Source organism: Phalacrocorax aristotelis, chromosome 3 (genome assembly GCF_949628215.1).
Source record: "Phalacrocorax aristotelis chromosome 3, bGulAri2.1, whole genome shotgun sequence".
In the NCBI taxonomy this organism is placed as follows: domain Eukaryota; kingdom Metazoa; phylum Chordata; class Aves; order Suliformes; family Phalacrocoracidae; genus Phalacrocorax; species Phalacrocorax aristotelis.
Genome location: NC_134278.1, coordinates 73,802,494 through 73,923,614, shown reverse-complemented (window position 1 = coordinate 73,923,614; position 121,121 = coordinate 73,802,494). Strand labels below are relative to the sequence as shown.

Below are 121,121 nucleotides of genomic sequence, written 5' to 3'. Positions count from 1 at the left end.
TGCAGTAGCACATCTTTGTTCAAACATTACTGCCTGCATAAATTCAAGGAAATAGAACCAACATGTTTGATATATTGATCCAGCTAAGCATAAAATGAACTCTGCATGAATTTCACAGAATTACTGTATTCATAGCTTTAGCATCTCACTTCATTTCAATGTGATTACTTCTATACGATCCATAGGGAGCAATAAACAAAAAGTGATTTATTTTTTTTCCTCACCCAAGTTGCATTATGGATTAGTTTGTCAGACCATCCTCTTGAAGCCAACAGCAACTTTAAAGGTCTCTAATATCAGCATCAAACAGCGTTTTTAAAAAAAAAAAATCATTATTCCTATTAATCCTTCTTACACTGGTGTGAAAAACAATAGACTAGCATTTAATGCCACAGACGGAAACAGAAGTGACAGTAAATCTGCTGGGAGAGTGCATTTGGCAATGATGGGATCACTGAGATACAAGCTAGATTTTGGCTCCTAGCATATCCCGTGGCAATTCCTCAACCAAATTATTTGTGGTGTAATGTGTCATTAGCTGAGTTGTGGTGAATGACCAAATAAACTCTCTCAGTCTGCTCCAGCTGTAAAATGTAACACATACTTCTGCTAACACTACCATGATGTCTCAGCTGATAAACAGGCAACTCATACTCCAGTAGCTTGCAATTATAAACTATGTGGCCACATGTGTTTGGGAGCAGGTAGCTCCTTTATGATGGGTGAGTCCCCCGATGATCATGTGCAGCTGGTGTTCTCTGTACTCTTCAGTCTCCCCTCCGGTTAGTTTCAGCTTCAGCACAACTCTAAAATTTTACCTCCACGGATGCAAGCGGTCACTCTAACCTGATGTGCTGCATCAAACTTGGAAGAAAACCAGTCTCGTATGATCTTCACGTAACCATCGGGTACTTGCTCAAGATCCAAAGTAGCATAGCACGCTTCAGTTGGCCGCTTGTTAACTTTTTCCTGAGCATTGTTAGGTCACCACAACTGACAGGGAATACTCAGCCACTCTGTGTGTTGCTCTCATTAGCTAGCATAATTAACACGAAGCTGTTCATCCAACTTCTGCAATTCAGCATCTTAAAGTTCAGACAGACTATTCCAAAGGCACGCTGTGCCCTAACTCTTTCTATAGTACTTCTCAAACCCACTTTTGCTGAGATCATACTTGTGGTCAGAGAAAAATTAGAGACCAGTTACAATTTGACTACTTGTCAAAGCATAAATTATCCTGTATTCTGCACTTATTTTGAAGATTTCGTACTGACATTTTACTTTACCTATGGGCATTCTGTCCAATCTTTTTTAACACACCTATATACCCGGTAATTGCTTCCTACAGTGGAAGAATTAACATCATTCATTCTATGAGGAGAGAAAGGTAAAAGCAAGAAAGAACTCAGAAGCAGCTCTCGCAGTGATTATGATGTGAGAAACAGTGCCTTATTATTAAATGATCCATCTCTGCTTGGAGACAGGGCAAACTGGATCTGCCACATATGAAATGCCTTAACCATTCAGCTGTTACACTGAACATCTGTATCTTGCTTGTTTCCTTGACATAAACCATACCAAAAAAGTTTGTTTCATTCCAAAGCAGAAGGAAAATATAGATAAACCCCTAATTTTTTCTGCAAAGCAGAATTACAGCTTTCCAACTGAATGATACTGCTGAGTGACATTAAACCACACAACCCACTTCACTCCATCATTAACACTGCAACCCTGATGACAAATCTAATTAAGTCTTCAACACCTACTCTGGATCAAAACCCTGAATCAAAACTGTTCAACCACTTGAGTAAGAGGAACAAGAAAAGTTGGTTATTAAGAAACAAAATCTTATGAGTGGTGCTTGCTTTGCTTTGAGCTTTGGAGAGCTTCCCATTCTCAGACCACAATCAATATAAGAATCATAGGGACTGTGTCATACCTAAGCATTGAAGAGAAACTTTTCAAAATAGACCAAGTTGCTAGCCCATTGCCTCCATTTCATTATTTGGGAGGAGAGCAGGCATGCTTAACTCTTCGAACACGAGGTCACCTGTCATGACTCACTTTCCAAGGCAGATGAGTTGAAAGAGGAGTACCCACAGAACTTCTCACAGATTAAATCAAGGAGCAGGACTCTAGAAAGTTCTAAAAGTAAGGCAGGGTTTTGCTGCCTTAGCCAGAATGAGAACCGCTTTTTGGTTACAATCTGCCTCTTCCCTCTACCACTGTAAAAAAAAAAAAAAAACCAAAAAAACCACACAACAGACTTTCTTCAGGTATCATCAGATGATCAAAAACAAATTTAATGATCTAGAGATTTGCCCACCATGCATGGAAAAGATAATGATTTTGATGGTGGTTTGTGATACCCATCTGGCACATGTTTCACATTTTGAGTAATGTGAACATTCAAGCATAGAGACAATTAAGTGTTCTGGGCTGTTTTTTCTGTCAACTTTCCTGTTAAGTAGAAAAGTAGTTTTTCTTACAAAACCTAGACAGTACTTAAAAAAGACATGAAGGGCAAAACATTAAATAGATAAGCACCGACATGATGTGAGAATCTTGTAGGTTCAATGTGACTCCTAGAAAACTGAAGCGTTTCAAGATGGTATAGAGGATCACGGATAGCTAGCTATGAGAATCGCCCTTCTCCCTAATCTTCAATACAGGGTTGAAAAGATCACCTCATTGCATCTGAGGTACAAAATAACCACCAGAATCTCAAAGACCCCCTACAATCATGACAAAGATCAAGAGTAGAACCTTGTACCTGAAACTGTCTCAGTCCATTAAACTCCTATAAAAGCTCTGAGATTTTTTTTCAGCTATTTACATACTTGAACTAGTCAAACAGAATAAGAAAAAATATCTGGATCATAAGATTAGCAAATCTGGTATCACTGAAGATCAAAAGGACAGTAAAAAGGTGACGCTGCCAATCACACAGTGTTTGTAAATGTGTTTTGGTTTGGTTTTTAATTAAAATGATACACTTTCTTATCTATATGCAGTAGATTTCATTTGAACAAAATACAGAAACTGAGTTTTCTATTTACTTGCCAGGCTCTCCTAACAAACATTAATGAACCTGTTTATATATAGAAACAGCACAGAAATTCATCACTGAGAATTTTTCTAGTTGTTGGGCTGGGTTTTCTTGTTTTTTTTTTTTTCTGGTTGGTTTGTTTTGTTTTTTAACCTTTAACATAAATGCTTCTGTGTTTATCCAAAATGGCATCAGCTGAAAAACATGATTACAAGCTGCAACTCCAGTTAACTGAAGTCCAAGTCACGCACAGATCACTTAGACTGAACCTGTTTTATCACAAAATGTGGAAGCAATTTTGTGTTGTGTGCAATTCCATCTGCTGAGAAGTTAGTCTTATTGCATCATTAAATCAAGAACATCCTACTCATCTGCATCTCAAAAACCACATGCACAGTGAGATACCACATAAAACTCTTCTTGCTGAGAAGTAAAGTGACCTTGCTTTGGTGACAAGGCATCTGCTCATCCCTTAATCTTTAAACATACAATGACATGAAACTCCAGACAGCTGCTGCTCATAAGCAGCTGCCACAGTTCATCGCAATCATATTTTACCTTAACCAAGGTTCAAATCTCATTAAGCCGCACATTATTTCCTGTTTGCTACAAAGGCCTCCAGAATTACATGTGGAACACAACTGTATAATTACAGTACTAACGAGCAAACAATATTCAGGAGATTATACTACATGTAACAATAAAACGGTAACACTTCCGAACAAAGTCCAACATACATTCATGCCATGTCTTTGATGTTCATTTGCTAACCAGTCACATAATCAGATTACTTCTGTTCTGCAGCCTGCCACTTTGCTGGGATGTTCACATGAATATACTAATTCAACCCAGCTTTCATCTTGCTCACAGAATTCTCTCCGTTTAAATCAAAATAAATTTGAAGATATCTCTTTTGTTACACACTTGAAAACATACCTGGGGGGGTGGATCAAACCTTAAATGAAAAGCATATATTACAATCTATTTTTTGTGTTCCATTTTTTATTATTGTAAAATTCTCAGTTTGATACTACATTATGACACTGTCAAACTGAAGTAATTTTGTAAGGTCATTGCAATTTTTCCTGCTATTTTTCTGCACTTCATTCATTTTATGATTTAAAGTAAATAAACGTCAGCACAGTTTAAGATGAAAGTAAGCACCAGAACACTGAAATATCCTCAGGGAAGAAATCACATTTTTCTGATTGATTCTACAAATCTAGCCTCATGTGAACTCATACCTCAGGGAATTCTAGCCTTTTTCCTGTATTTTGCTCTTAAAATCATACACGCTTATTTTGTACACGTTTCTGCTTCCTGAGGCTACAACCAATCTGCGTACCCACTACTGTACCTGTTGCAGAATTTGGTTTGTCAAATGGCAGAGGTGTGGACTTTCACTGTCACATTTCATAGTGCATCTAATGATGACTATTGATGTTTTCTCAACTACCAGGCCATTAGCAAGTTACAGTGCATCCTATCAGTCTTCTTACTTTGCTCCTTGCATTCCCTAACACATTTTTGTTCCTTTATTCTGGCAAATACTGGTGGAAACCACGCAGATGAATTCTCCATACCTGAAGGACCTTATTTTCCTATTATTCTTACCAAATACTGACTCTGCCACCACCAGCATGTAGAACCTACACTGAATACAAACCTTGCATTCAGCAGAGAGGACTGCATCCAACTTAACTAACACTTGACTTAGGAATACAGGCAGCACTTGGAAACAGTTTACAACTAAAGCACATTATAGAGCTCAAATAGCAGCAGGTTAAGTCCTGCTATCATGGGAAGACTGATAAATCATCAGTAAACCACAGTCGTGGCACACACAAGTCAAATTCCCAGCAATCTCACACACACTGCCCCTCAGATGAGTCTCTATGCTGGGACTGGGTGCCTTTCTTATTTTAAGCCTACTTCTCCATTCAGCTTTCCTCTCCGGTTTGGATTACTGCTACAATATTCACCACATGCCGAACAGTCACACTATGAGAACCCCATTCTTCAAACTGTCTCTGCTTTACATGCCGTAACCTTCCATAAACACTATCTGAAAGCTATTTTTCACTCAGTGCTGTAAACAACCACAAGATTTTGCTCATCTGAAGTTGATCAAAGATGCCTGAACAGCCATTCTGACTGAAAGAATTCAGATTAGCTTTCTGATATCACAGCAAGCATCAAATTCTCCACTGAACTTAAAACTCATTTTAGGAAAGTACATTCAGCAGGTAAGAGTCCACGAAGATAGTTTTACCAGTAGTATTCTCGGAAAAACAAGCTAAAACAGCCAAATCCTCTAGAATACTTCAATCAAGAAAGTTAAAGTGAGACAAAAAATATCTCCTTACACATCAGAATATCTAATCCACTTACGGAGAGAAAAAAAACAGAAGGCTAATGTGGCCTGTCTAAAAAGTGAAGTAGCCACAAGATTGTGATGGCTGAAATTAAACCATGAGTCACACCATGTTAATCGACAGTTTAGATTAATTTATTATCAGATTTATGTAGTATAAGTACATTTTTATTTGTAAAGACTATTAGCGTATTCATATTAGCAAATGGCAGGGGAAAGGGTCAACTTCTGGTCAGAGTCTTCTATTTTAATGAGGTTTTGGTTTATACCTTGCCATTGCACAAGTAGTCTGAACTACAACTATTATCTAAACACCAGCCTAAATTTTCGCTTCTGTACCATTTTAGGCAACAACTTTCTACAGAAAACTTTACTCATGAGACAATACACTGAAAATGTTCTTTGTAAACTGGTAGCGTAAGCTTGTATCATGTTGATCAAATAATCTTTTCATTTTGTTATTCAGAAAAAACAAATAAAACAAATCTACAAGGTATAGTATGAGCCTTCAATGTTATGTAGTTAAAACTTTAATTGTGGAAGGAATTCTATGCTGCATAATAGACCAAAGCAATAGAAATGGGTGTCTAGTCTAAAAAGGAATGAATGATCTTCATAATGAGGTGAACGTGAATACATATTAATCACTTCCAAATTATGTGATGTTTAAAAGTTTGTAAATAGATTCCTTTATGTAAGTTGATTTTTTGAGTACTTACTGGAATCCTATAGGCAGACATTGAGCACCACGTTTGAACACTGGAAGGCTGGTGATAAGTTTTGTAAAAAAGTACAATCATACTAAAAGAGAAACTCCAAAAGTTTTATTGGGATTTCAACAGACATTGCAAAAAAAATATTGCATAATGATTGAAAACATAATACTTTAAACAACGTAGCAATGTGGTATCAAGTAAAAGAAAGACTGGAACAGCTGTCTATATATGCTGTAAGGAAGATGTACCAGGAAAGGGATACAACATTTTTAAAGTTCAAGGGCAAATGTGAACAAGCCACATTTTGATAGACTGACTCTAGACCACAGATGTTTTACAAACTGCATGGCAGTGAAGAAAAAATTTTTGTTCTAACTATATTGTATTCCTGCATTTGGAGCAGTTTACAAGGCAGAGATTTTGTTTACAACATTGATACTTTAATAGCTCTGGATTCTCATAAAAAATAAACTAATTTAACAAAAAAGCCTGTATCTACATTTGAAAACAAAAGTGCATGTATTGAGAAATAGTGTTATTCCTTAAGAACACCGAGTACTTTAAAAGTTCATTTTAATAGATCAACAACTGATGATACTTTAGATGTAGATCTGCACTCACTGTGCTACAAGCGAGACTCTACCAACGCCTGCTCCTCTAACTGAATACCCTCTTTCCCAAAGTGACCAAGACACATGCCTGCCTACTGTACTTGTCAGGGTTCTGGGTAGTTACAAAAAATGTGGAGTACCAAACCCACCACATTGCTGACTAAAAAAATGCCAGTAACCCAAGACAGGTGTTTGAAAGTAGATTTAGCCATAAACACAACCATAAACTCCTCAACATTCGAGATCCTTCCAGTCACACAAGTACTTTTAAACACTGGAAAGCAGGAGCAAGGAGCCATTAGAGCTAAAAGACAAGAACTGATTGAAGTCTGTCTCCTGCCTTGTACTGTGTGGGTAATGAGCATTTCAATGCACTCGGAGAACAGGGGCGGGTGGGGGGTGGTGTTAAAATCCCTACCTAAAACCCAGCTGGTATAGTCAGATTTGTACATGAATCTAGATTCTCCTTTCCACACAACTGTGGTAACAGCTAAGAATTACTGCTAACTTCCGTAAAGGGTTTACTATTTTCTTCTCTTCAAACAAAAAAAAAAAAAAAAAAAGAGAAAGCGTGGAAAGAGACCATGTGGTTTGAAGATCCAGGCAGAACTTCTGTTTGAGCTCTTGTAATTTCAGCTCATGGCACTGAAGAACTAGATTTTTTTTTTTTTTTTTCTGGGCACCTGTAGCACACTGGATAGAAAAAGGCAGTGAATGTTCAGCTGGACTGGACCCAGAATGGGAAATGCACAGATACCAAAGTTGTGAACTGCAGCCAGACTAGCCATAAATAAATGTCCAGTACAGAAATTACAAGTACTAAATTTCGCCATTTTTGTAAACATCTCCTCCTTACTAATCTCTTATTTTTTCCTATAATGGAAATACGTACTGTATTTCTATGTTCCAAGCTCTGGTCTGTTTCTGTTTTAGCTTTGTGGCACAGTTGCTAAGTGCAACAAGCTAGGGACACCAACAGTAATACAAACAAGTTGGAAAGTCAGTTCAAGTTATTACAGTTTTGCTATACCAGGCCATTTTTCATAGCACGTATTCTCTATTCACAAATGCTTTGTAGGAGCTTTCACTATGGAAGACTGGAAGCAAATCGGAGTTGTTAATTTAGATGTAGCTGAACATACATTTCTGATATGCCTTATGCAATTAACAAATCATGTCTCATCTTATGAAGATGATGCATTTGCTATACATACCAGTAATTTAAAATGCTCCTCAGAAAAGCAGCATTTTTATAGACAAATTAACAGGAGACAATACATCTCACAATACCGTAAAACAAGTAAAGCCCTTTCATTAGCTGCATTATAAATTCATAACTGTTCATCACATACTTTGAATTTCTGACTGCTCAAGCAATTTAACCCTCAGCCAACTGCAGGACAAGGCAAAACATTTTAAACATTTTATATTGATGTCATTTGTAGGTGCGAGAGTGAAAACTAGTATTCCATGTTTTTAGCTCTAAAAGTTTTGCTCCCAAAAGTGAAATAACTGTTAACACTTCAGAAGAAAAATGACATGTCAAAAGAAAGTTGTACTAAAAATGAAGCTGCTGTAAATCTGAGTCCACTTTGATCATTCCTAAAAAAAAAAATAATAAAAAAAAGCTGATCCTAGATCACCTGTTAAATAGGAAGAGCACTAGAACACTGATTTAATGAGAACAGAGGCGCTTAAAAGCTGTGATTGAGACATCTACTATAAAGTTTTGAATTCTTCCTTATCTTTCAAATATTTGGATTTTAATTTGTTAAAAAAAATAGACCAAATACAGAAAGTCTATTTGGTCAGGATTTTGTCTCAACTACAATTCAGTGTTTCCTATCTAAATGTGCATACCATTTAGAAGCCATTTTTGAAATGTTATCCGGCAACAGCAACATGGGCACCAGTGAATCAGAAAACACACCTTAGGATTTTGTTCTTAAATTATATAAGTTAGATAAAACTACCCTGTCCAGCAAGTTCCGAATTTTTCAGACATTAAGGCAACTTTCATTGCTTTCCAGCTAAATGGTATTATAAAAAATAAATGTCACTTCAAACCTTATATACACAGTGACAGAGTAGATTTAGCTAGAAAGTATCTTTAGTACATTAATAAAGTGTCACGTAATATTACCGAGGTTTATCAGGTGCTTGAGTGTATGTGCAATTGGAGTGGTTGCAATATTTAAAGTACTGGTTTCAAAACCGAGCGCAGTGAACGTCCTTCTTTAGTGAGTTCTCGTGTTACACACATACATGGCAGCGGAACAGCCTCCTCTCTTCTCTCTACAGCATTATAGCTACATTTCTTCAAGTGGTCAGCCATGCTTACGATGTCAGCAAACTTCCACTCGTTCACAGTACAGAAGGCTGTACTGAAGCGCCAAACCTAGAAAATAAGTTGCATTTAGGCCCAAAATGTTTTAACGTACCTGAACTCAGAGCAGGAAATTAAGTATTTGTGCTACAATACTTTCAGGCAATGTTTTGTGGCTACAATAAATCATACTAAAAAGCAACATGATAAAAACATACAATACTAAATTTTGTATAGCCAGTCCCAGGCTGATTCAGATTGCAAGTCAACTCTGAACACTGGGAAGAAAGGCAGGCAACACGTTTTGCATCCACAAAGTAGACGCATCAGCAGTTAAATGGCTAAGTACTGCATGACCAGTCACAATGATCCGTTTTGGAAATTATCAACTTCTGCAATTCCAAATGGTTGCTGCAGATACTCTGCAGTTCTGAGGGAAGTAGGGCATGGGTGGGGGAAATGGTAAAAACTGTACTATACAAAGGTCACCCAAAGGTTTTAAGAATCATTTACATACTTAAGGCGCTCAGTATCATGGCAATGGACAGGATTTCAACAGATGAGCAAAAATTAAAACTGCTGTAAACAGTATAATGGCAAGAAAGCAAACTTTGTCAGCAACTTTCCCGCTTTCATGGAATACTGATGTGAAAGAAAATCATGAAGTAATCATTTAATATTTTAAACTCTTGGGAAAATCAGAGGTTAATCTATTTACATCAAGCAAAAACTAGACAGATGCTACCTTAACTTCTGCTTCTTCAAATGTGGAGAAGACTGAACCAACCTGCTAGCAATTTTCACTAACTGCTGTTCTATACGACAATCTGTTTCTTGAAGGGATATTATATTAAAAAACAGTAATAATAGTGATCAAGGAAAGCATTGGGGGAAAAAGCAGAAACATGACCAATTTAATACTTTCCCTTTCACTGTCAAAATAAAAAATAACTTACCTTTTCTTTTATCTGCCAAGAAGAACTGCCATCTGGGTACTTTCTCTTCTCCCAAAGCAGAATCACCATTCCACGTGCTTGAAGCAAGCTTCCACACACATCTCTCATTAAACGTGACACTCTTGAAAGCTGACATAAACTAAAGCCATCTAGAAAACTAGCAATGTGCTGCAGAACCTCAAAAGGCAGACTACTCAGATGGTCATTGTGTATTCCAATTAAGCAGCTTTTTGCTGGTTCTACTAATACTGTGGATATACAAGGCTGAACTCCAAATGACCGTAAGTGGCGGTCATGAATGATTTTTGCCCCTTGCGTTGAAGGACAAAACCTTCGTTGAGAATATGTACACCCATAGTACGCCAAAGGACACCTCTGCTCCATCCAGCCATTAAGGCCAGCATGAATGTCACCATGCACATTCTTAAAATGTGATGAAAATTCATTCCTTCTGAACAACTGTCCACAAACAAATGTAAACATTGAACGCTGTTTTGTTTGGTATCTAGCCACATATTCCAATACCAAATCCAGTCCAAGGGTCTGGAATGGACTTGGATTTGAGAGCTGTGGGTTGGCATGATCACATGCAGAAGCTGAGGCTATTTCTCCCACCATTGTATTTGTGGCCAATATAGCAGATGGGAGAGAAAATGTTTGGGTCCCAAAGTCAACGTGATACACATCGACAGTGCGACTTTCTGATATTCCCCTACCTCCAGGAGAGTCTCCTAGGCAAAACAACAGAGCTGCAGTGATTAGATCAATGCCCTGAAGACCCATAGGATCCTCTGTTATCTCCAAATCTGATGTATCAACAGCTTTGTCTTCTTTTGGTGTAGACCAATAGTGGTTAACAAGGAATTTGTATGATCGATGCCGTAAAAGTGAAAACGGATCTACATTTCTCAGTCTTTCTTGCTCCACTTGTCTCTGTAACATTTCTTCTTCGTTAGCATTATGGGGAAGTAGTACATGATTAACATTGCCATTAACTAAGTGATCAGCTGATATTACTTCTTTAAGTTGTGCTGTTACAGGGAAGGAGCTGCAAGACTGTGATGCTTCATCATCATGAGATGCAGTACATTCACCGTTTGCAACACTGGATGGTTTTGAATTAGAATCACTAAGATCTTCATTCTGGTCCAACACCTTTGAACATTCACTTTCTACATGAAAGCCATTACACAAAAGTGAGGAGTTACCGAGGTTTAGATTTAAGTCATGCTTTTGTGCTACAGTGTAACAAATATCACTAGAACCATTTTGCTCCATTTGTGAATTTTGACTCAGGCTATCAAAGTTAATTCCCCCAGCTGCTCCTATGTTATCTTCATCTGGATATTCATGGTCAGACTTTTTATCCTGAACAGTGCCATTAGAAGCTTGTTCTTCAATCTCAGTATCTTCTTTCATTTCATGTGGTGAAATGCAGAGCCTTGAACTTAACATGTTGATGTCCCTGGTAGCAGTGTTCAGGATATCCAGAGCAGCAGCTAAACTCCTTGTTGTTTCTACAGTAGCTTGATAGAGTGCACCATAGGACTCTTCATCTACAGGCATCAAACTATTTGAATGCGCTGTATCTGGGGCACTTGATTTGAAAGAGGTTTGTTCTCTGGATTCTGGTATTTGATCACCTGCTTTCGACATCATAGTTGCTACTTTAAGTGATTCTAGTAACATGCGCTGATCTTGAAGGGCTAAAGCCATATCTAGCTGTTCCACTTCATCAACATCTTTACTCAGATTTTCATAAGATTTTCGGTCTGCATAACTGACCGGCCATCTATTCCACTCCATAGTACAACATACCACACTTGCAGGACAAACTTCTAGATGATCAGCAATTTTATTTCGGGCTACTATGAAGGGACATCCAAAGCCACTATTCAAACAAGGCACTCTTTCAAGTGGACATAACATGCGATGTTCCTCAGCTTTACACGAATGAAAAACTGCTCCACAAACCAATGGGCAGCCAATCAAATCACAGGAAATGCCAGGCTCTGGTCTGGTCATACAACGACGGCTGACACAGTTCACACAGTGTAAATGTTGTTGGTGTTCCTCCATGACTGTAAATCCAGTTCTGAGTGAAGAGAAAGAAGACAAAAGCATAGAATATTAACTCAATGTTGTTAATATTTACTGTTATCTGCAGTTTTACATCCTCTGTGTGTACAGAGAGACACGTTAACACCACGTGAACTGAGCAGTAGCCATTTTAAGAGAACCTGTATGTGACATTTTACCTCAAAGAAACGATGTTTAAAAGTTCACCTGAAAATTAAAGATGAACATTGGTATCAGAGTTCAAGACATAGTCTATGCATCTATTCACCAGGTATAATATATGCAACTTTGGTAAAAATGTTGTATAATCCTTCCCTCTGGAATAGCAATTTTTCCCTGCCCACGGCAAATAGATGATTCAAATGAAAGACAAAGCACGATCCTTGACTATGACCTACTACCTAAAATCATAAATCACACAACTCTACGGAGTAGGGAGATAAAATAAAGGGAGCCAGATTCACCCTCATCTCCAGTTCTCTAAATTAAATGGGGGCAAGCTATTCCCTGGGCTGCTTGCTACCACCTAGGCTTCTGACACCCTCTTCATGCAGTTCTGTTTAGGGCAACTTGCAGCCCTCAGCATGTACCTCAATCCCCTGTCATGTCCCATTCTAGTCCCCTCCATACTTCTGACAGACAGCAGTCCTTTACAACAACTCTTCATCCTTCTTTTTTTCTTTATCTATAGCCTATAGCTCCTCCCTTATTTTTATAGTAGTTGTTGCATAAGGGTAGCAATTATACTACACATTAAATAAGTACTTTTGCATAAAACTTTACTACCCAACATGGTCCTATCTGGCCATCATGATCACAGTACCAGCAGTTCCAAGTGTAAGGGTAACAACAACTTTATATAACAAGATCAAACAGAAATAAAAATCCAAATAAAATTCATTGCATAATCTATTATAACAAACCGACACAAAAAATTCAATTCTTTGTTGTGGTAGGGAGTAAAAAAAAAAGAAGGGGGAAAAAGGGGAAAAAAAAAAAAAGAGAGTATACTTTGCGTCTTTGTACCATACTTTGAGACACTCTGGAACTGCTCACTAGCTGGAGCGCAGGCCCACACAAGGGACCAAGCTGTCCCCTAAGCTCTTACAAACTCCCTCTCAGAAGTGATACCACTAGGGATTACAGTTCAGAGATATCAGAGAATGACTTTCACAGAGCCAAATCTCAAAATATTGTGTCCAAAACAGATTGTTCAGTTCCATCTTTTCCTCACTCCCTACCCTCCAGCAATTTTCTTGAAAAATGCTTACAGAATTTGAGGTTAAGTAGAAATGGTGCCTTATTTTATTCTACTAGCTAACAAGTGCTCTCATGCATTGTCTTCAGACTAAACACTTCAGTTTTAATGCATTAAAACCTTTTATATTAAAAATACTCTAAACTGTAAAAATAAAACTGATTAGTATTATTCCTTTTGTTCAAACTGAAAGTAAGAGGAAACAAAACAGCCTTTAGATATTCCACTTTAAATTATTTAAAGCATTTAAATAGAAATCTGTGTGACACTTCACTCACTTGTATTCTTCTAAACGCTTTGAAATTCATGCCAACTTTAAGTAGCAATCAGTTCTCATCCCCCCCACCCGTCGTAATTTGGATAACTCAAATATTTTAGCCACCCACTCTCCTGAGCACTTCTAACAAAGAAGCATATGTGCTACACTTAGCAGGCAAAACACAGCTGAGTTCTCCCCACCATACCTTAGTATTTATACTGAGTAACAAGTAAGTTTCAAATAAATTGTCAAGTGCATCCGTCACTGAACTCAGTGACTGACTGACTCACTAAACAGTTTAGCAAACCTTTCTGGCACACAACCTGCTTTCAACTTGTATATTAAGTCAGATAGCATCTACTGCAAAGAGCTGAAACATGTTCAGTAAAGAATGAAAGAGAGAAAATCATTTGACTTCTCTGAGATATTTTTAGTTCTTCCAGCAAAGCCCTCTCTATGTAATTCTTGCCAAATACAACAGCCTACCTGTTGCTAGACCAAAGAAAATTTCAGAGTTTTGCATCAATACTGAAACCAAACTCTAGTTTTCCTCAGGTCAACAGGTGAGCAGAGATCAAAAGGAAGTTCCCAGGTTATGTGTGCATTTTAAAGTGCTTAACACAAAACGGAAACAGCCCTAAAAAAAAAAAAAGACAATTGCTAGTTTATAATGCAAGAGCCCTCATAGAGTCCAGTCCTTGCTTCATATATCTAAACACAGTCCTGCTCCCATAAAACAAGCAGTCCGGTAGCAGTAAGGCTTAATTTAAACAGTTACCCACAATTATGTTTTTAAAAAAAGTCTATATTGTTTACCTACATTCCAAAAAGCTATGCACCCTGCTCACTTGAAGATGGCCAGAAGCAAAGCAGTTCCAGAGCAGAGGGCAGGTGTGTCAGCTAGCACACGCTGCCATGCTAGCACTGTTCTAGTGCTTCTAGGCCAGAGCTGGCCTGCGTGCAGGGAGCCCAGAACACCGTCAAACTGAGCTCATGTTTGCCTGCACCATTTGTGTGGACGTACCCTAAATTAGTCAACCACTATTAAATACTATCTTTAAATAGCCTATGTGAGTTTACAAAGAAGAACATTCTATTAGGACGGTAAAACATCCTCCTCCCTAACATGCTATCTTGGTCTTTACAAGTCAGACTGTGAAACCCGAGTTGCATCATGATACTGGCTTTTCTCAGGCTCCTGGACTCCCTTCACACATAAGCTAATATAAATCAAAACTTAATAATTTCATACAAGCAAATGAAATTTTGAAGTGTGTAAGAAGGAGACAAAACCTGGTGAAAACATCAAACATCACTAACAGACAGTATATGAAAGCAGGGCAGACACTAAAATACCATGTTTTGCCAATAGGTAGATGCTAATTTAGTTCTATATAACTAAATACATAGTATTATATAGTAATATGTAGTTCTATAACAGATGCTTGCAATTGTTTTTATAAAGAAGCAGTTATGCATGTGATCAATTAAATATCTGAAGTAACCTATTCTCTCAGTTTCTGTAAATTAGAATTTTATTGGTCATAAAAAGTTTGATATTAGTTGCCGTTTCTCTTAAAATTTAAATACTTTAGATCCTTAACTAAATATATAATTTAAAATCTCTTTGGACATCAGCAGACCATCAGCAGGACATGCACTAAAATTCTGTGTCCTGCTTACAAGCCTTAACTTCACAGCACCTGGTGCAGGACAATTTAGTCAGAATGTCACATTTTCTTATAGCTTACTACAAAGTCCTTTTAAATATATTAAATGTCCTTTTTCTGCATTTTTAATTCTACTACTTGGGCTTCAAACTCAACAACGGTTTTGGACAGTTGTGAGCTCCTGGACTGCTTAAACTAGTTGAGGCTTTTCATAGATTTCAGTTATCAAATTGCAAAGTCCAAAGGCAAAAAGCCAAATGACCCTGGTGAAATATTTGGTAAACTGGTGAATAATGTATAAGACCTCAAGAATTAGCACGTTCATCACTCAACAAATGATCAGGACTCACTCCATTTTGTAAGGTAACCTTGTGACCCACAGAACTTGGTACGTCTTTGATTCATTGATTAAGAGCATCCACATACGAACCATTTTCCTTTGAAGAACCAGAACCAATGTATCACCATTACTACACTGAGAACTCTTCCTAAACATTACCTTATAAAGGAAAAAACCTCATGGGTGAAGGGGAGTTAAAGAAAATTCTTGCTAGAGGTAATAAAGTGCTTTCAGTTACTCTGATAGAGCAAACTGAAAGGGCTAGCAAAGAGGGTCCTCGCTGACCTGAAGAAAAATACCTGTCATTAAAACACGTACCAATAATATTTACAGTGTTTATACCCCATTATGTTCTTTGCCACAATTTGGTAAGAAGACAGTGTCAGATCAATGACTATAGCAAGAACGAGCAGCTGTCCTTTTCTGACAGGGTAGTGTCAGCAACTAGCTTCAGTTCATATGAGATGCTTAAGTACACACACTTGACTGTTACTAGCAGAGAAACCTAAAAATATATCCTGTTCCAGTGAGGTGATCACTGCTCTCAGAATTTGTGCAATCACTTGATGTTATTGTACACACTCTACAGTCAGCTGACTAAATCAGCCAGAACATGCTTTGAAAATCTATCATAATTAAAAGGATTAAAATTCCAGCTGCTACAGCAACATGATTTTCAGTTGCTGTTGTAACACAAACATTAAAATATTATAATAAGGGTTTGAAACAGTCACCGCACGATAGTTCAGCTGCAAGCGAGAGCTCTCACTTTCTTCTACACCACAAAGTATAAGGAGCTGTACTTAGTATTATCAAAGCCAAAGTCTGCATACTTACTGTCACCTACATGAATTCTTTGGTGCCAGGAAGACCGGAAAGAACAGCAACTATTACTGCTATTATAACCCTCCATTACTCGGCTACCTTTTAGCCACCAAACCTATAAGTCTCAACTATCTTTGGACTCTTCCCTCTATCAAATTCAACTAAACAGGCCAACAGATTCTTAAATTACTGGTTCAAGGAAGTAGAAGGATAGAGAGACACAAGCAGTACTACAGGTTTAAACTCCCAGGAGCATTCAGATCTACCCACATGCAGCCAAATATATGCAAACCATTCTAAAAAAATTCCCTTTTGTTTTTGAGATTGTAGAAGTGTGATGTATTTCTGAATCTTCCAGCTCTTACCCAGGTCTCTGGCTAAAAGAGTGACTCACAAGTCTGGTAAGATGCAGAAACTTTCAGAGAGGAAATGGTCAAGTGAGAGAGAGATTTAAATGATGGGTGGTTATAAAAAAACATTAAGGAAAAATGGGTCAAGAGGTAGAGGGCAGTATTATATCAAAAGGAAAAAAAAAGCGCCAATTTCTGCCAAAATAGACTTGGCAGTAGTATAGATAATTATTGAACAACCTATTTCATTTTTCTATATCGTACCGTGCACAGGAGAATAACTATCATGCACCTTGCCTCACAGGTTTCACCACCAAATGCTTCAAACAAGCTTTGCAGTCTTCTAGAAGGTAAGCTATTCTTGTCTTGTTATCTCTATCCTGCACAAAAAGTATAACAATTTTTCTATCTAAAAACCAACACCTCAGTCTATTACTACAGTAGCTGGCCTCATTACACTTCCACATCATGCATGTTATGCCCCCTTTTGGGGTTTGAGGGTGGTGGTATTTGGGCTGGTTGGTTTGAGGCCTGCTTCCATTTAACAGTTTTTGAGTGAATCATGAAAAATATGAGCTGGAGGTTCAGCAAGATGGCTTTGACAACATTTCAACTGGAGAATGGCAAATGCCACCACTAGTTGCCAGCCCTGCTTGAGGTGAGCAACAAAAGGCAGCTCTAACTCTACTCCTCAAGGCTCCATGAAGTCTAAGGTTAAACAGCCCCATACTGAGGCTTCTCCAAAGCCAGTGCAGCCACAGTCGTCTTATTAGGGAGCTGGATACCTCAAACCCTGCTTAAATGTCTCTCCATAGCATTGGGAAAGCAGGAAACAGGGACACACAAAGTTAATCTAATGCTACACTAACTTCCAACTACTCTTTAAAATGGTACATTCAAAAGAACAACAAACAACATAACAAACTGCTAGTTATTAACATGAAATAACATGACTAAGTAGTGACAAATTTAGAAGTATGCGCTTCAGTTGAACAGGTAACAGAGTAGTACATGTGATCATATTTTAATATATTATATATTAGGCAATTGTTCTTTTTATACAATTTTTCTGATTTCAAAGGGACGTTCCTGTCAAGAACTTTATGAAGCCTTGTATTTCTTCCAACTAGTTTACATCAGACACCCTTTTAGGAAGTAGAATCCTTTCAGATGCCACACTTAAAATCTCAACCTTATGGGATACAAACTACCGCCCCTCACCCCTGAGCTCATTAGGACAACCCCGGCTTCTGTTACAACTACGCAGATCAGAGAAGTTAAAACTATATTAAAAACATTTGGATAGGCAAGTTTCCACTGCATTCTCAAACATAAATTCATCCACAACAAAGAAAAGAGCATCTTCCCTGCCTGGTAGTGACTGTAAATATTGGACACACTAGAATGAATCTACATTATTTTTTTAACCTCTGAACACTTCTCATGAAGGAGCTTCAATTACTAAAGCCCAAACTACTATACAAGTAGTACGCTAATTCTACCAGTATCATCACAGTCCACAGCAATTTATATGTATTATACAAAAGAGGCAGAAAAAGGTCAAGCTCAAAACATGGCTTCTTATTACAAGAAAAAAAGCCTCAGGGGAATATGTACTTCTGGAAAGATTCTAGTTTTATCAATGATCTAGCATCGAAGGAGTATGGACTGACTGCTTTTTGATGCGTAAATTAAAGTTATCCATCTACCTCAAAGCCAAACCAGACCAAAACAAAAAGGAACTTCTAATTACAGCAAAAATAGTATTATAATTATAAGGCAAAGAAACTTTTTCATGTCAGCCTTATAAAGAAAAGCTTTACTCTTGCCCCAAACATCCTATTATAGGAGCTGACCTGTATTTTGCATTCTTTTGAATATCACCTTAAGAGTTCCTTTCTCGTTAGTGGCAAACCATCTACCTCCCATTCAGAGAAATCACAGAGAGATTTCCTCCCAAATTATTGCAGACAAAAAAAAAAAAGTAGAATTCAAGGGGAAAATGACCCAAAGCAAAACACTGCTTTGACTGCATTGGACCCAATGTTTCTGTCTGTTCCATTTTAGAATAGAAGGTCCAATGGAATGATAGAATGCTTTTTTCTATCACTGTTAAACTCTGAGTGTTAAAAATCAAAACCAAAACTAGTAGGCTTTTCCTTAGAGTACTTTTGTGACAGATCTGCCATGCATTCTTGCCTCCTTGACACATTCCCCCCCCAGGATGAAACCCAAAGGCCTCAATGTGCCTTTGGCCACACACTGACACAGGACAACCACACCAGGAACAGGGACGCTTGCTGCATCGCTCAGGCACAAAAGCACTCTACCTGTTGAGACGGTGACACGGCAGAATCAGCTAGAAAGCCAGTAGATTTCATGTGTAAAGAACTTCTGACCTGGAACTCAGTGCAACTCCTCGATTGCTGCAGACTCTGCAAGAAACGAGATCAGAAGTAAGGTTTCATTTCAGGTGCACAGCTTGCTTTCCATATGTACAATCCTTGAAAAGGTCATGTGCTTACACTATCTGGAGCTACAAATGTTGAAATATTTTGCAGGTTTTATGGAAAAAGAAATTTTTAACTGACTTTGCAAGCACAACCTAAGTTCTGTCATTTTAGCTTATTGTTAGCTGTTAGTCACACTAGGTGGTTACCTATTTACATTTAAGGTTAGGAGAGATTACTAAAAGTTATTATTCTGACCTACTTCACTTAATTCTTTGGTTTGACCCAGCAGGAACCACTTAAGCAAAAATCAAACTTGAATTCAAGATTGCAACAGCTGGAGAACTAAAAAAAAAAAATGAATAAAGTTTGATTCTTTTACAAATTGCATTTTAGTCTAGTTAAAATTTGTCCAGCTTCAGTCTTCAGACATGAGAACTTATTAAGCAGTTGCTTGATATTGAAAAGCTCTTTACTGTAACAGGCTGCTTCTTTCATGTGTTCATACCCATAAGTTATCACTAAAACTTAACTGAGGTGATCTACACAAAGGAACAATGATATCCTTACCCCCAGTTATCGTCTCACAAGTCCTTCATAAAAAAGAAAGCAAGCCATTTCTCAGAAATCAGAAACAGAATGACTGGGAAAAAATAATGCATTCAGTACTACAGTCAGTAGTTTTAGCCACCCAAAAGAAGCCAAAAATAAATCTTTCTTCTTACATAATATTTTAATTAATACTTGTTGCCACAGAATTCCTGACCTCTGTATATTTACAGAGGTCAGGCCAAAAATCTTTTTAATATTCTGTTTCAGGTCTTACTACACAAGTTTTACCAGTTCCCATAGCAAAATAAGAAAACAGCTTTAAATTAAATGGAATGTGAACACAACTACTCTCCAAAATCCCAGACTGAAATGCAGATGTTATGTACTCTGGACATACAAGATTATTTTTTCTATTAAAAATACACCCTTGTTAGTAGAAGGTGGCCTGACCACTGTACAGCAAAAGTATATAGGACAAAAAAAAAAATTAATTAATTGACACCCCCCGCCCCCACTGCATGAGGTAATACTAAAGTAGAAAAGATGAAGCTTTTCCTCAAAAATTATGAAAAATTAAAAGTAGAACAAGAATAGGAGAACAAGAACAGAAACAGTATTATAACTTTAACCTATTCTAGTTTCAGCTATTTCACTTTCTTATCAAACGAAAGACCTTTTTTGCAGCACCTGTTAGGCTTTTCCCCCTTCCAAGCTGCTTGGTTTTAAAGCCATTGGAAATAGAAAAAAACCCCAGTTTTAAAAAAATCCTATTTTCTGAATAAAAACTCACCTATCTCAAATAGTTGATGACAGGAAGCTGGGAATATATCTCATAATGAGCATGTTATACCAGCTCTTTCAATACGTTTTTAACTTGAATGAAGAACTGGAAAACACAAAGGTCTGCACTACACTTTTGTGCAGGGTTTTAGGACGCATAATGAGTCATCAATTTCTGATCTCTAATATCATTTAGACTGCCTTTTCCAAATGTCAACGGGTTTGGTGGTATTACTTTTTCCTCAAAGACTCCAGCTGAACATTCCCATCCAAACACATTCCATAGCCGATGACAATAGTGACTCAGCTAAAACAAGGTTTTCAAAGAGCATTACAGCTGTGTCAATAACACACACTCCTATTTGCAATGAATCTGTCACTCCAACAAATTACTCTGCCCCATAGGACTTTTAGAAAACTACAGTTTCTACTAAAGATGCTTCTAAATAGACAAATAAATACAAAGCTTAAACTTACACAAACTAAGCACCACCCACCTTCTGGCACCTGTGTAACCCAGTCTGAACCAGGTATCACTACACAACCATCAACCTGAACCACTACCTGAAGTTTTACATGAAAAGCTGTAACTACACCAATTAGAATTTTACCTCACCACGCCTCTCGTTCTCATAAGTTTAAACCTATAAGGTTTTCATCATGATTTCACATTAAAAGCTTAGATCACCTTTTGGCATTTGGTAAACAACAGCACAGTCTCCTCAATTAGATGCTCTACAGACTGTAAGGGTTTGCAGGGTATTTTAGATTCAAGTAGCATTGACAGATTACAATAAGATTAAGATAAGACACCAAGTGCCACCTCAAGAACTATTAAAAACAGTAGCCTGCAAAGCAAGTCAGAATCTAGAGCTCCCCTGCAACTTTAACTCTCTTGGCCTGTTTCAGATCAGTTTATATTACAAGATCTTTTCAGTCTTTTTCCTTCATTCAACATTGAGACTAGGTAGTGCCCCAACACTTAAGACAGCTTACATAAGATTTCTCTGTAACCCTCACCTAATAACTTAACTAGTTTATTTGTGGTTTGTTCAGGAATACTTACTCCTCATACAGTCTAACCATCTCACCAACAAATATTTGAGTTATCTTTTTCTTATTGTGCAGAGAAAGAAAGTGAAACACAGCTGTCATCAGTACAATGATCACCAGATAAATGATTCCCTGCTTCCACCCCTATACCACTGGATCTCACTGCCAGAGGCAAACAGCATTTGCCTCATTTGAGACAGAGCTCACCAAAGAAATAGGTCTATCAATATGAAGGAAATTTTGTTATTTTCAGTTCAGTTGGAGCAAATGCAAAGCATAGGTTTGTTGCCAAGCTGAAATCCACAGCAGCTACACGAGCTCACTTGAATACCAACAGCCATACGCTGTTCACATATGCTTCTTCACAAAGGCACTACAAGACACTCTTTAGGGGACAGGTCAAAAAATTGGTTGTCCAAAAACACACCAAAATCTCAGCCAGAAAGTTTCTAACCAGATACTGCTAGTTAAACTCAGCACTCACTTTGCCCATTAGACTTCTAACATCAAAATAGGAGGCAAGGGAAATTTAATCCAAATTTGAGAAGTTAACTGAGTAAAAGAAGAATTTAGCACGAAAGAACGAACATTCAAGAAGCAAAATAAAAACACTGCTTTTCCATAGCAAGCTTTTCCACTGCTTTTTCATTCTTTGCCCATCCTGCTGGATGTTCTCCTGTTCTCTAACACCTTCTAACTTTGGAAAAGAATGAGACAGACACCCCACAAAAGGTCTCAGCTTGCAATACAACCCCAATTCACCCTTTAAATCTATTTCTTCTCTGGATGAAACCTGACCACTATGGAGAAATTATGCAGAGATATTTACATGCATATAGAAGGGAAGATGAATTAAAGTTGCCAATGTAATTTTCAGTCTTCCAGGTATTTAACTTGCTTACCAAAGTTCTTTTAATAATATTTTTGTACATTTGGGAGAGGGGTAGAGAGGGGAAGATCATAGATAAGTATAACTCACATCCTCATCAGCATGGATGCATGAACCTTAACCCTCCAGATAATGGCACAAATTAAGGCGCGTGACATTAAGACGCAGCAAAAGGCAGCAGCTGTCCACGGAAAGGACTCGAGCATCAAGTGCTACACACTGATTCTAGAGAAAGCAGAGGGAGATCTCTTGCCTAAAGTGCTAGCACGAGCAAGATGATGCTGTTGCCACAGCAGCACAGGGTATTTGTGGTTTAGTATGCTAACACACACGTACTTTGGCATATTAACAACATAATCAGCAAAAGGGAAACAGGGATTATGAAAAGCTTCTCAGCCAAATCCGAATATAACTTTACAGAACAAAAGAAAGCCATCTCTCCAGCCCACGGGTTCTTTTCCCTGGAGAATTCTGAAGACCTGCTGCAAACAACAGCGGCGCTAGAACTTTTGGAAGTGAGGCCACACGACTGTTTCAACATGCTTGCCGTTCAACAAGCTGCTGTCATCTCCCTGTGCGCTTCCGACTGCCAACCTGTGGGGTTACAGGAGTACAGCTACGCAACCTTCTCTAGCTTCATCAAGGAGGAAAAAGAAAAAAAAAAAAAATAAAAAGAGGTTCCAAGGCACGTCAATAATAGCCATCAAAAAGGAAATTCGGAGAAGAGACAAAACACCACCTTTACACGACCTGAGCACAGCTGCTCGACACACAAGAACACGGGGGGTCGGGGGCGGATTTCAGCACTACTACCTCTGGAGTATTTGCGCTCTTCCTCTCCCCTTCCATGCAGAAAAGAGACCCTCCGCCTGCGGTCTCGACAGCACCAGGCGGACCCCGGCCCTGCCCTTTCCCACGTGCTGTCGCGACACACCGGACAGCGCTGGCGGCGCGGCGGGGTAAGAGGAAGCGGCGGCGGCAGCGCTCGCTCCTCCGCCGCCGCCACCACCGCCCGCGGCCGGCGGCGGCGGGCCCGCCGAGGGGCCAGGCGCGGGGGGGGCGGGGCGGCGGCGGCCACCCGACACGGCACGTTACCACCGCACCGACACGCGCTGGGCGCTCGGGCGCGGCGGGGACCGGGGCGAGTGGGGGGGGGGGGGAACACGGAAGAAGCACGCACACCAACCGGCCCGCACCCCCCGGCCCCGCCGCCCCACCGGGACCTGTCAGGGACAGCGAGGAGCCGCCGCCGGACCCCGGCCGCCCCCGCCCCGCCGCCACCCCGGGCGCTCGCCCCGCCAGGCCGCCATTTGTTTACCACCCGGCTGCCAGGCAGCCGCCGCCGGCAGGAACGGAGGCCCCGGCTCGGCTCCGCTGGCCCCACCGGCCGCGGACAGCTGGCGGCTCACCCGTTCCCGTCGCTCGCAGGCAGGAAGGGACGCGGGCGCTGCACCTCACCCTTTTCTCCCACCGGGCTCTCGCCGCCGCGGCGCTCGCTTCACCTCTCCCGGCCCGGCCTCGCCTCGCCTCACCGTCCGCCGGGCTCCCGCGCGGCCCCGCTGCCGGCCGCGCCCCCAACAGCGGCGCGCCCCGGGGCAAGAGAGTGCGCGCGCGGTGGGGCGGGGCAACGGGATGGGAGCGCGCGCGGCGCCGGCACGACACGGCCCGCCTCCCCTGACAACTGCGCGTCCACCCCGGCGGGAGGGGCGGGGTCACGAGGCAGGGGCGGAATGCCCGGATGTGGCGTGCTGGCCTCTGCTTCCCGAGGGGAGTTGTCGCATGCGCGGTGGCGGCCGTGGGCGAGGCCTGCGGGGGAGTGTTGCTGTGGGTGGTGTGGCAGCTGTTGGGCAGGACTGTTGGTGGGGGGGTGAGAGGGGCCGCTGCCCGGCCCGGCCCGCGGGGCGGGGGAGGGAGGGCTGGCTGCCCTCGGGGGATCCTGGGGCCCACCCAGCTGCGGGGGCGCCGTCCGTGACGCTTCCCTGGGCCCGCGTGGGCCGCTGCGGCGGGGGGTGGCCGAGCAACGCCTCCAGCTCGCCGAGGGTGCTGGTGGCACTCGGCCTTGCTACGGCCAACACCTCAGCAAAGCATCTGCCGGCCGTTTCGAAATACGCCTCGTGGTGTTGCTGGCAGCGCTTGTCTTACGCCTGCCCTGGTGCGCGCCCGGCGTGCGGGCACCCTGCAGGCTGCTACAGCGCTGAGCAAAACGCGTTGGGTTTTTTTTTCCCAGAAATGTGAACTTGTTACCAGAGGCGCAGGGTGTTGAGCTTGGCTTTGCAGGTTCTGCTCTTACAGAGCACGGAAGCCAGCTGTTGAGGGGATTGTAGCTAGGTAGGGGTTAGTGTGTTAGGGCTGTCAGGATGTCACATCTTGCGGGGATACAGTGTGTCTTGTGCTCCTGAAAGAACAGCAGTTTTGTTTATACCATACCCCTTTTAAAGAGGGAGCATACTAATGTAAATGTATTTTGTGGCTACAGAAGATACAGCGTGGGAAGATTAGTTTGTTAATTCACAAGAAATAGTATTCCTTCTTTAAACTTCCAGTTGAAAACCTTGTTTGTCTGCACCCAGTTTCCAAAGACCTTACTTCCCTCCCATGTGTGTAGATTTCTGTTTGAGAGAGGCTGTAGATGTTTAAGAGCAAGCCAAATAGATTCTCTAGATCTCTTAACACTTAGCCCAGGTTTGGTGGGGAGTAAGTAACAGATGTCACTGTTGCAAGTTTGGACACTTAGCATCTTAGAAGATTTTTACCATTTTTTACTCTAAAACTAAGAGAACATGAGAGACATAAGCCATCATTTTTGTGTTAGGTGTGTATGACAAAACATAAGATGACCTTAATACAAGGCATCGTTGCCAGCTCTTCCTATAATAAGCACTCTCAGTTTGGCCCCACCCTTAACCCCAGCCTTGATCTCCCTTGATCCTGAGGACAGGCCCTTTTTTTTCCTTCATAGGTTTGATTATAGGATCAGGACATAATCATGTAGCCAAGTGAGCTCCAAAATATGGTAGGGATGGGCTCCATGACTCACAGAAGCCACGCAAAATCATTTCACCTGCTCAGCAGGCAATTATACAAATTGCTGGGCAGAATTTGTGTAGACAGTCATTGGTCTTTGCAGCTGCCTCTTACTGGAAATGTCTTCTGTGGACAGGTGAAGTTTGCTGTGCTGCTTATTCTCACCATAGTAGAGCATACTTGGTGGCTGACTGAGATCAACCTGCTGCAAAGGTATTAATTACATAGGGTGTTGCAGGGCTTTTGTCTCTGACTGTGTGCTGGGACTGGGCTTCTGTGACAGAAGCGGGGCTTTTTATTTTAATTGCTTCTGTTGAGTGAACAGAATTAATTTCTGTGGCTTGGACTTGCCTCAACTGAGACTCCTCTGGTCATTCAGGGAAGACTCTGCTGCTTCTCTAATGCTTTAGTGCATATACTTGCTACAGCCCCAGAGCTATCCCCTTCTACCCCACCTGACAATCGTCGTTCTCATGAACTGCTATTTAAGGTAATCAGGCAAGTTGTAATCATAAAATTTGGCTTATTACCACTGACCTACAAGCCAAAAGGTCTTTGAGGATGCGGTGGGTGAACAGCTGGAGAGTCTATTTTCTATTGGGTTAAATCCAAAATTAATGGAACTTCATTCTGGTTACTCATAAATGGAAAATGAGTATCCGTGTCTGGTCCAGTATTGTTCTGTACATGACACTGTTACTCAAGTCAGCGGAAGAGTGAAGCATAAATTGATTCTTGAGGCAGTATAACTCGGGTCTTTCCCTGCACCTGAAGTAAAGCCTGCATCAAATAAATGCCAAGGCAGTTGCTGAGGTGTGCAGACAATCTCCTGTAAGCCGGTAACTCTATGTGAGATAAAATACATTTGTTCCTAAGGTTGTAGAAGGTGCGACTTGTTTGCTGTTGCTTTCTAATAAATGTGAATTATTTAAGCGCTTCCTAGTTTCAGATTCTAATGGTCACAGTTGTTTTTCCCTGACAGGTATTTGTGAAGATATAGAGGGGGAAAAAATTACAAATGCTTCTGAAATGCACTTGCAAGTAGATTTACTAATGCGTGAGTGTTCGTATTTAGCAGTGTGTAAAAATAAACAGCTGGGATGTGCCCACAAAGCCACGTATGCAGTTTGCACTGGACAGCTTTGAGAGCAGGATGCTTCCAAACAACAGAGACCTCAAAAGAAGTTTTTTGCACCTCCTGGGTTTGTGTTTCCAACCTAGGCCCATCAAGAGATCTGGTACATACTGCAATGCCTTTATTTTTATACCTTCCCAAGCAAAGCCTCTCCTCTGTAATAAGGTACCTCTTCTCTGATTAGTAAAGCCTGTAAATAGCCTAGAGACTCGAAGCAGCATAGTAATCAGACCCTCTTTTGTCAAGCTTTTCCATAGTAGTAATATTTGATCTGGGACGTGGATTATAAAAGAAGCCACTAGAGGAGCTCATTTTGGGGTTTGGTGGTGTTTTGTCATATTCCATCTTCAATGTGAGAAGGGGGTTTTTTGGTAGGAAAATCTACCCTAACGTCAGGTCAGATGTCTCAATGTCAGCATGGTTGCCCACCTACCTAGCTACAGCCATGAAAGCTGTTGTGGCTTTGAACGTTTTGTGGGAATTTTTGATGCTCTGTCCCAGGTACTGGGATATAAACACCCTCAAGGCAATAAAGTTTTAATCCTGCCAAATTGGACTCCCTTGGTTGGTTATAGAGCTATGAAGCAGCAAGATGGAAAGGATCTGTGCACTCTCTGAGTGGACAAAAATAATGTGCCATTGCTTGGAAACTTGTCTGTAAGTCTCATGAGCGGATGTACTAGTGAATACTTCAATATGTCGTTATTATATCTGAAACATAATCCCGTTAAAGGTTTGAATCACTGTCCCAGGACTTCAGCAGCCCTTCAGCATTGACTTCACACAAAAATGCCCTTTTTCTGTAAGTGAAAACTGTCAGATGATGGTTATGTTTGGAGTACTTTTTCATAGGTAAAAAACCCACACCAGGATATACCTGTAATAAATTACACAGTTTATATTTCAGCTATTCTTAGTAAATTACACTGGTCTGAAAGCAAACAAAATATTGAAACATTAGTTCTCTGACATCTTCAACTATCTCAAAATAAAAACCATAAATTTAATGGTTAATTAGAGGTGGCACCCTCTGATCTCTTGTGATAATTTAGACCAAAGACCATAAGAAGTTACAGAGAAATCTGCAGATCATGAGGCTATTTCAGAGTCGTGAAAATATGTAGTAGTTAGCTGTGCTGGCGTAGAAGGGTTTTTACTTCTTAGTTGAAATAAAAGTTCTCCAAAGATTCCAGTTATGATTAAAACTGCCATCAGCATTCCCCCGGGGAGGAAGCTTTCAACTGGCAGAAGTGTGGTTTTATTTGGAGAGAAAAAAATAGGCAGTGCTTGCTTACAGAGGGGCCTTTTCCAATGAGATCTAACTGATAGTAAATTATCTTAGTGCAGATCAGGTTTCCCCAATTTAAAAGCATTTATAAAAGAATATTTCTGAAGCAAAATGACAGTACAGAAACAATGTGTGCCAGTTTATTTAACTTGGAGAAGGAGTACTGCACCTGAAGCTCTGAGGAAGGAGTTAATAATGTAGGGCAGAGTGTGAATTGGTGCAAAAACTATTTCTTTGTGACTTACCACATTCCCTTCACGCCTCGCTTTTACTTCCCAGTTGTCATTCAGGCAGGACAAATAGAGTGGGATTGTTAAAGGAGCTAAGCAAGAGATGGTGGTGGTCTTCTAAATAAAAGATACGCAGAATGCTCTTGCGCCATAACCACATGCAGGATATGACTGTCTGGGAAGCGATACTGCCTCTTCAACTCAAGGGTTGCCTTTGCGGGGAGGAGGCTGTTTTCAGCCCCGTGGGTCTCTCCTGTGGTTTCACAGAGGCTTCATCCTCTGTGATCCAGCTGAGAAGATGAATCACCTGAAGGGAAGACTCTCCACCATGTGGTGTTGCATCTTCCCTTATGGCAGCAGCAGCCAGGCTAGGCAGCACTTAGGGCTGAATTCTTCCTTAGGTTGCCTAAGATTTATAGCAGCAGCATCATAGGGAACCTGATGGAGCTGTCTCTGATTTGAAGTAGTGGAGAGAGGGAAGAGCTGGGCCCTCCAACTCCACGTTTGCAAGGAGCTGTGTGGATGGCCAAGTTTTACATGGCAGTGTCAGGGAGACCTCCTGGAGCTCAAGGCAAGTTTGGCTTTGAAGCTGCAGCGCTCTTCCTGGGCTTAATAGCACAAAACTGGTTTTCAGTGGAGATGGAGTTCCACATTTAACAAATAAAAATAACAATGATATAACACCTGTACTGGATTTCATTCTCTTTGGCACTAACAAGTTCCTTGCAGAGTTACACTTCAGCAAATTCATCTGTTTGTATTTTTATTTATTCCATATGTTTGGGGATATTCTTACTAGACAGCCTTGCCATGCTGTGTGACCTTTCTGATTCCAGTGATTCCAAGATACATAATTTGTTTTAGAAATAAAGATTCTGTTTCAGAGCTATTGTATTTTTAAAGTAAAATGTTAGCTAGCATTGGCTCAGGTGATCGATTCAAAAGACTTAGCAAGATTCAGTTGGCCACTGGTGCTTTTCATTTCTTTCCATTTCTTCCTTGAGAAACTGAATTGGTAGTGTGATAAATGCCACTTCAGTATTTTATCTGAGCGGGGGAAGGAGCTGAAGGTCAAGTGATAGAACAGCATCAGGTGATTGAACTTGGGAGTGCCATGGAGGGCTGCAAGGGGAGGCAAGGGTCGAAATATCTTACACACACTACTGCCTGCTGTGCAACCCCTCAGCTTATTTCTGGCTTTCGCAGCACCATGACAGGGGAGAAGGAGCAGTTGGGACTAACTGGAATGCAATTAGTAAACTATCAACTATATGTGCCTCGAAACTTCTGGTTTTAGTTTTATCACAGCTTGCTGACAGGAAGGCATGGTAGCTCCCAGTCATTAGGACTGATCGGGAAGCACTGCGTTTATTAGTCATACAGGAACATCTGGTTGGGTTGTGCACATACAACTGACAGGGGGATCAAGCCCCTTCATGACATGCATGCGTACGTACATTTCAGTGTTTTGGATTACAGTAGATTTCAGTTTTAATCTCCTCAAACAGTATAAGAATCCAACTTCGAAACAGTGTCACATATTTTACTTTAAGAACATACTGATGATCTGCACCAGGCTATGTAAAACTTTTTGTTTCAAATGAACCACTTTATGAATCACTTGGACTTGCTTTCCTGTTGTCTGTTAGCTTTCCCGTAATGGGACCATAAGAGACCATGTGAGTGGGGAGTGAGGTCAAGTCTCTTTTATTTCTAGTCATTCTGTCATAGTTAGTACAATTCTGATAAAAGAAATTGCAAATTGCCAGGTCTGTATATGCTTCTGTAAAAAAAAAAAAAAGTCAGGTAATTCATGCGCAAAACTGCTTGTTTAGAAACAAAAGCTCACCAAGTAGAGGAAGGAACAGCTGTACCACCTCGGTGAGGCCCTGCATAGGAGCCCTCTTCTTTAAGAGAGGGCTCTGACAGCTATATATACAAACCAACACATCATGTTCTCCAGAGGCACAAGACACAGCTTGTCCTGCAGCCAAAGCAGGAGTATCTGCTACTCAGAGGACTTGTAGTGGAACACTAACTTCTTTTGTAGACAGGCTTGTTCAAAGTCATTTGAGGTCAACAGTGGCCTGAACCTGCAGACAAAGACCCGGAGCTGTAAGCCTGGGGCAGCTTGCACAGGTATAGCTATACCATCTTCTACCACTGCAAATCAATGTAGTTTTTGCAAAAAGTTTGGGGTTTTTTTGCAAGAGTATAATTCACAAAGAGGTGCTAGCAGTCTGTCTGAGAATTAATTCGTAATCACATATGCTTTTAGTCATACAAGGAATACACTCAGCAGCAAGATCAATGGAAGCAAGTTAATGGGGTTTAAACTTGGATGTTTCAGCCTTACACCATGGAGATTTTAGTGACTCCTCCCAACTGTCCGTATGCTTCAGAGGTATTACCAGCAATACTGGTCACATCCGAAATGGGAAATGTTACTTGTACATATTAGAGTATGAAACACTAGGATGATAAAAAGATGTACTAGAAGATAGCTTAGGAATTGAGCTTAGGCTTGAAACATACCCATTTACTTTGTGAGCTTGAAAGATTTCGGTTTCTTGGTCCCTAGTATTTGCAGATATGGCAAGAGGAAATGTCCATAATTGCTTATTTAGGCTTAGATTTCTGTCCATGTTATATATAATATATATTCATATATAATATCCTTATATATTTCTATATCGTATAGAATTATATGGAATTTCTATATATTACATAGAAATATAATTCTTTTCTTGTCAGAGCTTACTCTCTCATATGGTACAACTTTGCACATACACTGGAAATTCTCAGTTAAGGATTAAGTTTTGGTGACTGGAAGATGCAAGGACAATTACTGTGGCTGTCTCAAAGAATGGTTGGTACACCATTGGCCCTTCATGTCAAAACTGGCAGATGTACCATAAGCAGATAAATCAGAGGCAGTTTTGTCATGGCAGTGAAAGGCACAGGGTTGTCCATGTGATCCTGAAGAGAACAATTCCAGTATGAAGAGGGTATAACCAGGAAAGCGATATTACGATGAATGCTGAGATTTAGTATTATATGGGCAAAATGATGTACAGTAACAGTGTATTTTTAACCTATTTGTAAAATTGGCCTTTTATAGTAATTTCCCTGTTTCTTCTCTTTCTTTCCAAGCAGGCTGATTCAACCAAGACTCTCTGCAAAGAGAAGGTAGGCCACTCCTTTGTATTAAATGCTTCTGCCTGCAATTACAGGTCAACTCTGGCATCCTGCACACTCCCTTTTTCCAAGGACAAAGCCTTCCCTCTCTCCAAGCCCTATATATAGCGATCAAGTTCTTGCGAATGATGCTGGGGAACTCCACTGAGCAATGCTTGTGAATCTCCCAGCATCTTGGTTGGAATGGGGAAGGGAATTCCCAAAGTGCTCAGTCATCTGGGGCAGGATCTTGATACGCATGGCATTGTCCTGGTCCAGATCTCCAAAAAGAGTGAATTTCAAAAACAAGATTGAGGATTAAGGAAGAACTTTCACCATCCATAATGAAACAGATCAGGATTCAGAAATTCTACCCCTTTCACACCCTTGCAACATACCCAGAACTGAACATCCAGGTCAGCTGCACGGACGAAAATAAAACCTTGCTTCACTGATTGGGCTTTCAGCCCATAATTCCCTCCAGTCACAGCTGTGCAGGGAAGTTACTAGGGCTGTAGCTATCTCTTCTCCTTCACAAACACATGTGCTGGAGGTTTGGGTGTGTCCCAGTTAAAGATATTGTGCAATACCAAAGAAAGAGGTCTGCAGAAGGAGTCAATAAGCAAACGTCATCTGTAGCCATAAGATTTTCTTATGGCAGGACAATTTCTTGCCTGGAAGCAGGGGACTGAATCAAGTTTCTGGACCTTTAAGCACTAACAACTGGGTAAGACTGAGGAAGGCCTCTGGCCATATGTTAGACTAAGAACTCAATATCACTTTGTTCCAAAACCTAAAAAATCTGCATGGCAAAAATTTACCTTACTCCACAAAGAGAAAATTTGAGTCAACTACAGTGAAGGGATGCTGATGTTATTAGGTTGCATATTTTGAAGATCTAAGGCTGGTCATGCATTTTTAAGGCTTTCTTACCCTCCCCCATCAGTTTTATGCATGTAGATGAGTAAATGCAACACAGATATCATTTATACTAATACACACAAATGGAGATTCAAGTCCCTTTAAGGCAGCCACTACTGGATAACCCCCTATGATGATTTATGAGTTATGACTAACTCTGCAGATATATTCTGAGGTGTCTTTGTTTCTTGCATTAGCAATGGTCAGTATGGAGTATGCCCTGCTCCTTCTGATGCCATAATCTCCTTCTTTTCCTCAGCACTAGGTTCCCCAGCTAGGTTAGGTCCTGTTAGGAAAACAAAATAAATCAGGTGCAATGGGACGTGACTTATTTATGCCCTTCAAAAGTATTTTATTAATCTGATGACATTGGATTGCCAAGGTTTTGAATCACAAGACAAGCTAAGCAGTGATTTTACAGGATCACATGCTGCTCAAGGTTTTGGGTTTTGTCTTTTTAAAGGAAGTCCATGCTGTTGTGTGGACAACATACATAACAAGGTCTGAAACAATAAATAACATTCCTATCTGGAACCAGAAGCAAACCCTAGTATTGTTTTTGTCAGATTTTGCTTGTTGGGTGCATTTGCAGTCTTGTGACTTTCAGACCTAGCATCTGGTTTTGAGTCCTTTTCCAAAATGTCATGCTGCCTTCTGCTTTGATTTCTTCCCTTGTTTAATGTCAGCATGGTGGCATTTCAGATATATCTTTAAAGAAACAAACTGGTTCATAAAACCTTGTTGTCATGAAGCAGCTGCCATTAATCTCTAAACCTCTACCACCTGAAACCTATCAATTCAATACTATATTTTCTGTCATAGTAACTCATAAGCACTAAGAATGTGATATAATATTTTCTCTTCTGATCTGCAAAATATTTCCCCTCTGGTCTTTGAATAATACATCTTCATGTTATTATCATAATGCTATAGGATTCCACAGGATAAAATAATCTGGTTTTCTGGATGGAATATTATAGTGCTCCCATTAGAAAATTCCTCTTCTATTTCAAGAGCCCATAATTCATTAGCTGAATGCTTGTAAATGTCACCTAGTTATAACTCCTCTAGGAACAAGTGATATAGCATGCTTTCTGGTACCACATTGCATTGTCTGATCAGAGACAGACAAATTCCTTGTTGTTTGTTTTCCTTTGGGACTACAAGTGTGTAATTTAAGCTGTAAAATAGCAGCAGTACAGATCTTTCTTTTTCTATGTACAACACTGGGCAGGCTGCTCTAAAAATAATATAAAGTGTTGTTCCAAATAATGTAGGCAAAGCACAAATTGATTTTGATGGGACTTTTGCCTCTTTAATCATGGTTAAATAGTTTGCTATCTAGCTGTAAACGTAAGGCTAAAATAAAAACCTTTGTTGATTGCGCCTGGGTTTCATTTCTGCTGAGTCACTGCTCCGGCTTGCACTAAGAATTATTATTCTTGAAAATGGGGATGCTAAAGCCCCGTGGTTGAACGCTCTGCTTGGGGCTATGCACCAGCTAAATGACAGCAGTTGGGATTCAGAAGCTCCCATGTAAGGAACCTGCTCTGAACTTTTTAGGTTGCCCCAGCAGTAAGATAACTTCATCTTTACCCTCACATCACACACTCACACAGAGAAAACTTATGGGCTTGCAAACAGCTGCAGTATCCTGACAAATCTGAACTTTGCAGTTAAGGAAAATGTAAGAGACAGCAACAAATCTGGACATCTGGATCCTAAACATTACTTCTGCTCCTTCTCCCTTCATCAATGTATGTTGATATATATATTTTACATATGTATATATACGATATATACATATATACACATATAATATACAAAATATGTGTATTACATATATGATAAAGGGGTGTGTGTGTATATATATAAATGGACAGGGTTTCATCCTTGGCAACTTGGGGGCAACTATATAAAATAAAAGGTATGATGCAGTTTGATCCAGAGGTCATAAATCTTTTACTCTGTGGAACTGATTGTATCATATTGAGAGGTTTAAACAGCAGGATCCAGTGGCTAGACTTGAGATTTGTGCATCCCACAAATAATCAAAATTAGAACCTAAGGAATCAAACTCAAATTTAGAAAAGCAAATGTGACTGAGAGTTTGCTACATTATAATAATAAAGTGCTTTCTTTTTCAGAAGACTATTTAGAAAAACATAGTAACACCATTTCATTGTAAAGAGTGCCAATTTCCACTTCATTTAAAAATAATAATTTTCAATTTTCACATCCTTTTAAAAAATATTTTTAGTTCTTCCAGACTTGCCAGAGGATAGAAAAAGCAAAGGACTGCAAGGAAAAACATTTAACTTGTTCTTTTGTGTGCAGTTGCTCCTGTGAGCATTAGAATAAGATGAAAAAAACAAAAGCAAAGAATTCCTGAGGCAGGGTCACAAAATCTTGTTTTAAGAATAGGGAGGCATCTAAATGTACACCAGCTCAGGCCTCAGGTGAAGGCAGATGTACCTTTGGAAGTCAGACCTTTTAGATGGAGCATCTAAAAGGAATCAAGCTTTAGTGCCTGTGTGTGAAAAGGACAGACTAAGGTAAATTAAGTTGTGGGGTGTCAGACTTTGAGATTGGAGGTAGCTGGATAAAAGATGGGGGGGTGGGCGGTGTGCCTCTGGGGCACAGCATCCTTCTAGCAGTGTTGGCCATCGGATATCATACAATGAACTTGTCTCAGCTGTGTTATTAACAACACTTCTTGCCTCCCCTTCACATGCCTGTTGTTTGCCCCGTGCTGAGAGATCCCTCCCAGGCACCCGGCCCTCGCTGCGGGGCTGGGTGGCTGAGGGGGCAGCAGCAGGGGCTGGAGCGGGTCGCCTCTCTGATGTCATTCCTGAGGCTGCACTGCTGACACTATATGTGATTTAATGCTAGGAGTGAACAAACGCTTCAGAAATGTTTTAATGCATGTTTAAAAAGTGTTCAAGTGAAACGCTGAGTTCGTTTCAGTTGCAATCAGTCTTTGTGTGTGTGTGACTTGTTAAGGCATGTTTGACATCATTGCATACATTTATTGTATTTCAGAGAAGAACCCATAAGCTCTCAGTAGCAAGGAAAAGGTTTGTTTGTTTGTTTTTATTGTTGGGGCAAATTGATGGTCACAAAATAAAATAATTATTTAATGGAAAATACTGGCAAAGTAATTTTTACATTTTGTTATTTGGCATACTATTAGAAGGGGGAATACTGAGAATAATGCTTCTTAATGGGAGGCGTAGATCCAATACCCTATATTCTGCATTCTCTGGCCACATTGCAGATTTCATGATACCTTCCATATTCCGGAAAAATACAGCTTAGCTAGAAAATCTCATCTGTAGAGGAGAGTTGCATCACAAAGTAAGCAAACTGTAACTGCAGGAGACGTGGTGTCATCTTGAATCAAAATGGTTTGCATTTGAGGTTTCACGTTTAGCATTTTTATGGAAACAGGCAGTATATTTGGAGAGGGGCAGGGAAGAGCGATTCTGTCTATTCTAAGTAAATTTGCCTCAAAGAACAAGTTTTTCACTAGCTGAAATGTTCAATTTCTCTTCTTGGCTTTTTTCTTTTAGAGTCTGTACACATTACAGCTTTCCTGCACACTGTAAAATTTAAATTGTCCCTCAAAGTGAAAGATGTGATGATCATTGTGTTGAAAGATTTAACAATAAAATTGCAAGACAGGCCACCCTAAAATTGCTGGAATGCAAGTACTTTCTGGAATGAATCCAGACACTATTTGAGTGCTCTCACTAACATGTTACACAAAGGACTGCATGCATCCTGTTGCAGGCCCTAAGGGAAAGGGCATACATTTTCAAGAAATCTGTTGTGGGGAACAGCTTCTGCGGTCTTGCCCGTCTGGCTCATCAGTCTGTAGCCTCTTCTGCACAGTGGTCCAGTGTTCAAAATTAAGACCTGCTGCTGTGTGAAATACTTGTTTCCCTGTGTAATCCAGACCTCTCAGATGAGCTGGTAGACCGGCAGAGATGAGGATTTGGAGAGGAGGATGTGATGAGCAGCTGGGAGATAGCAATTCAGCAATATTGTAACCTAGGTCAAGAGCAGCTGATAGTTTTTCAGATGGCAGCCCATGTCCTCATCCCCGCAGTCTGCAGCAGCAGCTATTGCTCATCCTTGCTTGTCATTCCGTTCATTACCGGCAGATAAACACATTAGCCTGGCGTTTCTGCTCAAATTAGCATCCGTGAAAAGGTAATATATTTAAATTATTATCAATCTTCATTTTACTAATTCATAGGGATGGACTACAGGCTCCTTGCAGAAGTATGTGTTTTGTGCAGGTTTACAGAGCTATCACAGTGCAAATCTACGTTTGCTTAACATGCTTAAAGTTTTCTTTCCTACCTGCATTAGCTAGCGACTATTTTAATGCATTCTTAAATTTTGGAATAAAATTACATGAGAACTTACAGTAATATGAAAATATGTGTGGCTGCATGGTCAGACTGTACATATAGTTCAGCTAATGATCTTATAATAGAGTTGGTCAATATATAGGATTTCTCCTCTGTGGAAAATTTCTACTTTAACCTTTTGTTTTGTCATGAATTGAAAGGAAAAGTTAAATTTTCAGTCTCCCGTGAAGTAAGAACTCAAGAAAATATTATTTGAAAGTGTCAAACAGCTCTTTTTAAAGTATTTAACCTAATAAATTAAGGACCTTTGTTTGGAACAGTTTCAACTTTATTCATAATCTATTAAGTCAAAGTGAAGCACACTGAATTATATGAAAGCAATAATTCTTTCCATTACTTTTTTCTAAAAGTCAATTTTGAGTTGATATATTTTGAAATATGACAGTTCTTTATAATAAATTCCCTTCAAATTCAGTTTGGAGAGAGGCCAAACCTAACTAATTTCATTTTAGCAACTAGTTTTGAAGTCTCTTTCCAACAGTTTTAAAATGAAAAATGCCAACTTTCATATTTTAAATAATACTTTTTTCAGAAATCTAAATTTTACTGAAAGTTAAAAATGGTTTAATAACCTGAAGTTAACTAAAATATTTTAATTTAAACCAGATTTTTTTTTCCCCAATAGCTTCATCTCACTTTGAGAATAAGAAACCACTGAAGTGGATCAGCCTTTGAAAGCTGGATGTGTCAGGGGCTGTGGCTGGAAACAGGCTGCTGGGGACAGAGAAGCAGTGGCAGTGCGGGGGCAACATTGGCAACGCGTGTCCAGGGAGGGTAGATGAGTGGGCCACAGAAAATACACAGTGAGAAAGTACCAGGTATGGGCACAGGAGAGCAAAACTGAGGTCTGTGCGGGAACGTCCCTCACTCAGCAAACGAGCTCTTATGCAGTGAGTGGCAGGAGCTTTGCCCCAGGGAGCCAGACAGAGAGCTCCAGAAACAAGAGAAAAGACAACCCAGGAAGGGGATGGGCCACCAAAGTGGTGGAGATGCCGTTTGGCCTGACTCCACTGGCTCATTGCAGCAAGGATGCCTGCTCCCATTGGTCAGGCATGGCAGGTTTGTCAGATGAGGCTTTTCTATTTCTCAGGCCTCCCATTCTCTGTGATCCCCTCCCTTTCCAGAAAGCCAAGCATTATTTACCATCTAGGCAAGGATACAACATCTCTGGTGGTATCCTTTATGTGTAATACCTCTCAAATGTATTTCTTTTGAGAGTAGTTTACTGTCCACCTCGATCTCCATCTGACTACCTCCCTCATTATGGCAACACAACAAAGGATGCTTTCCACTGACCTACCCATGGAGGGATATGGTCAATCAGGCTAGGAAAGTGAGGGGGTCCACATCTGGTGCAAGCCACAACACTCCATCACTTGTTATGCTGATCTAAAGCATGATCTAACTTAGTAATGGATCTTTCCTATTAAAAGAGAAAACTGTGGGAACCAGAGAGATGTATGGATAGGGAAACATGAAGAGGAGTCAAGAGAAGGACCAGGAGCTGACAGCTCAGGGTAGTCGCAGTGGTGGTCATCACTGGAACAGAAAGAGCACAGGACCCCGTGGTAGACCTGTGTCTGTCATAATCTCCTCTGTGTTCTCGTTCCTGTCTCGGCACTCTGGCCTCACAGGAAACATGGTTGCCATTGTCCTTCCAAAGTTTTTTCTTTAATTCCCTCTAAAAGAGAATTTTTCTGTCAAAAAATACTGTGCCTAACAACTGAAATTATTCCTTTGTTACATCATTTCATTATCTTCCCTTAATGAAATGTTGATGCTGACTTATCATAGAATCATAGAATGGTTTGGGTTGGAAGGGACACTTATTGGTCATCTAGTCCAACCCTCCTGCTTGAGCAGGGACATCTTAATCTAGATCAGATTGCTTAGAGCCCCATCCAACCTGACCTTGAATGTTTCCAGGGATGGGGGATCTACCACCCCTCTGGGTAACCTGTTCCAGTGTTTCACCACGCTCATTGTAAAATTTTTTTTCCTTATATCCAGTCTAAATCTACCCTCCTTTAGTTTAAAACCATTACCCCTTGTCCTGTCACAACAGGCCTTGGTAAAGAGATTGCCCCCATCTTTCCTATAGTGCCCCTTCAAGTACTGGAAGGCCGCAATAAGGTCTCCCCAGAGCCTTCTCTTCTGCAGGCTGAACAACTCCAACTCTCTCAGCCTGTCCTCATAGGAGAGGTGCTCCAGCCCTTGGATCATTCTCGTGTCCTCTGCACCCACTCCAAAAGTTCCATGACCTTCTGTATTGAGGCCTCCAGAGCAGGACACAGCACTCCAGGTGGGGTCTCATCAGAGCTGAGTAGAGGGGCAGAGTCACCTCCCTTGACCTGCTGGCCATGCTTCTTTTGATGCAGCCCAGGATACAGTTGGCCTTCTGGGCTGCAAGCGTACATCATTGGCTCATGTCCAGCTTTTCATCCACCAGTACCCCCAAGTCCTTCTCCACAGGGCTGCTTTCAAGCCCTTCATCCCCCAGCCTGTACTGGTATTGGGGATTGCCCTTACCCAGGTGCAGGACCTTGCGCTTGGCCTTGTTGAACCTCTTGAGGTTCTCACAGGCCCATCTCTCCAGCTTGTCTAGGTCTCTTTGGATGACATCCCGTCCTTCTGGCATGTCCACTGCACCACTCAGCTTGGTGTCATCTGCAAACTTGCTGAGGGTGCATTCAATCCCACTATGTCATTGATAACGATATTAAACAGTACTGGTCCCAGTACAGACCCCTGAGGGACACCACTTGTCACTGGTCTCTTTCTGGACATCGAGCCATTGACCACTACCCTCTGGATGCAACCATCCAGACAGTTCCTTATCCACCGAGCAGTGCACCCATCAAATCCATATCTCTCCAGTTTAGAGAGGATGATGTGGGGGACCGTGTCAATTGCCTTACAGAAGTCCAGATAGATGACATCCATAGCTCTTCCCTTGCCCACTGATGTAGTCACTCCATCATAGAAGGCCATCAGGTTGGTCAGGCAGGACTTGCCCTTGGTGAAGCCATGCTGGCTGCCTCAAATTACCTCCCTGTCCTCCATGTGCCTTAGCATAGCTTCTAGGAGGACCTGTTCCATGATCTTCCCCAGCACAGAGGTAAGGCTGACTGGTCTGTAGTTCCCTGGGTCCTCCTTTCTACCCTTTTTAAAGATGGGCACAATGTTTCCCTTCTTCCAGTCCCCAGGGACTTCGCCTGACTGCCATGACTTTTCAAATATCATGGAGAGTAAATGTTGGTGAGAGCTCTCTTATGCTCATTGTGAAGCCCAGTGGTGGTGATATCTGTTTGGCATTGGTGCCTACCTTCCAGCCCTCACCTCGGAAGTATCTGAAAAAAGAATTAATCATGTAACATACCCAATTGATTTTAACACAAATGTTGTCCTCAAGAGTTAAAAAAGGGTATAATTGTCCATACATCCTCAAACTTAAGTTCTTTGTATAGTAGTATTGAGACAGAGAAATTCCCATCTTCTGTATTCAGTGTAACTGTTCTGTGAACAATTCAGATCAATCACATAGTTAGAGACAGTCCATGAACAGATAAGAAGCGTGTCTGAGCTGAAAAATCACTCCTTGCGTACCTTACAGCTATCCATATTTGGGTGCTTTAAATTTTAATTCTTCATTTCTTTTTCATGTCTTTGAAGAGCCTATTCTTTTAAGAAATAAAATTATTGCTTTTAAAATCACATGAACCAGCATATTTTCAGTGCCAGACACACCATGCTTCTGATGCCATTGTTTGCCAGATGACACATGAAAGTGAGTTTGCTCCAGAGCCCAGTTCATCAAAGCCAGGAATCAAAACTCAAATCCTACTCAAGTCACTAGGACACATGCACATTAAGTGCAGCATGAGTTCAGTGCGTTGCTGAATCAGGATCTGTGGTGTAAAAGACTACATTGAACTTTTCACAGAAATACGGGAGCTGGCCCAGACCTGCCCACATTGTCAGATCCAAAGACGGGTACAGCCAGTGTACCCTGCTGTCCCTGTGTAGCTGCTCTGTGCAGGCAGAGTAAGGTGATTGGGTTCCGTGCTTCCAAAGCCCACGGTCCATGCAAGCGCACACCCTCTCAACATTGCAGGTAGGGTAGGTCTGGCACAGCCGCGTGCCCCTGACACGTTGTGCATGGGCGGTACAGCAGCTTTGTGCACATTCAGTGGCCATTTTTCCAGCGCGTGACCCAGAAATTCCCCACTCAAAACCACAAGGCACAAGATTGCCATGAAAAGGAGAAGTGGCTGGTCCTGTGAGTCTTTTGAGTCAGTGTTCATGGCTGAAATGCCTAACCCAGGCCAACTAGGGTCTGTGCCCAGCAGTGGGCCTCAGAAACGATGCTGAGATGTGAGAGAGACTTCTGGCTGTAGGGCTTGTCCTTCCCTGGGTGGATGTGTCTGACCAGCTGCTTGTAGGTGTTTGTCACAATCCCTGCAGCAAACTAAGGCATTAGCTGAAGAGCTTTCTGACTGCAAGACTTTGATCCTCAGGATCCCAGTAAATGTACTGAAACTTTGTAGGGCTGTGTGGCCTGGGGAGAGGCCACAACAGAAGCTCAGATGCTACTGTCATCATACGTTTGTAAATTGATCATGAGATCTTAGAGTTTTAAGCAGACCAAAGCAAACTTTGCTAGCCTTGTTCTTTATTACAGGGGTCATGTGAAAAGGCACTCTTCAGGCAAGGGACATATCTAGGCTTAATTTTGGTGCTTCTCTTCACAGGTCTTTAAGCAGAACATTTTTAGCTCCAGTTAGGAGGGGAAAAAAAAATTACCTGATGTCAACACCAATCTTCTTCTCCACTCAGGCTGTTTTACCATGTAATGAATAGGGTACTGGCAAGCAAACATAACATTGATAAAGGTTCCTGCAACTATATTGGAGAAGTTACTCTGTATTGTGTTTGTGAAGTCAATATGAATCATAGAATCATTAAGGTTGGAAAAGACCTCTAGGATTGTCAAGTCCAACCATCAACCCAACACTACCACGTCTCCTAAACCATGTCCCGAAGTGCCACATCTACACATTATTTGAACACCTCCAGGGATGCTGACTCCACCACCTCTCTGGGCACCCTGTTCCAATGCCTGACCACTCTCTCAGTAAAGACATTTTTCCTAATATCCAACCTAAACCTCCCCTGATGCAACTTGAGGCCATTTCCTCTTGTCCTATCGCTAGTGACCTGGGAGAAGAGACCAACACCCACCTCACTAGAACCTCCTTTCAGGTAGTTGTAAAGAGCCATATGGTCTCCCCTCAGCCTCCTTTTCTCCAGGCTAAACAACCCCAGCTACTTCAGCTGCTCCTCATATGACTTGCTCTCTAGACCCTTCACCAGCTTTGTTGCCCTTCTCTGGACACACAGAATCCCAGGTTGGAAGGGACCTCAGGGATCATCTAGTCCAACCCTTCTAGGAAGAGCACAGCCTAGACAAGATGGCCCAGCACCCTGTCCAGCCGACTCTTGAAGGTGTCCAACGTGGCTGAGTCAACCACTTCCCTGGGGAGATTATTCCAATGGGTGACTGTCCTCAGTGTGAAAAATTTCCCTCTGGTGTCCAATCGGAATCTCCCCAAGAGCAATTTGTGTCCATTCCCCCTTGTCCTCTTCATGTGACTCCGTGCAAAAAAGGAGTCTCCATCTTCTTTGTAACTACCCTTTAAGTACTGGTACACAGTGATGAGATCCCCTCTGAGCCTCCTTTTCTCAAGGCTGAACAAACCCAGTTCTTTCAGCCTATCCTCATATGGCAAGACACGCTCCAGCACCTCGATGTCCTTCCTGTACTGAGGGGCCCAAAACTGAACACAGTACTCGAGGTGTGGCCTCACCAGTGCCGAGTACAGGGAGACGATCACCCCCCTGCTCCTGCTGGCCACACTGTTTCTGATACAAGCCAGGATGCTGTTGGCCTTCTTGGCCACCTGGGCACACTGCTGGCTCACGTTCAGCCAGCTGTCGACCAACACCCACAGGTCCTTTTCTGCCAGGCAGCCCTCCAGCCACTCCTCCCCAAGCCTGTAGCGTTGTGTGGCGTTGCAGGACCTGGCACTTGGCCTTGTTAAACCTCATACAGTTGACCTTGGCCCGTCGATCCAGCCTGTCCAGATCCCTCTGCAGAGCCTTCCTACCCTCGAGCAGATCAACACTGCTGCCCAATTTGGTGTCATCCGCAAACTTACTGAGGGCATGCTCAGTCCTGTCATTCAGATCATTGATAAAGATACTAAACTAAACTAAAGACTGGCCCCAACACTGAGCCCTGGGGAATACGGCTTGTGACCGGTCCCCGACTGGATTTAGCTCCATTCACCAAAACTCTCTGAGCTCAGCCCTCCAGCCAGCTTTTTACCCAGCAAAGAGCACACACGTCTAAGCCTTGAGCCGCCAAATATACCTGCAATATGTGGCAATAGATGTGCACCATGAGCATCACCAGAAGTCTGAAAGTTAATAAAGAAATACTAGCAGACAAAGAGACTTGTCAGCAGTTGCTATTTGTACAAACCTTCATAATGGAAACATTTATATCATTGTGCACCACACAGCTCCATTAAAACCAAGAGCCTAGGGGAGGGGACACTTCAGGCTTGGTCTGACGAGGCCTTGGATAAGCACCAGCTTTCAACAGAAGCTGGGACCAGATGGTCTCCAGGGTCCTTTCTAGTCCAGGGGTTCTGGGGCAGATTCTCCAGACACTTGGCAGAAGATAGAGGCTGCAGAGGACCTGAAAGGAAACAGAACTTTGTGGTGAAGGAATTGACAGAGGCTGGTGCTGTGGCAGTGGAGTGGAGGCAGGAGGTGACATGCAAATCTGTAAGGAGCCAGGCTTTGTTAGCACTCAAAGCAGAGCAGCTTAAGAGGAGAAAATGAACATTCATTAAAGTAATTTCAAACTAACAGTTGGTGCCAGACATGATTAAACCCACACTGTAGTGGAGCCAAAAGTACACATCTCCTTTTTGGTGATAGGTGTTTAAAACCTAAAGCTCAGGCAGTCTCAAGTGCCCCTTCCTTCCACATGCAGAATGCTCTGGCTTCTGGGGAAGTGTTTTTCTCTTCTTTTTCCCAGCACACACTTCTGTTTATCCTGATTTTTTGCATATTTAATTAATTCACATTGCAAATTATAATTACGGCTATTAATCCAAGGAATGTGAGTGTGCCTTGTTGGATTCTTAAGTCACACCTATGGTAATTCTTCTGAATGTGGCCTTTTTATAGCTGTGAGATCCTTTCTTTAATGTGTATTCTGAAACTGCACGTATAACAAGTTTTTGTTCTTGTCTATACAAAGATCTATTCCCATGGAGTTTGAGCAACATCAGCTTTTTGATTAGTGTCTGTCAGTCTTTTAAAGAAAATTTACAGTTTTGCAGAATAGGCATACTTGCTTTCATTGCCTAATGCTTCTTATATTTTACTAATGATATTAATTATTCAAAGGGGACATTAAGTTTAAGCAAACTCTTCATTGTCATAAAATTTTCTGGAAGCATCAGCAGTGCTTATGAAAGTTCAAGCGAATAATAAGGAACTAGTACAGAGCAGCAGCAGCAGTAAAGGACAGAAAATACAGAACCATGTGCTTCATCATCAAACACGTGTGTCGTTTAAGCCACCCCAGCTGCAGCACCAGAAGAAAGAAACATGGCATTTAGGAAAAAAGAGGTTCCTTTCCAATGGCAGGCCTTTGTGCATACTACCACTCTACTTCCTCAGTCTGTCAAACTGGTTTTAATGCTGAACGTGTAAACATTTCCTTTCTCAGTACCATGGCATTCGGGGTCATTCAGGTGTAAATCAGAGATCTGGAATTAAATGATCATTTTTAGCATCAGCTCATTTTATGGCTAGATTGCCATTAGCTTATAAACACATATTCCAGGCTCTGAAACAGAGCATTTCATTTCTAAAGAATAAAATGAGCTATTAATTTTAGCTATGCACTACAGCAGAAAAAACGCAGGTCCAAAGTCTTGAAATGGGGGCTTTGGTCTTTTTTTAGAATCAAACTCTCAACCTCGGCGTAGAGAACTCTGGCTTGCAGATCACAGTGTGCAGAGTTGATGGCTAGGAGCTGCACTGATGGAGAATCTTAAGTAGCAGGAGATTTATATACCCATTTACCCAGAATTTCTTTTGTAGCTGAGTAGAGTACCCATTTAGGCTCTGTACACAGCTCTGCAGGAATGCAGGCAGCAGCAGTGAGACTTTCTCTTGCAGAGTTTTGCTGTTGAATTGTGAGGGACGAATCTCTCATGTCTAATCATCTGCCTGGATCATCTGAGCTGGAAGGCAGCCATAAAATAATCCTCTGAGCTTGATTTAGGGGGCTCCAGTATATACCTTGCTCCTCTTTTACTGTTTGATTTATGCTGCAAAACACAGTCGTCTTGCATAACAGATGACATTTCTGATAACTTAAATGTCAGCGTGTTTGGACAAATAAAGACTTTTTGGAATCAATTGCCAAACTTAAGAAAGAAAACAACCCAAAAAAAAATTATTTGGATAGAAATGAAATGGATTTTTATCTCTGATAAAACAAACAAACCAACAAACAAGAACATTTTGAATCAGTTCAAATGTTCTCTTTTCACCTTAGGTTAATTGTAAAATGAGAAATGTGATTTTTACAGCCAACTAACATATTTCTTTCTGAAGGCATTGGAATAATTTTTTTACTTTTCCAACATGAAACAAGTCCTTAAGATGTCAAATCAAAGTATTTCAGTATTTTCATAGTTCTGCTTTCCTGGTTTGACTGAAGCATGTTGCAAACCTAAAGTTGTGTATAGCATCTGCCACACAAAATTTCATTTTTCAACTATGTTTGGTTAATGGGCTGAGAGAATAATAAATTTCCCAGCACTAGGTAAGAGGTCAAAGCATGATAGTAAACACCATGTAGAGACAGTGAACACCAGGTAGGTGTTTATTAGCCAGCTCCAGCAAAATACACGCAAAGAACAATCAGATTTTACCATATTGCTGTTCTTTTCCACATTATATCTTTTTGAATCCTGAAATGTAAGTCACTGGACGCTGTTGACTGTAGGCAGTCAACAAACAGGAATGCAAGTCTCTCACAACTCAGCAAAATACATAGTCAAGCAGGAAAATACAAGTCTTTTGCCCACCTTTGCATTTTCATTTGGCTCTTACTGAAAAATTAAAGTAGATATGACAAAAAAAGGATTTACACATGACAAACTGAATCTTATATGTAGTTTTGTATCACTTGTGATATAGCATGTAAAGAGTCTGTCTGTTCATGTGAAAGTAAGAGAAAAAAGGTGTGAAGTATTCAAGTGCAGGAACTGCAAATAGTAACAGAACTAGAATAGCACTAAGGCTTCTTTGCAAGCTCTCCTGTGTTTGAAGACTTGTGACTTGTTTCACACGCTAGCCATCAAAATTCACAGTGAATGTGGTAGGATTCCCAGCTACTGCTGGAGGGGACAGTGAAAAAGGCCTGCTGGTTCCTCCTCAGTTCTTCAGGAACTGATGACTGAAAGACAGGAATAACCCCTCATCATCGATTCTGGAAAGAGCCATTGGGAAGACCTTCCTCAACTGACTTCTCTGGGCCTCTGCTCATTTATGCCAGATGAGAAGCAGGTCTCATTGTGTCACGTGAAGTCCTTGGGAAGACCAGGCAACATTAAGCTGAAGAGGTTTGCAGCTGAACTAGGAAAGTGAGGGGTTGGGTGCTGTTTTATCCTTTTTGTTCTAACATGTTCTGGTCTTTTACCACGTTGCTAGCCTGGAGTTGTCTCTGCGCTACCACCACCAATTTTCATTTTCTTTACTACTGAAAGGGGGAAAAAGTTAGAAAGAATTAAAAAGAAAATGGTTTATAATTTCTGCTCTTTCTTCTGACACCTGGTGAGACATCTGAATTCAGATCAAATTCTAGAGAGCCCACTGTACCGCGGGGGCAGCTCCCCCATGATTTCAGCAACATCCATAGCCGAGCATTATCTGTCTGTCAAAATTCAGGAGGTTTTACATTATTACAGTGATGTAATAAATAATAAATAATAAATAAATAAATAATAAACAGTACAGTGACGACAGGAATATGTAATTTTCACTGAGATCAAATGAAAAGATACTGATTACAGGAAAAAACCCACAGCGGGAGGCATAAGAACACCCTATTTGTTTAATGTGGGCAAGTATTTACTAGAATTGGAGGATTCTTTTTCAGAAAAAAGGTACTTGGAATTTCCATCTCTCTCAGGTCCTTGGTACACAGAAGGGTTTCATTGATTTCTGTATAAACATTAAGATTAACCATGGAATTTATGTAGCCTAATTTGCTTTTATTCTGCATCGTATTAAATATTAATTCAGATTTAACAAAAACCCTTCTACCTTAAGATCAACAGAAGACTGCTGGATTGAAAATTATGTGGAAATACAACTATTCTGAGGCTGAGTTACAAAAAGTGCAATGAAGTAAGTACAGCTAAGGTAAAAAATGTCAGAATGTTCATTTTTCATAATTTCCTAATACTTTGATTTTTATTTTCATCCTGAATAGGAAATAGTAACTTCTCTATAAAATGGCAGGTTTCTGAAAATTATGATTCAAAAATAATAAAATGTGTTTAAGAATGAAAATGTTTTATTTCAAGTCAGTTTGGCATAGAATAGTGCTCGAGTAAGTGGCCAGAGTGCCTCAGGAACATTTTCCCTCAGACCCACCATGCTTCCACTCTATTCTGTAAGCTGTGTTTTCTTCCCTGTGACATACCTCCTGCCACTCACTGCAGCTTTCCCATAGGTCTCGTGGTGCACCACGAAGTAAAGAACTTGGCCTGTGGGATACACGAGGCACTTAGACTAGCACTCTCAAAGGAAGAATGACTCAAAAAAACTTTTACAGAAACTATATACTGTATGTAAAACATATTTTTGCCTAGAAATCCTAGGTCAGCTCTAGCAACGGGGGGGAGTAACAACTCTGTTCTCAGCTTACTGGTTACATCTTATAAGGCCGGATTTATGTTTGGTGCTGCATAGTAGAAGTCCAGCTCCTATAGAGGTTTTAGGAAAAAAGTAGGTCTCTTTGGATCACATTTTGATCAGTCTCTTGAAAGCGTGGCCTTTCCTGAAGCGTTCTGTATCGTTCTGCATAGGTAAAAGGCATTTCAAATCTGTGTGTGCCTGGCCCTCAGCGCTGGTGTAACATGCACCCCTCAAGGAAAACAGTCAGCAATAGGGATGCTTCCTTGGGTCTGTTTTGCTAACCTCTTGGCAGTCCTTGCCATTCAAGGATACTAATGCACCTTTTCCACTGATAGCAATAGAGATACTATAAACCTTTTATGCATCATAGCAAATGGCTTCCATCATTAAAACAATTCTCTTACTTTATCTTTTTTTCTTTAACATAGGCCAATTTCTAAGTTGTGAAATACAGTCCAAGCTTGAAAAACTTTGAGAAATAATTTAAGCAACTTTTAGGGCCTGATGTCTTCTTTTTCCTTACCCAGCCACACACCAGCAAGTTCCGTAATAAACGATATTAAATAGTAGCAATGCGAACCTCTCCGGTGCCAATCCCTGCTTGAGAAAAAGAGCAGTGTCAGTGAAGACTAAGCAAGAACCCAAGCCTACTCTATGCTTCAGTATCAGTAATGTCACAGGTTCCTTTCTTCGAGTTTACCAAGGGGCCTCAGAACCACAGCACAGTTAAGGTTGAGAACAGGAGCCAAGCAAGGAATGGTTCTGCTGTCGCGTGGCACTGGAATCCACATGAGGGAACAAGTGCAGCAACCTGAGAAATGGTTAAAGGATAACGAAAAAAAAATAATCTGTTAAATGTAACCCAAGGTGTTTATTTTCAGTTTCATTAGCATTGATAAATATATCTATATTTAGATATATAGATAATATAGATATTTAGATATATAGATAATATAGATATTTCCAGTCTGGGGGACTGGAAATTGGTTTGTGGAGATGCAGAATATTTATTTCTTGTGTGCAAGAGTTGGAGCACCTCTTCCCTCACATCTGTGCCTGGCACAGGCACACAGTGTCTCCAGAGAGGAGACAGGAATGGAAAGGAACATCCTTTGTTTTTCCCCGTCAGAGGCAGGACCCTTCTGCTTAGGTCTTAGCAAACGGTGTAAGGAACAAATCCTAATGTGGAGTTCATGTTAGGGAAAGCATAGCTCGTTTTTCAGGTTTTTGCTTGTAATATCACTCCTGGTGCTGAAGGTAGCATGCAGCAGTTTACACAGCCATTTTCAGTGTAAAGTCTGACTTAAGTACATGCACAAATACCAAGAGACCCAGAGAGCTTGTAAGCCCTTACAGCTTTGGCTGGGATAGGGAAGAGTGCAACATTTAGCACAGACTGCGGTACTGAAGAGACATTCCTACCCCTCAGTATGAGACAATAATTTAAATTAATTGCCCAGTAAGGCCACTGGAACCAGAAGGCTCTGGAAGGTGTCTACTCTGACACCAAATGATGGCTCGGCACCACTCCACATCAGTATGCTATGGCCCTGGAATACTCTCTTCCCATGCACAGCTCACCCTGTTTCACAGGTGAATTGGCAGTAAGGCAGCTCACAGCCGAGTACCAGCGTGCCTGATCTGAAAAACACCTCCTGCAGCACTGGAGCAGTGACATACAGATGTTTCAGACAAGACTGGAGTACTCTCCTCCTATTGGCAATGAGGGAAGAGCAGCCCCCAAGCTGAAAAATGATCTGATAGAGGAAGGTCCTGCTGTGTCTTTCCTCTCCTTTAGTGTATATATGAAGTCTCTAGGGAAAGTAACAAGGAAATACAGGACATTGCATTAGTAATAGAGAGATGATAGTCACCTTCACATTGCTCTTACGGCAGATCCAGTGGGTGATGTGGAAGAGATGATCTCCAGCCCCAGCAGATTTTTACTTGAATGTGACTCATCTGCTGGGGCTTGGTTCCTGATCAAGTGAAACCATGCTGGTAGAGTTGCTTTTCAGCTTTAGCAAGTACTACAGTCCTTCTCCCCCTGGTAAACGAGGGACAGAGCTCCAGCAACATCCCAGGCTCATGGCTGGTGCCAAGATGCCAAGGAAGCAGTCGTGTCAGGGAGCGTTTTAATTATACCAGCCAGGGTGAGGAAAACCTTGTGTTTTGTATATGGCCTTTGCAGTTGTTTATAAAACCTCTGGTATTTTGCAAAATGAAGGGAAGATTATTTCTTGTGCTTGCACAGGGAGAGCCCCAGCTCTCTGTTTACCACTGAGTCACCAGCTTAGCATCAACTTGACCAATGCACGTAAGCTGCAGCCAGTTAATTCCCTCTTGCTGCCAGCTAACCTCTGGCACAGAGAGCTGCAAACGCTTTTACCACATTGCAGACGGAAAGTTCCTGGCGGTTTATGACCAGTTCTTACTGTAACTGAAGCAGCTCATGAAGGCTTTTATGTACTAATTGTCTTCCAAATTGTCACGGTGACTATTCGTCTTAAATTTACATTCTGGAGTGGATCGTGAGCTGCAGGAGGTAGAAAAATAGGCTAAATGAGTTTCTGCTTTGAATGGACAATTTGTATTTAAGAAGGGGTCTAACTGAGGAACAGAAATGCAACCCTACAGTGTGTCTAACTCAAAGTCTCCAAAAAATTAGACTTGGGTACAAGGGAAGGGTATCTAAAACAGAGCTCTCCCTTTCTAAGTATTCATCATCTTCATCCTCAATTTTCATAGTAGCTCACTTACTGTGAGATACTTACTCACTTACTGTTCGCTTGGAACAGAGGCTGAGCGGTTAATTATTGAATGATGCGTGCCCTGGCTTGGGGTAGACTGAGGCCGGAACTCCCAAGGGATGGGAGACAGCTGCTCAGTGCCCATTGCCGTTTCACTGACACTTAAGGGAATTAGTGCAATTAGCAATTGTGAGACAGAGGAGATTCTCAAGCCGACAGTTTCATACAGGAATCCAGAGAAGCTAATTTTAATCTTCCTGAATGTAGGTTTTCCTGCAGAACAGAATACTGGGAGCAGATGCAACCCTAGAGTGCTCAGATATTTTTCTTGGAAGAAACCCTATGCTCCTGTGAAATAGTTAGCAGGGGTCTGATTCGTCTCTCATTTCTGTAAACATCCTAGTGTTTACAGCAACACCCCAATGTTAAGTATTACTGTACCAAATCCAGATGTCCCAACTCATGCAAAACTTTATGAAGCCAACAGGAATTCTTCCGTGGATAAGGCAGGCTGCAGCTTGCTCTAGATGGATGTAACCAGAGCCAAAGTTTACTCTCAGTTGCACTGGCAGGAACACAGGAAAACTCCATAAAGCTCCAGATTTACAGTGTACTGACTGACAGCAAAACGTGTCCCCAGATACTGAAACTTACCCAAAGGAACCAACTTGTTTAAGCATCTTGTTGGACACGACCTTAGCTTTTGACCTTTCCCTCCAGCTGTGACTTCTGTTTAGCTTTTAGCTCTGTCACAACTCCAGTTTTTCCCTTCTCCCTCGCCATAAGAACACCTAACAACTTTTGTTCTATTAACATGCCGTCTTCCTTATTCAGGATACCATGGATAGCTTAGCAAAGGGAAACTAGATGTAGCAGTAATTTCTATTTTTTTGTGTGTGTTAGGAGGAAAAAGTTGCCCCCCAGAGCATTACCCCTGCACTCCCACCTGCCTTACTGGAGTTCTACTTGACACACAACTGTTCTCTGCCTCCCTGGATGAGGATTACAGCTCCCAGTCACCACCAGCGTGCACCCATGTTTTCTCAAGCCAGGGGCTCCCTGCAGTGGGCTGTGGAATGGGCACAGGGAACACCCCTTGCACAAGCAGCCAGGAGGGATCCGCTGCCCAGGTTCCTTCTCAGCCTTCAGCCATACGCTTACCAGTAACACATCCGCACCTGCCTGAAGCCTAGCCAGCAAGGCTCCCAAAGCCAGAGGGGTTCTCCGACTCCTTTGCAGCGAAACGTCAATATGAAATAGATGTTTTCAGGGCAATTCCATTGAAATCCTACCTTTCATTTCTCACTACATACATGATATTACAGTATTTAAAGAGATTTCTCTCCAGCAAGGTAGAAGACAATAACTCCCCCTACCACACCCCCAACCCCCCACCCTTACTTCCTTAGCACAAGTGCTGGGACAGGTGATGTCATAAGATAGTGTCATAACACATCTTATTTAAAGGCTGTATGTCACTCACACCAGCTGTTTTCCTTGTGATTCAATGAGACCCCCACTATGGACTTTCTGAGAGATCATCTTTTAATAACTGGACCCCAAAGAGCCTTGGTGCCTTCCTCTAATGTACTTAACACTGTGTTATTTGTTTATGCCAGAGTATAACAGATCTGTAAAAACCTTGACCAATGTGTGCAGCATTTTTGATCGGTGATATAAAAACTTAATCTCCTGCCTATTTACAGCATAAATATTTCATATATCAGGTCATAAAATACTCTGGTCTGTTAATAGGTGTGGTGTTTTTTCCAAGGACACCCTTTCTTCCACATTATTGCTAGAACTGGCACCTCTCAAGGAAGACTGACTGGCTACTCAGTGCAGGACGACTGTTGAAAGCTGTCAGCTGAGGTGTGGGGCACACGGAAGACATTCTTGCTCTGCCTGCGCACGACACTTGGGAACGGGGAGTGTTGCAAGGAACAACCCAGCAAGTCACAAGAGCCTTTGTGGAGATGCATCAATGTACAATACGACACTAACAGCAGGAACAGGATCCCGTTGTGTGCCAGCGGGCACCGTGCGCAACAGCTTGTGCTGAATGGCTCCAACACTTACCGTTCCAACAACTCTGTGCGATACAGGCTTCCAATCACAAGCACGCCGGTGCTGGCTGCCTGCGGGCTCGGGTGGGCGTGCGCGGTTTCCCCGGCAGGATGCCGCGGCTCCCGTCTCCTCTCTGCCAGCATCTGGCTTTGGGCAAGTCCCTTCACCACCCTCATGTCCTTTCCAGCTTCTGTGCGTTTTGGTCCCAGGTTATCTCTCCCTGCTTAACCACAGAGCATTTAACTGGGTAGAAAATCTCCCATTTTGGATTCAGGATTTGGATTATATCCCAAGCATTTGTACAGTGCCTAGGAATATAAGAACCTGCTGGAGTGCTGACTTAATACTAAGTTGAGATACCTTATTTTCATATTGTCATAAAGTTGGGGTTTTTTTGAAATGGATCAGCTCTTTTCTTCATTCTTTAGGTTCTATCTAGGTATAACTAAATGAACAAAATTTTTTTTTTAATTCGTTTTTTGAAAATGTTCCAAGGAATTAGAAACAGTAACACATGAACTGCAATGCAGCAGTGGGCCAAAGAGGACGCCTATTACACTACAGTATTAAAAATAATTCTTTGTGTATCGGGATTGACCAGGACTGATTTACAGTTCTAGGAAGGAAAATGTGATACAACTGACACGACAGATGACTCTACTGAGGAGGTGTCACAGGCCCAGTCTCTATGGAGCAGGAGACTGCAGTGAAGAAGTGCTGTAGGGAAGTGCTGGCTGTTTCCAGAGGCGGCAGTTTTGGAGCTGGATTCAACCAACCACATTGAAAAGAATAATTATGGACCCCTAGGCTTCTACACATACTGTAATTGTAGCTTTAAATAACAATTATTTACACATGCAGAGCATTCCTATTAATTGATACTATTAACATCTGTCAGACAATTCAGTGACATACCGACAAAAACAATTAGGAACATGACTTATTAAGCACTGTCTCTCAGGAGAGGCACCAGCTATTACTCCACAAACCAGAAAGACAGGAAGGATATTTAATGCCTATTACAACAATGAGTATTATTTCAGAAGCAGGATAACATAAGACAAAAATTTGTGTTCACAAAGACTTTGAAATAGCTGCAAACCTTAAGAGACAGTATGGCGTAATTCTGACAGCAAACTGTGAATGCAAAAAAAAGGCTGTTGGTGGGAACGTTAAGTTACTCAGAGACCAAGGGAACGTTAAGTTGTACATTTACCCGGTAATTTTCAAATAAAAATATAGTTTTGCTACTTTCTACATAAATTATTTCATTGAAATTACAACATCTATATATAATGCAAAGAAACAGATCAGGTAATCAAAATACTCTTTTCTTGGTTTATCATCTAGGAATTTCAGTTTTGGAACATGATTGGAAACTGCTCTTTTCTCTCCCATGGTTTGCTTTCTAAAAAGTCATTAACTTGCCACTGCAAAAGCGAATTAGCTTCACTATTCTATTACTAGAAAAATTTGACTATTCTCTGTTTCCACACTGAAATCTATAATTAAGTTATAGGACATCAAATTGCTTGCAAATATCTGACAAAGTATTTATTAATATGTATCTATAGAAAAGAAAACATTTTCTATTCAAAAAGGGGGTAATCTATAGACTTTACAATAAAGTGATTACTAAAACAATATTTGAAAAAAATTACAAATTTAAATGTAATTCAAAGACCTATTTCAGGATTAATTTGCAAATAATTTTTAAATTTAACATTATTATAGTAACAAAATAATAACATGAATAAATGAGGAACTGGCACAGCTGACACTAAGGCAACTGTCCATTTTATTTTAAGATTTGTATCTATTTAGATTTAAAAAATTACAAAGGCTCTAGCTATCTTTTTGTAAGCAACAAAGTTATAGTAGAAAACTAATTCAGAGGTTATGAAAGAAATTTTATTTTGGTACTATCTAAAATTATTCTACGTCCCACTATACATCAGTATGACACCAAGGAAGAACTGCCTTCTCTTATTACATAGCTATGATGGATTTGGGTTTAAGATTAAGTTTTAAAGCTGACAATTACACCAGCATATGTTAAGAACCTGGCTGACAGGGTTCCTGGGTTGCTACAGGTGCTCCATGGAAATACCCTTTTTCAATAATCACTGACGGTATTTTGTTCACTCTCTCCCATGTCAGCATCATCTGCTGAAGTTAAAGAAATCAGCACAGAAGCAGCAAGTAAACCAGAAGACAATGTGTTGCAAAGCACATAATGCTCCAGTGAATAGGTTACGCTGAGAGTCTTTCACCCTTTGTTTATTCATTGCTTTTAGCAGTGACTCAGTCCTCCCACAGGAAAATCAGCAGAAGGGCACTCAGAGGAAGGTTTTACACTAATTCCTCAAATTCTCCCCCAACCTCCTCCCCATCCTCTCCAGTTCTACCCAGTGTAGGTTCTGGCTCCACTACAGCACGTGCAACAGCAGCAGCAGGTATGAGTGGATCACCAGGACTTGGAGATATTCCTTCCATCCGTTTTCTGGCTGGTGGTGAAATGCCCTGAGATTTCTACCTTTGTAAGAGGAGCTGTACCATAGAAGGTCTTTTCATCAGATCTGGTTTCCAGACCTATCAATGGTGGCAGCAGTTAGCACAGTATAACATTTCCACAAAGTCCCACATTGCTTTCCGAAGACTTTGTAGAAAACTACAAGAGAAAAAACACAAGTATGTCCTTTCCTTGCTGCTGGTCCCCTTCCTGTACGGGCCAGACAAACAGTACGATCTCTCTGGTATTTGAAGGCAGCATTGTGAAGGTGGCATGCATTTAAGAGAATGGTAGTACGCTATGGAAGATCTTATGTCCCATTTAGGTATATTTGCTGCAGAATAATAATAAAAAAAAAAACATGTATATTTTAAAAGTGCCCCACATCAAAGAAAATGTTGCAGGGAGGAGCTGTTAGCTTTACACCTGTACTACTTTGGTTTACTTTCCAGTACGCTGGGAGAAGCTGGAATGGAAACCAAGTCCACTGCTTGCAGTTGCTGAATACATTCTTAGTATATAAACGTGCATTAATTTAAATGGGAGAAGGAAGAATTAGTATCATTATTTATAATTTTGTGAGCAGTCCTTTATGTTAAAAAACAGATCAGAAACTTTTTGCAACCAAGTTTCACAACCCAGGGCCTGTGGATGGGAAAAGGGGCAATAGAAGAGGCATTCCCAGGAATTATTGTTCCACAGCCCAATACAGTAATGTTGGAAATTACACAAAAATAATGTCCCCCCCAAAGACTTAGGTTGACTTTCACATTGCTTAAGTAATCCTCCAATTTGGTGATGTAAAAGTCAGTGCTCATCACTTCAGTCAAATGTGCCCCCTTTTTCCTCACCGTTTGTTCTACTGCTGCTTTAAAGTCTACTGTGCAGAATACAAACCAAGTCAACTGCATGTGGGGAAGAAGGAAAACAAAAAATGTCACAGTTGGAGAATGAGAAAGAAATATGTCAAATACAATGGCTTTCCCTGTTCTCTACAAAATGTATTCCCTAGCTTATCCATGTACCCCAAAGCTGATATTTTATAAATGCATATGAAGCACCTAGTGGAGCAGTGGCCCTATATCAATATACAATTTTAATAGTTATTATTTGGTTGTCCAAGACGACATGCTGAATATGTATATGAATATATATTTATGCTCTGTTAGTGCAGAACAAGCCACTAAAAATGATTGAATGCACCTTTACATTTTAAGTGCCGCTCTCTTATAGAACAGAATATTTTCAGTTGGAAGGGACTTAAAATGATCATCTAGTCCAACTGCCTGACTAATTCAGGGATGACCAAAAGTTAAAGCATGTTATTAAGGGCATTGTCCAAATGCCTCTTAAGCACTGACAGGCTTGGGGCATTGATCACCTCTCTAGGAAGCCTGTTCTAGCGTTTGACCACTGTCTCAGTAAAGAAATGCTTCCTAACATCCTGTCTAAACCTCCCCTGGCACAGCTTTGAACCATTCCCACGTGTCCTATCGCTGGATACCAGGGAGAAGAGATCAGCACCTCCCTCTCTATGTCCCCTCCTCAGGAAGCTGTACAGAGCCATGAGGTCCCCCCTCAGCCTCCTTTTCTCCAAACCAGACAAACCCAAAGTCCTTAGCCACTCCTCATAGGACATTCCTTCCAGCCCCTTCACCAGCTTTGTTGCCCTCCTCTGGACACATTCAAGGACCTTCACATCCTTCTTAAATTGTGTGGCCCAGAACTGTACCGAGTACTCGAGGTAAGGCCGCAACAGCACTGAATACAGTGTGTAGTCACCTCTCTTGACCAGCTGGCTATGCTGTGTTTGACACATCCCAGGATGAGGTTTGCCCTCTTGGCTGCCAGGGCACACAGCTGACTCATACTGAGCCCATCCCCGGATCCCTTTCTGCAGGGCTGCTCCCCAGCCACTCCCCTCCCAATTTATACTTGCGCCCTGCGTTACTCTGTCCTAGGTGCAGAATCGGCATTTGGACTTGTTAAATTTCATCCCATTAATTATTGCCCAATGCTCCAATCTATCTAGATCCCTCTGCAAGACCTCTTGCCCCTCAAAAGTCAAGATCACCTCCCAGTTTGGTATCATCAGCAAACTTGCTAATGGTACATTCAACTCCTGCATCCAGATCCAAATATATTGAACAGAACTGGCCATAGAATTGAATCCTGAAGAACACCGCTGGTGACCAGTCGCCAGCCAGGTGCAGCCCCATTCACTACAACCCTTTGAGCTCTGCCCTTCAGCCAGTTCTTCACCCACTGCGCCATGAACCTGCACATTTCTCAGTTGGACAACTTGTCCAGAAGGATGCTGTGAGGGACAGTTTCAAAAGTCTTACTAAAATTCAGAAAAACTACATGCGCTGCCTTCCCTTCATCTACTAGATGGGTGACCTTATCATAGAAGGCTATCAAATTAGTTAAGAAGGACTTTCCCTTCGTGAACCCATGTTGACTCTGCCTGACGACTGCATTATTCTGGAAATGCCTTTCAACAGCACCTGGTATAATCTTCTCCATAATGTTTCCAGGAAACATTAGACTAACAGGTTAGACTAACAGGTCTGTAGTTCCCTGGGTCTTCCCTCACACCCTTGTAGATTGGTATGACACTGGCCAGCTTCCAGCCAGCAGGCCTCCCCAGGCTCCAAAGACCTTTGGTAGATAATCGAGAGGGGTCCTGCCATAACATCCGCTTGCTCCTTCTGTACTCTGGGATTAGTCCCATCAGGCCCCATGGACTTGTGAGCATTCAGCTGATACAGCTGGTCCCTGACAATTTCAGCATCCACAAACGGAAAGTCACTGTTCCTACACTCATGGTCCTCCATCTCAGGTGACTCCAAGAGTGACAGGACAAAACTCCCATCAAGGTAACAAGAAAGGCAGTCTGGATTTTCTTCCTTAGCCAAATGACACAGCCAAGAGAAAGCCTAGATTCATCAACAAAAGTTGTCTGACAAATGGTAACAACCTGTTAGCACAAAGAGGGCACAATTCATGGCAACATCTCGTGAATCCTGCTAGCTCAGTAGCCCCCATAAAATAGGAGGAAAAGTGGCATAAAAACCCCACAACTATCTAGGCCTATGCTATCTAGCCTACACTAACTTTTATTTTGAGTCACCCTGCAAGCAGTCAGACCTTACACTTGGTAGAATTTGGAAAGGTTGTTTCTACCTGATGTGAAGGTTGCTATCAAGCCAAGAGGTCCTACATCATGGAAATAATGACATCTGTTCCTAAACTGAAAAAAATTGGTATGTGTCCAGCTGAATGAATGGGGCTGGGCATTTGCCTGTGTGAAATCTATTAATACACAAAACAAAGGGACTTGGAATTTAAGCCCTGGAAGGCTGACATCTTGTACATAGAAGGAAACTGAGCCAGAGGTTTATAGACATCTCACATCCCAATTTTCTAAGTAGAATTATTCTAGTATTTAGGAACCCTACGTCATTTACCTCCCCCCCCCCAGATGACTTAATTCCTTAACTACATTTGAAAGCTACAAGTTCAACTCACTGTCCTCTTTACATGGTATAGGACTGTAGAATATGTAGAATAACTACTTGGGACTTGAATTTAGTACTACAGTGATTCAATAGTTTCCTCCTCCATTAAAGAAGAAAAGACAAGGCAGTGGATGCACTGGGACTTGCGGCAGTGGTTCAGGCACACTTTATGAATCCAAAACCTATAGCCTTTACAACTAAAAACTTGTAAGCCTCACTGATTGCTCAGTAATTAGATTACCAGGTCTTTTTATATGTCAGCTGTACAATACAAAACCAGGAATATAGAAGTTAACAGACTGAATTTCAACATCTGCTTCTACAGTGGTGAAGAACAGGGGTAAATTAAGACATTACAGGCACAAAAAAGAGAAATTTATACCAAGCTAAAATTCCCTTTACCCCCGACACTTTTCCTCTGACACAATAAAACTAGTTTTACTGTAGCCATTTTATGGATTATGACCCTTCACTCCACTCTACTTCCACTGGCCAAACACAAACATTCTTTGTAACAAACTGAGCAAGCTGGGAGTGGGTAGGTGGGATGCGATGACAGACACAGAGGAAGGGAGACAGACAGACAGAGAGTCAAGGATGTCTTGGACTTCCTTTTTTCTCCTCTATGAAATTCATTTAACCTACATTTATAGTACATAATCTTGTGAAGGGCTTGCTTGTTTCAGGCAACCAAGAAAGGAAGAAAAGCATAGGCACAGCGGCTTTGCAACTAGCCTTTCATTCTATAAAAAAGCTTATCATACAGATTTTAAGCAGTAAGTCTTTATATTAAGCTTTGGAAATAGGCCCCACTTATAGCTAGAAAAAAATCCCAGCTCTTCCTTTAGAAATTCATCTAATTCCTTACCTCGAAGGTGCAATAAATTTCAGGGTTAATTTTTGTTACATTGGTCAATGCAAGATTGATCAATACAGACTTTTTCCCCTCCAATTCAACTGAAGAACAGATGCTAATTAAACAAATAATTCTGGGAGTCCTGGAAAATATAATGTCGTCATAAGGATTGCAAAAAGGGATGCAAAGAGGCCAGCACTGTTTGTGTCAGAAAAGACAGCAGTAGAGAGTTGTTAACTGGTCCTCATCCACTGATCTAGACAGAATCTTACAGGAGAAGTATGTCTAATTATGGTTTTAACCAGAAACAACTAGGCATTTTTTCTTCTGCAGGATCCCACTCACATTTGTATTGAAGCACAGTTACTTCTGAACTAGAGGGCACTCTGCTGGCAGACAACTTGAACACATCTACAGATATTGGCAGAAAACTGGTTTTGGAAGACCTACCTCACAAAAAGCGTCATCAGCTCTTATGCCCATTCCTAAATATGCAACTTTAATATGCATGAGAAGACCGAGGTACATATTCTTTTGTATTATCTGACCTGTGTAAAAACTATAGTGTATCTCGGACTCTCATTAGTTTGCTAAAAAGTTACCTAACCGGTTAAAATTAAAACTCTCTTCCTGGCATAGACTGATTTAGAGACCAAAGAGAGCCTTAACTTACAACCTTGTTTAAAGGTCCACAGTGAAATTCATGGAGCTCAATTTAACACCATAAGGGAATCCACTCCTTAGTTTCCAACACTATCATATTGTGTGGTTCAAGGAAGTTGATACTATTTGCATCAAGCTTTTACAGATACCTAAATAAGACAACAACTCTGTTCTACAAGGCACTGAAGTTTTATATACAGGGAGAAAAACCTGTCCTGAAATCCTCACCAACTAGAGTCAAAAAACTCCCAACATTATTTGTCATGGAACTGAAAGAGATGAAAGGTCAGCACTGAGTTCTTTGGAATCAGTTGCAGCCTCATTTTTAAAGGGACTGATTTCACTGGGTAAACAATACGGTCAGCTCAGGTCACATTTGCATGTCTTAGCAGGGGAACACATGAGAGTCTGGTACATGACTGTGGGTATGTCCACACAAATATTATGTAAACACTGCAGTCAGTATTTATAGATTTGTGTCTTCTGTGGAAAATGCCATTTCTATGAGTACATTGAAACTATTACGATAGGGCAAAGTTTGCTCTCAGTTAAGATCCTGTTGTTCGAGACAGTGTTCTCCTGATAGAGAGTGAAATCATGGCAGCACTGTGAAAATAGGCTTACTGGGCTCTGATAAGAGAAAAGCACTGCAGACATACAAGCTGCACCCTTAGCAGAAAAAGGAGGAAAACAGAGAAGAGAAAAGGGGGAAAGAGTTCACCTCATGAGGTGTCTTAAGCCATCTGAAAGAAAACCTTTGTCAAAGAAACTGAATGTTGCAAAGAATGGTAAAAAGTGGTAAATTACAGTTTGGTTTCTTTTCAAAATAATTCCTTAAATTTAGTCTCTGAAATTTGAACAATCCATTTTACTACTGACACAGGCTAAATACTCCAGTGCTTCCACCTTCCATTTTCAAAAGGTGCTTTAACACAACTATTGTACACATTTTAACATTATAACACCAGAGATCTAGGTCCTGGCACTCCAGGGCAGTTGGGAGAGTGCCTAGAACCAGATCTCTGGCATTCCAGCTGTTATGTGAGCATAAAAGAAAAAAAAAAGAAACAGGACTAAAGACTGAAGTGCTGCTTGATGAGAAGCTATGCTTTTGGTTAGGAATCCAAAAGCCACAATTTTGTAAATAAACAATGAAACCACCGTCTTTATATAAATAAGCCAAAGACTTGCAGAGCTTGGGAAACCTCTCATAGCAGATATTTTTCAGTTTGGTTCTCTGTCTTCACATTCACTGACAACTATTATTCCCACATCTAGTTATTTAAAATGGGAGCTATGAATGTAAACACTGTGTGCTTCCACAGTTTTTAACATAGATATATCATTTATCAGAGGGAACAGCAGCTCCTTGTTCAGTCACATCACGTTGTACAATATTAAAATTCTCTGAGAACGATGAGGAAACTGGAATGTTGCTGCCCTCAGAGTTCCTGGCGTGTCTGTACAGCATGATCCTCCAGTACACTGTAGAATAATTTAGGCTGGAAGGGATCCATGGAGGTCATCTGGTCCAACACACCACTCATAGTAGGGCCAACTTTGAAGCTGGATCAGGTTGCTTGGGGTCATTTGAGTTCCCAATACATTCAAGGATGGAGATCTCACAGTCTCTGTAGAAACTGTTTGATCAACCTCATTTAGGAAAAAAGTCTACTATCCATTCTATTTCCCTTGCTGCAAACTGTAATCCACAAAAAATCAGTAATCTCCAAAACAAAAATGTATAAATAAGACTAATACACATTACAAATATGGGAAATAAAGATATAGTGGCTGTAAATTTACTCAAACAGTTGTTAGAACAAAGTATGTAATTGGTCCAGAAGGACAATGAACTATAAATGCCAAAACCCCACTTCTTGATACAATATTATTCATGTAAATTCTATTTGCATTTCTTGCCAGCAGTGGAAAACTTGTCTGCCATGCGGATGGGCTTAATACCTAAACGGTGCAACTCAAATCTAGCATGACTGAAAACAGAACTCAAGAAGCTCAATAACTCTATGGCAAATCTATATAGCAGATATTATTAGAGGAAAAATTCTAAGATGATATTTCTTAAAGGACTCATTTTAATTTCAGTCTCAAGTAAGATTGTTAAGATACACAAAACCCACTGTCTACTGAAATAGTAAATATTTTAATTTGAGGGAAGTAGCCTGTTGCTTATGCATATACATTTGCCCAGTCCCTAACACAAAATTGTGTCTAACACCAACTGCATAACTGAGCTTGCCTCTGTAACACGTACAGAAATGGTGTTAAGCAAAAGTGTATCCATAACCTATGCCAAAAGGCTTAACATTTACCTTGCCTACTTTCAGCAGTCTAAAAGTTAGCCTAGATTTGCTTTCTAAACTCTCTACTGTCAATGGAGATGGGGTAGAGTGATCTCGCATATCTAAGGATGAAGTTTCACAAGAGTTCATCTCTTTCCACTGATTCTCTAACTTAGTCTAGCTACCTAATAATTAGACTGCCTAACTTAATCTCATCTATTTTGAATATTTAGATTGCTGCATCTTTAAGGGGGAGAACTAGACAAAGAAATCAGGGTGAGAAAATGTACACAAGCACCAAATGATTATAAAGTGATCAGCAGCTTAACCAATTGATTTTTAAAAAAATTCTGTATCAAATGCATTACTTTTTTTTTTTTAAACAAAGCACTAAATTAGTCACGGCTTCAAAAATAATCTAAAACATGTACAGCAAGTTTGAGTATTTAACTGATTACCAGACCAACACACATACAAAAAGCATAATTTAATTATCATCATTTTGAAGTAAGCATTAACAATGAAATAACTGTCACAAGTCTTTATGAATATTTAAAAGCCTAATACAAATATCCAAATTATTAGTAAAGTTTAGTCATTTAAAGTGTTACCAATAAGACGCTCAATAACTCTGCATTAAATGCTAACAAGCCCTTTCTAGAAGAACATTAATTTACAGTAATTCTTCCTAACAATTCTTTGTACAGTAAAAAAAATTAGATTTGAGTTTTCCTACTTCCCTCTCCCACCCAACCACCCACACAATTTTGCTCTCAGACTGAGCTACTAGCCAATCAAACCTGATGGTAAAAATCCTCTCAACCAAGGGTCCAAGATCTCAGTTTTAGCATCCAGCTCAAATGCTCTTTGGGAATAAAATCCATGTTTTTGTATAATGTGCAAAGTGCAAATTTTCTCCAGTGCTATCACAAGTGAGTGCTGCTAAGAACTTCACCACAGAATAAAACAGTAACAATTAAGACTTTTCGATTTCCACTAGCTCTGTTACAGACAAATGTTAGATGATGTTTACAGGAATGACAGATCAAGTGGATTATATACCGGTGCTTATTAGGTCAGGTACTTTCTGATTTCATTAGGCCAAACCAATGTTTTTACTCAAGTTCTTCAGTTTCCTCTGTAAAAAGGTCAGCCAAATCTGCCACTGTCAGAACTGAGGCTTCTGACTGTTTCATGGAAGAGCTTGTGTGGCTGTGGGAAAAAATTGCATGCAGACATCAGAGAAGCAATCAAGTAACAAGCTGAAGAAAGACCGCATGGTTCAGAGGCCAGTAACTGTTCAGCTTTGAAGCTCAGCAGGAAAACCTCTCTTTGGTGATCAACACCAAACACCGCAGAGGCAGCAGAACATGGGATAATCTGCTTTGCCATCTTTTACACCTAAGGGATTGGCTTCAGCTTCCAAGCATAAGGTTTGATATTACTTTCAAAACATTAGCCTTTATTGGATCATTCAACCACTGCATATTTAGCTGAATTTTATATGCAAAAGTAGTGCTACTTTACAGATCTGGAAACTGACTAAATCATTCTTTCAAAGCTAAAGGTGAAATCTTTCATAACTACAGCCAAAGATATGCATGTAAATTTTTAGTCTCATAATTTGTAACAGACAAAAAACTGGAAAAATAACTAATCTTCTTAAACTAAGACCTCCTCCTAGATTTGTTAAGTCTATGCAATATAGTTAAAGAGGTACAAACCTCCCATACTTTATGCATGAAGAATGTAAGTACCACTTTTGTTCCATTCGCAGTCCGTCATTCCTTATAGATTTTGAAAAGATAAACACAATGAAAACTGCTTTCTGTGTCTGCACACCAGACTGACTTATGAGCTAGCATCTGCACAACTCTTGCACTGACTGCAAAACCAACCTGTGAGACACAGAACTGACAGACTAGGTTTGTAGAATTTAAAAACAATGCAAGAAAGAATTCATGTCTTTACAACAGATGCTGTTGCTCCAGTGTCAGGCTTTATATTTACTTTATTAATTGCAATGCTTTTACACTAATGGAAATAGATAAACTGAAAAGATAAATCATAACACATAGTTTATTAATTAATTGGGCTTTTATGAATCAAAATATGCAAAATGTAACCAAAATATTCTCCAAAGAATTAAAATACCTTAGGCTTCAAGTTACTGGAACCAGGTTAAAAGATCAATTTTTCAAGTGTTAGAACTTTTTTATCAATCAAAACAATTTGAAGGAGAATGGTTGAAGTTTGTATGTGAAATATGCATACCTAGTTGCAACAGAAGTATGGTTGAGTCCACCTTTTCATTTTCAGTGCAATAATGATGTTTTAAAAATATTCAACACCTACCTTCTATCTACAGTTTTCAGCATAGTCTGCATTCTCTCTTCTATTGTTGCTTTTATCAGGAACCTATGAACTATGGTAGATCTGAATGTGTTTAAAAGAAGAAAACAAGACCAGAAGTGAGCAGAAGTTATGCTGTTACTGTCAAAGTTCAAGACCTACTAATTATTATGAGTGCTGAAAAAACGCCTCTGTATTTTCAGAAAGAAATCTTACAAGGTGATTAACAACTTCCGCTGACATTTAAGGATGCTTAGTGCCTCCCAGAGCACACAATTCCTTTTGGCCAGATCACACACTAAATGAATATAAGCCGTATTAACTAAAATCCTAAAGCAGATGCTGGGCAAAGTTCTGCTTTCTGTGTCCCTACTATAAACGAACAGTCCTCAAGAGCCCAGCCTGTCATTTAAATAAATGACTTTGGCCCACTGGTTACATACAGTGTTTATACTGCATTGTCACAAGTCAGTCCAAGAAACAGAGCTCAGTGTGATGGATAATTAAAGCTCATTCCCAGCGTTTTAACAACATTGTTCTCGAAGATGGCAAAATACTATAAATTTTTGTTAGAAGGCAGTAACTGTAGTCAGTAAACATGAAACTGTAAACACCAGTAAAACATTAAAACCAAAATGTCAATAAACATAAAACAAAATGAGAGCTCCAGACTCCCCAGTATAAGCACTTTTCAATATATGAATCCTTGAAAGTGCTTGGATGGTTTGTTTTCAGATCTGAAGTTGAAACTTTGGCAAGTAACACTATACAGAGGAATGCTGGGGGAATACTTTGTGATTCATAGGCGAAGGTCTACCCAAAAAAAGAGAAGTAAATACGAACAACTGAACTGGTAATAGTCGCACCAATGAAAGTAAACAGAGTATTCCCTTATGCTCACTGCACTTGAACACAGCCCTCTTTCAAATAAGCCTTGCTGAAGTCTTATTCTTAAGTAGTACAGCACACATTCTTGCTGGTTTTATTGCAAGGTTTTTGCCAGTCCTTTTGTGCCAGCATCATGTAAAATTATAATGCAGGCTGTTGCAATCAATCTTTCCTATGCCCTCACGGTTAATTCAAAATCTTTACCAACACACCCAAATATCCACCTGTTCATAAACATTCTTTCACATACATGCTCATTCACACCCTCTCACTTTGCCTCCACTGCCAGAACATAAAACCCACTCTTATTCTAGAATATTATTATTCCAGAATTGATTCTAGCTATTTTCTTCTTCATGCACAAGGTTTTTTATTATTTTTTCAAGAGACATGAAACCTAAGGAAAAACATATACATCTTATCTGTTCAGGACAAACTTTCCAAAGCCTTTGTTAAGTGTTCATTACCAGCCTTTTAAAATCTACAACACTGAAACAAACAAAAGATATGCAAAGACATTAACATCTTCAGAAAAAATCTTGTTGCGGGTGAGGGCAGAACTGTGATTTAAAAACTAATCAGTTCTAAAAAGTGTGCGCTATAACTTTCTTTTTGAAAACAAACAAAACACAAAAAGAAAACCCCCAAACACACACACAAAACCCCCAATCACACACAAACACCCCCCCCCCCCCCCCCCAACTTCCCCCCCCAAAAAATCCCAAACCTTACACAGCTCCTAACGCAGAGCTGGGAATGACCAGCTAGAAGGAGCCTCTACAGGAAACTAGGAAGGGCCATGCTTGAACATAGCCACATATGACATAAATGGTGAGTTGCTCAGACATGCAAAACTAAGACGTTTCTGGACATGCTTACAAGTAGAACTTCAAAGTTAAAAACTACGGCATCTGCAGCACACATGAAATAGGGCAGCAGCTGAATGAGGTTTTTCAGAATTTTGGACTCAAAAGCCTACACTCTTCCTAAATGCCTAAATGCAATTTGCTTCTGCATCTTACCCCCGTAGCACAGAAGAACTCCCTAAAACATACATCATGTATTTTCAGCAATTTTTTTCTAATTTTAATCTTTCTGTCCCTTTTACGATCATCTTCAAAAACAGGATTCGTATGAATACCCTCATCTCCAAAATTAAGAAGTTCAGTGAACTAGATTTATTCTGATTACAGTATGCAGTTTTATTCTGGACCATATCTAAACCACTCAACATAATTTTAACTCTTACTTTGTTTGGCCAATACGATGTACTCTGCCAATAGCCTGTAGCTCATGCGCAGGATTCAGAATGGGTTCCACAAGCAGAACATGTGTTGCTTCAATGATGTTTAGTCCATTGGAACCAGTGTGAAGAGGCAGCAGCAAAATATTGATGTTTGGATCGTATTTAAATGCAGAGAGATTTTCCTAAAAGGCAAACATCAAAAGCTTCTCAATAAAGAATGTGGGGGACATCCCTGTATTTTCAAGAAATTCCAGCAGCTACTACAGCCTCCAAAGTTACAGTCTTGCAGCCTGACTGATCCACGACCTGTCATCCCAGAACAGACACTTGACAGGTATCAGGAAAACAAGAACTTCTTGCAACTTCGACCAGTGCCTCATCTTTAACATCCATGCCAACCCTTCCTTCTCAAAAGTGAATGTACTATTGATCTCCAAAGGCTTTGAATTGTGGCTTTTTGTGATTATGATTTTTAGAATTCATGAGTTAGAGATCAAAGCTTCTGCCAAGCAAATTTGCTGCTCTTACATTTTCTCAAACAAAGCAATGAAGTCAAAGGATCAAATTAACTTCTGTGAGCTGTAATTTTCTCCACTGAAAATCATTTTAAGAAAAATATCCATTACATACCTGAAATTTGTTAATTCCATTGATCTGAGAAAAAATCATGTTGTTGTCATACAAAGCTTTTGAAATTATGTCCAACACATCTTGCCACTGTAAAAAAAAACAAAACCAAACAACACAATAAAAGCAACTTAACATTACAAACAGCAATGACAACTAAAATATACTAATTAACTTGCCTAAGAAAAAGTAGATAAAAAGGTCTTTCAAAATACTTGCATTTGCAAGTTAAAAAAAGAAAAAAAAGGAAAAAAAAAGGAAAAATATTTGTGTGCCAGGAACTGAATCTTTCATAAAACTAAATAAGAAATGTAATTAAAAAGATCAGCTTCAATAAAAGAAATTGGTAGCCATCACAAAACCAGTTTTACAATTCATAAAAAATATCTGGACATTACATTTAAAAATATCTAGAATTTCTAATGCTCCCATATAAATCTAAGCGTTTTGCCCTTTAAAGAGACAAGCTTTTACATCTGTTGACTACAATCATTGTTCATGTCCCAGTTGCGTGAACTGCCCTACAAATTCTCAAAACAATCAAGTGGCTGTACAGAATGACTCAACATTTTGGTAGCTAAACTAACTCCTGAAAATATTGTGACCACTTTAAACACACACACACACAAAAAGACATGACAGAAAATGGTGATTAATACCGTTGAGAAAACTAAGGATTTAGCGCCTGGATCTTTAAATTGAATTCTCTTCAGTGTTCGGACCACAGCTTCCACTTTGGTGGAGTGACTTCCCTTTGAAAAGTCAAAGAACAGCATTAGTAAAGTGGGATATTAAACAAGTCCTTCCACATTCATTACTTTATTAAATAATGTTATTTTACAACTCCTACATATCTTTACAGAAATTTAAAAATCAGCAACCTGGAGGAAGGGCAGGTTAAGTAGCACTGAACTGCTTTTATATCCGCCTTATAATGCACTGCCATAGGATCAGCAGTGTACTATAGCATGTGCGGTACACGGAAGGACAAAGTGCCACACAGATGCACCTGTCTAGTTCTGCGTGAGGCAGAATGGATAGCCCGTTGGATAGTGCAGTTGCACCAAACGTGCCAGTTAGGCCTACTGAGGTTTAACTTAGTGGCACAATCTTTAAAGAACCTTCCAAATGCACACTTAAATTTCCCTCTCTTCAAACCTCTTGAAAACTGGCAATGAAAAATCTACCTGAATGCTATTTGTGTTGCTTTTGTTTCTCACTCTGGCAACACCAAACTTATGCTCAGTACTATGAAGCTTGTTTTAAAATGGTAAGAAATTGGTAAATATAATTAAATTAATTCTTGTAGGATTGCGCACTGCAATGAAAATATCTTCATATTCTGCATTCAGAAGTATTTCAGTACCTAATGAATCCAATGCCACATTCTACTTCTTGTCCACTTTGGTTTCTGTACTCCTCCCTTTCCCCTTACATCAGGAAGAGGATTCTAAGAAACAGTCCTTTGGTCTCTCCTCCTATTTCCTTCAGTATGCATTTTGTATAACAACAATTTTACCTAAGATATTTTTTTAAGAAGCCCCTATTTAATTCCTTACCAGTTCTTACATGCATAGTCATTTCAAGCTGCACTAGATTCAGCTGGACAAATATTGTTTTATTTCTGTCTGCACCTGTCCTCTGAACATTGAATTAACTATGCTGGCCTGCTACAATGACAGATCAAATTTACTGAAGTTATGCTGCTTGCAGAAGTGGCGGGGAAGGATGTCAGCAGTCTAAGCACAAGTTGGGAACCACTGCTGGGCTGCTTGATCATTCATATGTTATGCAGCTAAATAAATGCTCCAGAAATACATGTAAAAGACTTTCTGCACTGTTTTACCAAAGGCTGCAATAAGCAATACCACTTTATTTCCCAGGGTCTTACGTAGTAATTCCAACTCTGCGTCACAGACATAGAAGTAAAATAGCTTTTCTCATGGCATGTCTGTTACACCTGGTAGATATTAACACTGTTTCCAAAAGTTAGATAGACAATTAAAAATGCTTATTGTAGGTGTTCTGATCTGCAAGAAGGAATGACATATGTGCAGCCATACGGCAGCTGCCTGCCAATCGTAACTAACTTCTGTTAGAAGATCTGAGACTAACTTCTGGAATTTCCTATACATTCCAGGGTCATTTATGTGCTTTTCTGACACCATTCATCTGTGTTTCAATGACAACAATTCTGGCTAATCTGCTCTGTCTTTTCCTCAGAGACTTTTTTTGGACATTACCATAAGTCTGATTTTTCCCTGCTATAAGAGACAGTAGCTTAGCCATTGTTGATCCTTCCACCCTTCAGAATTCCTGTGACTTGGGTGTTACAAACATCACTTTGTAAAAGATCAGCCAGAGGAACTATGGCAAAGAAAAAACAGTACAATGATCAAAGTGGTTACAGTCTTTTTGCTCTATTTTTTAAACAAGATAACTAAGTGTGCAAAGTTCTCCATCCCTCTGCTTACATTATGTATTAGACAAACTATATTAGACTTGTCATTGCACTAACAATTGGCTAGAGCTTTGGTTCACAGCACACAAAAATTTTCAATTTTGTTCTCTGTATATATGGATTGATGAAACAGATAGGTTTTCAGCCTGCCTTAAAAAAAGTGTTACCCCGCTCATTACCCTTACACATTGAGTTGTCATTTTGCTGAATATCCAGATAAGTATTCATAAACAGATTAGCTCGTTCTAATTAACTATGGAACAGCACACATTAGAATCAAAACTACCCTCTAACAAACAATTTCTGTCTCTGATGACAGGCCAGCAATATCCACTGTAATACTGACCAGACACTGGAAGCTTTCACAGAACCAAAACATGCAGGGATGCCAGTAATATCTCACAGTGTAAAATCCTCCCATTTACAGTAGTCCTTTTGCATCTAAGTCATTAACTTAAAATTATTAGTGCTGGTACAATAAAGAGCAAGAAGGAAGGGGGTGGGGGGGAAGAGAGGGGTACTGAATATAGAAAGGGACCAGAGGGACTGAGAAAGTTCAGAATAAAATATAAACGCTGAAAAAAATCACACAATTTTCATATATATACTGCAAGATATTGATCTTAACCTCAGTATTCTATAGAAACCATAGTAAATTAGTTATCCTTTGTTAACTGTCCTTAACAGTTAACCCCAGGGATGGAGTCGCCATCCCTGGAGGTATTTAAAAGACGTATAGATGTGGCACTTCAGGGCATGGTTTAGGAAGCAAGGTAGTGTTGGGTAAATGGTTGGACTTGATGATCCTAGAAGTCTTTTCCAACCTTTATGATTCTATGATTCTAAAGGAATAATAGGTACAAATTTTTATTTTTAACAACGCTGCTTGTTTTGTTAGTACATGCTACAGTACAAATTGTAAATTTTTTGTGAAATAAGAATCGACTTTGCCCAAGAAGACGTGTGAATTCACATAGAATTTGTATTTCTGCTTTGCCTGAATTTTTTTGATGCAGAAATACTTCAAGAAAACACTACAGCCTCTTTACACAGGACAGCAGATGACCCGTTCCTTCTGTGTCTACTTATGAAATTTAGTTATTAATTTTATTTTATTTTTTAACATGATTTATGAAACGTAATTGAAATTTTCTTGTTAGAAACAGCGTGATATCTCTAAATCCTGAGGAAATAATCTGTTAAAAAGGACTTAGGAAGTGAGGCCCTAATAAGTAGCACTTCAAAAATATAGCCTATTTACTCCCCCTGGTGTCACATGGTGTCAACTACTTCAAATCTAATAATTTGAGTTAGGAAGCATCTACTCATAAAACGGAATTCCAGTTGTCCAGGGAGGCTGACATAACTAGTGCGAACATGGTAGCACTGACTTCAGTACAGGCCAGCAACCCTAGTATACCTGCAAGGTTCAAGGAGACTTGCACAGATACTATGGAACTTTTTGTCAGCACATTTGTCAGCACATGTTATTACTTTTAACTAGACTAACGAGATTAAAGCTATGATTGGTATGTCCAGCTGTATTACAATAATATCTTAATTAAAGATAGCAGTATCATCTAAATCAGAATATTACCAATATTAGTCTCTTACCTTTTCATTTTAGGCCAGAATAATTATTTTTTTCCACAACTGCAATAACCACAGGTTTTTGGTTTAACACTATTCTATAACAGATTTGTGCGAAGCAAAAATGTATCTGTTCACTACATATGTGTCGGTATTGCTGAAGACTCATGGAGATGCTGCCTCTTTCTCCACCCCTGCCTACAACCCAATGAAAACCCTCTGTTACCAAGAGAAGTAGATAAAACAGTGCAATCAGAACTGATTTCCTACACATTGGTGTCTAGAGTTTCATTAACTTTTTGTCATTAGGAAGGCACACAAGTCACAAATGAAGTTTCCCCACAGACTTGAACTTTAAGGTATCTTTTGCAGTAAAGGGAAAGTGAAGCCACAGTATTTTGCTGAGTAGGAGACATCCTTTATGTGGATGGCCATTTTAATAAGACCTGTAGAAAATTAATTACCTTTGAAACTCAGACTCTCTGTCAAGTTGTTTGAAATTATCTAATGGGTGGCTAAATTAAGGGAGAAGTCTAAGATAGTGCAATGAAAAGACTGTCTCCTTAGAAAGCCAGGCTAAAAGGAATAAACACAGAAAGTCACAGTGGAAAATACAGCTACCAGCCTTCAACATCGTACATTGTCAGTGGAAAGCCTTGAGGAAGAGGTTGCCCAGACAGGGAGCAGTTTTAAGACCAAAAGTCACGCTTTATTCAACAGTCATCTTTTCAGTAGGTGTATATACACCCAGTCAGTGAGGCTTTAATCAAAATACCAACAAGTTTAAGCAGCAGATAGGCAAGAAGCAGTAATAGTTTTTCTGAAGTTTTCCTTCTGATTTTTCAAACAAAATATGCACTGCTGAAAGTTTGGGCCACAAAGCTCATATAAACAACGTACCTTTACAGGAATATCATCCTCCTGATTTGCAGTTTCTGCAGTGAAGACATACGATATTTCTTTATGAGATGTTGTCTGCCTGCAAATGGCACATTTAATTGAGCTCCGGCGGGTGCCAACGCTGTACTGTTCTATGATGATCGCTACACACTCATTACAAAAACAATGTCCACACGTCAGGACTGCCCACTATGCAAAGAATAAAAACAAAACAAAGAACCAAACCAAAACAAAAAAAGAATTGCAACACAGTATCAGTTTCAGATCACTGCAGAAGAAAACCAGTGTACTAATAAATGATAAATTACATTTTCATAGAAACATTACATTATTTTCATGAAACTCATCAGATTAGAATTGAAGAATTTTAGAGTTTTTAGCACTCGAGCTGCCAAAAAGCCTGGATTTCAAAGTTTTCCAGCACAGAAAGATTCATGATCCACAGAAATTCTTTGCATTTTTTGTTCATTTTCTGCAGTTTACCAATTTTAAATTTGAAGAAAGATATTACTCTTTCATTTCTATGAATTATGATTCTTAATGCATAGGTTAAGTACACAGATTAAGTATTTACAACTGTTTTTTTGAAATTACACAAATGTTTGTATTGTATTCTGTAAGCCTTTATCTTACATTCATACTTAGATAAGCCTTTTTTAATAAAGTCCAAAAGGAAGTGCTTTAATTTTTACATATAGTTAAGTCCCAGACAACACTTTTGGATTTAGGAAGAAAGAAGATTTTGAACTGAGAGGCTTAATATTTTTTTGACAGAATGCATTAGAAACAGAAGACTGAACTGCAGAAGCTGTCCTTCTTTTGAGGGCCTAGAACATCTACTTGTCAGCCGTGACCTTCCTTATCAGAGAAGTGATTTGTAAACCAATGTTTCTGCACCTAGAAATAGGGTATTACTCTGTAGTATTCTGTTCTATATGCCATTCTAAGAGGGAAAAAAAACCCCAACAGTTTTCATGAGTCCAAGTAGCAGAGGGAATTGACTAAACAACTGATTTTCAAGTGAAATATCTTTTAGGCTTTGTAAGGTTCTTTGAATCATGCAGAAACAGGATCCAAAGCGTTTTAGAAGTTCCTTGCAACATGGGGCTACTATCATTTCAAGTGGCAGTCTGAGACAAAGTTAAAGAAAAGATTATTTTTCCTTTCAGTGAGCTCCTCCAGCTCAGAAATGAAGCAAAATGGCAGTTAACAGGGCAAGCAACTGTCCTCTGTAAAAACCTGTTTCACCCTGGGAAGAAAAGCACAGAGGGGATTTTGGAAATGTGGCAGGACAGTGGTTCACACTTAGACACTTCTATAAAGCTAACAGAAGTTAACATACCTTCAAACAGGTATGCTAAAAAAAGAGCTGATTTAGTTTGACTGTACCGGAGTCCTTTCAGGATTTTATCTAATCCATGGTAAGTAAAGTATAAACTATGGCTTTGTACTTTACTATATAGATCAGGTTTGATTAAAGCTCACTTAAATTTCAACTCCTGCAGTTCAGGAAGTAAGTGGTGGGAAAAGAAATCCCGCTTGCCAGTCTTTATTCTATTGTTTTTTACTACTGTTTAAGTAGCTAATACCCATTTCTTTAAAGTCTAGAAGAAAAAAAATACTATCAATAAGAGCAGTTACAGTAAAATGCAATAGTATACTACAGAAGCTTATCTATTTCTTCATATTATTTGCTTATAAATGGCAAAGAAATTCTTCTGACAAAAGTACGAAAGCAAAACTTCAGAGTTATAAAACAATCAGCAACACATATTTTTGGAACACTTCTGTCAAAACACTTAAGCATTGATGTCAACAGCTAAAGCCAGTAGAGGGGCTTGCGACTGAGCAAGATGTTATTTCAGGGGAGAGACCGGCTGGCACTCCACAGGAAAGGGCTTATTTCCTGTTTCAATACAATGTTCATTTAAAATCAGATGTTGAAAATTTGACACACAACTGACTCAGATCTAGGTAAAGATGTTCTAAAAATCAAAACCTGCTAACTAAATATCTTACCTGTTTTCCTAGTTGACGTGCACAGATTGGACATGGTTCTGGGTTAACTCCCCCAGTAGTTTTATCCTGAGACTGTAAGATAGGAAAAAACCCCAATACTTTGTGTTCCAACAAATAAAAAGTTATTCTATGTTTAAAACAAGCTTCTAGAAAGAATTAATAATGAAGTCCTTAAAAAAGTGTGTGAGCAAGTTAAAAGACATCATTCCTGATGAGGAATTCATGAGCTTGAGGAATTAAAATAAAAATTTATGATAAGTAAAAGGAGCACTGTTCACACTGCAGTCCTTCAGACAGCATCTGCATCTCTACTACAGCTTTGAAAAATCCTAGTAAAATACAAACTTCAAACAAGAAACTCCTCATATTTTCTATCAGCTTTACATTGTTGTAAAAAGACTTAAATACATGTAATCATGCTTAACTATTCTTACTTAAGCATAATTGTACTTCCCTGAACACTACGACTATAATAATGTAACATACGTGGGGTTTGGGGTTTTTTTGGTTTTGTTTTTAACACTTACTTAACCCACAGACCTGCTTGTTTTTCTGTTTAGGAAGGTAAGTGCTTAGTAAAATAGCAAGGGTATGTGGAGGGGTACATAATTTTACAATACTTCTACTAAACATGGCCCAGTTAGTTTGAATGAAAGTTTTAACTATCTAAAACTAGTTTGTTGTTTTATATCTATCTATAACTAGTTCATCGTAACTAAGCAAATAGCCAAAATATATAATGTAATAACTTCATGACTATGCAATAACAAAGAACAACACGCTATATTCCAACATGTAATCAATCTTTATAGAAAATGCATTTTCTTTAAAATTTAAGTTTTAAATAAAAATAATGGTAGGTTTCTTCTACTAGGTAAATAGATTACATCACTTTGGTAAAGACCAAGGAACTGTGAACCTTACTTTCTCCAGATTAGTGAGGTACAGAAGTTGTCCCAGTTTCTTTTGAAGTTGTGATTTGGCAACTGCCTTGTCATTCAAAAGTTTCACTCGATTTTGCTCTACCTATGGAAACAGTATTAAACAGATATTAAAAAAAATGAAAAAATAAGTTAAGTTTCACAATACGACTTAAATTCATTTTTTGGCAAATTGCAACTGAATAATTTACCAGGGAGAGATAAAAGATCAGATCATTCCGTAAATTTAAGGTGCGGTTCTCCCCAAGCAAAATCAATTATCTATTCCTTTCCTGTACCCAGTATGAACACCGTACTGTGAATGGGCTGAGACCCAGGAGGCATACAAATCTGCTCTTTATTTTATTTGCATTATTGGTTCTTTCCAGAGACAAAACCAATTTAAAAGAAACTTAATTTTTAAAAAGTTTTTTTCAAATTTCATTCAATTTATCATGTATCTTCTTACAGCCAAATAGATCCTAGACTCTACCACTGGTTCCAAAAACAATGTGTAAGAAACAATTACTTCATACTTCTTAGAAGCTTTCACTTTTCATTTAACCTATACAAAGACAGAAACATGAAGCTGGCTCCTCTTTATATTAACTGCAGTTGGTAGTGGTGCAGTTATTAATACTGCAGAAGAGAGGCAAGCACCCAAAAGATGAAGACCAAAGTAATGGGTGTGTCTTTTATAATTGCAAATACATACATAAATCTTACTTTGTTAAACACTTGTTAAGCAAAGTGCTCCATTTTAAAAATTGCTTTAATACACAGATGAAATATCTATTTCCCTTCAGAAAGAAAAGAAGCACTTTTATCTAACACTGAATCTCACTGAAAAAAGGCAAAAAAAAAAAGGTTAAATCAACCCAGCATTTTCACAAACAGAAAGTCTCTCAGATGTGGTTCAGAAATTCCAAGATACTGAAAAAAGTTTTGTCTTTTAGGTTTTCACTGCTTTTTTTTTTTTAGGTCCTTGTGGAAAGTAGCAATATGGGTGAGAAATCAGGTCAACTTAATTTTCCACCAGCCTGGAAAACTGGGCAATTGTAGAGAAAGGTCCCAGAGCCATTCATGCGCTGTTGGAAGAACAGCAGTCTTCTGGAAACACTCCGCTCTTACAGTCAGAAGGCTAACTAAAATGTATCAAAATAAGAGTTACAAGCTCAAAAAGGCCCATATACTGAATGTAGCAACGGATAGGAACTCTTTACTCCACCAATGCTTTATGAAATGGAAAGAGAGGCATATAATAGACCTTATACATAGATCTAAATACAGGTTTTCTTTTTGTAGGAGGTAGGTTCTTTCAGAAAAAAACTACTTCTTTCCTGCCAAGTACTTTACCTCATGCGGTTCTATGATGTGGAGAACTGGGGGATTTGGTTTTGGCTCATCAGGATGACGCACTCTTAGCCGTTCTGTAGCCATTGCCAGTTCATCAATAGCAGACACATGATCTCTCAGTACCATCCAATATTCATGAAGTAACTGTAAGAAAAGCCTAAACAAATTAGCAGCAGAACTGAGTTGGGTTCCCTTTACATGACTCTGCTGTTCAATGGACAATGTGAAAATCTTTTTGGAGTAAGGGATAATATTTCTTTACAGTAATTGAACCACCACAACAACAAATTACAAAGGAAAACAAACAGTATAGAGATCATCTTGCCTGCTTTCTCTTCCAGCCTCTCTTTATGAACAACTATGAAGAGCTCGCTCTCATTTCTTCTACAACTGTTACTATTACCATAACTACTGCAACTAAAAGTTCAGAAACAAAATGCCTTGCATGCCTTGCAAGACTAGGCAAATGCTGAATAAAATAAGGAAAATGATTAAGCAATTTTAAAAAGTACTAAGACTGCTTCTTAAAGATGAAGTATGTTTTAAAGAAATGTTTGAGTGGTCTTGATAAAAGCATAGATGAGCACAAGGTGAAGATGATAGATTCAGTTCTCCCAAGAAAAAGTAAATTCTGGCTTTCTACAAAAGAAATGGCTACAACTGGAAATATACTATATATATAAACTGACATTTTTGAACTACTGATATTACTGTAAAATGCTTCTTCCCAAGCTTTCCAATCTTTCCAAGATTTATGTATTTTATTAAAAAATCTTCAGTGATCTTACTGAAATTCTAAGGCCTTTTGCAAATGCCAAAAATTACTATTTGTTGATTTCTGATTTTTCAGTTGTAAAGATATTTCTAAACAGTCATTTGCTGGAGGGTGTGATGGTTGTTTGGGGCTTTTCTTTTAGCTCAAGAAAGACTTGTTTTCAGCTATGCCTCATTACAAACATAAAATTATTCTGTATTAAATCTGGCATACGGGGTAAGGACTGAAAGGAGCTTACTCCACCAAAACTAAGGAAACTAAAATAAATTAGGGGGAAACAAAGCTAAAATTATTTGTTCTTAAAAAAGAGCAAGCTTGTTTTAGATTTAAGGGCTATTTTACAGATTATCAACCCTGTAGCTCAATGTTGATTATAGCAGTATGGACAATTGAATCAGTATTTCCAGATCATGACAGATGAAATTGTAATGGCACTATTTTAATTTTCATTGGCATATTAGTCCCACCTTTTGTTTCCTAAAGTAAAAGGACATAATGAGACTGTGTTCCCTTCTTGCTGCAGAAAATCCCCAACACATAGCAATGACTTGGAAATTGGCATTTATGTCCTCCTCCTTTTGTGAACCGCTACAAGCTGAGGACATAAAATAATGAAGGATGAGAACAGCTATAGGATCGTTATTCTCCAGTCATCATTTTGGTACCATAAGCAAGTGACCTGAATTTGTGAGAGCAGCACAACTTTATTAGGTGTTTAATAACTTTAACTGTCAGATACGTAAATGCTGATTGAGAAGTCATTTTGTTTAAAAACGTTTTGCACTATGTTACACTGTAACCTAATATTTTATTTTAAGGCAGCTCCAGATTAAGTCTCACTCCTAAATAGTGCCACCAATTTGAAAAAAGTAGGTGATCAGTAAGTAACCAAGTTTGCAGAAAAACAAAGACAGCCTGAATTCCGTTAATTAATCTAACATACACAACGTAAATCACTCTCTAGAGTATCTTTTCTTCTGTGGACTAAAGCTAATAACAAATATTTAAATTCTTGGACAGCATACTTCTGCAAGAAGTATCTTTACTGTTTCAAAACCTCCTAGGAAAAAGCAAGTTAAGTGACAGTTTTCTAGAATCATGAAACAGAAAGCCTGGGAGAAAGATCACAGTATCACAGAACATTAGGGGCTGGGAGGGACTCTGAGATCATCTTGTCCAACCCCCCTGCTTGAGCAGGCACACCCAGAGCAGGGGGCACAGGAATGTGTCCAGGCGGGTTTTGAATGTCTCCAGGGAAGGAGACTCCACAGCCTCCCTGGGCAGCCTGTGCCGCTGCTCTGGCACCCTCACAGGAAAGAGGTTTTTTCTCATATTGAGGTGGAACTTCCTGTGTTCCAACTTCTGCCCATTGGCCCGTGTCCTGTCATTGGGCACTACTGAAAAGAGCCTAGTCCCATCATCCTGACAGCCACCCTTTAGATATTTATAGGTATTGATGAAATCCCCCCATAGTCTTCCCTTCTCCAGGCTGAACAAACCCAGGTCTCTCAGCCTTTCCTCCTATGGGAGATGCTCCAGTCCCCTGATCATCGTGGTAGCTCTCTGCTGGACTTGCTCGAGCAGTTCCACATCCTTCTTAAACTGGGGGGACCAAAACTGGGCACAGTACTCCAAATGTGGTCTCACTAGGGGGAGGATAACCTCTCTTGATCTGCTGGCCACACTCCTTTTCATTCACCCCAGAATATTGTTGGCCTTCTTGGCCACAAGGGCACAGTGCTGGCTCATGGTCAGCTTGCTGCCCACCAGCACTCCTGGGTCTTTCTCAACAGAGCCGTTTTCCAATAGGTCAGCCCCCAGCCTGTACTGGTGCATGGGGTTGTTCCTCCCCAGGTGCAGGACCTTGCACTTGCTCTTGTTGCATTTCATGAGGTTCCCCTCGGCCCAGCCCTCCAGCCTGTCCAGGTCTCACTGAATGGCAGCACAGCCTTCTGGTGTATCAGCCACTCCTCCCAGCTTGGTATCATCAGCAAACTTGCTGAGGTTACACTCTATCCCATCATCCAGGTCACTGATGAATGTATTAAACAGGACTGGACCCAGCACAGACCCCTGCGGAACACCACTAGTGACCGCCCTCTGACCAGACTCTGCGCCATTGATCACGACCCTCTAGGCTCTGTTGTTGAGCCAGTTCTCTGTCCACCTCACTGTCCACTCATCCAACACACACTTCCTCAGCTTGCCTGTGAGGATGCTATGGGAGACAGTGAATCACAGGAGGGTCACAGGGGTGAAAACCTTTCAAGGAACAGGACTGTCTTCTCATGTCAGAGAACAAAAAAAAAAGCATATGAAAGAGTCAATAAGCCTGACACTAGTGTACCAAGTGTGTTCTACTGAAGCTGAAGTCTGTGTTAATTAAAAATGAGGGGAAGCATTCAAGAGAAAACACTTTTGATTACACCTAAGCTGTAAGACAGCTTGTCTTACAAGCTTGTGTGCAACATCTCTTCCCTCTTCTCCATCATTCATGTATTCACTGCAAGGAAACACAGACACACAAGGATGCAGGAAGAAAGCCATATTATACTCCTGTAGTTCTCTCTCACCCAAACAACAGGAGACTAATTAGTTCAGGTTACACTGTGTGGTAAACAAGATCCAGGAAATAAAGCAATAGTGAAAGGACATCTGCAGCTAGCTAAAGACTGAGGGTAAAATGAATTACAGAATGGACCAATGTTTAATTTGCTGAGTCCTGCTACGTTCTGATGCAATTAAGTATGTTCATCTGTTTAGTTAAATCTCTCTACTGTCTTTATAGATACAATTACATTGCTTACTAATTTGCTTAGTAGCCAGTATAGCTTTTACAAACTTTTAAATCATATATAAACCATTTTAAATCAAATCCTGTAAGAAGTATTGTGAAAAAGATTTGTGTAGGCTAACCCTAATTTCAGGAATACAACTTAGATTTGTTCATATTCTGCTTAAATTTGTTTATATTACATTAAATGGACTACATAACTGTTTTACAGTCTTGTTTACTGTACCTTATATTCCTTTTTCCACGCTTCAAAGAGTTCCAGAAATACGCTGCCTTCTTCGGTGAGCTTAAGATCCATTCGGTGAGCTTTGGCAAAGGAGAGAATAGCTTTCAAGGCACGTTCAGTTTCACTGGTCGCCCACAGTCCTCTACTTGTGGTGGGCAAACGGTCATCAACAAGCCCTTCTTCATCTTCTATCATCTCCTCAAATATTGCCATTTGGCCTTTAACACTTAAAAACAAACCCAACATGATACTTATCACTGACTTTGTGCTTCCACATCCATTTCTACTTATTCACCATATATTTTAGCCTTCTGATATTTGATTAAAGGAGAAAGCAAACCAGACAAATATAAACAGCTATTTCATTACTTGATATCCTAAAAGCTTGCTTTGAACAAAGTGACCTCAGTACCAGCAATGAAATCACTGTACACGCTATTTTGTCAGCTCAAAATCATCAATGGCTTTTATAAAGGCTTAGGCATCTTTATTATCTTTCAGTAGCTACTGATGACTAATGTCACATTCATTTAAAAAATTTGCAATTCTGACTTCTTAAACCAGCAAGAGTTGCAGTTAAACTCTGAGGCAAAATTTGCCATGTATTACACTATTTAAGAACACTACAGCCTCCCAGTTCCATCCTTGACAGCGCTAATTCAGAAACAGCTAACATTGCCTAATGATTCCAGCAACAGAGCTCCCACTGGCAAAGATTTTTCAAAATGTTTTCTCAAGATTTTTGAATCCAATTTTTATGTTGTGAGGGATATGAAAGATAAAAGTCAAAGAGAAAGCATGCAGAGGGCTGTAATCTTCGCCTCTCAGTACTGTCCACTATGCATATTTCTCTCACAGCACATGCTGGTGCAACCTTTCTTTCAGCTCACAGCCACATTCATGTCTGAAATCTCCTCTCTCATTGTGGCTTTAGTCAAATTTTGCTACCTTATGAATTACACAGAAATTTAAAAAAAAATATCTGTGAACGTGTACGGTATACCATTTGCAACTGGACTGCAAATAAATATTTGCACAAACAGGAGTATGCATTTAGTTAGCATACTTGTATTTATACACACACTTTCTGAATACTCCAACACTTCACTTCAAATGTATGGTCATATTATAGTGGCTTGAGAAAAAGTGGCACGTATTCGTTCCTTGTACACAACTTTTTCAAATGAAATTTACATAGAGAATTAAACATGACTAATAAAATTGCTATCAAGGGACTAGCAAGAAGTTGCTGTAATTTGTTCATGAAGTTGTTTCAGCAACCTAAAAGTAGAAAATATAAAACAATCCAACTTTCACTTTTTTATATAGTGAGAAGTTTATAAAGCTATGAACTTACGTATGAGAAAAGAGCTTCGACTCGTATTCTGTGAACAACTCATCAGCCTTACAAAAGACACAGCTGCAATACAGAAGATAGAAAACAGAAGCACTGAGAATTCCATCAGAAACCAAAGTAACTCCTGTAATTCACTATTCCAACATATAAAACTACACAAAGTCCTTAGAACAATTTAAGTCTTATGTATACTCAACATAATAACTGACAGGAAAAGGTTTTAAGAATAAAACCAAAGTAAGGCCTTAATTCTAACACATGAATCTGTGGTAACTGTGTGCATATAAACCCTGAGTACAGAATAAACACTTTAATCTCTTCTTATTTCAAATGAAGGAAAATTTAATAATACACCTCTAAAGTATACTTTCTAGTTTCAAGACATACTTGTTAAGTGGAAGTCTAACAGGTCGCAAATGGCAGATAGTGGCAGCCTCAATAACCTGCTTAGAGGGAGGGCCTTCTAAGTTTTTCACTGCTTCTCTTACAATCTTCTGGAACTTCTTCACTTCCTCCAGCTGGGTTGTGAGCAGGTATTGAAGGCCTCTGCAGTCACGGAATCTGATTTAAAGAAACAGGGAAATAATTGCACACCGAGGCGCCAAATCCAAACTTAATTCAGTATTTTGAAGTAGAAGAGAAATAGCTAAATAGCAGTATAGGACAACATAGGAAGTTAATATCATATGCAAATGCTTATTTTGTTATTAATTTGTATTACTACTACATGCAATGCTAACTGTTAGAAATCATTCCATTGTATCCTGAGATGATGCCTGGTAAACAGCAATATGCATTTTTAAATTAAAATAGACAAGTTTTTCTAACCAGGCAGTCTGAGAAAACATGTAAATTGCAATCACAAGTCCGTTGTTAATACTATCTGTTGCCATATATTGCAGGTTTATGAAAGTCTCCCATACTGTACCCTGGATTAACCATCTCTTATACTCAACTAGGGATAAGCACTTGTTGCTTTCACCACTGACCAGTAATACTCCATATGACACTGTTTAATTTTTTATTCCATATGCTAAAATAAACTTACTTCCTTCTAATTTTTATCCTTATTTTATGAAATAAACAGTTGAGTTGCAGATAGCTTGTCCAAAGTCATACAACCTATAAGCAGCAACAATTTAAGAAGATAATTCCTGAATAGTTAATTTTAAGTGAGAAAGAAATAGATTTTTTTTTTCCAGTATGACATAGGCAAGCATATAGGTAGATGCATAGCCATTTGAGATCAATGTGAACATGCAAACAACCCTTTCCCTCAAATTTATTCTGTACAGAATGAGACGTCATCATTCTCAAGTAACACTTAACGATGAAACATTCATATCGCAGACTCACAAACCAGTTGAGGTTGGGAGGGACCTCTGGAGGTTGTCTTGTCCAACCCCTCTGCTCAGGCAGGGTCATCTGCAGCTGGTTACCCATGCCCTGATGTCTTTTGAGTATCTCCAATGATGGAGACTCCACAACCTCTTTGGGCAACCTGTCATGCTCACAGTAAAAAAGCATTTCCTGATGTTCAGAGAGAACTTCCTGTGTTTCAGTTTGTGCCCACTGCCTCTGGCCCTGTCACTGGGCAATGCTGAGAAGAGCCTGGGTCCATCTCTTTTGCAGCCTCTCTTTAGATTTTTATATACACTGAGAAGATCCCCCCAAAGCAGTCCTAGCTCTCTCAGCCTCTTTTTAATTGGGAGATGCTCCAGTCCTTTCATCGCTTTCTTGGCCCTTCGTTGGACTCTCTCCAGTATGCCCATCTCTCCGTTGTACTGGAAAGCCCAGAACTGGACACAGAGTGCTCCAGGGATGACCTCACCGGCACTGAGTACACATAAATGATCACCTCCCTCAGCCTGCTGGTAACACTTTGTATAATGCATTCCAGGATACCATTAGCCGCCTTTGCTACAAACAAGGGCACATTGCTGGCTCATGGTCAACTTGGAGTCCACCTCACCTCAAAGTCCTTTTCTGCAAAGCTACTTTCCAGCTGGGTGGTCCCAATATCCATTTTGAAGAGAAAAAATTTCTTTCTTCCTTCTCAGCATAATTTTGAGTTTTGAAGAAAGAAGAGATAGAGTTTTGTATCTTTATTTAGATTACTCAGTAGAATTATATTAAGTACTAAAAAGTAAAAGATGTGCTTAATTCCAGCAAGGGCAAGGAACTGTCACCTTCTGGGATCATGATAACAGAGTAGTCATACTGGAGGATGTGTCTTTAAATATTTAATTAAAATCTGTGCATATTTCAAGTATTTAAATTTATACAAACTTACACATTTTATATACACATTAGATATTTATATACAGATGTATATGCATTTATATACTTCTATTTTTATATAAGCTTTTATATACATAAAAAAATATACATCTATCTGAGAAAACTGCCTGAAGTTAAACTATGAGAGCACTCTCCTTCCTATGTCTCCCTTTTCTGTGATGAACTTACAGAGCTGGAGCACAGAACTTACAAGAGAATCTGGGTTTAAAATCTAGGCCTTAAAATACGATTGCTCAGGGGAGACCTTATTGCTTTCTAGATCTATCTAACTGGAAGGTACAGTGAAGACTGAGCCAAACTTTTCTCAAAGGTGCACAGTGAAAGAACAAGAGACAACGGACACAGGATGCAACACAGGAAATATTAACTAGATATAACTAGATAGAAGCATTTTTAATTCTTTTTTTTTTTTTCCTCCACCAAGCAGGTCAAGTACTGGAACAGGCTTCACATAGAGGGTATGAAATCTCCCTCCTTGGAGATACCCTAAGCTCAATAACTCCCGTGTAACCTGATTGGGCTGAATCTCTGAGCATGGGCCTGGATCTATAAACTGGGGGTTAGTCTAGGAGACCTCCAGGTGTCCCTTCCAATCCATTATTCTGCAACTGCACACAATAACAGTGGTACTGTTTTCTCTAACATGAAACCAAACCAAAATTCTTTGCTCAGAAAAGCAGTGATGCTATTTATGCTGTTACTCAAGGAATTTCTGATATTGTCTGTCTACTTTCCATTTAAGCAAGTCAGTTTCCTTTGGAGTTTACTCAATTTTAATGCAATGAATTCTGAATCTTTCTTGCTCAGCAGTTGCGTGAGTGCAGAAGACTGTAAAACCACAGTAGAAAACACAAAGGAACATTTAAAAGAACGCTTGTCTAGGAGAAAATGGTAATCCTCCTGCTTTTCCTTCTAAGTCTTCTATCTAGTTACACTTTTTGGGGGACTGTTTTTGAAACTTAATTGCTGCCCAGATGCTCTGATGCAAAAATGCCTGCTATTTAATTGCAACTGTTAGCACAAACTGATGAGAGGACTTGAGCAGACTTAACTGAACTCATTAGCCTATTTTAGCTATTCTCTTACTTCTCTGCCATGGAGAGTTTATTAATCTGCTGTTTGTAGTTGCTGGTTATTTCGTTTCGCACACGTTGAACAAGCTCCTCATCGATGGCATACTGTATTGCTGTCTGGATGACATCCAACCACCAAGGAGAACCTGAATGTATCTGCATGCAAAAGAACAGACTTATGCATGAACTTTCAGCAAACAATTTATTCACTGCAGCAGAGTCTTATACTGCTCTCTAGGCCATACTCAAACACAGACTGGTAAATTCCATGGAAAGTGGAAGATGAGAGTATGTTTAAAAATATTCTCTTTCCTGTTTAAGTGAATACATGATTAAGAAATTTTCTACATTCTCATTTACTTCCACACCTTGCTTCAGTACAGTTAGATTCACCGAGGCCATCTACACAGAATAGCCACATAGAGATACTGTAAAATCGAAGTTTCTCTCTCTCTCTCTCTCAAAAAAAGATGAAAGGATCATTTAATCAGAGAATGGAAGATCTCTGTGAAATTAATGAAGAGCAACACTGAAGTGACCTTTTACACAGTGAAAGGAGATGCAGAGGTTTACTTCCTTGTGCCATTTGCCCCATTTCTTTATTATGTCTTCACTATTATGCAAGTGACAAGCAGTATTTCAGCTCAGATGTTCATCAATTAACATTAAGGGCTTGAACCTTCCCATGAAACCTGAATTGTCATATTGACTGAGCACAATGAAGCCTTAAGCACAATGGCCAAATGCATGTCAGAGAACAGCTCCTTTTGAAGTAACTGAAATACCATCTGATACACCACAGAAATGTTTCAAAGCCAAGACCTATAACTTAATTACCTAAATTACAAGTGAAACACAGTCAATATAAAAATCAAGCATGGTGTTAAAGTTTACTGGAATCATCCCACCATGTACTTCTTGTTTTAGTCATCTGTGTGGCTCTTTATGCAAGGAACACGGGATATGTTTTGGGGCTGTGTGTGTGTGTGCATGCATGCTGCCAAAGTCCCATTCCAAACAGACCTTCAAAGAAACATTAGAGGTAATAAACAGCTGGAGTTCTGAATAAACACATGAATAAAATATTAAAAAAAAGATATCTCAAAATTCAGAGACGAAGTATGTAAGAGGTACCTGCCTTTCTCTGGAGCTCCCGAATGGTCTGAAGAACTGGCTGTAAGGCCTGATGGGCTTCTGCAACTTCTGCGTTGGATTTACTCATATAATGCTGTCGAAGTTGTTCTGCCTGTATGAAAATGAGAGCTTAAGTTATGCACAATTCATATTTATGAGGAATATATGAAAATGCAAAAACTCCCCAGTACCGTAGTGTTTTAAAATGGTTAGCTACCTACATGCTATCCAATTTAATTCATAAGCAATATTTAGCATTAAGTTTTTTCTCTAGAATCTACCATTTATTAGTAAGTCCAAAAAACATTTGAGAAGACAAACTAAAACAAACACGCTAACTATGCAATTTTGCTTTTGGACAACCCCATACAACACAATAGCAATACACTGCATTACAAATTACAAAAAAAACAAAGGCAACTGCAATATAACTCAAAATTCTTACTTCTCTGTACATTAAAATACATTGTGTTGAATAAGTAAACAATAAAAAGATCCTAGAACAATCTGAGAACAGGATAATTTAACTTACTTACTTATAAAATGTACCTATAAAATAACAAGAAAGGTTTAAATGTCATTAATTTTAGTTGCATCAGATACAACTTTTCAATAAAAGTATTTCTTCTTTTGGTTTGCTACTATCAGATAATTATATTATTGTTGCAGATGGAGCTCAGTTTACCATAAGTAGACAGGACTCTCAGGTATTTGGATGAGCTACTGGCAAAAGATAGCTATGAAAAACAAATCTCTGCTTCACATTTTAAGCAAAATACAAATTTTCCAATCCTCCTCTTTATAATAATGTCAGGAGAAGGTGATATAAAAAAAATGCTAGAGTTACAGGTCAATAAAAATGGGCAATATTTCTATAAAGCCTGGTAAAAAATTCTTTAAATATTTAAGAGAGCAAGTCTCATTAAAACAGAAAAAAATTATACCTATGCACAGAATTTGCATTAAAATAATCTCACAAGATGCCCACAAAATAAGACAGATACTGAATACCACCATATAACTGGAGAGGCTGAAAGAACTCTGCTTGTCCAGCTTGGAGAAGAAAGGCTTAGACGGTACAAAATAGCAGCCTTCCAGCAGCCAGAAGAAAGTCACCAGGAAGAGGGAGCTGGGCACATCACTAAAGTACATGGCAAGTGAACAAGGGACAACGGCTCTAACTTGGAACGGGAGGTTCTACGTGATTTCTCCCTCCGCCCTCCCGTGAGGATTATGAAGTATTGGAACAGGTTGCTGAGATAAGCTGTGAAATCTCTTTCCTTGGAGGATTTAACGGCCCAATGGGATAAAGCCCTAAGCTACCTGATCAGAAATCAGCGTTGACCCTGCTCTGAGAGAGAGGCCCGTTCCAACCCAAATGATGCCACAATAACAATATTCTTTTGCAGATCTGGTCCATATGTCCACTACAGGTAACCAGTGGGGAACAGTGATCCCAGCTGTCTTACCAGATATTTCCCCGTTTAAGATTACGGATATAAACAGGCTTATGCACACAGGAAGTAACATGCAGTGGCTTGCTTATTTGGCCAAAGATGGTCAACCTTTATAGATGTTTAGGCAGTACAAGAGTGACAGGGATGAACCAGTTGCTGTATGGCATGTGAGTACAATAAGTAACACAGGGATAGCCTGGACAGACACCACTGGCAAACTATGGTTTGGCAATGAATTCTTCTATGAAGAACACCGCAAATCAGAAACCTTCTCAAGAAGGTTCCAAAAAAGATATTATCAGTAGTGCACACAGAACCAAAAAGAGAGGTAGAAAAACAGCTTCAAGGCAAGATTGTAAAGATGCATTAGACAGTAGTAGCTTATATTGACTAGGAGATGGGGAAGCATTTTGGAATGGAAGGCACCTATGCAAGAAAAATAAACTCCACATAGAGAAGACTCTGACTATCTGCAGTTAAAATGAGTACAGCTAAAGAAAATGTGAGGAAATAAAGAACTCAAAAGGATTCAAGATGGTGCATTCTTTACCAGTAACATATATGTAAGTTATTTCCACAAGAACATTGTGGGGGTGGAGAAGTCGTATTTGAGAGATAGAATTTATTAAAACGTCCACAAAACACACTCACAACATAACAGAGATGACCAAGCATTCAGAACAGCAGCATTTTACTGGACGTTTCTGCTCTCATCTCACATGCTAAACAACCCTTGATTTTACTAACCTGAAGGGAAATGTACATAGTTAACTTTAAAGCTATTTAATGATATTTCTTTAGTTAGAGAAAATACTGAAGGATTTTAAAAAAATACAAAGGTGCTCTTCAGAATGTGTTTCTATAAAAACAAACAACATTTACCTCTTCTGCAAGTCGGCTATCACGCAAAGTTGGGGGAATTCCAGGGTGCTTTGCCAACAATTCCATCAAATTGTGTGTAGAATGAAGTCTCTAAATACACAAAAAATCAACAGCAATCATGAAAAAATACATTGCAACATCTGTGACAGGAAAAACTTAAACAGCAATGAAAGCTTACAGAAATAAATTAGTATTGATTTAAAATTAATTCTATTTTTTTCTCTTTTAATCTGGAAGCATCTTAGAAAATAAATATTCTTTTCCTCATTTTACTGAGGTAAGAAATGAAACATTAAACCTCTTCAACACCTCAAAAGCACATTAGCAGGAAAGTCTGATACCAAGTCATCAGATTCTGTCCCATACTTACCCTCCTAATTAAAACAACACTTGACTATCATGGAAAACAAGTTATTTATGTCATAGCGCATTATTTTTTAAGTAACTTTCAGCATATAAGGAGACCATTCACTTAGCCTATCTAAAGTGAAACGAAGCATAAGGAAGAAAACAGCTCCCAGAAGCTTCAATAATTTTTTCATATTTTTCACTTTTTGGAAATAAAAGATGACTGAATAGAACACAACCTTTTTCTTATGTTTAGGGAAAATAAACTTGATTGTTACTATAAGTCAACTCTATTCCTCTTCACTAGGTTCACCCTCTGTGTCCCATACTAGACCCCTAACATTATGCTGCCTGTATATCTCCCATCAATTCATACTAATAAACTTTCACTATCATGAACTTCTGCCCTTCTTACCTCCTGGACCTACTTCACCTTTGCCCTATTACTCTCTCAGCCACTGAAGAGCACTAGCCAGCAGTGGTTTGCTGATATCTTAAAGAGCTAAGCTTGCACAATTGGGAAGTACTCAAGAGAAGCTAAGTTTTATTACACAAAGGCAATATTAGCCAGTGTACCTTTTAAGGAAAAGAAAAAGCTTTATTGGATTGCATAATCTAGTAGAACACCTTAATTAGCAATCTTGTTATGAGTAGCTTAACAAGTTTATGCTGATACAGCTATGCTAAGTGAAAAAATGTCTCTGAGAAGTCACAAAGGAGAAGGAAGAATCAAAGAAGCGCAACAGAGCCATCAGATGACCACATGCAAGATAATCAAAGAATAACTTAGTGAAGCAAGCAACGTAAAGAAAGACAACTGATCACTTCTTATTTACGCGTCATTAACATTTTAAATATCTTGTTAAGCTTAAGAGAACTTTGGTTGATTTAGAACTGGTATTTCTTGAAGAAATATAAAGATATTACAGAACTGTTGCTTTTATAATCAGGAAAATATATTAATATTTTAGTATAGTATTCAAAATGCATTAATATATTTCCTGAAGAGAAAATTAACTTTGATTCTTTTTCATGTTTTGATGCCCTTTCAGAGAACACCTTCTGCAGGGCAACAACTTCATTATTCTCAATCATTTGGCATGTTATTATGATTCTCAATGCAAACCCAGCACCCTGTATTCACAGGATATAATATAGTACCATTAATGTGAGCAGTCAGTCACATACACAAGGAATTCAGCGCATTAAGTTTATTGTGGAACAGCAGGTGGAGATCATACACTGCTTCTGGGATATCATGAAGACTCACAAGCAAAAGATTTTAGAAATACAGTAGCTTTTTAAAAAAAGGAAATGTGGAGGTCACTGGACAGATTCCTATCTAAAGATTGTGATAATGACAGCAGGCTGGAAGAGTAATTCAGCACACCACTGGGAGGAAGAAAAGACTGACCTGTTAAATTAAATCTAAAGCATTCCAGTTCTTAACTACGTCTCTTTACATTTGAATGCTCACTCACTTGCAAGGAATCTGTTTTGAGCTTTTCTTTGTGCTCTTCAGATGATCGTAACACTTCTCTGTACAGCTCTGCAGCCAATGCATATTCTCCTAAATTAAAAGAGAGTAATGAAAACATACACATATTGTGTTGGTTTTTAAATATACAAACAGCCATGACTGGCCCATCACACACACTAAGCCGTTTTCAGAGAGGCTGTATAATATCTGCTTGTCTTCAAGCAAATCTTCCCTATCCATTCCCCACCCCCCAAAAAATCCCCCCAACCTGGTAAAGGAGAGAATTATGTTTTACAAAGACTAAAGCGGTTTCCAGATTAAATATCTTCTGTGACTGCAAGATCTGTAGACTTCTTGATCTTAAAATATGTATTCACAGTTGCGTAAATCAAAAAAATCTCACATGTTGCACTAAAAAACACCATCACCTACAACTCACTGCAGCGATGCATTACTAAATTCGCACTGCAAATATGTTATTCAATCTTCCAGTGAAAACAATGGAAGTAGTGTCATACTTCAGAAATGATTAGGTACATGCAGGGAGCGTAACTGCTGATGTAAGCTGCTAACATCACAATTACTTCTCAGAAAGCAGATTATATGAATTAAAAAAAGAAATATAAGATTGAACTTGCATATGGAAAAGCAGAAAAAAATCAAATTTTATTTTCTTCTCTCAACTTACAGAAATTCACTTAGCCAGTAATAGTCTTAGAAGACACTTAAACCTCGGAGAAGTACAGGGACATAAAATGTATACAGACATAACAGAGTAAAACAAAAATCATCTTCCTACATATCTGGAAGTGTAACAACCCTATTTCAACAAGATTTGTTGCTTCTCACATTGAAACAGTTGCCAGTTGTAAGGGTGTAGTTCTACAATATACTATTGCCATTACTAGTAACAGGCCAAAAGCTATGTACTGAATTTGCGAGGCCTCAAGGTTGAGGCTTGTCAGGCCTCCTTTGAATTTTTCTTGACCTGCCTGCGCCTTTTACATGGGTTAGTTGTGACAGCAATCATTCTAATTCACTAAGCATCTATAGCTAATTTTTTTTGTGTTTGTGTGGTACAATCACAGCCTTACATAAATAGCAGTAACAAGCAGTTATTCTATGTAGAATGAGATATTTACAACTAACATAACACAATGATGTAGTGTACAGAAATACAGGCCTAGTAACAATAGCAGAGGCCTTGAAAAATAAAGATACAGGATGCAGTATAGAGTAATACAGCCATGGGATGCTAACAGATGGTGCACAGGCTTGGCGGTGAATAAGGAAGCTGTGGCTATAAACAACTCACCCACAGTCAAAGAAATGCAGACCTAGAGCTGGACAAAACTGGTTTTAGGGGTAAAGAGAACAAAGAAATAGCATGTAACATTCATAAAAGGCATCACGTACACTAAATTTGGTGTTAACATGGAGCTGCAGACCAATGAAGAGGAAGGTGTAAAAGTGTGCTAGCAAACATAAAAATGACCCTAATTGGATCCTTGAGTGAGAAAGAAGAAACCATCAACTCAAACTTCTTATTCCTCCTGACAAAGAACTCCAGATGGTGACAACTAGCCATAGCAGTGCCACCACCAGTATGAAACTATTGACCTCAGGACCCGGAAGGGCAGTAGAGAGGTGAGCATAGAACAGGACAAGCAGTAGAAACAATCAAGTGTGATTATTATTGTTTTTTTCACCTGTAACAATTAGATCTGGACTAATAACAATTAGACTTATAAGATTTCAATTATACTAACAATAAATACGTGGCTTTACTTATATAGAAGGTGTGCTTCCTCCTTGCTGATAAAGAAGACTGAGTGTAACAGTAGTGCTGGGAGAAAAAAATAGTTATAGACAAGAACTCTTCTGCAGTCCTGCTTTTGTTTCTCACCAGACGCAATTTTCATCAATCTGCTTTTCAAAAAGGGCAAAACTTAATTTCTGCTGCTGAAGTATTTAATATGTACAGAAATCTTTTTAAGCACTTAATTCTACCTGAAAAAATTGATATCCATCCTGCAATCATAACAAAGTGTTTCAAATCTACTACCTACAGACCAGAGAGTCTGAATATAGCCTTTCTGTAAGGCAAGTAACAGAACAGGCAGTTTGCTTGTTTTTCTCCTTGAAGGAAGACTTTAACATGAGCTGGAAAAATACAAGCAACTTGTCAACTTTAGACTTGCTACTTGGCAAAGAGGCATTTCGTTCACATTCATGAATAAGTTATTTTAATTTATTATTATTTTGTGTAGTGGGATATTCCAGATTAATATAATTATTTTTGTTTCCCATTCAAAGCTTTTTTCCCTCCTAATTCAGACAAAATCTACATTGATAGAGCTGTATAGCAGGCAGCAGCAAACAGAATACAGTCAGCACAGCAGTTGCACAGCAGGGGGCACAAAGGAAGCTCAGAAAGCGATAGTGATAAAACAAAAGGAGATTAAGTACAATTACACAAGTCTGACTTCTTTTATCCTCCCAGTACACATATATGGTAGAATCGAGAAAGAATATAAAACAAAAAAGCCATAAATACTCTAAGACATCCCAAAGATGCATTAAACTACACCTATTCTTTCCTCCATCATCCAGAATGAATGCTGTTTTTTTCTAAAAACACTGTTACAAACCTCTCTGGTTTCCCAGGATTTCACTATGGCTTTTTCCCCTGAATTCAAAAGAAGACCCTGTTTTAACATGGTATCATCTAAACCATAATCAGCCTACCAGAAGGTATAAATAATATACTACAGCCATCCAGTCTTACCTTTAATGATATGGATACCAGCTAAGCCATTAAGAGCACACACCAACTGTCGGTGAGCTTCCTCACACTCTGTTCGACATTTCTTCTGCAGAGATGTTAGCAGTTCCTCCATGGTCATGGTGCTGAAACGGAGATCAAATGGCTCAAATTTGACACAAAACCACAACACTAGAGAAGTAAAACTGTCGTGCTGTGCAGAATGGAAGATTGTTACATGCATCCAACATACTGTGCAAATACTTATTTGAGATTTATTTACTTATTAAAAAACCCTAGTTTTCAGCTTTTCTTCCAGCTAGAGCTGGAAGAAACCTACCATAAAGTAGGTTGACATCTCCTAAACATAGAAAGAAATAAGAAACAAGAGGGAAATTAGAACTAGGTAAAATAATCCTTCACAGGGCAAAATATTTTGCTGCTTCTGTTACAGTGGTGAACTGGAAACATACAAAAATAGAGCTCATTTTGCTAGAAGCTGTTCAAACGAAAACAGCTATGAGACACTACATTTCTCTCCTCTGCTACTAATCTAAACATGCAAAACAGATGAGGTGTCAAGGTAAAGGGGAAAATGTGTGGAGTGAGAATAGTGAAGACTAGCAATGATCATTTTAAACTTCTCTTTCTACATTTGTTTGTAGTATTTGTAATTTTTGAGGAATTTAGTCAGAAGATAATTAGCTTAATACAAAAATACAGGAAATGGAGAGGTAGGAGGGAGAACCAAGAACAGAGATGAGAAAGAAGAAAGAAAGAAGCATGAAGGATAGCTTGGAGTAAGGCCAAGGGACAAAGAATCCAGGCAGGAAGAAGCCTGATGCGAAGAGATGGGAGAGTAAACTGTAACAACAGCTGACCTGAGGCTGCTTCTATGACCAGTTGCTGCTGTGAGACAAGACACTACTCCCCTCCCTGAAACTCTGCTCGTAAGTCTCATTCACCTTCAGGAGAAGCATTTACTATTTGGTCCTTAGCACTGTGGAGCAGAGTAAGAGGTGACATAACTCCTGTGCAGTCTAGGCCCAAGGTATGCTGGAGGGGTATCCTTGACTAGGCCTTTATTTTACCCTCCTTGCAACACTGTTCCATTTACAGAAACTGTTCCTGGAGTTTACACTAGTGTTACACCAGAGCAGGCTTTAAATCTATATAATCACTATTCATAATTGGTTGAATTATGCAGAGGTATTGGCAAATACACATTGCACCTGCTGCCCACACTCTGATACTTCTACTTACCTTTCATTTTCAAACCCATCAGCAGTTTCAAGAAAAACTATAAAATCAAAAGGATGTACATATAAAGTATGCATTTTCAAGTATACAGCCTGACCACCAATTAAGACAAAAATAAGGGTTTTTTACTCAGTGTAACTAGGAAAGCCCAGAAAACTCCCTTTTGAGGACTATATTTTTGCTGAATTGATGTTCTCATTTACTGTCTTCACTACACAAGTGGGAAAAAAAGGTCAACTAGCATAGAATATGCTCCAAACTCAGCTTTCTTGTTTCTGGCCAGTTTCTCTTATCTGTATGCTCCAGCATCAACTTTCTTGTTTCAGTAAATTTCTCTTCTTCATCAAATTTCCTAGCCCTGAATTTCTTCATTATTCTCATACATATAACCAAAGCCAGGAACCAAAACTTCTCTCTGTTCTGGGAATGTTCACTGCTGCATTCAAGCTTGGTTCACAAAAAAAAAAAAAAAAAAGATATTTAAATAGTGCTGGGAAACAACTTTTCTTTGTACATGTGATTTTAAGAAAGATGTAATATTCATTGCTAGTTTTTCCACCAGTTACTATGCAGCTGTCACTCCTCAAGAATTTCACCAAAACCAACACAGTACTAAGCTGTCCCCAGTATACTCAGCTCAGTTTACACATTTAATTTGTAATCCACTGGCTCATTTTAATGCAAATATTCTTGTATGAGCTGGTGGGAACATTGATTTCTCCCATGTTTGAGTCATTGCCTCCACACTAGCAGACTCTTAGACAGGAGTGCTACAGCACAGTGCCTACTACTGGTCCCTGCTGAAGTCGCTGCAAAGTCAGTTACAGCTGCTTAGGCACTGAATGGATGAACCAGAGCAGGAAACAGCAGAAATAACGTTGGTAGTGTTAAAAGTTTTAAGTTCTTCTGCACCTGTAGCTTAAAAAAGAAACAACATAGACAGTGCTCTGAGAGTCCGGAATGCAAACACACTGTTATTTCACAACCTCCCTCTAACTGACTGAAAATATAGCAGCTACATTTCACAAAGAGTGCTACAACATGCTTTTGGTCTAACAAAGGCTGAGACCAAACTGGTATTTGCATGGCACTTATGAGGAAGATGATCTTGAAAGCATTAAAAAAAAAAAGGCAAAAAAAAGAAAAAAAGCATTTGAACAGCTTTCAAGTTTGGATCTACATTTACAAATTCTGCAACCTCACATTCACATTTTCTGTGAATTAAAGAATTATTCAATTCTGTTCATTAATTTTGTTCATTACTCTCATTTATGAACACAACTTTTGTAACAAAGAAAATCAGTGGACTTATTTAAAACTGAAAAAGAATCTGTTTGGCTTCACACTCAATCTGCCACCTGCAACGCCCTAGATCCATCAGCATCATAAGGTTAAAATGTTACTGCACAAACAGCTGCCTCTCGGTACTATGTTATTTAACACAAGAATTACACTAACTACCTCACTGCATCCTATTCGACTTCAGAGGTCAGATAGCTTAGTGTGCCATAGTTGCATATTTAACTAAAGCTTAAAATTGCGCTTGTTTGAGAACTGTACAAGATCTTGCCCTGTTACGGACAACCAGGGTTTTGCTTTGGATAAAGCAAGCCATTTAAGCAGTGACAGAAATTCACCTTTTCTGTAATGGCAAGAACTCTCCCCGAACAGCTTGTGGATGACAGCAGGCCTGCCTCAGCCGCAGCAAAGGGTACAGAATAGAAGTCACAGTCCTTCTATCTAGGCTACTAAGCTTAAGAGTCCAGTCTGAAATCTTCCTGAGTTTTGCCAATGCATCCTGGCAGCACACCTCATGTTGGCGATGATAGAAGTGTCTCTCCACAGGAGAAAAGTTAAGCCAGTGTACATTCTCTGTCTGAGGTGGGATTTGAATCTGCAATTAAACAAGAAAACAAGTAATCTGCAAATAAAGCTACTGATAAATGTTGTTCAGGAATTTTAAAACCCAAAACTCTTATTTACTTGGTCAATCACATCCTTCTTTGCTGATCTCCACATTATCTTGGCAATTAGACTGTAGAGAGGCCGGGGATTTTTCCTACAATAAGGTCGATATAAAAGTTGGTCCCACCAATGTTTGACCCAGTAAGGATCAACTCCAAGAAAAAGGACTAATCCATACAGATCTGCCAAGAAAAGAAAGTGTTTTAGTAAAATGTTTGTGTTTTAACACTTCACAATATGCCTCAAAAAAACCCCTAACTTTCATACAAAGGTTACCAGGCATAAAGCAACTGTATTCTGGCTGTTATCTTTTCAACTTCTTTTCCAGTCATTCCCTCACCAAAATAGCTAATTTGAGGCAGGGGACTGGCTGGGGGAAGGCAGGAGTTCTCTCCTTTAGCTAGCTGTCAATTTTCATAGAACTTGATGGAACACAACTATTTCTGAGACACTTGCCTAATTTCAAGTTTAGCAGAACTGAGCGATGAATCTAAACCTATTCAGAGCAGAGGTGAGAGGCAGAAATTACATGATTGCATATGGTTAACTGGGTTTGCCAGGTTTTTCTAAGAGTATTGCTCAGTATCATTATTTCACAGCCTGCTGTGCACCAACTGTCTTGTTGCACACCATCCTAAAAGGGGCTGCAATTCAGAAGACACCCACTTTCCTACTAAAGCATAAGAAATTAACAAAACACACGTTTACTGTTTTCTTACTAATTGAGAGAATACAGCTTGCTAATTCTGCCCATTCAGAAACCCATCATTTTGGGGATGAAATTTAAGGACACACTGACTTTAAGCTTGTATCTAAATCTTACTGGAAAAACACAGAAGCACAGGTTTAAAGGCTGCATGTGGACAATGCAGAAATAAAAATATATGATGGTATCTTATAGATAGTTCTTAAAGATCTGGCGGCTACATTCTTTATTCTGTTAGCTTTATGAAAATTTTGGTATTCCACTGAGAGCCGTTAAGACATTCACCAAATATATCACAGACCAGGGGAAGAAAAGTCCTGGTAATCATTTCTGTGCAGGAAGCAACTGTTTACCCAGAGGTCTTATCCCACTTTATTACAGCAGCGGCAGCACAGATTCAAATTAGTCAGCAGTTTTAATCCCCTTTGTGATGGGGGCTCCCTCAGTATAGCCTGAGCGCCTGGCCAACGTGCATGATGGACAATAGGACATTTCAGATATGTATTAGATTAACACCATCATCACACATAATGACTTGAACAAGTTAATCATGCCAGTCAAATCAATCACTTCCTTCTATAGTGTTTATTAACTATGTATTCTCACAATTATTATGTGTATTTCTAAATTTAATCCACAATTCCATAATTAATTAATATACTTTTATAACAGTTTGGTATCTGAACAGTCGTTCACAGATGAACACAGATGCTTACACTGATTTATCTACTTTCAAATTCATTGCCTCAATGTTTGCCACATATTCCTAAATCCATCAAAGAATACAGGGAGATAAAAAAGTTAGTCAGTTCCCTTTTTTTTTTTTTCCTATCTCTATCTGAAGCCTGCCTACAGAAACAGAGTAACTCACAAAAAAGACAAGATAAATGACACCTGCTAACACACAGCTCCCTAATCCACACATCTCAATTCATTAAGTCTTTACATAAGGACTAAAGACAGTTTCATAAAGCTTTAGGATGATTTTCAGAATTTATGCTCATGGCAGTTGATGCAGTAGTTCATACAGGGCTATGAAAAAAGCAAGTACAGCTTTGCTTGCTGTATTTGACAGTAAGAAGGATTCTGTAACCAGAGCAGACTATCTTTAGCTCAACAGAGAAGGGTTAATATTTACCCGCTCTGCTAAGTGAAAACTGAACAACAGACTTGAGTCAGCTGTTCGACATACAGCCTCTCTGCTCCCCAAAGTATTCGTCTAACTTGGGGAGATAAAAAGATTTTAGCTCTGCAATTTTTATATTGATACATTTATTGGTGGCTTTATTACATGCTTAAGGTTTATGGCTTACCAAGTCAGAGTACCTAATGAATTCAGAACAGAACTAGCAGACATTTTAACTGCTTCAAGCCACTACCTAATTATCAGCACAAGGAAAACTCAGACAACACTGCTACATAAAATCTCACCTTCTAATCCTCGCTGCACGGGAGTGCCACTGACACACCAGCGATTGATTCCACTTAAACGGAGTGCCATTTCAGCAGCCTAGCAAAAGAAGATAGAACCAATGGCAGGAAAGGAAAAACAAAGACAGAGTGGAACATGCTCTGAAAACACATGGGTCTTATTTTTAGGAAGTCTGAACATCTTTTCAGTATGTAAGACTAGCAGACCTATAAGCAGCATTGGTACGATATATGACAAAGGTGCGTATAAAGCTATTGAGTTTTTTTGAAGGTAACTGAAAGCTGATAAAAGCCATATCCTCTTCCAAGTAACCAAGTGTAAATAAGGGTTCACAGAAGGCAAACAGTTAGCAAAAGAAACTGTATGTAAAAAAAAAATATTTAAAGTTAAAATCAAAGCCCATAAGTTATTATCTAAGCAGCACTTTTGTATTCCTGTCTTGGGCAAAAAGACTAGATGAATATTAAGTAAAATAATCTCCCTCTGCAGACTGCAGCCCTAGAGTTTGCAGACAGACTGCTGACTATTTTAGCTTCTAGACCCAAAGGATACACCTATGCCTCTGAACCATGTCACTGAACAGGCTAGTGTCTTGTTTGAAACTATCAAACACCATATACAACATGATGACCTAGTTCTTTAAACTGTCAGTATAGGTTAAGTTAAATATTTTTTTGAGCTGGGTATACTTCACAGTCTGCCAAAATTCCAGCAGGAGAACCATTTAACAGTATCTCCAACAGAAAATTCACTTCTAAAGAACAAGCTACAAGGACAAATTACCTTAGTACACTGAATGTTAAGAGCAGGGGCGGGAAGTCTATAGTCCTACTTACAATAAGCTTGTCAAAACCTTTTCAAGTTAAATAAATGCATGCCCAGGAATATCATACCTTTGCAGTAGTGCATTCAACCATTTGCGCTTCATCAAGGCAGATCCTCCACCACTCCACTGCTACTAAGGGGCTTGGGATGGCCATGTACCGCTTCTGGTTCCTGAAACGGCGCCCATCTTCACTGTTACTGTGGGGTATATCTACATAGTTCAGTTCAGTGCGGAGGACATCATACGTGGTGATAACCACCTCCTGCTCTGCCAACATGTGTGGCTGCAAAAAGCCATGCTTCTTCACACCTTGATACACCTACATAGATTTGTATCCAATAGCACAATAGCAAAGAACAAAGGTAAGAGAAACTTTAACAAAAATGCTAAAATACCAGTAGAGCTTAATACGTGCATGTTTTTAGCAGTGTTGATCATACAAAATGAAACCATTCATAAAAGATGTATTCATACAGCAGCATGGTGGGAAATCCATATAGGTAACACAGATGATAAATGCAATACAGACACTGATGCAAAATTTTTATGTATGATTATTTATATCTTCACAAAACATTTTTTTCTCCTTTGAAGAAAAGAGGACTTCAGTATTTTCTACAACAGGTATTTGGTGCAACAGTTGTTTGCAAGGCTAAGTATTCTGTAATGTAGTATGGAGCGACATTATGTAAGTCAGTGCTCCACGTCCAGTCCTCTCCCTCCTTTACTGTAGATGTATTACTTTTCTTCCTATTGCCCCAAAAATTTCATGGATGATTAGGCAGAGACAGAATTATGCAGCGAAATATTTAAAAAAACAGAAACGATACTCTGGGTAACGTTTTATCTACAAAAAGGATTTCTACAGAGACTCATGAGATAGAAAGAATACCCTAGTAAGAAGCAATCCCTGTGCACAGAACACAATATTATTATAAACCTTTTATATTGACAGTTGTTCTAACATGAGAAGTATTTGCCTTATCCCCCTCACCATTTTAAGCATAATCCTTCCGGAAACATACAGCAGTTTAAATGAAAAACTTAACAAGCTAAACCAAACATCTTGCTGTGTGCTTCCCCATGGTAGCATTCTATATCTAAAAAAAATATTAAAAAAATACAGCACATATTATGAGTCCCAATAGACTTAAAATACCAAAACATGTTAAACCCTCCAATAATGTGTGGTACAGTACACTATCAAAATATATTTGTAGAATAGGAGTGTTTTCTCATCTCCAGGATTTTCAGCTACTAAGAACAATTATTACCAGAGCTATATATCAATTGCCTTTTTCTTCCTTTTCATACAAACTTTTCCTCTTGCTCCCAATTTACTTCAGGAGCCTACTTCAAAATTGCAGGCATCCATTGCTTACTTCAAGAATTTTATCATCAGCTACTTGTTACCACTCATCTAGATCTGTATATTAATCACAATATTCAAATAAATAAGGCTTTCTTCTGACAGATAAAGGAATATCCCTATCTTCTTTACAAAGAATCTATATTCTAGTGTCAACTTCAAATAACTAGCATCTTTCTATTCCGCTCTCATGCTGCAAAGTCATCATTTATTATATAAGAACGAACATCCTTGGTTAGTGTTTATCTGTAACTACCTACAAATGCTTTTACCATTTAAGAAAATCACAACATCTTTCAGTCCCTCATAGTGTCACAAACTTTATATGTTCTCTTAATTCACACAACTAATAGTTAAAAATACCAAAAATAAGGTGACCCTATAAAACCTTAGTTAATTTCCCTCCCCTTTCCCCCTTGATGCTCACGACATGATTTCACTGTTAATTTCACTGTTGTGTACTTTTTCTTCCAGTAATAACCTTCCCCTACATTTGTGCATATGGCAACAGCATTTCTGTCAACTGAAACACTTGCAGAAAATTTCTGTTCAGTCCCACAGTGTGACAACACGTGCAACCACGTCAATGCACACGAACGACAGAGAGAAAGAAGGGGAAAAAAGGAAAAAAAAAAAAAAAGAGCATGCTCGCTGAGGCAACTGTTAAGAAGAAAATAGCTGCCAAAGTCTAATGATCTCTTCCAAGTATTTATGAACAGATTTTCTGGAGGTTTATAACTTGGCCAAGTTTTGGTTGTTTTCACAGCAGCAGGAAAAGACAACCTGCCACAAAGGACGACCTACTGATAAATTTTAATTTCTTGTTGTATTACATAAAAACATTAGAATTTCCCATGGGTTTTAAGCACTTACAAGAATAAAAAACACCCTTCACATGCCATGCGGAACCTGTTAACATGGGAAACTGCTTCTTTGAAACATCTGCACTATTTTTGTATTAACTTTATAGCAAAAAAACCCAACAAATTTTCCTTTTGAAGCAACACTGAATGCAAGTCTGGATGACTTACAGTTGGCAGTTAAATGAAAATGAAAACAGTGTCTTAGAATGGAAGGTGTCACACAGCTTAAAGCACTGACATTCAGTATTTAAGCTATTTTACTGTTACCATGTAAATCTATTTCTGACAGTTTTCATCAAAACTGGTAAAAAACTCGGACTGGGTCCTACAAAAACTGTGCAAGTTTTACACATTTGTTAGTTGCTGCACTAAATCTAATTAGACTGCTCACACAAATGGCTTACTGGAGGCCTAGAATTCATTTATACATTGGGCATCTATACAGGATTGCTGATGGTATCAGATATATCCCTGAATACAAAGCTTCCTCTCTTTATCAACCTAGTCTTACTCTTACTTTATTCAAGACGTAAGGGATCTACAGTTCTTGAAGCACTTTATCATTACAAGATTCTTGACTACTAAAAATATGAAGGGCAAAACTTGACTACATCATTAATAAAAGACAATGGCTACCCTTGAATACTGTGATAACTATATTTGAAAAAAATCCTGTATAGCCATAGTTACTATATGTATAATTATTTATTTTAATGATAGAGCTATTAAAAATCAAGGAAAAGAACAATACATAGCCTCCAAATAAGCAACATCCTAATATGGCAGATGTTATAGAGACAACGCCCAAGTTGTAATGGTATTTACTGAGAATAACACCAAGACCCACAAACTCTTTTGTCCTGAGAACCAGAAATTCAGAAGTATGCCCTTTACCTACTGAATCATTTGGTTTTATCTAGAACAAAATGAGAAGCAACTGTCAGAGAGCTGCTTGAATGCAAAGTGCACAGTGAGGCGACACTGCCAAAACACCTAGTTAGGCCTTTCCAAGTTCCCTGGTAAATCTTTCAGGGGAAAAAAAACCCAAACCAAACCCAAACCCAAACCAACCACAGCCTTCCCTCTCAGAAATCCCCTGCTGTTGCAACTGTTCAAAATTTGTTGCCATTTGATAAAGACTTCTAGTCCACTGTATCATCTCCCAGTTACCAACTAATAAGGAAAAAATGAACTAAATGCTGAGAGTCTTTCTGGCACACCAATGCACTGTGTGATGCCAAAGTGTAGGTCTAATACTAAGAAATGTTGAATTCCTACACAGAGGACAAAGAAAGCTCTAAACTTTGTGTGATACAGGAAGGCCCAAGTCTTCACAAAATAACTCTCCAGAATATGACGCTACATAATCTTACCAGAACTCGAAGAGAAGATGACCGTACATGCCTGTTGATCTCATCTACCCACTGATGACAAATAGAACTCGGAGAAATTATCAGAGTTGCTCCTGTGGAAACTGGTTTCATTGCCACAAGGCAATGGGGACAGTAAAAGGGCTTGATCTTCAGGTTTTCCTCTTTGTAGTTTACACACTCTGCATGCTGCCATAAGTAACATTTCAGGCACTGCACACGAGCTTTATAGTCAGCCAATCCAAGCTCACCACAGATGCATTCAAAACGATATTCAGAAGTATTAAATGGAAATACAGAACTAGCATGTTGTACGCTACTGCCAGTATGTTCTTGGGTATGTGAAGACTGGTCCTTTGGGATTTCCTGCTGGACATCAGCTGTAGTTTTAGAAACATCAGGACAAGTGCTTGCATCACTGGAGGCAATGAGGCTGCCATGCAAATCAGGAGACTTTGGGACCACAGCCTTCTGCTGAACATTATCCTCTTTTACAGAGTTCTCATGATCTGCTTCAGTTTTCTGGTTATTTTCGCTAGCTGTACAATAATCATGTTCTTCCATGGTGATATCCACCCGTAAAGGGGTTTTAAGGACATTTGCAGAAGTGACATCACTATTTCTTGATTCTTTGGTTTGAGTTTTAGCATCAGTCAACTGCTGCTTCTGAACACTTACTGAAGTCCTTGCTATCTACAAAGTAAAATTAATCAAGAATGTCAGACTTTCTCCTCAACTTTTTTTTCCAAGCATATAATTGCATCAAGACATAGATACTAAGATTTCACATTGATTTCCAGTTTGAGGGTTTGGTTAATGTTTACCAGTGTTTAAAAGACAACTTCACAGTAACAACAACGCACCTGCCAGCCCCCACAGCACTATTTTAAAAGATTTACAACAGATGTAGTTAATATTTTGGCCCCAAATTCGATCTACTTATGATTTCTGCTTCTTGGTTCATGAACTTCAAAGCAAATGCTGCAGTTTTCTTCATTTTTATCAACAAGCCAGTGTCACTGAACTAGTCCACATACACAACACAGCTAAGAGTAGCATGTAATTGGTAGAAATATGATCTGCCTTTGCAACATTCTTTGAAGTACGGCAGCATGTTTTACCTGCTCTTTGGTTCTTTCTCTCCTCTTCTGTTCCTTGTAATTCTTTCCCAGCTTAAAAGACCCAGCCAGTCCATGTCCTTTGACTTGCTCTACTACTTGTTCTGCGATTAGTTTTTCTAGAGTTCTTTTGAGAAGCCGTCTATTCCTCTGTATGTCATACCTATATATAGCACTGATGTACTTAAAGATTGCAATAATGGATGCTCCTTTCTTCACATTCATTTCTTTTACAGCTGCTAATATCATCACTCGTAAGCCTGTAGGCAGAATCAAAAAAAAAACCTTACAGCTCAGATAAAATGAAAGTTACCTTGGAAGATGCGTATTAAAGTAACTCTAAACACCCTGTTCATCTAAAAATGTAAAACAAAGACAGGCAGCAGTTTTGACAATGCTTTACTTGAGGTAGCCCTACAAATCGCTGATTTTTAGTGATTCTAAGACGATATTGAATAGCAATAGACATAAGTCACTCATTTTTCTTACTGAAGCTTATAAAAAGACAGTATATTTCAGTTAAATGCATAAACTCTCTTACAATGACCTTTAGTTACATGGAGCTCTGTAGCACAGCTATCTGAGCTGGTACCCTTACTTTTAACTGTGGATCACTGTTTGTAGCATGCTATCCTACAGTGCTCAGCAAAAGAATCATTTCATTCTGCAGAAGTGAAGAGTAGCCTTAAACTCCTAGTCAGGGGCCAACAGAAGACATGCCAAACCCAAAAAAAAGGCTTTAAAAAGTCATCAGAAATACTTACTGGGATATTGTATTTTTTCCTTCAATTTAAGCTCCATTTCCTTTGTTTTTTTCTTTTTAATTCCTTCTAAAGGTTGTGGTGGAACAAAGAAGTTCACGAGCTTACCCTAATGCAGACAATATTAAATAGTTATTAGTTCATTTCTCTTCATAGCAATTCTGAACTTCATTAATCTTCTTACATTTGAAAATAAGCATGAGCTGCTACAGATGTGTGCTCTGATTTCATTAATTTGCTCAGCTAGCTCATTTTTAGTGTACAGAGTGACACCGCATTCAATTTAGTTTCTCAGAAAACAGTGTTCAGCACCCTACACTGAGAACAAAAGGAGCAGCCCTGCAAGCTGCTTGGGTCCTCCACTACTTCAGAATTAAGCTGCAGGAATCTATAGCTGTAAGTGATCTAGGTTACTACTGGTGGGAAGAAAATATATATTTAACATATAGCTAGAAACTCAAAAACGGTAAACAACATAGATTGAAAAGCCCTAGTTAATTGTGTAACAAGTAAGTTTCTCCTTTTAGGGATTGCCCCCAAAATATTTATTCTATTATTAGTGATTCAGGAATAGTGATTTAATTCAGAGAGATGTATACACAAGAACTGCGAGAGAAAAAAGAATCCCAAAGCTGGAACAAACGCAGTGCTGATATTTCTACAATTAATTGTTTTATAGCTGTATTCACTGATGCTTCACTCTGCCCTGTCCTATTGGTTGCTTTGCAGAGTTCTTAAACAGTAACTGCAATGAAACTCCAGACACTGTTTGAGCTCTACAGTGAGTTGAAATACTTGGGGTAACTGTGACATTGGCTTACACAAGCCCTGAGTCATCCAGAAAGTCTTTGTTGGAGTAAAGCACTTTTTTTTTTTTGAGGACATCAAAGACATATTTGAAGACAAGAAAAATACGGATGACAAGGGGCCTTCTGGATGAGTGGAACAGCGCCTTTTAACCACAGGCAATGTCATATAATTCTGTTCATTAAGACCCCAAACTATTAGCTAAGATGTCTGCCCTAACTACTCAGATCATGAAACAGTTTCATAGCTCCAGCTATCCAAAAGCTATGGTCTCTAGCTATTGTTGCCAGTTGATGTCCAGGTGCTTTAGTGCTACTGCTTCCCTCTTTACACTCCTCAGTGCTGACCCTCTGATACATTTAAGAAGAATCTTATTCTCCCTTTGAGAATTAGGACTTTTTAACTGATAAAATTACAAGCGTGCAGGAGATCGCTGTGAATAGATGTACAATGAAGCTAGCTGCCATGAATTCAAAAGGATGGAACCCACAGAAGTGGTAAGAGTTTACTTAAGGATATAGGTTCTCTCCTTTCAGAGCGAATTTTTGTTTTTAGTGAATGTGCTAACTTTTCACAGGATGCATGATGAGGAAAGTGAAAAGATGGAAAACTGTTGCAAAATAAGCCCATTTATTACAGGAAATAAAAGGGATGCAGAAATCTCTATTCACGAGTTTAAATCGTTCCTATTTTAGCACAGAACATAGGTCTAATGGACGTTTCATACTCATCAATCCAGTCAAGTGAAGGGGAGAACGATTTCCAACATAGTAGACTAAATTATATATTTATACACTCCTGGAGTGTGTGTAAACTACCAACAGCCTATTAACAGTGCAGTTGCCTGCTAATACCCTTCAACAATGGCAAACTATCAATTGCTCCTCATGCTAACCATTCCACTATTTATGACACCAAGTATCACATCCTACAAAGCAAAACTTTCACTGTACTTTAGCAAGATTTAAATCTGGAATTCTAACAAGCAGAAAGCAATAAACTCAAGCAAAGTGCATTTCTATTAATTCCGGAAGGTAATTTCTTCATACTAAGTCTTATCCTGGTTTTCTTACCTCAGGTAATGTCAGATCATCTTGTTTAATGTCTGGTCGGGTATGAGTCAGAATAAGAGCCAACACTTCTACTGTTTTTCCAAGACCCATCTCATCTGCCAAAATACCTCCAGGCCACTGGGGTCCAGCAATCGGATATTCACGGATAATACTAAAATTCAAGTACATTCCCAGATGACAGTCAGTAACTATAGAATGATGTGACAGAGAAGCATGTGTTCAGGGACACACACAGCATAGCTTCAGCAAGGCAAAGTTTGTTAGGTTAGGCAATATCTTTCATTAGATAAGCTGAGACTGACAAAAGCTTGCAAGCTTTTTGGGTGTACAAATGTGTGAAGGTGAATATGTATGCCAGAAGTTTTTGGATTTTTTCCCCTCCTAACAGGCCTTGCCTTGCTAACCTTACCACATCATAACATTAGTCTCCAAAAAACTGAAATATATTTATACTCACATGTGTTAAAGATCTGAAAGTTATATAGGGAAAATATAAAAAGCAAACTAGTGATCAAAAGGTTTTATTCTAACAAAATTAATGAGAAAAGTGAAACAGAATTAGCAATGCAATACCCAGCATTGTTAAAAAGCATTATACTGCCTCCATCCTTTAGATTTTAAAAACACTAGACCAAGTGTTTGAAGCCTCCAATGCTCTAATTAAGAAAAGTTAATCTTAAAACCACAAATTTGCATTGAATTAATAAAAAGCTTGAAGAATTATGTATTCTTACAAAAAAAAAAATCTGTAAATATGTATCGACTTTCACATATTTACCTGTTCGTTATATACTCCAGTTTGCCTTTTTTTTTTTTTTTTCATATTAAAGATATCACTGTTCTAACTCTTTAGTTGCTAACTGAAAAACAACAGTTATGGATTAGTTTATATCCTCCAGGTAAAACCTGCCAATAAGGTTTTCACAAAGTTCAACCTTGAGTTCTTCTCAGAAAGAGATAACTATAAAAACATACCAGCCAGTAAATGGATTATAGTAGATTTTTACTCCGTCCAGTGTGATGACCTCCCGCCACAAGAAGTGCAGCGCATTTTCTACAGAGAAAGAGTTAATGTTACCGCTACAAGGTTTCTCTATGAATGGCACACTGCTTAGAATTGCTCAGCCTTATTGTAACATTTAGAGACAAAAAGCAGACGTTTACCTCCACAGTGTTTCATGACCAACAAGATACATCAACTGCTGTTCAGCAAAGTTTAGTTTATTATCTAGTGTACTATTCAAACAACAGCTTTTATAAAAATAGTAATGACATAATCGACAAAGCTTCTAACTGAACAGCAAGAAAACATTACTGCTGACAATACAATGCCAGTTTCCTAAATTACACAAGTTTTCCAGACCCATATACTTGCCACTGCTTGGAGTGCTTGCAAGGTTCTCTCGGTGAAGCATCCAGTTCACAGCCTCACTTTGGTATGGCCTCAGAATAGGAATTAATGCAGGATGCTGCACATCCTCTCTCAGCAACTGGATATCCTGCTGATGGGTGTGCCTTACAAAGTCATAAAGCTCTTCAATATTCTGTCGCTCTAGTTCCATGTCAGATTCTTCCTCATCTTCCTCCAGCTCATCTGCATACACAAAATAATTCGAGAGACACACTGTCAATCAACTTTGGTCAACATTTCAGCAAATTTTGCTGCAACATATTTAGTTCACACATGAAAGCAAGCAAAGCAAAATCTCATTTGAACATATGTCATGACTGGACCTGACTCAGCAGTAGAAAACAATGAGCACTACTTTCATGAAAGTTAATATTATCATGATATGGAGATCACAGAGGTATACATAACTAAAGCTCTTCCTTTAGAATTTAGGGATGGAGTGACCAGACCTTATTTATTTAATAATGACCTTCCAGTAAACATTCCCAACTGTTACAGAACCACAAATAACACACATTTCAGATTTAAATGTTAACATGGGTCAATGATCTTACAGAAAGGGGAAAAACACAGTGGGTTGTCAAGGATTCATACATTTTTCAAGGAATAAAGCTTTTACTGATAAAATAACATATTAAAAAAAACCAGGTCCCTTCAGTGAGCTTTCATGTTACTTTTAAATTATCCATCTGGATAAGAAAATGGTAGCAGTAGGAGAACACAAAATTCTCACCACTTGCATCATTGAAAAAATCAGACCAGGTGTGCTTTAGAAATTAAAATCCCACCTCAAGAGAAGTATGTACCCTCTAGGACAGAAGGCCTACCTTTATTCTCTACCCTCTAGAAAAGAAGGCCTTGTGCTTACATATTTTTCACACGATTTGGATATACGGGCATACACAGGACTTCTGCACTGAAGAACAAAAATTCATGAAAAATTTGAGGGTCAGAATTTTAGGAAACTGACATAAGATGAGGGAACAAAAGAATCATAGGACAAGATTTAACAGCGTTTCAGGTCTCATATTAAAAACACTGGTACCAATAAAACAGCTGTATAACTCTACAGTTCAAAGAATGATACTAAACCTAGCTAGTATTGCAGATAAAACCACCTTCCAAGATTTTTCTCAAAAAAAAAAAATTTTAGAAGCAAGTCAAGGCCAGCATTTTCACCACAAAGTGACCTTAAGGTACAATAAAGTACAATATTCTGGTAAAAAGACAAAACGGCTAATAGCAGGCACAATTAAATCAAATTATAATTATGCCTCTCCCTGACAAAGAAGAGATGTACCCGGCACAAACACCAGAGAGTTTAATATTAAAATAAGGTTTGGGGGCTGCTATCAGGACTCTCTTTCACAGAAAGCAAGAACTTACTTTCATTGAAATGAATGGTGAAGGTAACGAATGGTTTCCAAAATAAATAGCATGAAACCATGTGCCTACATATGGCAGCCATCAGTACCCTCCCTAATCCTTTTAAGTCAATGGAACAATTCCAGTGCTTCACAAGGAAAAAGAGAATTCTGAAAGACATTAAGTTTCTATAAATTCATTAAAACTGTACATAAAAAGACTTGTAATGTAAAGAAGGCAACCAGAGTGCACATGTTATTGACGTTCCAGCCAAACGAAAAGCCCCAAGCAGAGCATGCAGCTTTATATACTACAGAAACAGTTCCAAGGGACTCTCTCACACACATTCCTCACTTCATGGAAAGAACAGAGGAATTGGAGTGATTGCAGAGTATAATTTTGATCAATGAAGTTGATCTATAATGACACTTGCTAAAATAACAGTTTTCAAATCTCACATTTCAGAGCATGGTAAACTAAGTCTAACCAGAATTTTACAGGGGAGCAACGTACTTCAAAGTAAAATGTTCTTTCATACAATTGGATATGGTTTGTCCATACCTTTCTTGTTTTGTTCACGCTCTCAATGATTCTCTCCCCCTCCTCCAATTAAATGGTTCTGTGTACCACAGGGATTTTTAAAAGGATGCTAAGGAAGTTTAATAAGTAACTGAGGGGGGTAAACGGTGAATTATGCTTTCAACCATTTCCAAATGTTATTCAATTACCTAGCTTTCAGCTTAGTATTTTTTACCTTTGAGAAACAGATGATATTGTACTATGTCAAAATTCAGTCTCTTTTGTATGTTTCATAATCAAGTATCCTACTTATTCCTTCAATGACTGAACTAAACTTCTGCTATTACAGCTGCAGTAGGACCTTTCCATTTTATCTGTAGTGCAGTTTCCAGGTTGCTGTATATCTACCTCAATGAAAATGTAATCTTTTCCCCCTTTATTCTATATTAACGGAAAACTTGTTGCTTCACATTTGGTATTAAAAAATACCATACCAGAAAACTCTTCTTTGTACAAAGGATTTATTCTTAAGGAAGGAAAATGCTATATGGATATGCTATCGCCATGCTACTGTATGTCATACTATAGTTCCATGACACTATGGGAAAACAAACTCCAAAACATTTGAACAAAAAGCAGTTAAACACAGACATTTTAGTCTTTTTTGGTTTTTTTAAAAATTTTAATTATAAAGGCTACGGGTTTTTTCATATTAAGAAAGCAGCTAGCTGGATATACAGGTGATCTATGCCTGTGTGTTCACTGAGGAAACAAAAAGTGACATGTAATATTATACAGCAGATACAGAATACAAACTATTATAAAACCAGCTATTTATTAAAGCAAACAAAAGAAATCTTTGTAAACAAATGCCTCAAAGAAGTGGTTAACTCTACAATTAACATTCAAAACTCGTGAAGATTCTGCATATTATATATTTTGTCACTCTTTTGCAGATTCATTAATGCATCTATCCTACGCTTGCCCTAACTCAAGATGGAGTTCATAGAATCCCAGGTTGGAAGGGACCTCAGGGGTCATCTAGTCCAACCTTTCTAGGAAAAGCACAGTCTAGACAAGATGGCCCAGCACCCTGTCCAGACGACACCTGCTGCAATTCCTGCTGCAAAGGCTCAAAAACATCTAGAAGGCCTTTAAGGTGATGAGTACATTGAGGAAACAAATATATAAAAATTAAATGTAGGGGCAGAGTGGTCATGTCCCTCATTTGTGTAAATCCTTGAGCACAACTCCATCAAAGCAAGAACTTGCTCATCAGTGGGGAGAACAAGAAGCCTCATCTTGGAGCATTGTTGCATGGAGTTCATTTTAGACAGATATTGGCAAGTGTTAAAAAACATACTTACATGCAGTTTTACAAAAATTTTACTTAATTCTGTTTAAAAACAGGTGCAATTCAAACACAGAACTAAGCTGTTGGAAATGGAAATCAGTTTACGCTTCTGAATAGAAATGCATTCATCAGCATAGAAACAAGGCTATGTTATTTTATGCTCATCAAAAAGCAGGTGCTTAAAAAATGTTAGAAAAAATAACTGGTTTCACAGTATGTAACTGCCTGAAGTCCTCTCTCCCAACCCTTTTCAATTTCTGTGACATGCTTGATTTCTGAATTAGGAACATGGCATTATGTGCACTATGGGCTTATATAGACTTATATAGTGGTTTAATTAACCTGTTTTGTTCTCTAATACTTTCAGGAGAATTCTTTCCCTTTGATTTGGTTTGACTGACACTGAACACTAAGTTGATGTGTTTACTGAGCTATATACTTACCTACTGAACTACAACCCTAGTTGCAACAATTAGCAAAGAGCCAATGTGAAGTAAGGATTTGTTTTCTTCTCATCGCTTTGTATTTACCTATACTGAATTTATACTGAATCTCCATTGTCTAGTCTGCTTGCAAGCTTTCAGTTGTCCATCTCTGTTAGTTATGCTGAATAATACATTTAAAGTTTGTTGGTGAAACAATCTCACCAATCACTGTATTTCCCAAAGCATTAGGAATATATAAGCCGCACATGCCTTCGTAGGACTTGACTGGTGATCTTCATACACACTGACAGCCATTTATTTCTGTTCTCCACACCCTCTATTTTACTTAGTCACTTACATGGCATTTGTTGGCGTAGAATCAAGACCATATTACTATTTTATGCCACATCAAAATGTACATGCTGAAAAACGGTCAGAAAATTTACCAGTTGGAAATACATCTCCTTTATGAACCTGAGCTGGTTGCATGGCTTCTGAAAAGGTAAGTTAAGGCATAACAGCCTGTCATGGTTTTAACTGGGATAGAGTTAATTTTCTTCGCTGCAGATGATACAGTGCTGTCTTCTGGATTTAGTATGAGAATAATGTTGGTAACACACTGATGTTTTAGTTGTTGCTGAGCAGTGCTTACACTAGTCAAGGACTTTTCCAGCTTCCCGTGCTCTGCCGGGTGCACAAGCCGGGAGGGGAGGGGGCACAGCCAGGACAGCTGATCCAAACTGGCCAAATGGATATTCCATATCATATGACATTATGGCCAATATATTAAATGGGGGGAGTTGGCCAGGGCAAGCAGCAATTGTGGCTCCAGGACCAGCGGCGTCAACCAGTGGGTTGTGAGCAGTTACATCACTTGTCTGTTTTTTTCCCCCCTTCCCACGGTTTTGCTTCTGCCTCCCTTTTCATTGTACTATTACTGTTGGTATTATTATTACTATTACTGCTTTATTTTAATTATTAAACTGTTCTTATCTCAACCCACGAGTTTTCTTGCTTTTGCCCTTCTGATTCTCTCCCCCATCCCACTGGGGTGGGGGGAGTGAGCAAGCAGCTGTGTGGGGCTTAGCTGCTGACTGGGGCTAAACCATGACACAACCCAATCACTCAGGTCCGTACTCTTGCTCCAGTAACTTTAACGGGCATGTCTTCCCTTTCAGAAGCAATATTGTCTCTTCACTTGTAAGCTACACTCAACCACGTAGACCATAAAAATCTATCCTTTAGTGCACTGAAGACAAATGCCCCAAGTGCCAGCAGACAATTATTTTGGAGCTCAAAATAGGCCACTGTTCTTTTTGGCCATAAGCAATCTCTTCCCCAACACTTCCACAACGAGAAGATATGCAGCGAATAAAACTGTGCTTGCTGCTATACCATTACTTTATTTGAGCACTTTCATATGCCTTAGTTATCTCAAGTGTATGTATTCTCTGGCAGATATTCTGCTTCTAATGCATCCATGACAGTGTATGTCTCCTAATGCATTGAAAAACATTACTATTCATTTCAATATGTTAAAACTATTTATTCTTCAGACTTTTTGGATCTGTTGTAATTGCTTTTAAACCTAAACTGACAAATTTTCTTCAGTCAGATTACTACAGTTTTTTGAAGGATGACTTCGTATGTGCAATATCTTCCCCACATCCTTTGTTAGACTGGCCCTTCTCTTGGTATATCTCAAGACTTTTCTGACAGTTGCATGTTTGCTCTTTGCAACAAGCACAGATGTACAGATTTTTTTCCTGTTAACTCTTCCTTTTAGCTTCTCCTTAGCAAGTTGCCTAAATTTTTATATAATTCTGCCTTTTGAAATTAAGTACAATTATGGGGGGGGTGGGTGCTGGGCATCTGTTGCTTCTGCAAAAACACGGAAACTCATTATATTACAGACACTGTTATTGAGTCAGTCTTCAACTAATGTTTTAAATCCACCCTACCCTCATCCTACACTTAGGACAAGACCAAGGTTGTTTTTTCTTTTTTTTGTTTGTTTGCTTTTTAAGAGTTTCCTAAGCCATCACATCATACAGCATCCATTGATCACCCTAAAAAACTGTATCACCACTGAGTATAATCTGGCAAACATATCTTCAATTTCAAAATGACAAAGCTACCCCGTGGAAAAGGACCTGGGGGTGTTGGTTGACAGGCAGCTGACCATGAGCCAGCAGTATGTCCAGGTGGCCAAGAAGGCCAACAGCGTCCTGGCTTGTATCAGAAACAGTGTGGCCAGCAGGAGTAGGGAAGTGATCATGCCCCTGTACTCGGCACTAGTGAGGCCACACCTCAAATACCGTGTTCAGTTTTGGGCCCCTCAGTACAAGAAGGACATTGAAGTGCTGGAGTGTGTCCAGAGAAGGGCAACGAAGCTGGTGAAGTGTCTGGAGAAAAGTCGTATGAGGAGCAGCTGCGGGAACTGGGGTTGTTCAGCCTGGAGAAAAGGAGGCTGAGGGGAGACCATATGGCTCTCTACAACTACCTGAAAGGAGGTTCTAGTGAGGTGAGTGTTGGTCTCTTCTCCCAGGTCACTAGTGATAGAATGAGAGGAAATGGCCTCAAGCTGCACCAGGGGAGTTTTAGACTGGATATCAGGAAAAACTTCTTTACTAAAAGAGTGGTCAGGCATTGGAACAAGCTGCCCAGAGAGGTGGTGGAGTTGCCATCCCTGGAGGTGTTTAAAAGACATGTAGATGTGGCACTTCAGGGTATGGTTTAGGAGATGTGGTAGCGTTGGGTTGACAGTTGGACTTGATGATCCTAGAGGTCTTTTCCAACCTTTATGATTCTGTGACAAAGGCCCCTATTTGTAAATCTGCAGTGCTGTATTCTTAAAACTGTCACAAAGGTGCATTTTCTAGTAGTTTACATTATAACTGCTTCACAATATCAACCAAACTGAAATTCCATTGCCACAGCTGTGTTAGACACCAAACTAGGATCAAAAGCTTTCCAAATTTAATTCTTAGCCCATTTAAACAGTTCCCGTGTAACTCAGAGAAGCGACTGTAGGTCTGTTCCAACAAACCACATGAATCAGTGAAAATTGTATTTACTCCCAAAAAGGTAAGGACTCAAACTTCTATGTGCCTCAGTGCTTTATCTGTAGTGAAGGAATATTATCACCTGCAATTTGACCATAAACTAATTAGCATAGGATTAATGGTCAGATAATAATATAGTGAGAATTACCTAATAATATTACCTTGAAAATAAAGTTGCTCTAGATATCAGGAATAACTTATTATTCTCCCTTACATTTAAAACTACTAAAAAAAGACACACTTTAATAATGAAAATTATTCATCAACCTTCAACTGAATCGCATTACCTGGGATTAAAAAGCTATAAAACTTTTCCATGAGTTTTTGAATCAGCTGATTAGCTTTTTTGGGTCTTCCGCCTCCATCACTGAGAAACTCTGGTTTACTTAGCCCAGCTTCCAGTAAGTAAATTCCAACCTGTGAAAGGGTTATACAGTTAGTCATCTAATACACTATCAGAACGACAAGAATATTATAAGCAGAAGAGTATGAAAGCAACAACGGTGCTTTGAAAATTAGCAGATGACAGATATAATAAATCTAAAATAACCATATAGAGGATACAGTGCATTGCAACCAAAAGCTTCTGTGACTCCTTCAAGTATGCATTATTAATGGTGCAACAGTAAAAAACATTTTGGGGGAAAAACACACACAAAACATTTACATAAGCATGTAGAAACAATGTATTTTCATATGTATAAAAATATGTGGTAGCTGCCAGACTTTGTTGCTCAGAGTTTTTATATTTCAAACAAAAAAGAACTTTCAAAATGCAAAACAAATATATGAACCCATACCTTTACAGCGTGAGCTTCTGCAGGTCTTTGATAAAGTCCAATTATCTTTTTCTTTTGCAACCATCTCAAGCCTTCCAATATTTCACCACCTAAAGTTGGTTCCACCAAAATACGTTGTTCATAAGCACCCAGGTATTCTTTTGTTTCATTACTGTACTCTTCCTCACTTCTTTCGTGAACACAGACCTGCAGCTGATCATCAGAGTCTCCCCTCATCAAACTAAAGCTCCTTTCAGGGAATTCATCAGTTAGAATTTGCTCTGAAGGAAGATGAAGAGCAAATTCTCCCAACAAAGCTTTCCAGGACCCATCTGCACGGTATGGCAATACTATAATATTTAGCTGCACTGACACAGGAGTCAAAATGGAGTAAGAGTCGTCTTCATCGTTAGCTGTCAAAAACTTAACGGATTTTGAGCCACTGCGTTCTTTTTGAATGAGATCTTCATCAGTGCTATCATCATTTATAACAATGAAGGATGCAGAAGAAGTGCTTGGACCCGGACCATGGTCCTCATTAGTCATTTCATCATCTAACATTACCATCTCATTTCTCCGGTCTTCATGCATATTCCAGCAGAGCTTTTTCTTCTTCTCCTCATCTATTTTTGATGGGGGCGCACGTTTTCGACGACTACTCATTTTGCTGTTTTCTCAACAGTTTTCAGTCTCTGCGAGATGAAGTAAATTAGTCAGCAATTAAGTATTACAAAAACAAATGCCCACACTGAAATGTCACCGTACAGTAGCTGCTAAACTTGCAAAGGGTTTGGACACAGACATTTGTGCTAAGAAATCTAACTGTTCAAAGGAGACTTAGTTTTACAGAGCCTCTCCTGGCCCTGTGCCATCACGCAAGGCTGGACATGAAGCGTTTGCCTTGTACCATATCTTCGTGTTTTGCCAGACAGCTACAGACAGAGATCAACAAGAAGGTTACATTTCACAGCTGTTACCCAGAATCTTGTGGGACGGATAGAAAATGAGATGCAGTGGAACCGCTCAAAGGCAGAGATGGCAAATGGAACTCCACAAACAAAAGCACAGGAAGTACAGGAAATTTGGGGGTGGGGAACATACACACAGAGAGTTCCTCCTTCCTTTCAGAGCCTACATGGAGATGAAACTTTAAGCAAAATTGATACATGGCAAATCTGAATCTGCCATTACATAAAATATTGTTTAGAGCCTAAGCTATCAAGGTCTGCCCGTAGAAGCCCCTAAAGACTTTCCTACCAGCATTGAATAATTTATTTTCCCAGGAAACTCTGCATCCTGGGACCTGGATATACAAATGGCTTGCAGAGGAGCCCTTACTTATTCTACTGTGCATTTCAGTGAGACAATCATCAAACTAAAAGCATAGTCTTACTGATTTTGATTAACTGCAAAGCTAAGTCAAGGTACACATACAACTCCTTGACCGAACCCGGGCAGTGAACAGATTTGGTGGATGAAATACTAGAAAATAAAGTTCACATACTAAACAATACACATGAAGATTATGGAATATTAGACCCATCTGGGAAACTAATAACTACATACTCAAAACTACACGCTCATACTTAAATATTCAAACAAGCAGTAAACTTTTTTCTTTTTTAAAAATACTGTTTGAAGAGCCTGAACACAGCAATAGATTTATAACCTCGTATTACAGCGCTGTCTTTGTCAGCAAAGACAGGAAAATATTTAGATATCCATGTCAATTCAGCTTCTACACACAAGTTTTAAAGAAAGGTAGGAACATGAGAGGCAAATATTCTAAGCTACTAAATCCAGTGTCCCACATCCTAATGTTAAAGGGCTTTGTGCTGCAACAGGATAGAATTCCTACAGTTCTGAATAATTTTAAAAGGGCCTTTAAAAAAAAAAAAAGCCACACCTAAATTTTATACTTCATGAAGGTCAAAAGAAACATTCAGGAATGTACAAATCTTGCTGTGTTTGCATTTCAAACGCAACAGAATTGAGGAAAGGAAACACGTGAGTTTTTCAAAACAACACTCATACACACAGGGCGCTGCTGACACGACGCGAAGCAACAGACCTGCCAACAGAAGCACGAGGTGTCACCTGCGGCCGCCCGGAGAGGCGGCCCGGCCCCGCTGCTGGCCCTGCCCGCGGGGCCCGCGCCTGCGGCCGCGCTTCGGCCCTGCCCCGGCGCCGCACCGAGCGCCGCCGGCCCCCGCTCCCAACGCCCCACAGGGCCGGGCCGGTCTTGCTGTCCCTGACGAGGAAAGTTACTCGGCAGCCGACAGGGAGACGCCGGCGGCGGACGACCGCGTCCCTCAGCAACCGGCACCCAACCTCCCGCCGCACCTCGCTACCGGGGAGCGCGGGGGGCTGCGGTAAGCCCGCCCGCCGCCCCAGCCTCCGCCGTTACCGGGCGGCCCCTGGGGCCAGGGGAGGAACGAGCCGCCGGCCCGGGGAACCGACCGCTCCCCGGGGGCACCCGCACGCAGCCCACCGCGGCCGCCCAGCCCTGCATGGCCGCCCCGCAGCCGGCCGCGGCGAGGCCGCCCCCCGCGTGCGTGGCCGGGCAAGCAGGGCGGGCGGGCCGGCCATCGCCCTGCCGAGCCCGGGGTGCGGCCCCTCGCTCCGGCCCCCGGGGGTGAGGGGGGAATAGGGCCAACTGCTACCAACCTACCGAAGGGTTAACGCTGCTGCCACTGCTGCGCCTGCCCTCGGGGCCGCGGCTCCTTCCCCGCCGGGGGCCCCTCCCGTGGTGGCAGCGGCGGCGGGGACAGGACGGGCTGGGGGGGGGGAGTCTCAGCACCCCTCCACCGCTGGCCAAGGCGGAAGGACCTCCCGCGGCGGGACGGGGGGGGGGGGGGGGGGGGGCGGGCGGTGGAGAGGGAGGACAGGCGAACCGGGCACGGGGATGCGCGCGCACCCGCCCTGGCCCGCCAGCGACCAATGGGATCTGCAGAAGGTGACATCTCCCCGCCCCCTTCCCTACGCCAGCGGAAAACAGCAACGTGAGGTCGATGAGCGGCGCAGACGCACAGGTGGCCCTCGGGAAGGGGGGCGGGGAAACGGCCGTTCGCCCTCAGTGGGGCGTGGCTAAGGGGAGTCAAGGCGGAGGCTGTGACGTCACTTCCGGCGTGCGGAGCGGAGGGGGGGGGACCTGACCGCTAGAGCCGAGCGCCGGGTTCTGCGTGTCTGCCTTCCCCAGGCAAACCCTCCCCCACGCCCCCCACCCCCCGGGGCCGGGGCGGGGGGTACGGGCGGGTTTACGCCCGTGAGGAACGAGGCTGGGGAGCAGTGGGTAGGTTAAACCCCCGCGCTGGGTTTGTGAGGTGCTCCCGGTCCCTACGACAGGTGCTCGCGTAAGGGGTGATGGGAGAAAGTGCACTCGAGGGGGAACTAACAAAAGCCTGTTGGCTCGAGTGACTTGTGGCATAAGTCACGCTGGCAGCGCTTGCATCGTTGTTTTAAAGGGTCTGTCAGGTTTAGAAACTGCTGCAGAGCGGAGGAGATGCCTTCTGTGGCCCATCCCACATGGGAAAAGTGCGCGCTGAGCAATGATATCCCGAAGTAGTGCTGATGGCGGAAACCTTGACACCATCCGTGAGGTGAAATACTGGAGAATAAAGAGGCACACGCAAAGGTCCTTTAAGTCATGCGACGAGTGACTTAAAGAGTGGGTATCTGAGCAATTAGCACTGCAAGAAGGCAAAATTTGTCCAATGAATTTTTAACAACAAATATCACTTTAATAAAACCTATGAAAACATTTATCTTGTGAAATACACAGATCCACACCAGGGGAATTAAAAGAGCTGTAAGTAGAAAGCCATTCAAAATCTTTTTTTTTTTTTTTTTTCTTACAGCAATCCTTTTAACTGTTTGTTAGTATTAGTCTTTACAAATGAATTTGTTACTTGTCTGTGCCTGATTTTCCACTGTTTTCAGTGCTTTTGGAAGGCTAAAGCCCCTGAGGGTTCAGTGGAGTTGTTAAAAATCATAGTGTGCAGTCGCAAAGGGAGCCTTCAGAGTGTTGGCCCTTATGCCATGGTGCTTTGGCTGTTTTGATTCACAATGTTTGGTTTGCTATGTGAGCGTCTGGCATTCCTGTATGTAAATTCACTTAAAAATTGTCACTCAATCCGATGTTACAACAGTAAATTACTGCAGAAGAGAGACAAAAGGGAAGACTCCAGTGTATGTTGGTAACTGGAATAATAGCCACCAAGGGGATGAAGAGCAAACCTGTTTTCTGGGGATGTTCCTGGCCCCATGGGTGGGCCCGGTTCAGCAGGGCAGTGGCCAGGCAGGGCTGTGGGGAGCTGGAGACCAGCATCACTTGGGCAGAGGCTGATGGCACCAGGGGCTGACATGGGGTCACGGGCTGTGGGGGAGCCCTGGGGGGCCGGGCAGGGACAGTCAGGTCTTGTGGTGCCCTGGGGAAGCTGATGCTCATTCTGCAAGCATGGCTGTGCTGCTAGCAAGTTCTCTGGCAACTGTCTACAGAAATTGGGGAGGTGGCAAAAGCTAGGTTTGCTTAAAGTAGGAGGAAGGTACTATTAGTTCAAAAAGCTTAAGGCCAAACCTGGATCACCATGGGGGCAGCTCACCACAGATCCTCACGTAATGACCTCTGACTGGGAGAACAGCACCCTGCCCCCGGTGACAAGTGCCTCTGGGTGTGCTGTCTCCACGGGCCTGTGCGTTACAGCAAGCACTGGCAAGCCAGTGGCTTGGAGTTGCCTTGGGAGGTTTTCTGTCTTCCTCCTAACAAAAAGGTCATGTTAGAAGATCCTCCCCCCACCCCGCCTTTTTCTTTTTTTTTAATGGGGGCCTTTTATTTCTGGATGTGTCTTTGGGGATTTAGCTGTTGACTCAATCAGTAAGATAGTGAGCAGTTCAAGTTATGTGCTTCTCTAGGAATTTATAAAGCTACCGCTTTTCACTCCCACCTCCTGGCATGCAGCCATATGCCTGAGTAGACAGCTCCCTTTAAAGGGATGACACCCAGGTTCATGTTGCAAGATGTGAACATCAGGTTTTCCCATCCTGAAATGGCTGTCTTGATGATAGGAGTCAGGGCAGCCAGAGGACAACAGCTCCCATCGTGGTTACTGAGGTGAGGGGGTCATAAAAGTGGTATGCTGTCAGTCTGGGGCAGCGTGGGTTCCACCTACGTGAGACCCCGAATGTGGGACTCTTCATACAAGTATCCTGCACCTGCTGTTAATGGCATGATGCTGCAAGAAAGATGGAGTCCCACCAGTGACTGC

The 121,121-nt window shown here is 39.8% G+C and overlaps 2 protein-coding genes across 12 annotated transcripts; both read right to left on the bottom strand.

Moving 5' to 3' along the window:
• Positions 1 to 6,230: 6,230 nt before the first annotated feature.
• FBXO30 (F-box protein 30) lies at positions 6,231 to 24,133 on the bottom strand. Of its 7 annotated transcripts, XM_075088013.1 has the most exons (5): positions 23,996 to 24,133; positions 19,144 to 19,248; positions 14,115 to 14,265; positions 10,033 to 12,127; positions 6,231 to 9,148 (listed from the first exon to the last, which is right to left on the bottom strand). In XM_075088013.1, exons 4-5 carry the CDS (start codon positions 12,109 to 12,111, stop codon positions 8,945 to 8,947), a joined length of 2,283 nt encoding a protein of 760 aa, XP_074944114.1. In that variant the 5' UTR covers positions 12,112 to 12,127; positions 14,115 to 14,265; positions 19,144 to 19,248; positions 23,996 to 24,133; the 3' UTR covers positions 6,231 to 8,944. The 7 variants fall into 7 exon arrangements, with proteins under 7 accessions (XP_074944114.1, XP_074944109.1, XP_074944110.1 ...); XM_075088008.1 differs by lacking the exon at positions 14,115 to 14,265; XM_075088009.1 differs by lacking the exon at positions 14,115 to 14,265 and having other exon boundaries at positions 23,947 to 24,085.
• A 31,153-nt stretch (positions 24,134 to 55,286) lies between these two features.
• SHPRH (SNF2 histone linker PHD RING helicase) lies at positions 55,287 to 118,786 on the bottom strand. 5 transcript variants are annotated; one of them, XR_012659680.1, is made up of 31 exons: positions 118,529 to 118,786; positions 115,879 to 116,549; positions 115,366 to 115,495; positions 108,315 to 108,533; positions 107,915 to 107,993; positions 106,940 to 107,090; positions 105,063 to 105,168; positions 104,302 to 104,558; positions 103,184 to 103,873; positions 99,646 to 99,897; positions 98,752 to 98,830; positions 96,633 to 96,796; positions 96,287 to 96,543; positions 93,414 to 93,535; positions 90,627 to 90,715; positions 88,798 to 88,887; positions 86,463 to 86,570; positions 85,338 to 85,480; positions 82,338 to 82,511; positions 81,951 to 82,013; positions 80,594 to 80,819; positions 76,799 to 76,942; positions 75,447 to 75,548; positions 74,523 to 74,594; positions 72,504 to 72,692; positions 71,628 to 71,801; positions 68,212 to 68,304; positions 67,556 to 67,642; positions 66,929 to 67,107; positions 64,795 to 64,875; positions 62,912 to 63,651 (listed from the first exon to the last, which is right to left on the bottom strand). XR_012659680.1 is itself a non-coding variant. In XM_075088006.1 (30 exons), exons 2-30 carry the CDS (start codon positions 116,518 to 116,520, stop codon positions 55,418 to 55,420), a joined length of 5,001 nt encoding a protein of 1,666 aa, XP_074944107.1. In that variant the 5' UTR covers positions 116,521 to 116,549; positions 118,529 to 118,786; the 3' UTR covers positions 55,287 to 55,417. The 5 variants fall into 5 exon arrangements, 4 of the variants coding, with proteins under 4 accessions (XP_074944107.1, XP_074944105.1, XP_074944106.1 ...); XM_075088006.1 differs by lacking the exons at positions 62,912 to 63,651; positions 71,628 to 71,801 and adding an exon at positions 55,287 to 55,430; XM_075088004.1 differs by lacking the exon at positions 71,628 to 71,801.
• Positions 118,787 to 121,121: the final 2,335 nt, after the last annotated feature.

What these genes read in the sequence shown, in the direction of transcription:
- FBXO30 (XM_075088013.1), bottom strand. Translation starts at nt 12,111, where the DNA reads ATGGAGGAACACCAACAACATTTACACTGTGTGAACTGTGTCAGCCGT. An exon ending in CTTGGCAGATAAAAGAAAAG is followed by an intron (nt 9,149 to 10,032) that starts GTAAGTTATTTT and finishes CTTATTTTCTAG; the next exon opens with GTTTGGCGCTTCAGTACAGC.
- SHPRH (XM_075088004.1), bottom strand. Translation starts at nt 116,520, where the DNA reads ATGAGTAGTCGTCGAAAACGTGCGCCCCCATCAAAAATAGATGAGGAG. An exon ending in CAGAAGCTCACGCTGTAAAG is followed by an intron (nt 115,496 to 115,878) that starts GTATGGGTTCAT and finishes ACCCTTTCACAG; the next exon opens with GTTGGAATTTACTTACTGGA. An exon ending in TGCAAGCACTCCAAGCAGTG is followed by an intron (nt 107,994 to 108,314) that starts GCAAGTATATGG and finishes CTTTCTCTGTAG; the next exon opens with AAAATGCGCTGCACTTCTTG.